The sequence below is a fragment of the Schistocerca cancellata genome, chromosome 11 (assembly GCF_023864275.1).
Source record: "Schistocerca cancellata isolate TAMUIC-IGC-003103 chromosome 11, iqSchCanc2.1, whole genome shotgun sequence".
In the NCBI taxonomy this organism is placed as follows: domain Eukaryota; kingdom Metazoa; phylum Arthropoda; class Insecta; order Orthoptera; family Acrididae; genus Schistocerca; species Schistocerca cancellata.
In genome coordinates this window covers 170317131-170461309 of record NC_064636.1, presented here as the reverse complement: position 1 = coordinate 170461309, position 144179 = coordinate 170317131, and the positions used below count along the sequence as shown (strand labels likewise).

Here is a 144179-nt window from a genome sequence, read left to right as displayed (position 1 = left end):
CACCCAGGTTCGTCATCGAGTACACCATCGCAGGCGCTCCTGTCTGTGATGCAGCGTCAAGGGTAACCGCAGCCACGGTCTCCGAACTGATAGTCCGTGCTGCTGCAAACGTCGTCGAACTGTTCGTGCACATGGTTGTTGTCTTGCAAACGTCCCCATCTGTTGACTCAGGGATCGAGACGTGGCTGCTCGATCCGTTACAGCCATGCGGATAAGATGCCTGTCATCTCGACTGCTAGTGATACGAGGCCGTTGGGATCCAGCACGGCGTTCCGTATTACCCTCCTGAACCCACCGATTCCATATTCTGCTAACAGTCACTGGATCTCGACCAACGCGAGCAGCAATGTCGAGATACGATAAACCGCAATCGTGATAGGCTACAATCCGACCTTTATCAGAGTCGGAAACGTGATGGTACGCATTTCTCCTCACACAAGGCATCACAACAACGTTTCACCAGGCAACGCCGGTCAACTGCTGTTTGTGTATGAGAAATCGGTTGGAAACTTTCCTCATCTCAGCACGTTGTAGTTGTCGCCACCGGCGCCAACCTTGTGTGAATGCTCTGGAAAGCTAATCATTTGCCTATCACAGCATCTTCTTCCTGTCGGTTAAATTTGGCGTCTGTACCACGTCATCTTCGTGGTGCAGCAATTTTAATGGCCAGTAGTGTAGATAGGCGTATTGGAGGGGGCTCCTGCACCTTAATTGCATTGTGTGACTGGAATCTGAGGAAGCTACTGACGATAACTTAAAAGAAAACGGTGTTATTCCACCCCTGTTCAGTTACTGATTGCCGGCAGATTTGGCCGTCACATCTTTCGCCGTAGTCCAGGCGATAAACGGAGGTTCACGCCGCTACAGCATGCATTTTTGCAAAAGTTCTCACTAGCTGAGAGAGGGGCAATACAGTAAACTACAGCACAGTCAGAGCTGGCCAGGCACACCGATGTCTTAACACAGACTTTAGTCCTAACGGAAATGGAACATCATGGAATCTTACTTTGCAGCAAGATGTGAATGATATTTATTATTTGTGGAGACACTTTAATGAACTTTATAGAATACACACGGTACTGGATTCTGTGATGGCCGGCTTAAGCTTTTTTTTTTTTTCTTTTCCTTGTAAATCAGTAAGTCGCCTCATTTTCCAGGTTGATAAAGGGGTATAGGAAAATAATTAGTACAGCTTTTTCAGTAATTTTCGGAGGTAATTCTCGCAAACACTTCAATGCCTCTCTCATCCAGAGCCCAGTCCACATGAAAACATGAATGCAGAAATCAACAAATTTATAGCCGCGCGGAATTAGCTGAGCGGTCTGAGGCGCTGCAGTCATGGACTGTGCGGCTGGTCCCGGCGGAGGTTCGAGTCCTCCCTCGGGCATGGGTGTGTGTGTTTGTCATTAGGATAACTTAGGTTAAGCAGTGTGTAAGCTTAGGGACTACTGACCTTAGCAGTTAAGTCCCGTAAGGTTTCACACTCATTCTCAGACTAATGTTATTCAGTTGTAATTTTTCTTCAGTCTCTTACTTTATCGAAATTCGGAACACCGCATCATTTGTTTTTACAATCTACCCAAAAATTGTTGCTGACTGACTCTACTGCACGTGTACTAATTTGTACAGGTGTTTGAGACCGTTTGCTAAATTCCGAAAATGTATTGAAGAAGGCAAGTGGCAAGAATTCGTGCTTCAAACGAAGTCCACATCCTTTGGGCGACTTAGTTGAAAGTACGCTGTCCAGAAGAAATTAGTTGTCAAAGCGCGTCTCCGTATTTCACTGTTGGAGCTTAATATAATGTGTACTAATACACACATCACTAAAAGTTTTGCATCACCTCGGTTCCGAGAGTTTCGGAACCTGTACAGAAAATTGGAACAGATATCGATATAAACGTCATTTTCGATCTATTTATTGCACATGAAAACCACACATTGCATGTTGTACCACCAAACAGTGATACCTTCAGAGGTGGTGGTCCAGATTGCTGTACACACCGGTACCCCTAATACCCAGTAGCACGCCCTCTTGCATTGATGCATGCCTGTATTCGTCGTGGCACACTATCCACAAGTTCATCAAGGCACTGTTGGTCCAGATTGTCCCACTCAACGGCGATTCGGCGTAGGTCCCTCAGAGTGGTTGGTGGGTCACATCTACACCTACATTTATACTCCGCAAGCCACCCAACGGTGTGTGGCGGAGGGCACTTTACGTGCCACTGTCATTACCTCCCTTTCCTGTTCCAGTCGCGTATGGTTCGCGGGAAGAACGACTGTCTGAAAGCCTCCGTGCGCGCTCTAAACTCTCAAATTTTACATTCGTGATCTCCTCGGGAGATATAAGTAGGGGGAAGCAATATATTCGATACCTCATCCAGAAACGCACCCTCTCGAAACCTGGCGAGCAAGATACACCGCGATGCAGAACGCCTCTCTTGCAGAGTCTGCCACTTGAGTTTGTTAAACATCTCCGTAACGCTATCACGGTTACCAAATAACCCTGTGACGAAACGCGCCGCTCTTCTTTGGATCTTCTCTATCTCCTCCGTCAACCCGATCTGGTACGGATCCCACACTGATGCGCAATACTCAAGTATAGGTCGAACGAGTGTTTTGTAAGCCACCTCCTTTGTTGATGGACTACATTCTCTAAGGACTCTCCCAATGAATCTCAACCTGGTACCCGCCTTACCAACAATTAATTTTATATGATCATTTCACTTCAAATCGTTCCGTACGCATACTCCCAGATATTTTACAGAAGTAACTGCTACCAGTGCTTGTTCCGCTATCATATAATCATACAAAAAAGGATCCTTCTTTCTATGTATTCGCAATACATTACATTTGTCTATGTTAAGGGTCAGTTGTCACTCCCTGCACCAAGTGCCTATCTGCTGCAGATCTTCCTGCATTTCGCTACATTTTCTAATGTTGCAACTTCTCTGTATACTACAGCATCATCCGCGAAAAGCCGCATGGAACTTCCGACACTGTCTACTAGGTCATTTACGTATTTTGTGAAAAGCAATGGTCCCATAACACTCCCCTGTGGCACGCCAGAGGTTACTCTAACGTCTGTAGACGTCTCTCCATTGATAACAACATGCTGTGTTCTGCTTGCTCAAAACTCTTCAATCCAGCCACACAGCTGGTCTGATATTCCGTAGGCTCTTACTTTGTTTATCAGGCGACAGTGCGGAACTGTATCGAACGCCTTCCGGAAGTCAAGGAAAATAGCATCTACCTGGGAGCCTGTATTTAATATTTTCTGGGTCTCATGAACAAATAAAGCGAGTTGGGTCTCACACGATCGCTGTTTCCGGAATCCATGTTGATTCCTACACAGTAGATTCTGGGTTTCCAATTACGACATGATACTCGAGCAAAAAACATGTTCTAAAATTCTACAACAGATCGACGTCAGAGATATAGGTCTATAGTTTTGCGCATCTACTCGACGACCCTTCTTGAAGACTGGGACTACCTGTGCTCTTTTCCAATCACTTGGAACCTTCCGTTCCTCTAGAGACTTGCGGTACACGGCTGTTAGAAGGGGGGCAAGTTCTTTCGCGTACTCTGTGTAGAATCGAATTGGTATCCCGTCAGGTCCAGTGGACTTTCCTCTGTTGAGTGATTCCAGTTGCTTTTCTATTCCTTGGACACTTATTTCGATGCCAGCCAGTTTTTCGTTTGTGCGAGGATTTAGAGAAGGAACTGCAGTGCGGTTTTCCTCTGTGAAACTGCTTTGGAAAAAGGTGTTTAGTATTTCAGCTTTACGCGTGTCATCCTCTGTTTCAATGCCTTCATCATCCCGGAGTGTCTTGATATGCTGTTTCGAGCCACTTACTGATTTAACGTAAGACCAGAACTTCCTAGGATTTTCTGTCAAGTCGGTACATAGAATTTTACTTTCGAATTCACTGAACGCTTCAGGCATAGCCCTCCTTACGCTAACGTTGACATCGTTTAGCTTCTGTTTGTCTGAGAGGTTTTGGCTGCGTTTAAACTTGGAGTGAAGCTCTCTTTGCTTTCGCAGTAGTTTCCTAACTTTGTTGTTGAAGCACGGTGGGTTTTTCCCGTCCCTCACAGTTTTACTCGGCAAGTACCTGTCTAAAACGCATTTTACAATTGCCTTGAACATCGTCCATAAAAAGCTCTTTTAAATCTCTGCCAGGCATGTTCGATAGGTTTCATGTCTGAAGAACATGCTGGCCACTCTAGTCGAGCGATCTCGTTATCCTAAAGGAAGTCACTCATAAGATGTGCACGACGGGGGCTCTTATTGTCGTACATGAACACGAATGCCTATATGGTTGCACTGTCGGTCGCAGGATGGCGTTCACGTATAGTACAGCAGTTACGGCGCCTTCTACGGCCACCAGCGGCGTACGTCGGCCCCACATAATGCCACCCGAAAACAGCAGGGAACCTCCACCTTGCTGCACTCGCTGGACAGTGTGTCTAGGGCGTTCAGCCTGACCGGATTGCCTCCAGACACGTCCCCGACGATTGCCTGGTTGAAGGCATACGCCACACTCATCGCTGAAGAGGACGTGATGCCCATCCTGAGCGCTCCATTCGGAGTGTTGTTGGGCCTACCTGCACCGCGCTGCAATTTATCGTGATTGCAAAGATGGACCTCGCCATAGACATCGGGAGCGAAGTTGTGCATCGTGTAGCCTATTGTGCACAGTTTGAGTCGTAACACGACGTCCTGTGGCTGCACAGAAAGCGTTATTCAACATGGTGGCGTTGCTGTCAGGGTTCCTCCGAGCCGTTATCCGTAGGTAGCGGTCATCCACTGCAGTAGTAGCCCTTGGGCGGCCTGAGCGAGGCATGTCATAGACAGTTCCTGTCTCTCTGTATCTCCTCCATGTCCGAACAACATCGCTTCGGTTCCCTCCGAGACGCCTGGGCACTTCCCTTGTTGAGAGCCCCACCTGGCACAAAGCAACAATGTAGACGCGATCGAAGCGCGGTTTGACCGTCTAGCCACGGTTGAACTACAGGCAACACGAGCCGTGTGCCTTCTAACTGCTGGAAGACTTGAACTGATCTGCTGTCTAATAGTCGCTGCTCATGCATGGTTGTTTACATCTTTGAGTGGGTTTAGTGACATCTCTGTACAGTCAAAGGGACTGTGTCTGTGATACAATATCCACAGTCAACGTCTATATTCAGGAGTTCTGGGAACCGGGGTGATGCAAAACTTTTTTGGTCTGTGTATTTTCCGATTCTTACCGCTTTCGCGATATTCAAAGAGATCTGATAGGGTTTCCTTACGGTTTCCATTTGCGATGTGTTTCTGCAGGATATTGCTTTCGGCTCTGGCACTTCTCAATGTACACTACTGGCTATTAAAATTGCTACACCAAGACGAAATGCAGATGATAAACGGGTATTCATTGGACAAATATATTATACTAGAACTGACATGTGATTACATTTTCACGCAATTTGGGTAAATGTAACGTTTCACAAGGATCGAACACATGCGAAATGTAACGTCCACTGTTCAAAGTGCTGTCAATGCCAAAAAGAGATGACCGAGATGTGATGCTGCAAGCACAACCTCGATTCATCCGAAAAAATGACGTTTTGCCATTCGTGCACCCAGGTTCGTCGTTGAGTTCACCATCGCAGGCGTTCCTGTCTGTGATGCAGCATCAAGGGTAACCGCAGCCACGGTCTCAGAGCTGATAGTCCATGCTCCTGCAAATGTCGTCGAACTGTTCGTGCAGATTGTTGTCTTGCAAACGTCCCCATCTGTTGACTCAGGGATCGAGACGTGGCTGCACGATCCGTTACAGCAGTGCGGATAAGATGCCTGTCGTCTCGACTGCTAGTGATACGAGGCCGTTGGGATCCAGCACGGCGTTCCGTATTACCCTCCTGAACCCACCGATTCCATACTCTGCTAACAGTCATTGGATCTCGAGCAACGCGAGCAGCAATGTCGCGATGCGATAAACCGCAATCGTGATAGCCTACGATGCGACCTTTATCAAAGTCTCAAACGTGATGGCACGCATTTCTCCTCTTTACACGAGGCATCACAACAACGTTTCACCAGGCAACTCCGGTCAACTGCTGTTTGTGTACGAGAAATCGGTTGGAAACTTTCCTCGTGTTAGCACGTTGTAAGTGTCGCCACCTTCGCCAACCTTGTGTGAATGCTCTGAAAAACTTAATCATTTGCATATCACAGCATCTTCTTAAAGTCGGTTAAATTTCGCGTCTGTAGCACGTCATCTTCGTGGTATAGCAATTTTAATGGGCAGTAGTGTATTTCGCAATGCACTTCAGTATTGTTTTTGAGGAGGCTATTGCTGCGTTCGGTTCCAATTCGTTCCTTACATTTTCTTGGGTAGAAGACACTTCACGCTCTCACGTCCTCTCTGCCGCAACTTCTCTTTGACTGACGCAGACAATTTTCTGGAAAGTAAATGCGAGACAATGTTGTCGACGTCGGTGGGGATTGAGGATAAGCGACTGGGAGTGTCAGTTGCGACGAAAGTAGGCAAGAAATGAAGTAGTAATTTGTTTTTAATACTTATTTGTGACACGAGTGAAACGTTATTAAGTCTGGGTTTTGGTTTATAATTTCACTAAATTTTTCATAGCTCCCCACATTAAGTTTTACAGCAAGCACTGCACGTAGCGTTTCAGTTTGGAGTTGCTTGTTTATTAATCGTCTCTGGCAGACGGAGGAGGCCCTGGACGCTGGCCAGGTCGCCTTTCTCTGCTGTCTGCCGCGCATTAAGTCCTTCCAAAGCCCTCGACCATCGTTGCCCTACAGAGATCTGCATATCGTCCAGTCTCTTCTGGACATCGCGGTCCGTGTGATTTGTGACGCAGGTTACTTCGTGGAGCAAGTTACGCCTGACTAGTACAAGCAGTCGTCTCAGGCGCCTGCACCTCAAACCGCTGCTAAGTCCGCCCATTCCAGAACTTGTTTCACCTGAATCGCATTGATTGTAGTGGCGAACATACTTCTGTACACACCGTGTGTACGGGGGTCACTCCAAAAGAAATGCACACTATTATTTTTAAAATCCGTCTTTTATTGTACATGTTTGAAAGTTTTACAGTGGGTAGATACATCCTTTAGGAACAATATTTTCATTTCTCCACATAATCTCCATCCCTCTCAACTGCCTTACGCCATCTTGGAACCACCGCCTTTATACCCGCACGGTAAAATTCTGGACCGACCTGTTGGAGCCACTGTTTGGCAGCGTGCACACGGGAGTCATCATCTTCAAACCTTGTTCCACGAAGAGAATCTTTCAGTTTCCCAAAGAGATGATGGTCACATGGAGCCATGGACTGTAAGGCGGGTGTTTCAGTGTTGTCCAACCGAGTTTTGTCATTGTTTCCATGGTTTTTTGACTGAGATGTGGCCGTACATTGTCGTGCAACAGCAAAACATCCTGCTTTTGCCGATGTGGTCGAACACAACTCAGTAGAGCTCGAAGTTTCTTCAGTGTCGTCCCATATGCATCAGAATTTACGGTGGTTCCTCTTGGCATGATGTCCACAAGCATGAGTCCTTTGGAATCTAAAAACACCGTAGCCATAACTTTTCCAGCAGAAGGTGTGGTTTTAATTTTTTTTTTTCTTGGGGGAATTTGCATGATGCCACGCCAATGATTTCCTCTTCGTCTCTGGTGAAAAATGATGGAGCCATGTTTCATCACCTGTCACAATTCTTCCAAGAAATTCATCCCCACCATTCTCGTACTGTTCCAAAAGTTCGCTCCATACCGTTTTTCTTGTTTCTTTGTGAGCCACTGTCAACATCCTGGGAACCCAACTGGCGCAAACCCTTTTTAACGCCGACACTTTCAGTATTCTGGAAACACTTCCTTCCGCTATCCCAACGTAGCGTGACAATTCGTTCACTGTGACGCGTTTGTCAGCAGTCACCAATTCGTTAACTCTCTGCACATTGTCTGGAGTGTGTGCAGTACGAGGCCTGCCGCTGCGAGGACAATCCTCAATATTGCCGTGCCCACTTTCGTCACGTAACCTGCTCGCCCACCGACTAACTGTACTGCGATCGACAGCAGCATCTCCGTACACCTTTTACAATCTCTTGTGGATGGTTCCCACTGTTTCGCTCCCACAGCACAGGAATTCTATGACAGCACGTTGCTTCTGACGAACGTCAAGTGTAGCAGCCATCTTGAACACATGCTGTGACGGCGCCATTCACGGGAACCGGTTGGCTGAAAACAAGCGGGAAGGATGTGTCTACACACTGTAAAAACCGAGCGAGGTGGCGCAGTGGTTAGCACACTGGACTCGCATTCGGGAGGACGACGGTTCAATCCCGTCTCCGGCCATCCTGATTTAGGTTTTCCGTGATTTCCCTAAATCGCTTCGGGCAAATGCCGGGATGGTTCCTTTGAAAGGGCACGGCCGATTTCCTTCCCCATCCTTCCCTCACCTGAGCTTCCGCTCCGTCTCTAATGACCTCGTTGTCGACGGGACGTTAACCACTAATATCCTCCTCCTCCTCCACACTGTAAAACTTTCACACATGCAGAATGAAAACTGTATTTTTACAAAAATAGTGTACATTTCCTTTGGAGTGACCCTCATATGTATTCAAAACTAGAAATAAACACCAGAATGAGATTTTCTGCAGTGGGGTGTGGGCTGATATGAAATTTCCTGGGAGATTGAAACTGTGTGCCGGACCGAGACTCGAATTCGGGACCTTTACCGGCGAAAGGCAGAGGTCCCGAGTTCGAGCCTCGGTCCCGGACACAGTTTTAATATGCTAGGAAGTTTTAGAAATGAATACTTTGTAACTATGTTTTCGACATCCACTGGTAACAGATCTGATGATTTTTCAATAGCGTTGAGTGCAGTAACTGCTGTGTGGCCCGCGCAGCGCCCCCCCCTCCCCTTGAAACCTGAAGAAAACAATAAATTATTCTTCATGATGAACCGCAATAAAATGTGATCATCTTCACCGAACGGTGAATTCTGCACCGATTGACGCGCCATAATGAAACACACTGCGTGGGTTATCGTGTCGTTGTCGGGGAAGGCGACTTTCTTAAAAAAAAAAAAAAAAAAAAATTCGAAGTGCAGCGCGCAGACATCAATCTCCTACGGTAGTAGCACACACGCGGAAATATCGACGTTAAAGACTTTGCACAGCTCTCAAGAACAGAACATTGCGAGCATTTTAATTACCGACTGGCTGGACCTGAGACGGTAGCGTTGTAGTGTTCTAACAGCGTAAACTCTAATTCAGTTCTCCCTAGTAACACTCCGTACTATTTAACTTATAATTTTGTTATCAGTTTGAAGTTTTAATTAATGACTATAGAACGTTTTTAATTTTTCATTTCTAAACGGTTGGAAAGACACGTAATCACAAGAAGTTAAAATTTGGTCCAAAAAATTGAAATGTCAAATTTTAAATGAAATACTTTTTTTTCCTCTATATTGAATAGCACTGTTCATATCTACTACAGTTCCTTCATTTGGCAATAACAATATTTGCAGTTTAACATACAATTTTAATTAATCGTGAACATTCGCTATTAGTAATTAAAAATGATTCTTAATTTGTTGATGACATCGAAAAAGTACAAAGAATGGCGGCTCGTTTTGTATTATCGCGAAATAGGGGAGATAGTGTCACAGACATGATACGCGAATTGGAGTGCCAGTCGTTAAAACAAAGGCGTTTCCCGTTGCGACGGGATCTCCTCACGGAATAAAATCACCAGTTTTCTCCTCCGATTGCGAAAACATTCTGCTGGCATCCACCTACATAGGGAGAAATGATCGTCACGATAAAATAAGAGAAACCAGGGCTCGCACAGAAAAATTTAAGTGTTCGTTTTTCCCACGTGCCGTTCGAGATTGGAACGATAGAGGGACAGCATTAAGGTGGTTCATTGCACCCTCTGCCAGGCACTTTATTGTGAATAGCACAGTAATCACGGTAGATGTAGACGTAGATGTAGAAGTGAATTGTCGTTTGAGTTTGATGATATAGAACTGGGAAAAAAAAACCGCAGGTGATGCCTATATATGAGGAGGGTAGAACGACGGATCCTCAAAATTACAGACCAATATCCTTAACATCGGTTTCTTACAGGATTCTCGAACATATTCTCAGTTCGAATATAATGAATTTCCTCGAGACAGAGAAGTTGCTGTCCATGCATCAGCACGGCTTTAGAAAGCATCGCTCGTGCGAAACGCAACTCGCCCTTTTTTCAGACGATATCTTGCGAACCATGGACGAAGGGTATCAGACGGATGCCATATTCCTTGACTTCCGGAAAGCGTTTGACTCGGTGCCCCACTGCAGACTCCTGACTAAGGCACAACATTGACGTTCCCGTACTCGGAGCTCACCAGGGAAATCAATAGTTTAAGCGCCGGGCGCACTGCGGGATACGCACGCGGAGTTACTACGCTTGCTGCGCAGCCTCATCCCCTACATCCAGCAAAAGCCTCCTCTCTGACGCCCGTAAAAATGTCTAATATAAAACTTAGTTACCCTGAATCGCCACGTTCAAAGAAATCAGCTGGGTTTGCAAATGCGGACTGATTTAGAGTTGGCAACATCATTATTCTCTGCCCCACCCTGTCTCGAACGGTCCTGGACCAATAGGCGGACAAGAAGGCAGGCTGCAACCGCTGGTTCAATCTGCCGGTCGAACTCGAGGTGTCCGCACATAAATTCAATTATATATTTGCTCGGCCAAGTAGGAGGGAGACAATGCTGGTAGTCTTGAAGCCAAGCACAAGGCTGTACGCCATTTGACGAATTCCGAAACATTTCGAATTTTCGTAAAGAGAGAAAATGCTTACAGTAAAATACAGTAGAACACAGGGAGCGAAAGGCTGTTTACAGTTTGTACAGAAACCAGATGGCGGTTATAAGAGTCGAGGGGCATGGAAGGGAAGCAGGAGTGAGACGGTTGTAGCCTATCCCTGATGTTATGCAATCTGTATATTGAGCAAGCAGTAAAGGAAACAAAAGAAAAATTCGGAGTAGGAATTAAAATCCATGGAGAAGAAAAAAAACTTTGAGATTCGTCGATGACATTGAAATATTGGCATCTCAACTAAAAAAGCCAAAATTGTTAATACATAACATATAAATTAATAAGAACCAAAATCAACCAATAAAGGGAAATATAAAGTATTAGAAAAATCACAAACCTTAAATAAAACCAACAACAAAGGCAATCTAGCAACCAAAGTATAAAAAATTAAATAAATACCAGCAAAGGACCTGGAAGAGCAGCTGAACGGAATGGACAGTGTCTTAAAAGGAGGATATAAGATGAGCATCAACAAAAGGAAAACGACGATAATGGACAGTAGTACAATTAAATCGGGCGATGCTGCGGGAATTAGATTAGGAAATGAGACACTTAAAGGAGTTTTGCTATTTGGGGAGCAAAATAACTGATGATAGTCGAAGTAGAGAGGATATAAAATGTAGACCGGCAATGGCAAGGAAAGCGTTTCTGAAGAAGAGACATTTGTTAACATCGAGTATAGAATTAAGTGTCAGGAAGTCGTTTCGGAAAGTATTTGTATAGAGTGTAGCCATGTATGGAAGTGAAAAGTGGACGATAAATAGTTCAGACAAGAATAGAATAGAAGCTTTCGAAATGTGGTGCTACAGAAGAATGCTGAAGATTAGATGGGTAGATCATATAACTAATGAGGAGGTATTGAATAGAATTGGGGAGAAGAGAAATTTGTGGGGCACCTTGACTAGAAGAAGGGATCGGTTGGTAGGACATGTTCTGAGGCATCAAGGGATCACCAATTTAGCTTTGGAGGGCAGAGTGGAGGGTAAAAATCGTAGGGGGAGACCAAGAGATGAATACACTAAGCAGATTCAGAAGGATGTACGTTGCAGTAGGTACTGGGAGATCGCGAATCTTGCACAGGATAGAGTAGCATGGAGAGCTGCATCAAACCAGTCTCTGGACTGAAGACCACAACAACAACAGGGACTGAAAGAAACTTGCTAGCAGATTAAAACTGTGTGCCCGACCGAGACTCGAACTCGGGACCTTTGCCTTTCGCGCGCAAGTGCTCTACCATCTGAGCTACCGAAGCACGACTCACGCCCGGTCCTCACAGCTTTACTTCTGCCAGTATCTCTGCCCGCGAAAGGCAAAGGTCCCGAGTTCGAGTCTCGGTCGGGCGCACAGTTTTAATCTGCCAGGAAGTTTCATATCAGCGCACACTCCGGTGCAGAGCGAAAATCTCATTGAAGGACTGAATGATTTTAAGGGGTTGGCCGACCGGAGTAGCCGAGCGGTTAAAGGCGCTACAGTCTGGAACCGCACGACCGCTACGGCCGCAGGTTCGAATCCTGCCTCGGGCATGGATGTGTGTGATGTCCTTAGGTTAGTTAGGTTTAAGTAGTTCTAAGTTCTAGGGGACTTATGACCACAGCAGTTGAGTCCCATAGTGCTCAGAGCCATTTAAGGGGGCTGGCTAGGGTGTACGCTTGTGCTATGAGGTGTACCAGTTGTAAGCAAACAATCACAGAACATTTGCATGTAAATTAAAACGCACGAAAATATTAAATAAAATAATTTCTTGAATTTCGACGTGTAGTACCTGTGAAGAACGCAGCCTCCATACGTGGAACCCTGTCTGCCAAACAACGGGTAGGATTTACTTGACGCACACACACCAACTTCACACTGACCATCCATACAGCATAACGCACACAGTTCAGAAGAATGCTTGCATATTCTACGTTCAAGTACACTAGGACAGACAGTAACTAGTTTCGACAGTTAATTTCTGAAGACAAAGGCCCGTTCGAAGACTTCAGTTTAAATTCACAAATTTGACGGTACAACCATCAAATAAAACCACGTCTGGCCCGTAGTGGGACTGAGGCGTGAGTAAGTCGGATCACAGCCTCACAACGTACAAAGAAATGCATGTGAGGCAGCAGAACACAACTGACTAAACCCATGAAAAGAAAATATGAAACGTACGATAAATCAAATAAAATTTAGTGCTAGCAGACAGAAAATCACGCAACACATTCATACGTTGCATACAAAACTGAGTTTTGACACCGCCAAGTTGCAAATCAACAACAGACCACACTAAGTAAACTGAATATTAATAAAAATGAAACCGGCCCCCAACTGAAACGATTCGAACAGCAACATTGCTGATGCCCACACTGAAGGGCTACTAGAAATTCAAGTGAACACAAGTGTTACGAGTCTAGAGCTACGCTACTAGTCAGACCACCCCTCCTCACCGGGGATTCGTAGAAAAGCACAGCTCGCACCCCTCCATATCTCGGGTCCACGCTCTGAGAGGCTACACAGTCGCTACCTGTGCCAACCTCACAACAGCTATTAAATGAACCAACAAATTCACTGTTACCAGTCACCGTTTTATTTATTTCCACGACGCGTGTCGAAGGTTTAAACCTCCATCATCGGGTGGATTTACATTAGTAAGTATTACATTTGGAGGAACTTGTGGCACTGCCTAGTGGAGAAACAAGACACTATTTCAGAATACGGTTTAGGATTACTTTTGACAAAAAATTAACTGATATCTACTGGTAAACGTTAAATAAGTAAACTAGAGTACCTTCAGTGGTCACAGGTTCCTTTTGCTGTCGTAACACATCACATGTATACTGCCACATTTGTAAACAAATATTGCGTCTGGAATCAGCTGGGTGCAAGGTTCATATAACAGAAGAGAAGACATAATCGCAAAGTGCAAAGAATATACATTGTAACAACATTATTGCAGAATAATTGTTTTAAGCATTTGGCGGTGTTTGTTTTGAGGTGTCAAATATATATGTGCGTGCACTTCAGGTGGTATATAAATCCAATTCTGACAAGTTAAAACAGCTAAACATTCGTACTCGTTTATACAGTCAGGTGAAATGTTAAAATGGCTTAAACTTCAAACTTATTGATAACAATTAGGTGAAATGTTACAGACTTTAATTACAATGATCATATTGGCTACAACGGTAAAATCATACATACATTGCACTCTTTGATTGGGATTAATAAACAGATGTGCGGTGAGGGGCTGGAGGCGGAAGGAGAGGTAGAGTGAACAGTGAATTTGTTGGTTCATTTAATGTCAGTAACAGTCACGGTAAAGCCTAACCTAAAAATGTTCGCATTTAAACTTACAACAGCTGTTGACTAGTGGTCGCTAATGTTGAAAGGGTCGTGTAGCCACCTTTCATTAGTCCGGTAGCCCATTTTCACTAGATTTTCTCTTTCCTTCCTTGTTTCTCTTTTCTGATAATTATCACAGTGGCGTGATTGAATGAATGTGGTTGTGTGTCACGTTGCTAGACGGTGGCGTAGTATGCGACAGTCGTACACATTAAGCAGCAGTTATACAGGATAGCCAACTCTCGTAGTGGTCAAGTAGGCAAAGAGGTTTGCGCTACTGGTGAGAAATCCACCTGCGTTAGGTTGGTGGCGGAAATGGCATCTTTGGGTTTTCCGGGCCACGCGGAGCGTGGAAGAGGCTGGGGAACTAAAAAGGGAGCTTCGACCATAGATACTAGTAGACTGGCCTTGCTGTGCAGAAGTTATAGGGCTGATGCGGCTCCAACATAAACCACGTGACTGTTGGCAAAACGTGGCGGGATTTCAAATCAGCGGTCTGTCATCCTATGTTTGTATCGTATTTTACCCACATTTCTCAACTGATTGTCAAACGCTTCCTTTTTTATTTGCGAAAAATTATGGCAGAACTACATTTGACCTGGATTTGCCCACAGTATCATTTATAAAATGTAACAAATACATCTGGTGGGCAGCGGGACGAAATTACTATAAACTATCAATTAAAGTAAAATGTCGTAAAAATTTTTTTAAACACTAAGAGTGGGCTCGTGTCAAAACTTTAAACATTGGATTCGCCGCGTTTTGAGCTCTAGTCACTTTCTAAAAGAAAATGGGATATGGGAATTATGTCAACTATAGGTGCCAAAATTGTCGACTTCAGGAGCAGGTCCATTTTAGAGTATCAATTATAGGTGCACTTCAAAGGTTCAGTTCCTATAATTTTTACGAAAGTTTAAACTATCAGTTTAAAAAGAAATGATATTTTAGATGAAAGGTGAGACTTTGAAGTTTCAGAAAATAAGTTTGGAGCCTACATTTATTTAATAGTATTAGAAGGTAGAAAAAAATTCTCTTCGTGTGTCGACTATAGGTGCTCTTACCTTATTATAATCTCACTTGTATATACAAAAAGGCGCGTATGTGCCGATGGCTTAAAGTTTTTCCGTTTCAGGGCCTGTATCCAAAGCTGCCTTCGGTTTTCATCCTTAGGGACCCCATGAGTAGGAACGAGAAACTTCTGTAACCGAATTATCGCAGATAGTTTCCAAAATGTAATATGAGTCTGACTTTACAGGCATCACTTTCAACACTTTAATTTACGTGATACTCTATTTCAAGTGTAAAAAACATATAAAAGTCACTTCAGCAGATTTCAATACACGCATCTGCACCGTCATAGAAACACTTACACGTGAAATGTAATGCCATTTCCCCCGACAAAACGCTGAGTACAGCGATAAGCGCAACACGAAACAACCATGTTTTGCCAACATTCACGTGACTTTAGCCCAGAGATGTTGGAGCCACGAAAATGACGTCAGGGCCAGTCTATTATATTTATGGTCGAAGAAAGGGAGGCAGTCTGCCGCCGGAAAGGGAAGCGTCCACAGCTGTGCTCCGGTCGAAGAAGGGCGAGTTACAGTCTGACCGCGTGGCGCGGTGTTACTTGGCGAGAGGAGGGCTGTCAGCTTTTGGTCTCGCTTTTCAACTCTGAAAGATTGCTTTGCCTTGTCGCAGCAAGGAATGCAAAACTTTGGCAGATTTTTCTTTTAGTAAATTTCTATAGCAGACTTGGATCCACCGGAAGAGCGCCACACAAAGGTGTCGATAAGAAGTGAGCACTCGCTTCTGTATGGATGTCTGTTTGCCTTCAGCTGTGCCTGTACAAGCTTTCATTTTTCTAAACATTAATAGCTTTGCCTTCTCGTAAATTTTCCTTGCTTTATGCATCTTTCGTCCGTGGGGAGCCGACCACGTGGTTGAACATTAAAGTTTTGTTGGGCTACCGTCATCACTAACTGTCCGGTCTCACGTTTGTTTTAAAGAACGTTAATTGTTCATGATCGTGTGATGTGATATTGTTGCAACTTGGCCACGATACCTAGACATTGCGTCTCCGCAAACCACGTGGGCACGCAGGTGTACTGCGAAACGTGTACCGTTTCACGAGTTATTACGATCAGTTATCAGGCAACAGCAGTTGTACGAATGATTCACATCAATGATTTTAGTTGTAGATTATAGCGGTGAACGTACCGACGCTTTTCGTTAATGTTTTAGGAATTAATGTTATCAGAAATTGTGTACATGCCTCCTTTTTCATGTCTTAGGAATAAATGATTTTACCTACAATTTTCTCTTGCACTCCGAGGTTACGTTTTTGCACCTAAGCCACTCACCTCGTTCCTGTTAGCACATCCCACGCGTTTCCTTACGCACAGGTCCAGTGATTAGTCTCCACTTGTATTTTACAACAAATGCTTTAGATTAAGTCTTATTTTCAGGTGTGTTGCTGGGAGCTGATCTTATGCAGTGTTCATGCATTTTCTATTTTATTTTAAATGTTTGACTGTCGTGAACAGTGCACGGGCAATACTATTAATTACATCGTATCCGCTGTGAGCGTCATCACAACGGACGCATTTTTGTGAGTCTTTGGTCTGTGATCAAATTAATTTATTTTCCGACTCGACCACACCTTCGATTAGTTGTATGGTTAGAGTCGGTGGCGACCCTAATCTTCTCATGTTAACTTCACAAGCAATAAGCATTTACAATCCCAATAATAACGTAATGACCCGTAGAAACAGGTTAGTTACAGTGTCACTTCGACTCAACGTAGATCTATTCAAACTCCACACAAAGGTTGGCTAATCTGCTCGCAATGTCCACAGAAACTTTCTTGCAACCAAATAATACTGAAACATCACACACAGACAAGTCACACATTCACTGTAGCAGACGGAAGTAGGAAAAGGAAAGACGGGGCGTCGATACACGATAAGGTTTCTTGGGGAATGGCTGCCCATTCTTCACGGAGTGCTGCACTGAGGAGAGGTATCGATGTCGGCGTTCCAAAACATTCCAAAGGTGTTCTGTAGGATTCAGGTCAGGACTCTGTGCAGGCCAGTCCATTACAGGGATGTTATTGTTGTGTAACCACTCGGCAACAGGCCGTGCATTATCATGTGCAAGATTGTGTTGAAAGATGCAGTCGCCATCCCCGAATTGCTCTTCAACAGTGGGAAGAAAACCATCAGTGTAGGCCTGTGCTGTGATAGTGCCACGCAAAACAACAAGGGGTGAAAGCTCCCTCCATGAAAAACACGACCACACCATAACAACACCGCCTCCGAATTTTAGTGTTGGCACTACACACACTGACAGACGACGTTCACTGGGCATTCGCCATACCCACAACCTGCCATCGGATCGCCACATTGTGCACCGTGATTCGTCACTCCACACAACGTTTTTCCACTGTTCAATCGTCCAATGTTTACGCTCCTTACACAAAGCGAGGCGGCAAAAAAAGGGTTCAAATGGCTCTGAGCACTATGGGACAACATCTGTGGTCATCAGTCCCCTAGAACTTAGAACTAATTAAATCTAACTAACCTAAGGACAGCACACATATCCATGCCCGAGGCAGGATTCGAACCTGCGACCGTAGCAGTCGCGCGGTTCCAGACTGTAGCGCCTAGAACCGCTCAACCACCACGGCCGACTAAGTAGTTCTAAGTTCTAGGAGACTGGTGACCTCAGAAGTTAAGTCCCATTGTGCCCGGAGCCATTAGAACCATTTTTTGTGGTGTACTTGTCCCTTCACGTTTCCACTTCACTATCACATCGGAAACAGTGGACGTAGGGATGTTAAGGTGTGTGGAAATCTCGCGTGCAGACGTGTGACAGAAGTGACGCCAAATCACCTGAACACGTTCGAAGTCCGTGAGTTCCGCGGAGCGGCCCTTTCTGTCTCTCGCGTTGCCCAGTGACTAGTGAGATCGGATGGTGAGACGCAATTAGATGGTCTTCATATGCGATCCCAGCCACGTTCGATTCTCCACCATGAGTTGGCGTGCCTGTTATTATCTACACTCCTGGAAATGGAAAAAAGAACACATTGACACCGGTGTGTCAGACCCACCATACTTGCTCCGGACACTGCGAGAGGGCTGTACAAGCAATGACCACACGCACGGCACAGCGGACACACCAGGAACCGCGGTGTTGGCCGTCGAATGGCGCTAGCTGCGCAGCATTTGTGCACCGCCGCCGTCAGTGTCAGCCAGTTTGCCGTGGCATACGGAGCTCCATCGCAGTCTTTAACACTGGTAGCATGCCGCGACAGCGTGGACGTGAACCGTATGTGCAGTTGACGGACTTTGAGCGAGGGCGTATAGTGGCCATGCGGGAGGCCGGGTGGACGTACCGCCGAATTGCTCAACACGTGGGGCGTGAGGTCTCCACAGTACATCGATGTTGTCGCCAGTGGTCGGCGGAAGGTGCACGTGCCCGTCGACCTGGGACCGGACCGCAGCGACGCACGGATGCACGCCAAGACCGTAGGATCCTACGCAGTGCCGTAGGGGACCGCACCGCCACTTCCCAGCAAATTAGGGACACTGTTGCTCCTGGGGTATCGGCGAGGACCATTCGCAACCGTCTCCATGAAGCTGGGCTACGGTCCCGCACACCGTTAGGCCGTCTTCCGCTCACGCCCCAACATCGTGCAGCCCGCCTCCAGTGGTGTCGCGACAGGCGTGAATGGAGGGACGAATGGAGACGTGTCGTCTTCAGCGATGAGAGTCGCTTCTGCCTTGGTGCCGATGATGGTCGTATGCGTGTTTGGCGCCGTTCAGGTGAGCGCCACAATCAGGACTGCATACGACCGAGGCACACAGGGCCAACACCCGGCATCATGGTGTGGGGAGCGATCTCCTACACTGGCCGTACACCACTGGTGATCGTCGAGGGGACACTGAATAGTGAACGGCACATCCAAACCGTCATCGAACCCACCGTTCTACCATTCCTAGACCGGCAAGGGAACTTGCTGTTCCAACAGGACAATGCACGTCCGCATGTATCCCGTGCCACCCAACGTGCTCTAGAAGGTGTAAGTCAACTACCCTGGCCAGCAAGATCTCCGGATCTGTCCCCCATTGAGCATGTTTGGGACTGAATGAAGCGTCGTCTCACGCGGTCTGCACGTCCAGCACGAACGCTGGTCCAACTGAGGCGCCAGGTGGAAATGGCATGGCAAGCCGTTCCACAGGACTACATCCAGCATCTCTACGATCGTCTCCATGGGAGAATAGCAGCCTGCATTGCTGCGAAAGGTGGATATACACTGTACTAGTGCCGACATTGTGCATGCTCTGTTGCCTGTGTCTATGTGCCTGTGGTTCTGTCAGTGTGATCATGTGATGTATCTGACCCCAGGAATGTGTCAATAAAGTTTCCCCTTCCTGGGACAATGAATTCACGGTGTTCTTATTTCAATTTCCAGGAGTGTAATTCGGCTTAGAAAGCGATCGCAAAGAACGTGTTCTATAGATGGACGTAAGTGGTCATCCCAACATCATTAATGTGTGAACTTGCCCGATATTTTTGCGATCTTTACAGTGGACTAGCAACAGACGGTGTAACGCCTGCTGTTTTTGCTTTTATGCTTGGTAGTGTTGTTAAGCCAGCTCACCAAGACTTTCTGGCAGCTCTTCACCGCGGTAAGGTACCTCACATCGTCGTTCGCTCTCTTTCCCGCAAACCGCCGAGTTTCGATGGACCTTCCAAAGTATTTTACCTTCCGTTTTGACATCTGATAGGCGATACAATAACATCCATGGTGACTGAAGTGGAGCAAGTGTTACCCATTATGCCCTCCTTTAAAGTTGAAAAAATTGTTTTAATGTCCAGAAAGCCGGGACGTCTGCGTGTGGGTCAGGTCCGGCCGATAACGCCACTCAGTTTTGATTATAAAATCGTAGCGCGAGCGATCAACAGCCGCTTGTCGGTTTTGTTGTTGATGTTGTCGCAGGTCGCACTCTTCAACTCGCGATGTTGAACGCCGTGATCCCATCTCGATTGCTTCGACTGTTACTGTGTTAGGAGTTTTACTTTTTATTGATTTTAATCACGCGTTTGACCGGATTAGTCACGATTTTCTGTTGGCATACTCTGTTCATCGTAAGATTAAACCTGGTGTAAACATTATGCCATGTATTCTTCCGCGTTTGTTTGAAATTCATTGGATTTCGTTTCAGGTGGAGCGGAAGTCAAGCAGTGACCACTACAGTCAAGTTCGATCGTAAGGACACGTTTCATGCTGTCTTACACGCACGTGTTGTTGTTGTTGTTCTTGTTGTTGTTGTTGTTGTGGTCTTCAGTTCAGAGACTGGTTTGATGCAGCTCTCCATGCTACTCTATCCCGTGCAAGCTTCTTCATCTCCCAGAACCTACTGCAACCTACATCCTTCTGAATCCGCTTAGTGTATTGATCCCTTGGTCTTCCTCTACGATTTTTACCCTCCACGCTGCCCTCCAATACTAAATTGGTGCCTCAGAATATACCCTAAGCTTCTATTCTCTTCTTGTCTAAACTATTTATCGTCCACGTTTCACTTCCATACATGGCTACACTCCGTACAAATGCTTTCAGAAACGACTTCCTGACACTTAAATCGATACTCGATGTTAACAAATTTCTCTTCTTCAGAAACACTTTCCTTGCCATTGCTAGTCTACATTTTATATCCTCTCTACTTCGACCATCATCAGTTACTTTGCTCCCCAAATAGAAAAACTCATTTATTACTTTAAGTGTCTCATTTCCTAATCTAATTCCATCGGCATCACCCGACTTAATTCGACTACATTCCATTATCCTCGTTTGGCTTTTGTGTATGTTCATCTTATATCCTCCTTTCGCCGGCCGCGGTGGTCTAGCGGTTCTAGGCGCTCAGTCCGGAACCGCGCGACTGCTACGCTAGCAGGTTCGAATCCTGCCTCAGGCATGGATGCGTATGATGTCCTTAGGTTAGTTAGGTTTAAGTAGTTCTAAGTTCTAGGGGACTGATGACCACAGATGTTAAGTCCGATAGTGCTCAGAGCCATTTGAACCATATTTTTATCCTCCTTTCGAGACACTGTCCATTCCGTTCAACTGCTGTTCCACGTCCTTTGCTGTCTCTGAGAGCATTGCAAACTCAATTTTTTTATTTCTTCTCGGTGGATTTTAATTCCTACTCCAATTTTTTTTCTTTTGTTTCCTTTACTGCTTGCTCAATATACAGATTGAATAACATCGGGGAGAGGCTACAACCCTCTCTGACTCCTTTCCCAACCGCTGCTTCCCTTTCATGTCCCTCGACTCTTATAACTGCCATCTGGTTTCTGTACAAATTGTAAATAGCCTTTCGCTCCCTGTATTTTACCCCTGCCACCTTCAGAATTTGAAAGAGAGTATTCCAGTTAACATTGTCAAAAGCTTTCTCTAAGTCTACAAATGCTAGAGACGTAGGTTTGCCTTTTCTTAATCTATCTTCTAAGATAAGTCGTAGGGTTAGACTGAGACTCAGACATAGATTGAGCGAAAATGTGCGGGACAACAGCTTTACTGCCGCATTAAACGTGGACAGCACTCGCTAGCCAGCGGTGCAGATAACCTGCAGTGATGTGTGCAGGTGCAGTTCAGATGTTGAAGGAGACGAGCAGACAAAGAATTTGCCATCGAATGTCATTTAATTTTTAAACAGAGTGAAATAATTTTCGGCAATACTCCGGCACTATCGCCCACTTCTTAGCTGACCAGACGGAAAGCATAAACTGCCCCCGTTACCGCCTGACATAGTATCCTAATTACAAACAAGAGCGATGAAAATTCCAAACTTAAACACAGTGTTATAATTCTGAGCGAGCTATGTGTGATGCAAAAGCATACTGCAGGGATTTCACTGTATTGCTGAATACTGAAGCCACTGAACGTATTAATTACAGTCAGTCATATCGTAATCTCTTAGCTCCTACCTGATCCGAATCCGAGAAATGCATTTCAGTTGGAACTGTCATCTGCCACGTTGAAAACGAGTAGATCAACAACAAAATCCAGTAAGCCACTCAGGTGCCGCATTTTCTCCTCTCCTTTTACGACTGCCGTTCTATATATATCCCGCCAGTGTTCGTCAGTGACATGTGGAAAAGCTGCGTGCGTTAGTTCCCGTACGTCTGAAAGCTTAAGTCTTGTTATTTCTCGCGACAGATCCCTTAAATTGGCTCCAGATCAGTTCTGTAGGCTTCATATTGTAACAGTACAGTGACAATAAAAATGCAGCATTTGTATGATGATCTCGAAGCTGTGAAACTGACTGTTTTTCATGTTTCTGCGACACATCTGTGGTATGAAACAATGGACATAGTCCAAATAAAGAGTATTTGTTTTTCATTTTTGCCTTACAAAATAAAATTGTTATGTTTCCTTAACTCAAGCAACCTTCGGAAGATGTGTCGCATGTAAACGTAGAACAACCGAATTTCGGTAACCGTTTTTCGATGTCGTGTTTACATGTAAGATATGGAGCGTATTTACTAGCCCAGTTAAATATTGCGACTGGAAAACAACTGTTAACAATATCTGATTTAGTTCAAATGGTTCAAATGGCTCAAATGGCTCTGAGCACTATGGGACTGAACTTCTAAGGTCATCAGTCCCCTAGAACTTAGAACTACTTAAACCTAACTAACCTAAGGACATCACACACATCCATGCCCGAGGCAGGATTCGAACCTGCGACCGTAGCGGCCGCGCGGTTCCAGACTGTAGCGCCTTTAACCGCTTGGCCACCACGGCCAGCTCTGATTTAGTCGGCGCAATCGATATTTCTCTTGTCAGACGAGGTGTAAATTGCTTCAGTCTGATACTTCTACTGTACAAAAAGCCACTCCGTCCATATTAGCCGAAAATTTTTAAAAACATGGCGAAATCTGACAGCCTAAGCACATTTCAAAACCGGTTGCGCTTACATGGGAGCGGAAATTGATTTCGGCACTGGAAAACCGGCAATTAGAAACGAATTTCCGGAATCGATTTTGAACCACCACGAGCGGTATTGGGAAATCATTTTGCGAAATACTGTTCTGGGAGCCCCATGTAAATAGTGTGCGTGTTGCCAGCTATAAAGCGCAGTACGAGAGAAACAGACTGTGACGTGGAAGGAGGCAGGAGGTGCGGCAGTGCTGACACCGACGTAGACGCCTCGCTCGCTCTGCCGCAGCCACTCCCTCTCCTGCCGTGCATCGAGCTGGCAACGCCGCCGCGTGACGTCAGCGGGGCTGGGGGGGGGGGGGAGCAGCCGCGCGCCCCTGCTATTTGTGCTGCGCAGTTCCGACTGAAGAGGTAGGCGGCTACCAGCGCGTAACGTAGCAGTGTCTTCTCGGAGCTTCTACGTGTCTTCTCGGAGCGGGAATACCACGGGAAGGTAAGGCGGTCAGCTGACCTCTATTGGAATTTCTGGAAGCTGCTGGTGTTGTTCTGCACGCTTTCGTGTGCTATAGTCGCGTAACAGAGCAACGTCAAGGAACTGCTCCTCTCTAATGCATTCTTACTTAAAATAAGGCCGCTACTGCTGGCCATGTTGACCGAACGGTTCTACACGCTTCAGTCTGGAACCGCGCGACCGTTACGGCCGCAGGTTCGAATCCTGCCTCGGGTATGGGCGCGTGTGATGTCCTTAGGTTAGGCTTAAGTGGTTCTAAGTTCTAGGGGACTGATGACCTCAGCTGTTAAGTCCGATAGTGCTCAGAGCCATTTGAACCAAGGCCGCTATGAACAAATAGCGAATAGTGTGTTAAGTTACCGTATCGAGTACTTAATAATTTATTACATGTTATTTATCGTCGTGCTAGTCATTTAACCGCCGAAAACTTGAGGGAGAATATCGTGGAACGAACGGAAAATAGCGCCACATTCAGTGGGGTAGTGTTCCGATGTGCCATTGTCGATTCCTGCAGAATTCACGTACTACAGATGTTTACAATGAAAACCACGCATACTTCATTATGTCACTGCATCGAAAAACCATACGTTCGTTGGACGCAAGTTCGTGAAAACCACAAAATTCAGCACTTTGGAATAAGTGAGTTTTCTGCCTCTGATAATACCAGTCGTGGTTATCCGTATTACTGAACCGCCAGCCAGCAACCAGAGACAAAAAAATCAAATGGCTCTGAGCACTATGGGACTCAACTGCTGTGGTCATAAGTCCCCTAGAACTTAGAACTACTTAAACCTAACTAACCTAAGGACAGCACACAACACCCAGCCATCACGAGGCAGAGAAAATCCCTGACCCCGCCGGGATTCGAACCCGGGAACCCGGGCGTGGGAAGCGAGAACGCTACCACACGACCACGAGATGCGGGCCAACCAGAGACAGTTGTATGGCTAACAGAAATTTAATTTTCAATATTTCACGTAATTTGACCGAATTTAAGCCTTCAAACTGCTGTCATAAACTACTCGTTAAGAGGTATACTCCTATGTTATGGGTTAAGGAAATTATTACAACTGGGAACTTAACGTGTCTCGAGGCAACGGAACTCGGCTGAAATACCCGGACATTACTCACCTTTGAAAATGAGCGCGACTTGCAATAAACTCTCAACGTTCCGAACACTACAGATGTTTCTATTTACTATTAAAAACAGTCTTGATCACAATTTATTTAGTACGGTGACCAGTTTCGACCACTACTGTGGTCATCTTCAGACCAGTGAGTAAGAACCTCCTTCTGCTAGAGAGTCACTAGTTACTTATACTAATTGGTCTGAAGATAATCATAGCAGTGGTCGAAACCGGTCGCCGTACTAAACAAATTGTGATCAAGACTGTTTTTAATAGTAAATATTTGTAATATATTGATCACTGTCAATCCCATAATGTACTCAAAAGAGATATTTCTTCTTCTCCCCCCCCCCCCCCCCCACACACACACACTCACAGTTTTGCTGTTAGTGCAGTCAGCTTCGGCATCAGACAAGAAGTTTTAATTGATTACTTCGTTGGAACTGACTATTCGCAAACCAGTATGCGGGCAGTATGCACACCCAGCACTGAAAGTATCGGCAAAATAATATCATTGTACGGCACACACGTCAGGAGAGATGACGTCATAAACATTTAGACTCGGGAAAAACTTGCTTCTGTTTAAACCGGAGCGCAGATTAACAAAGACTGTCTGATCTGATCCATTATAAGTGGCTTTTGAAAGCCTGTGACTGTGAAAGCAATAGATTTCTTTATAAATAAAACTTCTGCGGCCAGTCACGATTTTCTTTATTTACTTTTCACACGACGGGTTTCAGGAAATGGTTCCTGTTTTCAAGTGTGTTTTTTGTGCGTGATGCCACTTGACAATGGCGATCATTTTCCGAGACGTGTGAAAAGTAAATGAAGAAAATAGCAACTCGTAGCAGAAGATTTATTTAAAAACAAACGAAGACTATGTGAAGGGCTTATTTCAATAGTGGTACAAGTCCCATTTTTGTTCGAGAGTCCTAAAGTAAAATGAGCGCTGAAAAATCTGCAGTTGAGATACCAGAAATATTCAAGCATATGGCTTCTTGCTAGAGATGAACCTTACTTTCTGTTTGTTTGGATCATTAATGTCAGAAGCATTATAGGCAGAAAAGTGGAGGTAATGAACTTGTACCACGGTTGATATAAGGCTATCATATTTATCTAGTGTTTCATAATGAAAATACTAAGCGTTTTCGAACACACACAAAGAATAATTTCAAACCGTTACTAAATTTTTCCTCGCTTACATACTTAACGTAAAATATACACGTTTAACTCAACTTGTAAAAGTAACCAGGCGTCTTAGGCTGTTTCGTGCGTGGGCGACCCGAATCTTGTAATCCCTTCGAGAATCAGGAACACGTGGCGTCATGCCAACATGGTTCTGGCGATGATACACAGCGCATGCGTTTATTTCAATATTTTTACAATTTTCTGGAAATTAGGTTGTGGTTAACGAACGGCTTGTTGCGTTTCCCAACATTTTGGTTAGATGGAGGCGAAGATTTGGTTAGTACTTGGCCAATTCTTGAAAAATTAACATAATGTTCGTGCTTCGTAAAATAAAACCTTTCGTATTTTCTTTTTGTCGTTCTGTGACGTTTCCACTTCTGTGATTTGCTGATGAAGGGGAAGCGATCAGACCCCACACTTTCTTTGTTCTGTACAACGCTGCAGAGATTTGTGTGGTTGTTCTCATGTTAAAATTTGCGTATAGGAGAGCGTGGTGTGTCGACAATTGAGCGCGACAAAGATCTTTTTCAGACGCGTGGAGTTCCACGCAGTTAGTTGTGCAGCAAAGTTGTTGCAATCATGCTTGCGCGTTAGTCAAAAAATGGTTCAAATGGCTCTGAGCACTATGGGACTTGACATCTCAGGTCATCAGTCCCCTAGAACTTAGAACTACTTAAACCTAACTAACCTAAGGACATCACACACATCCATGCCCGAGGCAGGATTCGAACCTGATTAATGTACAGTGTAAATTTATATGTGCAGCCTATAACGACGGAAGGATTTAGATTTAATGTGTAATTTCCAGTGAAATAATTGTATGAATCGTGGTAGAGTTCTCCGTTATTAGTTTTCCACCAAACGACAGAATCATATCAGAATTACAACATTTGTGGAGGCATTTGCTAATTATGTTTGACAGAAACCTATAGCAAACTTTATTTCGTTTAACCACGTACTAAATGTGGCAGAAGCCTTAACGTAATTGATGGCAGGTCACTCTTTTGGAAGTATGCGCAGCCACTGATATTATTTCCCGACACTTTAGCGAGACAAAAAGTACTGAAAATGACCCGTTTGGAAGAGTTCAGAAATGTCGTTAGTCAGTTAAACTGCACATCGTTACGAAAAGTAGTTTTGGGTACCAAAACGGTAGAATTTGTAATTGTAACCCAGCCTTAACAAATTAGCGTATCTACCAAGTAACGATGCAACACGATAATTACCTTCGTGAGTAGCTGCATTTTATTATAACCGTCCGGTACGTTCATGCCTCTGTTGAAAAAAGGAAAAGAAAAAAAAAAGGTTCGTAAAAATTTCGCTATCTGGTTTGTAACCCATTTGATCATAAATCAATTACGAATTGGTCAGTTAAAGAAGTTGCTTCAGATTTCCGACGGATATTTCACTTCCTATTCGTGGGGTTCTGCAAACAATCATATTCCCGTTACACGCAGCTGTCTACACTGGCGTAGGTCGAACACTGGTGTGCTGTGTGACGTCATACGAGTGCAGTCGGACACAACACAAAACAGCCCTGCTCACCTGAGTGCTGTGTTATTTTTTTAACGTAGGCTGCGGTGGCAGAGCAATGTGTTGCTTAGCCCGAGGTGTAGGTAAGGTTGACGGGTGACAGCATGGTTGTCAGTTTGCGGAGCCAAAAAATGGTCCGTCATAATAACAAAGACCTTGTAAAAAATAACTAGACTCACTGATGGCGCTGCAGTCGCGGGACAATTTGAACCTTCGGCTGGACGCCATTATAGTGGTTGTAGTCTGATGTGTTGTGTAGTACTGTTGCTTATGAAGACCCTGATTCAACGTTGTATATTTGTTGGGGCGTACATACAGTATTTGTTACTCGTAATTCTACTGTCTGTACGTTCCAATCAAAAGAAGTACAATGGTGAAGAGTTGTGCAGCGATTAATTGTACAAATAAATTCGAGAAAGGAACGAATATTACATTTCACAGGTATGTGGATATTTTGTTTTGTATGTCAGTGCACTTGCTTAGTAAATGTTTTTGTAACGGTATTAGGATAATGTCTGTGCATATATTTGCAGGTTTCCTTTCTCAAAACCACAGCTGTTACAAAAATGGTTACACGCTGTCAGGAGGCAAGATTTCCAAATGGCTCTGAGCACTATGCGACTTAACATCTGAGGTCATCAGTCGCCTAGAACCTAGAACTAATTAAACCTAACTAACCTAAGGACATCACACACATCCATGCCCGTGTCAGGAACCTGCGACCGTAGCGGTCGCTCGGCTCCAGACTGTAGCGCCTAGAACCGCACGGCCACTCACGCCAGCGGCAAGATTTCCGACCGACAGAATACCATTTTATATGTTCCGATCATTTTGAAGAAAGTTGTTTCCTTGAAAATTACGTAAATCGCAGGAAGCTGAAAGATGATGCTGTTCCATCCATCTTTCGTTTTCCAGACCATATACAGCAGAAGATAAATTTTTCTTTGTGAACCACATTTTATTTTAACTATGAAAGTTGAGTTTCAAGCAACACGAAATTTGAGTTAGCAGGCTTTTTATCGTTGTAAAATGCAACTGAATGTGTGTAATTGTAATCTGATTTCACAACTTCTCTCTATGGAACAGTTGTTGAGTTTTATTTATTATATGAAAAAACCACACATATAAACTGAAGTGTACATCTTCGAAAGTAAATATTGTGACTAATGCGATACTGGATGCCTGCCTGAAGTCTTGTTTGTTGTAGCTGGCTGATCGGTAGTGTTTTCATGGTCTAGGTTAGGTTGAAACTTGATAATTTGGTCGTGAGTTGCCAAAGCACTACGCCATATATAACGCACTTTTCGTCATAAAAGCTAAAGCAAGGTAGAGTCAGAAAATATCTATTAACATAGTGGGCAAATCTTCGAGTATTTTGATGCATTTTGCGTACATCTATCGTAAATGAACTACGAAAAATGCTAGGGGTCCAGTGCATAACTTTTAGCTACGGCAGATTCCATGTACTACGTAACATAAATTCATAAACAGTGACTAGTTGCTGTTTGTTCATAAATTAAAAACTATATTGTAGTAACGTATATAAATGAGGCATTATGTTTGTGACCTAACTCTAGGGAAGGCATTTTATAACCAAAAGCGATGTATAAACATTCGAAATCCGCGCGTCAGTTTACCACTCTAATGGCCGCCGGCCAGCTGTTCAATTTGTCCGCTCTTCACAGTCGACCACTCGTGAGGTTGTGGGGGCCTGCATAATAACGATAATTCTTCCAATGGCGCGTATTTTTTCGCGTGTTGGATTTCGGAGAGTGTTTTATGTTCGTTTTGATGACATCATGGATCGAGGCAGTCGGAATCGGCAAGTTTAGTATGTTTCAGCATTGGGCACCAATCGTCCGTAGTGTAACTTTCCGTATGCACAAGATGCACGCAACCTTTCTACATCTACATACATACTTCGCAATGCACCATACGGTGCGTCACGGAGGCTACCTCATACCGCAACTACCATCTTCTCTCCCTCTTCCATTCCCAAACAGAACGAGGGAAAAATGACTGCCTATATGCCTCTGCACGAGCCCTAATCTCTCTCATCTTTGTGATCTTTCCGCGAAATATAAGTTGTACTGCAGTCAGCCTCAAATGCTGGTTCTCTAAATTTCCTCAGTAGCGATTCACGAAAAGAACGCCTCCTTTCTTCCAGAGACTCCCACCCGAGTTCCTGAAGCACTTCCGTAACACTCGCGTGATGATCAAACCTACCAGTAACAAATCTAGCAGCCCGCCTCTGAATTGCTTGCTTCTATGTCGTCCCTCAATCCGACCTGATAGGAATCCCAAACGCTCGAGCAGTACTCAAGAATAGGTCGTATTAGTGTTTTATAAGTGGTCTGCTTTGCACGAAGAGGCATCGGTGCAGCCACACAAGAGTTCCGGCCGCCTTGGTGCAGGTCTTATTACATTCGACACCACATTGGCCGACCTGCGCGCCAGATGGGGATGAAATGATGACGAAGACAACACAACGCCCAGTCCCTGAGCGGACAGAATCCCCGTCCCAGCCGGCAATCGAACCGGGGCCACTCAGGACGGCAGTCCGTCACGGTGACCATTCAGCTATCGGGGCGGACGTGTAATGAATACTCGGGCTGCACTTTCTAATGCTAATATTATGACGAAACGTGCCATTTTTCATTGCAGTAGCAACGAGTATGTTACTAATGGGACTTCTGAATGATGTTTTAGTTAGCTGTAGTGGATATGATACCGCAGTGAAACCCTCTTCTTATCGCTACATTGTCGAAAACTAACATCGAGAAACTGGGGTATAGTAGTTATTACTCAAAATACAGCTACCAACCACAAGTATGATACGCAAAGTTCATTTATACAAAACCATGCCTGTTTGTGATTATCAAAACTCCTTTGGCAAATGGCTTTCACAAGCTGATGCGTACTTTTATTAGCCGTCATTTGAAAGAAAATCCGTTTCTGAACACAATATCAAATCTCCGCGATCGTTTTTTCACTAGAGATGTGAAATTATCGAGTAAACTTTCCCATGTAATTGACTACTTCGAAGCTTTGTGTTCGGAGATGTTGTTGTTGTTGTGGACTTCAGTCCTGAGACTGGTTTGATGCAGCTCTCCATGCTACTCTATCCTGTGCAAGCTTCTTCATCTGCCAGTACCTACTGCAACCTACATCCTTCCGAATCTGCTTAGTGTATTCATCTCTTGGTCTCCCCCTACGTTTTTTACCCTCCACACTGTCCTCCAATACTAAATTGGTGATCCCTTGATGCCTCAGAACATGTCCTACCAACCGATCCCTTCTTCTGGTCAAGTTGTGCCACAAACTTCTCCCCAATCCTATTCAATACTTCCTCATTAGTTATGTGGTCTACCCATTTAATCTTCAGCATTCTTCTGTAGCACCTCATTTCGAAAGCTTCTATTCTCTTCTTGTCCAAACTATTAACCGTCCATGTTTCACTTCCATACATGGCTACACTCCATACAAATACTTTCAGAAAGAACTTCCGGACAGCTTATACTCGATGTTAACAAATTTATCTTCTTCAGAAACGCTTTCCTTGTCATTGCCAGTCTACATTTTATATCCTCTCTACTTCGACCGTCATCAGTTATTTTGCTCCCCAAATAGCAAAACTCCTTTACTACTTTAAGTGTCTCATTTCCTAATCTAATACCCTCAACATCACCCGACTTAATTCGACTACATTCCATTATCCTCTTTTTGCTTTTGTTGATGTTCATCTTATATCCTCCCTTCAAGACACCATCCATTCCGTTCAACTGCTCTTCCAAGTCCTTTGCTGTCTCTGACAGAATTACAATGTCATCGGCGAACCTCAAAGTTTTTATTTCTTCTCCATGGATTTTAATACCTACTCCGAATTTTTCTTTTGTTTCCTTTACTGCTTGCTCAATATACAGATAGAATAACATCGGGGATAGGTTACAACCCTGTCTCACTCCCTTCCCAACCACTGCTTCCCTTTCATGTCCCTCGACTCTTATAACTGCCATCTGGTTTCTGTACAAATTGTAAATAGCCTTTCGCTCCCTGTATTTTACCCCTGCCACCTTTAGAATTTGAAAGAGAGTATTCCAGTCAACCTTGTCGAAAGCTTTCTCTAAGTCTACAAATGCTAGAAACGTAGGTTTGCCTTTCCTTAATCTTTCTTCTAAGATAAGTCGTAAGGTCAGTATTGCCTCACGTGTTCCAACATTTCTACGGAATCCAAACTGATCATCCCCGAGGTCAGCTTCTACAAGTTTTTCCATTCGTCTGTAAAGAATTCGTGTTAGCATTTTGCAGCTGTGGCTTATTAAACTGATTGTTCGGTAATTTTCACATCTGTGAACACCTGCTTCCTTTGGGATTGGAATTATTATATTCTTCTTGAAGTCTGAGGATATTTCGCCTGTTTCATACATCTTGTTCACCAGATGGTAGAGTTTTGTCAGGACTGGCTCTCCCAAGGCCGTCAGTAGTTCCAATGGAATGTTGTCTACTCCGGGGGCCTTGTTTCGACTCAGGTCTTTCAGTGCTCTGTCAAACTCTTCACACAGTATCGTATCTCCCATTTCATCTTCATCTACATCCTCTTCCATTTCCATAATATTGTCCTCAAGTACATCACCCTTGTATAGACCCTCTATATACTTCCACCTTTTTGCTTTCCCTTCTTTGCTTAGAACTGCGTTTCCATCTGAGCTCTTGATATTCATACAAGTGGTTCTCTTATCTCCAAAGGTCTCTTTAATTTTCCTGTAGGCAGTATCTATCTTACCCCTAGTGAGAGAAGCCTCTACATCCTTACATTTGTCCACTAGCCATCCCTGCTTAGCTATTTTGCACTTCCTGTCGATCTCATTTTTGAGACGTTTGTATTCCTTTTTGCCTGCTTCATTTACTGCATTTTTATATTTTCTCGTTTCCTCAATTAAATTCAATATTTCTTCTGTTACCCAAGGATTTCTACTAGCCCTCGTCTTTTTACCTACTTGATCCTCTGCTGCCTTCACTACTTCATCCCTCAAAGCTACCCATTCTTCTTCTACTGTATTTCTTTCCCCCGTTCCTGTCAATTGTTCCCTTATGCTCTCCCCGGAGATGACACTGCTATAATCCGTTCATCGTAAGAATAAACCTGATGTAAACAATCACAGACGCGATGATTGGTCAGAAACCATAGCACGCGTACACTGGTGTTGTTACGGTCTTGGAAGTAGGTCCTACTTATGTATGAGATATATTATTACTAAGTTACGATAAATGAAACTTTAAGGTATTCAAATGTATTAACAGCGATCAACGTTTTTTTTTCTTAATCACGCTTCAGCTACGTAGTTTTCATTTCAAAAATCATGTACAGTTTACAGCCTCTGCAGCGTTGTGCTGTGATTGTCGCGCTGTTAATGCGCAGTTAGAAAATAGCTGAGGCTGCTTTCTGTTCCGTAGTGAAACTCGCGTATGGAATACGGTTACAAAGTGCCGAGAAATACGCTGTTCTTAATGTTTTTCATAAATTTACAGAGATAATCTGCTTTGAAGTTTTGCCAGCCACTGTATGCAATGCAATTGGTACACAAACCAAGCTTGCACGTGTAGCGGAGTCAGTAGCATAATGGAAAACCAAATACAGTTGATGTTCGCTAGTTCAAATCTCCCCACTGTCACTTTTTTTCTCGTTCAGTTTGAAATACCTACAAATCGTAATTATAAAAGTCTTCATCATTTTGTATGAATAATTCGCGTCTTCTTGTTTTTAATTACATATTGAACGCGAAATTCCAGTATTCATTTCAAATACAAATTCTTAATTATCGATGTTGTATGAAAGAGTGTTCGTAAAAGTTGCTTAAATTAAGAAAACTTAACAATTTAATTTTTAGGGCAAAAATAAAAAAAGCCAGATCCTCTCTATTTGGACCATGTCCATCGTTTTGTACCTCAGAGGTAGATAAGTATTGTAGAAACATGAAAAACAACCATTTTCACAGCATCGAGCAAATCATACAAATGCTCCATTTTTTGATTTGCTAATGTTAAGCAGTTATTGCAGCTTGAAGCACCCATGACTTCTGGAAATCAGAGATGGAAAGGTGCAGCTCCGATCTTTAATAGTAATCTGGATTTGATTATTATTGAAGGAATAAATTCTCTTTCTCATCCTGTTGGATAATTTATCTGAATCATCAGAATTGAAAAAAATAGTATGTCGATGCCATTGCTTGGACAATAAAATATTTAATTTATATGAACCCAACAGATCTGATCAACAGAACTGATCTGGAGCCAATTTAAGGGATTTCGCCTGAGAAATAACAAGACTGTTAAGCTGCCAGACGTACTGGAACTAAAGCCCGGAGCTTTTCCACGCGCCACTGCCGAACGCTGGCGGGATGTAGAAGGGCTCGTCATAAAAGAAGGAAGAAGGGAACATGCTTCGCCTGGTTGGCTTCGTGGTTCCGTTGTCGATAGGCTGGTTATCGACGTAGCAGGTGACACTTCCAGGACTGGAATGTATTTCTCGGATTCGTATAAGGAAGGAGCTAAGAGATCACCAGACGACTGACTGTAATTAATACCCGGCTTCAGAATTCAACAGTACGGTGAAATCCCTGCAGTACGCTTTTGCATTACACACAGCTCGCTCAGAAAAATTTCGGTCTTGTTTGCAAAAGTGGTTCAAATGGCTCTGAGCAAATGGGACTTAACATCTGTGGTCATCAGTCCCCTAGAACTTAGAACTACTTAAACCTAACTAACCTAAGGACATCACACACATCCATGGCCGAGGCAGGATTCGAACCTGCGACCGTAGTGGTCGCGCGGTTCCGGACGGAAGTGCCTAGATCACTCTTGTTTGCAATCAGAATACTGTGTCAGGTGAGAACGAGTACATTGTATGCTTTCCGTCTGGTCACCTAAGTAGCACGTGGTAGTGCTGGAATTTTCTACGATTATTACTTCATTCTCTTTAAAAATTAATGACATTGGAAGCCATGTTCTTCGCAGCTCGTGGTCGTGCGGTAACGTTCTCGCTTCCCACGCCCGGGTTCCCGGGTTCGATTCCCGGCAGGGTCAGGAATTTTCTCTGCCTCGTCATGAGTGGGTGTTGTGTGATGTCCTCAGGTTAGTTAGGTTTAAGTAGTTCTAAGTTCTAGGGGACTGATGACCATAGATGTTAAGTCCCACAGTGCTCACAGCCATTTGAACCATTTTTTTGAAGCCATGTTGTTTTTCGTTCGTCTCTTTCTACGTCTGAACTGCAACTGGTCGCATCATTGTGGGTTAGACGGACGGCTGGTTGGCCACTGCTGCCCAAGTTTAATGAGCCGGTAAGGTTGATGTCCCGCATTGTCGCTGACTCTGTGTGCGTGTCACACAGCATAAAACGTATCCTTATGGTCGTACTTGACTATACTGGTCACATCGTGGCTTCCGCTCCACGTGAAACGAAATCCAGTGAGATTGAAGCAAATGCGGAAGAATACATGGCGTATTGTGTACATCAGGTTTATTCCTATGATGAACAGAGTATAGGTGGAAAGCAATGATGAACTCGCCTATAAATTCAGTATGCCCTCAACGAAAACGTAAACTTGGGAGTTTTATCTGTATATTTTGAACCGCCTTGAACCATTTCACACAAAGAAAACGTAATCGACCCTTCAGAATTGGCCGGCCGCGGTGGCCGAGCAGTTCTAGGCACTTCGGTCTGGAACCACACAGCTGCTGCGGTCGCAGGTTCGAATCCTGCCAAGGGCATGGATGTTTGTGATGTCCTTAGGTTAGTTAGGTTTAAGTAGTTCTAAGTCTAGGGGACTGATGACTTCAGATGTCAAGTCTCGTAGTACTTAGAGCCATTTGAACCAACTCAAAATTGTATTCAAATTTTATCTTTCCAGGCAAGTTCTCATATTGTTCATTTGAAGACCTAATTGTTTCAGCAAAGTGTAATTTCAGCAGAATTGATGCTTCAAGTTACTATTTTACTACCAAGAATTCGGACTAAAAACTGCGAAAGTTTGAGACTTTTCTTCTGATCAAAAAGTTACTGCTGTTAATCCATTGTGGCGTGAGGTTCAGGACTGTATCCACAATTTTCCTTCACCAGTAAGCCACTTTGCTACCAAAATTTGAATCGTAATGATCGTCTCTTAATCCATTTCTAAAAGATTACAACATTTGAAAATATGATTTGTATGAGAAATGTTACTGCATGATTTTAGTCCTTTGTGGTAAGCAGAAATTTCAGAAATTTGATATCTTGTCGCTGTGGTCGTCAGTCCACAGTCTGGCTTGATGCAGCTGTCTATTCTGATCCATCCTGCGCAAGCCCCTCCACCTCCAAATAACTGCTACAACCTGTCTCCTTCTGGATCTGCTTACTGCATTCATCTCTCGGCCTCGCTCCATGATTTTTATTCGTAGATACTAAACAGGCCATCCTGTGTTGTCTCAGAATGTCCTATCAGCTGATCCCTTCTTCTAGTCAGTTTGTGCCACGAGTTTTCTCCAAAATTCTATTCAGCACCACCTCACGAGTCACGTGATCTACCCATTCAGCCATCAGCATTCTTCTGCAGCACACCATTTCAGGAGCTTCTGTTCCCTTCTTGTCTACACTGTTTATTGTCCATCTTTCATTCCCATACATCGCTACACTTTCAGAAAAGCCTCCCATTGTTTAATTCTGTATTCGATAGTAACAAATTTTTCTTCAGAAACGCATTCCTTGCCATTGCCCGTCTACGTTTTGTGTATCCGTAATGTGGCCATCATTTATTTTGCTGCCCAAATAGCAAAACTCATCTAAGTGTCTCGTTTCCTAATCTAATTCCCCCAGTTCCACCGGACTGAATTCGACTGCATTCCATTAACCTTGGTTTGCTTCTGCTGATGTTTATCTTATATTCATCTTTCAACACACTGCCCGTTCCGTTCAGCTGCTCTTCCAACTCCATTGGCGGCTCTGATAGGCTTACAATACCATTGCCAAAACCCGAAACTTTTTATTCCTACTCTCTGCACTTTAATTCTTATTGCAAATTTTTCTTTTCTTCCTTTACTGCTCGCCCAGTGTACAGATTGCATAACGTCAGTCGTAGCGTCTCACTCCATTCTGAACCACTGGTTCCCCTGTCATGCCGTTTGACTCTTCTAACTGCTGTCTGCCGGCCGGAGTGGCCGAGCGGTTCTAGGCGCTACAGTCTGGAACCGCGCGACCGCTACGGTCGCAGGTTCGAGTCCTGCCTCGGGCATGGATGTGTGTGATGTCCTTAGGTTAGTTAGGTTTAATTAGTTCTAAGTTTTAGGGGACTTATGACCGCAGCAGTTGAGTCCCATAGTGCTCAGAGCCATTAACTGCTGTCTGCTTCCTGTACAATCTGTAAATAGCCTTCTGCTCCCCATAATTTTCCACTGCTATCTTCAGAATTTGAGAGTATCCCGGTCAATATCGTCAACATCGTCAAAAGTCTACAACTGCAGTTTACATTCCGCTGTTTGTTCGTAGTATGGACGACGATCACACGTGCAGTGGCTGTTTGTACAAGAAGCCGTTAAAAATGAATGGGAAAGATCGGAGAGAGGATCAGAATTTTCAGTATTTATTGTGCAGTCGAAGAAGAGATAGATACGTAACATTTGCTGTGAAATGACATTGCAATACCATACAAAAAATTCAAAGATTTAGCTGACAATGAAAGAGGCATAAGTTACAACGCGCTACAGACGGGATTCATTGTCTTCTACATCAAGAAGTTGGAGTACTTGGAGAAATTGGTGGTACGAACAGAAAATTGCTGAACTCACAAGCATTATTCTTGGCAACCGTTTATAGTTTGTTACTAGTTTGGATGAACTCCTAACCTTACTTCTGTTTCCGAGACCGTTTGCCTTTTCAGTGGAAAGCGCCCCTGACCATCTGCAGATGTGATTTACTCATCTGCAAGCTAAGTCTCGTTTCAAAGACAAATCCCTGCAACGTTAAAACTGTCCAAGACGTCGACGTTGCTTTCCTCACGTGGAGTACCCACGTCTCCATAATGAGATTGGAGAAATTCTAAAGTATTTTGATCAACATGTGTGTGTAAGACGTTTTCCCTATTATGAAATTAAAAAAGCGCTATAACGAGGCACCTTGGGTGCGACAATCCGCAAAATTGTCTGAGTCCGTTCGTATGCCGACATTTTGTACCATATGAAGAGTATGTCTTCTTTGCACCAAAAATAAATACAGGAAAATATGTCATGTTTTTTTGTGTGTGTTGTTGGAAAATATGAAATATAAGACCAAGTCTTGGGCAGCGCGGCAGCACTGCAATTTGCCAGGCGTAGAAGCATGAAACCGAAATGTGGCTGCATTAATTACACGTCTCTTGTTTGAAAATAATAAACAGTATTTTAGTCAAAATAATCTCCATTGCCACTTAGAAATTTCTCCCATCTCTCCGGCAGGCTATGAATACCGCGCCAGAAAAACAGTTGTTTTGAAGCGAACAAGTCAGCGAGCCATTTTCGTACATTTTCATAGGAATTGATGCGTTGTACAGCTAGAGCGTGTCCCAATGATGCAAATGCGTGATAATCGGACGGAGCCAAGTCTGCAGAATAAGCCGCATGTCCTGGTATTTCCCAACTGGACGCCTCGATCGTTTTCCATGGCTCGTTTTGCTGTGTGTGATGGGGCGGTATCATGGAGCGATATGACATTGTGTTGCCTTTTTCCATATTCCCGTCGTTTTCCACGTAATGCCCCATTTAAATCTATCATTTTCTGTTGGTAGCGATCAGTGTTAAAGGTGTAACCACGTTTTAGCAGCTCATAACAGATCTCACACTTCTGGCCCCACCAAACACAAAGCATTGTCTTCTTTCCAAAGCGATTTGACCTCGCAGTGGATGTCGATGGTTTGCTTGGATTCACCACTGATTTACGACGCTTAGGAGTCTCAAAATATATCCATTTTTCATCACCTGCCACTATTCGGTAGAGAAACGACTTTCTTTTATATCTGGTGCTCTCTCTATTTGTTTGCGCACCCATTCTCCCACTTTCTGCATCTTTCCCACAGATTTCACCGGAGAGAAACCGCTTTCTGCGTCACATTCAATTGGTCCGCGAATTCCTGTTGAGTATCATCTTCGTCGAAAAGGCCTGCGATTGACTGTATTTGAACTTTTTCGGTGTTTTCCCGCGCTCGTTGCTTCTCAAGTCAAAATCACCAGTTTTGAATTTTTTGAACGTCTCGAAACACTGTTTTTTCCAAAGAGCATATTCGTCGAAAGCTCCACAAGCACACGAAGCGATTCTGCAGCAGTTCAAATGATGAACAGAAAACCAGTACTGCCCGCAAATCGTAGTTCGTAGGCGCGAAACTCGACATGTTTATGGGTTTGAGACAGATACCGTTGTACGGCTCTTGGGTTACTGTGTGTTGACATTCGTCGTCAGCCGTTACAGGAGGCAGACGCGGTGCCACGGGCCTTACACTGACGGCTAACAGCGCCTGTAGGGGAATTCCGGTCTCGTACTTCTTCGTAGATATGTTGGAACACGTGAGGCGATACTGACCCGACGACTTATCTTAGAAAATAGATTAAGGAAAGGCAAACCTACATTTCTATCATTTGTAGACTTACAAGGGGAGGCCGCCAGTTGTGAAATTCAGATTCAATTCATACTGCGCATAATAAAATCTCATGGCCGGAGGTGTAATGTGGCAAAGCACCAAGATGCACTTCTCAGCCGTTGTCGAGGAAATCGACAGTTGCAACAATTATGCATATAATAAGTTGTTGAAAGTCGTTTGTCGTGGAAAAATAAAACTTGAAATAAAACACAATATCACAAATAATATGCAAGTGGATACAATTTATTGATAAGTTCGGTATACACTCTCACATAATTAACAATTAGTTACTAGAAGTAGCTGGAGTATCGCACGAACCAGAGTGATAGTTATCATAGAAACATGGAAAGCAGAAAACAGCACGACATCGAGCACATCTGATAAACGATGCGTTTTTACAAGAACAATTGTTTTTTAAATTATCTGTTGGGAAACACACCTGATTGACATTCTGAAGAATTGTTCTATCGTTCGTCAGGTTTGATGCATACCACGCGTATCGTATCATATCGGCAAAAATCGGAGAAGACAATTGGTGGTGGACGATGGATTGTGTGTGTGTGTGTGTGTGTGTGTGTGTGTATATACATTTCAATTGCAAAAAAACAAATAATAAAAAAAAGTTGCATGGCGCGAGATTCGATCCGGCGACCTTCGGATTACGAACCCGAGCGCTTACCGCTGCGCCACGACGCTGGAGAAAATTACTAAGCGTAAGAGAGTACTTCACCGCAACGGTTTCTTTTAGCTGTCAATTTTCTCGACAACGGCTGGAAAGTGCATCTTGGTGCTTTGCCACATTACACCTCTGGCCATGAGCTTTTATGAAGCACAGTATGAATCGAATCTGAATTTCACAATTGGCGACCTTCCCTTGTTAGAGAAAGCTTTTGACAACGTTGACTGGAATACTCTCTTTCAAATTCAGAAGATGGCAGGGTTAAAATACATGGAGCGAAAGGCTGTTTACAATTTGTACAGAGACCAGATGGCAGTTATAAGAGTCGAGGGGCACGAAAGGGAAGCAGTGGTTCGGAAAGGAGTGAGACAGGGTTGTGACCTCTCCCCGATGTTATTCAATCTGTACAGGGCTATTACAAATGATTGAAGCGATTTCATAAATTCACTGTAGCTCCATTCATTGACATATGGCCACGACACACTACAGATACGTAGAAAAACTCATAAAGTTTTGTTCGGCTGAGGCCGCACTTCAGGTTTCTGCCGCCAGAGCGTTCGAGAGCGCAGTGAGACAAAATGGCGACAGGAGCCGAGAAAGCGTATGCCGTGCTTGAAATGCACTCACGTCAGTCAGTCACAACAGTGCAACGACACTTCAGGACGAAGTTCAACAAAGATCCACCAACTGCTAACTCCATTCGGCGATGGTATGCGCAGTTTAAAGCTTCTGGATGCCTCTGTAAGGGGAAATCAACGGGTCGGCCTGCAGTGAGCGAAGAAACGGTTGAACGCGTGCGGGCAAGTTTCACGCGTAGCCCGCGGAAGTCGACGAATAAAGCAAGCAGGGAGCTAAACGTACCACAGCCGACGGTTTGGAAATTCTTACGGAAAAGGCTAAAGCAGAAGCCTTACCGTTTACAATTGCTACAAGTCCTGACACCCGATGACAAAGTCAAACGCTTTGAATTTTCGGCGCGGTTGCGACAGCTCATGGAAGAGGATGCGTTCAGTGCGAAACTTGTTTTCAGTGATGAAGCAACATTTTTTCTTAATGGTGAAGTGAACAGACACAATGTGCGAATCTGGGCGGTAGAGAATCCTCACGCATTCGTGCAGCAAATTCGCAATTCACCAAAAGTTAACGTGTTTTGTGCAATCTCACGGTTTAAAGTTTACGGCCCCCTTTTCTTCTGCGAAAAAAATGTTACAGGACACGTGTATCTGGACATGCTGGAGAATTGGCTCATGCCACAACTGGAGACCGACAGCATCGACTTCATCTTTCAACAGGATGGTGCTCCACCGCACTTCCATCATGATGTTAGGCATTTCTTAAACAGGAGATTGGAAAACCGATGGATCGGTCGTGGTGGAGATCATGACCAGCAATTCGTGTCATGGCCTCCACACTCTCCCGACTTAACCCCATGCGATTTCTTTCTGTGGGGTTATGTGAAAGATTCAGTGTTACACCTCCTCTACCAAGAAACGTGCCAGAACTGCGAGCTCGCATCAACGATGCTTTCGAACTCATTGATGGGGACACGCTGCGCCGAGTGTGGGAGGAACTTGATTATCTGCTTGATGTCTGCCGAATCACTAAAGGGGCACATATCGAACATTTGTGAATGCCTAAAAAAACTTTTAGAGTTTTTGTATGTGTGTGAAAAATGTGTGTGTGAAAATATCTCAAATAATAAAGTTATTGTAGAGGTGTGAAATCGCTTCAATCAGTTGTAATAACCCTGTATATTGAGCAAGCATCAAAGGAAACAAAAGAAAAATATGGAGTAGGTATTAAAATCCTTTGTGGTTCGCCGATGACATTGTAATTAAGTCAGATACAACAAAGAACCTGGAAGAGCAGTTCAACGGAATGGAAAGTGTATTGAAAGGAGGATATAAGATGAACATCAACAAAAGCAAAACGAGGATAATGGAATGTAGTCGAATTAAATCGCGTGATGCTGAGAGTATTAGATTAGGAAATGAGACGCTTAAAGTAGTAAATGAGTTTTGCTATTTGGGGAGCAAAATAACTGATGATGGTCAAAGTAGAGAGGATATAAAATGTAGATTGGCAATGGCAAGGAAAGCGTTCTGAAGAAGAGAAATGTGTTAACATCGAGTAGAGGTTTAAGTGTCGGGAAGTCTTTTCTGAAAGTATTTGTATGGAGCGTAGCCATGTATGGAAAGGAAACGTGAACGTTAAATAGTTTACACAAAAAGAAAAAAAAATGGTTCAAATGGCTCTGAGCACTATGGGACTTAACTTCTGAGGTCATCAGTCCCCAAGAACTTAGAACTACTTAAACCTAAGTAACCTAAGGACTTCACACACATCCATGCCCGAGGCAGGATTCGAACCTGCGACCGTAGCGGTCGCGCGGTTCCAGACTGTAGCGCCTAGAACCGCTCGGCCACCCTGGCCGGCACACAAAAAGAGAATAGAAGCTTTCGAAATGTGGTGCTACAGAAGAATGCTGAAGATTAGATGGGTAGATCACATGACTAATGAGGTGGTATTAAATGGAATTGGGGAGAGCACAAATTTGTGGCACAACTTGACTAGAAGTAGGGATCGGTTGGTAGGACATATTCTGAGGCTTAAAAGGAATCACCAATTTAGTATTGAAGGGCAGCGTGGAGGGTAAAAATCGTAGGGGGAGACCAAGAGAGGAGTACACTAAGCAGATTCAGAAGGATGTAGGCTGCAGTATGCACTGGGAGATGAAGAAGCTTGCACAGGATAGAGTAGCACGGAGAGCTGCATGAAACCAGTCTCTGGACTGAAGACCACAACACTTAACACTTGTACACCTGGTAAATGCGGCTCCTCCACAGTTTGTGTGCTCCATGGCACTCGTGGCAGGGCACGGCCCGCAGGCAGACTTCTCGGCCACCCCTGACTTGGATTGTGTTGCTTTTTCTAAGGCGGTATTGCACAGTACTTCTTACGGCGCGTTTTCGCAATAGGGATCCCGCGCAGTAGTGTGTCCGAACGAGGCTGTTCCAGAGGACGTTTCACAGCGGGGGAAGACGGTGCAGCTTCACCGCGGCGAAGCTGTCGTGTGGAATAGCAATAAGGTGCACGTTTTGCCTTCCCCGCCCTCTAACATGGCTACTCGCTCGGTAAGCTGCGGGTTTTCCCGTGTGCGAAATAGAAACGCGGATTTTCCCCTCAAGTTTTGCTGTACTGCACAAGCCAAATGTAGCAGGAGCAGACTTACTGCAAGGCTTTCACTGCAAAACTATCTTCCGAAACGTGAATGACTCTAGCTTCTATTCTAAATAGTTCGTAAGAGATATTATTGAAATGAGCAAGGAATTTCCTTACCTATGGAAAATTAACAGTGCTTGTTATACACTGAAGAGCCGGAGAAACTGGTACACGTGCTGAATACCGTGTAGGGACCCGCGAGCACGCAGAAGTGGCGGAACACGACGTGGCGTGGACTCGAGTAGTGCTGGACCGAACTGACATCACGAATCCTGTAGGGTTGTCCATAAATCCGTAAGAGTACGAAAAGGTTGAGATCTCTTCTGAACAGCACGTTGCGAGACCTCCCATATACGCTCAGTAATGTTCATGTCTGGGAAGTTTCATGGCCAGTGGAAGTGTTTAAACTCAAGAGTGCTCCTGGAGCCACTCTGTAGCTATTCTGGACGTGTGAGGTTTCGCATTGTTCCGCTGGATTTGCCCAAGTCCGTCGTAATGCACATTTGGACGTGAATGAATGTAGGTGATCACACTCGTATCTAGACATGTCAGGGGTCCCATATCACTCCAACTGCACACGCCCCACACCATTACAGAGCCTCCACCAACTTGAACAGTCCCCTGCAGGCTCCATGGATTCATGAGGCTGTCTCCATACCCGTAGACGTCCATCCGGTAGATAGAATTTGAAACGAGACTCGTTCGACCAGGCAACGTGTTTCCAGCCATCGATAGTCGATTGTCGGTGTTGACGGGCCCAGGCGAGGCGCAAAGCTTTGTCTCGTGCAGTCACGAAGGGTACACGAGTGGGCCTTCGGGTCCCAAGCCCATATCGATGACGCTTCGTCGAATGGTTCGCACGCCGATACTTGTTGATGGCTCAGCATTGAAATCTGCAGCAATTTGCGGAGGGGTTGCACTTCTGTCACGATGACGATTCTCTTCAATCCTCTTTCGTCCCGTACTTGCAGGACCTTTTCCCGGCATCAGCGATGTCGGAGTTTCGATGTTTTACCGGATTCCTGGAGTCTAAACCGACATTGGACTCTTCATGGCTGAAAAAATGTTGCCAGGCCATACGACTGTCGTTTCAAATTCTATCCAGCGAATTGACGTGTACGGTTATGGAGACAGCCTCATGACTCCATGGACCCTGCATGCCAGCAGGGACTGTTCAAGATGGTGGAGGCTCTGTAATGTGTACTTATATGGACATGGTGTCTATTCTTTCGGACATGTCCGAAATAACAGACACCATTGATGACCTGCAGCCGTCTAGAACGGAATTAGAATTATATATTAATACCGTCAGCTGCTGACGGGCGTTGATATATAGCAACGGGCACTGGTGAAAAGGTGTGCCTCGATGGCGACTCGAACCCGGGATCTCCATGCTTACATGGCAAACGCCTTATCCATCTGAGCCACCGAGGACACAGAGGATAGTGCGACTGCAGGGACCATCTCGCACGCGCCGTCCGCGAGACCCACATTCTCACCTTATAAGTCCACACACTACATTCGTAATGTCCCTACGCAACACAGTCATTACTCGTGAAATACATTCTTACCAACTCCTACGAGTTCGGGAGATCCCGGGCTCGAGTCCCGCTCGGGGCACACATTTTCACCTGTCCCCATTGGTATATATCAAAGCCCGTCACAGCTGAAGGTTTTAATATACATGGTGATTCAAAAATAATACCACAACTTTAGGAATTTAAAACTCTGCAACGACAAAAGGCAGAGCTAAGCACTATCTGTCGGCGAATTAAGGGAGCTATAAAGTTTCATTTAGTTGTACATTTGTTCGCTTGAGGCGCTGTTGACTAGGCGTCAGCGTCAGTTGATGCTAAGATGGTGACCGCTCAACAGAAAGCTTTTTGTGTTATTGAGTACGGCAGAAGTAAATCGACAACAGTTGCTCAGCGTGCGTTTCGAACGAAGTTTGGTGTTAAACCTCCTGATAGGTGGTGTATTAAACGTTGGTATAAACAGTTTACAGAGAATGGGTGTTTGTGCAAAGGGAAAAGTTCTGGACGGCCGAAGGTGCTACTGTAACTGGACTACTGTATCTGGAGATGTTAGAGAATTGGCTGTTCCCTCAGCTCGAACAACAAGCACAACAATTCATATTTCAGCAGGATGGAGCGCCACCACATTGGCACTTATCTGTCCGTAACTACCTGAACGTCAACTACCCGAGGCGATGGATCGGCCGCCAGGCAGCCCGTGACAGAGCACTTCATCACTGGCCTCCAAGAAGCCCTGATCTTACCCCCTGCGATTTTTTCTTATGGGGGTATGTTAAGGATATGGTGTTTCGGCCACCTCTCCCAGCTACCATTGATGATTTGAAACGAGAAATAACAGCAGCTATCCAAACTGTTACGCCTGATATGCTACAGAGAGTGTGGAACGAGTTGGAGTATCGGTTTGATATTGCTCGAGTGTCTGGAGGGGGCCATATTGAACATCTCTGAACTTGTTTTTGAGTGAAAAAAAAACCTTTCTAAATACTCTTTGCAATGATGTATAACAGAAGGTTATATTATGTTTCTTTCATTAAATACACATTTTTAAAGTTGTGGTATTCTTTTTGAATCACCCTGTATAATTCTAATTTCGCTCTGTAATGTAGTGGGTCTTGTGCGGTTATAGTGATACAGGACCCCTCATACGTCTAGATAAGACTCTGACAGGTGACACGTACGTAAGCATCCTGTCTGATCACCTGCATCCATTCATGTCCACTGTGCATTCCGACGGCCTAGGGCAATTCCAGCAGGACAATGCGACACATGTCCCCAATAGCTACAGAGTGGCTCCAGGAACACTTTTCTGAGTTTAAACACTTCCGCTGGCCACCGAACTCCCCAGACATGAACGTTATTTAGCATATCTGGGGTGTCTTGCGACGTTTTGTTCAGAACAGACCTCCAGCCCCTCGTACTCTTACCGATTTACGGACACGCCTTGCAGGATTCATGGTCTCAGCTGCGTCCAGCACTACTTCAGACATCAGTAGAGTCCATGCCTCGTCGTTTTGCGGCACTTCTGCGTGTTAGCGGGGATCCTACACGATGTTAGACAGGTGTACCCGCTTCTTCGGCTCTTCTGTGTGTTGTCGTATGTGTCCTAAAAATAAAATTTACGTGTTTTGCGAATGCTAACTACTTTACTCATGCTGAAAAGTTGCTCTTGAAAATAAGATGGTCGTCATTCCTCTGAATTCTCTTAAACGTGTGTCCATTGTTCCTTACGACATTGCTAATTCTAACTGAAAACATATCAAAATTAAATGTAAATATGAAATGTTGAGTTCGAATGTGACATTATCCACGATGCGTACAGAAATTGAAAAGCATTAGTATACAGTCTCTGCCACTGCAGTGCTCCCTCATTGTGCAAGTACGTCGAAAACTTTTGGCGCACTGTTTTCGCTGTTGCTTCCTGGCGGGACGTCCATAAAAAGATTGATGACATGGCAGCTCTACTTCAGCAGAAGTACCTTTCTGCAGTTTTCTGCGTAAAATGTGCCTGGTGCTCTGTCGAGTCAGCTATGGAGTACACACGACACAGGCGCCGCATTCCCTTTATCTTCTGTATTCGAGTCTATCGTTTTATGATTGACTTGTAATCTGAAAGCTAGAATCCCAAACACATTCGCCGCAATTATTCGACAACGGGATAGGCGGTAATTGAAAACCATCCTCTTACGGTTTAGTACCTTCACCCTATAGGGCTACATAAAATCATGCCTTTTGGCGAAGGCTTCGTGTCCTACAAAAACATACCGCAGTTTCTGAGCCACAACACAAGATTCACACGGTATTTTCAGCTTGTCGTTAAATATAGTTTTCAATAACAACACCGTCAGATATCCGGTCATTGGTTCCAAAGTCTACCATAATCGACTCGTAATTTGCCTTTAGTATCGCATGCAAAACGCTGCTACTGTTGCCCTTATACTTATCAATCTTCAGGAAGAGGATTAATCCGCAAGTGATTGCCATCGATCCCACCAAGACGTTTCGGAAATTGTCATTTTTCTTCAAACTTTTTTCGCAATGTAAATCCATTCCTCGAGACCTCGGAAACTGAAACATACGAAGAAAAAAACACAGCTACAAAGAACCAGGAGTCTTGAATTATTACTTTGCCGTTTTTTTGAATATGCAACTTACCTTTATCGTCTAGTAAACTCATCAGAAGATCGAAACAAATTGCAAAACGATTTGGGAAAGATATCCGAATGGTGTGATAATTGGCAAACGAACCCAAATAATGAGAAGTATGAGGTTTGCTTCACGGGTGCTAAAAGAAATCCGTGAAACTACAGTTACACGATAAATCAGTATATCCTGAAAGCCGCAACTTCTTGTAAATACCTAGGAATTAGAATTACAAACAATTTAAATTGGAAAGAAGACACAGAAAATGTCGTGGGGGAGGCAAATCAAAGACTGAGTTTTATTCGCTGAACACTTAGAAAATGTAGCAGGACCTACTAAAAAGACTGCCTACACTACGCTTATCCCTCCTCTTTCGGAGTACTGCTGCGTGGTGTGGGATTCTTACCAGATGGGAGTAACGGAGTACTTCGAGAAAGTTAAAAGATGAGCAGCGCGTTTTGTATTATCGCGAGATAGAGAAGAGAGTGCCACTGGCATGTTACAGGATGTGAGGTTGACATCGTTAAAACAAAGGCGTTTTCGTAGCAGATGAGTCTTCTCATGAAATTTCAATCACCAGCTGTCTCCTCGGAATGCGAAAATACACTCCTGGAAATTGAAATAAGAACACCGTGAATTCATTGTCCCAGGAAGGGGAAACTTCATTGACACATTCCTGGGGTCAGATACATCACATGATCACACTGACAGAACCACAGGCAACAGAGCATGCACAATGTCGGCACTAGTACAGTGTATATCCACCTTTCGCAGCAATGCAGGCTGCTATTCTCCCATGGAGACGATCGTAGAGAAGCTGGATGTAGTCCCGTGTAACGGTTTGCCATGCCATTTCCACCTGGCGCCTCAGTTGGACCACCGTTCGTGCTGGACGTGCAGACCGCGTGAGACGACGCTTCATCCAGTCCCAAACATGCTCAATGGGGGACAGATCCGGAGATCTTGCTGGCCAGGGTAGTTGACTTACACCTTCTAGAGCACGTTGGGCGGCACGGGATACATGCGGACGTGCATTGTCCTGTTGGAACAGCAAGTTCCCTTGCCGGTCTAGGAATGGTAGAACGGTGAGTTCGATGACGGTTTGCATGTACCGTGCACTATTCAGTGTCCCCTCGACGATCACCAGTGGTGTACGGCCAGTGTAGGAGATCGCTCCCCACGCCATGATGCCGGGTGTTGGCCCTGTGTGCCTCGGTCGTATGCAGTCCTGATTGTGGCGCTCACCTGCACGGCGCCAAACACGCATACGACCATCATTGGCACCAAGGCAGAAGCGACTCTCATCGCTGAAGACGACACGTCTCCATTCGTCCCTCCATTCACGCCTGTCGCGACACCACTGGAGGCGGGCTGCACGATGTTGGGGCGTGAGCGGAAGACGGCCTAACGGTGTGCGGGACCGTAGCCCAGCTTCATGGAGACGGTTGCGAATGGTCCTCGCCGATACCCCAGGAGCAACAGTGTCCCTAATTTGCTGGGAAGTGGCGGTGCGGTCCCCTACGGCACTGCGTAGGATCCTACGGTCTTGGCGTGCATCCGTGCGTCGCTGCGGTCCGGTCCCAGGTCGACGGGCACGTGCACCTTCCGCCGACCACTGGCGACAACATCGATGTACTGTGCAGACCTCACGCCCCACGTGTTGAGCAATTCGGCGGTACGTCCACCCGGCCTCCCGCATGCCCACTATACGCCCTCGCTTAAAGTCCGTCAACTGCACATACGGTTCACGTCCACGCTGTCGCGGCATGCTACCAGTGTTAAAGACTGCGATGGAGCTCCGTATGCCACGGCAAACTGGCTGACACTGACGGCGGCGGTGCACAAATGCTGCGCAGCTAGCGCCATTCGACGGCCAACACCGCGGTTCCTGGTGTGTCCGCTGTGCCGTGCGTGTGATCATTGCTTGTACAGCCCTCTCGCAGTGTCCGGAGCAAGTATGGTGGGTCTGACACACCGGTGTCAATGTGTTCTTTTTTCCATTTCCAGGAGTGTATTCTGCTGACGCCCGCTTACACAGGAAGAAAACGATCATCATAGTAACACAAGGCAAATCAGAACTCGCACGGAAAGATAGAGGCGTTGGGTTTTTGCACTCGCTGTTGGAGATTGGAGGAATAGAGAATTATTGCGAAGGTGGTTCGATGAACCCTCTACCAGGCACTGAAGTGTAATTTGCAGAATATCCAAGTAGGTGTAGGTCAAGATGTAGATGTACCTTAATTTCTCAAAGCATTGAAAATTGCGGCACAAGTTTCTGGCATAATGTTAGAGAGACTTGCTTATGGAGTAACCGCGCTATAGTGTAAACGAGTACTTAGTTACGGTCATTAGCTAACTACACTATGTGATCAAAAGTATCCGGACACGTGGCTGAAAACGACTTTCAACTTCGTGGCGCCCTCCAACGGTAACGCTGGAATTCAATACGGTGTTGGCCCACGCTTAGCCTTGATGACAGCTTCCACTCTGGCAGGTGTTTAGAAGATTTATTGGGGAATTCCAGCCCATTCTTCGCGGGAGTGCTGCACTGAGGAAAGGTATCGATGTCGGTCGGTGAGGCGTGGCACGAAGTCTGCATTCCAAAACATCCCAGAGGAGTTCTGTAGGAGTCAGTTCAGCGCTCTGTGCAGGCCAGTCCACTACAGGGTTGGTATTGTCGTGTAACCACTCCGCCACAGGCCGTGCCTTATGAACAGGTGCTCGATCGTGTTGAAAGATGCAATCGCCATATCTGAATTGCTCTTCAACAGTGGGAAGCAAGAAGGCGCTTAAAACATCAATGTTGGCCTGTGCTGTGATAGTACCACGCAAAACAAGGGCTGCAATCCCCCTCCATGAAAAACACATTACCACACCATAACAGCTCCGCCTCCGAATTTTACTCTTGGCACTACACCCACGCTGGCAGATAACGTTCACCAGGCATTCGTCATGCTCATACCCAGCCATCGAATCGCCACATTGTGTACCGTGATTCGTCACTCCAGACAACGTTTTTCCACTGTTGAGTCGTCCAATGTTTACGCTCCTTCCACCAAATGAGGCGTCGTCTGGCGTTTACCATCGTGATGTGTGGCTTATGAGCAGCCGCTCAACCATGAAATCAAAGTTTTCTCAACTGTCATAGTACTTGCAGTGGATCCTGATGCAGTCTGGAATTCCTGTGTGATGGTCTGGATAGATGTGTGCCTATTAGACATTACGACCCTTTTCTACTGAGCACTGTCTCTTGTCAGTCAACAGACGAGGTTGGCCTGTACACTTTTGGGCTGTACGTGCCCCATTATGTTTCCACTTCACTGTGACATCGGAAACAGGGGACCTAGGGATGTCGGCAACAGGGGACCTAGGGATGTCTAGGAGACTGGAAATCTCGCGTACAGACGTATGACACAAGTGACACCCAATCACCTGACCACGTTGGAAGTGCGTGAGTTCCGCGGGGCGCCCCATTCTGCTCTTACCATGTCGGATGAATACTGAGGCCGCTGGTATGGAGTACCGGGCAGTAGGTGGCAGCACAGTGCACCTAACATGAAAAACGTATGTTTTTGGGGGTATCGGGATACTTTTGATCGCGTAGTGTATCTTAATGTTGCTGCTGATTTCTCATTCGGTGCTACAGCTCTTGTCATCAGCGTGTCCTCGTTGCAGACAAGGACTGACAAGGGAAAGCAAGTGCTGGTATTTTGCTTCATTCATTGTTTGTAATTCTTGAAATCGTCGCACTCAAAAAGTGGCAACAGTTTTAAGCGAGGGAACACCTCTCTTCTTTGCAACAATGTCTTCATCCTAAACTTTGGTCTCTTTCTCTTTCCTCAGGCAGCCATAGAGTTTCACAGCGGAAAGTGCTCACGGCGACAGCAAATAACCTTATCGTCCATTCTATCATACTTCACACAACAGACTGATTGTGTGGTTTCACAACCGAAAGTGCACACAGCGCCAGCAAATAACGTTATCGTCCGTTCTACCGTTGTCCAAACAGCAGACTGATAGTCTGTGTGGGAACGGATACGGTGGAAACACTTTACACGTCGACAAACGGCGCGTTTTCCCACGCGGTAAAATGAGGCCGTTCTGCAGGCACTGGGGTGGCAAGTTCGCGCCGCTAGAGAAGGCAGACAACTTTCTCGCCACTGAACAAGTGCCAGTTAAGTGAAGGCGGGTTTTCTAGGCGAATTGCGCTGCTCAACTCTTTTCGGGAAACTGACCCCAAGTAGGTGGCTTACAAAACACCTATACTTGAGTATTGCTCATCAGTGCGGGATCCGTACCAGGTCGGTTTGACAGAGGAGATAGAGAAGATACAAAGAAGAGCGGCGCGTTTCGTCACAAGGTCATTTGGTAACTGTGATAGCATTACGGAGATGTTTAGCAAACTCGAGTGGCAGACTCTGCAACAGAGGCGCTCTGCATCGCTCTGTAGCTTGCTGTCCCGGTTTCGAGAGGGTGCGTTTCTGGATGAGTTATCGAATATATTGCTTCCCCCTACTTATACGCCCGCATCTCGTGGTCGTGCGTTAGCGTTCTCGCTTCCCACGCACGGGTTCCCGGGTTCGATTCCCGGCGGGGTCAGGGATTTTCTCTGCCTCGTGATGGCTGGGTGTTGTGTGCTGTCCTTAGGTTAGTTAAGTTTAAGTAGTTCTAAGTTATAGGGGACTGATGACCATAGATGTTAAGTCCCATAGTGCTCAGAGCCATTTAAACCCTACTTATACCTCCCGAGGAGATCTCGAATCTAAATTAGAGAGATTAGAGCGCGCTCGGGGGCTTTTCCGGCAGTCTTTCTTCCTGCGAACCGTACGCGACTGGAATAGGACAGGGAGGTAATTAGAGTGACATGTAAAGTGCCCTCCGCCACACACCGTTGGGTGGCTTGCGGAGTATAAATGTAGATGTAGTGTTCCCGTGTCATCACCATAAGATGGCGAGTAAGAATTTTATCGCAACGTTGCTGCGAAACAAACGTATTACTGGGCTCATTTCCCTAGAATTCACTGGTGCCTGTTTCTTAGCTCCCGTCATGACGTGTGAAACACCACTCCAAACCATAAAAGGCGTGTAGTGGATCAATATGTGCAGCAGCCGCGACCGTATAAATGGATGTTTACGAGACAGACGCCACTGGATGTTACGACTTCTCGCAGTGCGTGTGTCCGTGACGTAGACAAAGGCACAAAGGTTGCCTCACTCCATTTTGATTAATATATTCTGTTGGAAAACATTATATCATCTTTTACATTATCGCATTAGTTGCTGATGATGAACTAGTAGTTGTCTCATTAGTGCTGGGATACAGTGAACCGCCAAAGAAACTGGTACAGGCGTTCGTATACAAAAAGAGATACGTGAACAGGCAGAATACGGCGCTGCCATCGGTAACGCCTATACGGGGTGGTTCAAATGGCTCGGAGCACTATGGGACTTAACAGCTGTGGTCATCAGTCCCCTAGAACTGAGAACTACTTAAACCTAACTAACCTAAGGACACCACACACATCCATGCCCGAGGCAGGAATCGAACCTGCGACCGCAGCAGTCGCGCGGTTCCGGACTGAGCGCCTAGAACCGCGAGACCACCGCGGCCGGCTATACAGGGTGAAAAGTACAGGGTTATTACAAATGATTGAAGTGATTTGACACCTCTACAATAACTTTATTATTTGAGTTATTTTCACAATGCTTTGCACACACATACAAAAACTCTAAAAGTTTTTTTAGGCATTCACAAATGTTCGATATGTGCCCCTTTAGTGATTCTGCAGACATCAAGCAGTTAATCGAGTTCCTCCCACACTCGGCGCAGCATGTCCCCATCAATGAGTTCGAAAGCATCGTTGACGCGAGCTCGCAGTTCTGGCACGTTTCTTGGTAGAGGAGGTTTAAACACTGAATCTTTCACATAACCCCACAGAAAGAAATCGCATGGGGTTAATGCGGGAGAGTGTGGAGGCCATGACATGAATTGCTGGTCATGATCTCCACCACGACCGATCTGTCGGTTTTCCAATCTCCTGTTTAAGAAATGCCGAACATCATGATGGAAGTGCGGTGGAGCACCATCCTGTTGAAAGATGAAGTCGGCACTGTCGGTCTCCAGTTGTGGCATGACACAATTTATTCGTCGACTTCCGCGGGCTACGCGTGAAACTTGCCCGCACGCGTTCAACCGTTTCTTCGCTCACTGCAGGCCGACCCTTATATTTCCCCTTACAGAGGCATCCAGAAGCTTTAAACTGTGCATACCATCGCCGAATGGAGTTAGCAGTTGGTGGATCTTTGTTGAACTTCGTCCTGAAGTGTCGTTGCACTGTTATGACTGACTGATGTGAGTGCATTTCAAGCACGACATACGCTTTCGCGGCTCCTGTCGCCATTTTGTCTCACTGCGCTCTCGAGCGCTCTGGCGGCAGAAACCTGAAGTGCGGCTTCAGCCGAACAAAACTTTATGAGTTTTTCTACGTATCTGTAGTGTGTCGTGACCATATGTCAGTGAATGGAGCCACAGTGAATTTATCAAATCGCTTGAATCATTTGTAATAGCCCTGTATTTAAACCGTCAAACTCTGGGAGGTTGTAGCGGACATCAAAACAAATATTTTTCTCCAATGTTATTTGTTCCTATGAGGATTATGTAAACCGGTGGAGGCCGTATTACGATCTTCAGTTGTTAGCTGTCCACCAGTGTAGCAGTGCATCGTCTCTGTTTACTAATGGAGCGATACACCTGGAGTGAGTACACTGATACGGTTGGTGCGTACTACGCAGCGCACCACAACGGACGAGCTGCACAGCGGGTTTATCGACAACAATATCCAAATCACCGTATCCCACATCATGCAACCTTCGCTGCTGTGTACCAACGTCTGCGTGAGACCGGGTCATTTAGCAGATTACCTGGACAGGGACGCCGTCGCACGGAAAGAACGCTGCAATTTGAGGAAGCTGTCTTGCAGCATGTGGAGCGGGATCCTTCAATCAGCACTCGTGCAATTGCACGTCGCATGGGGAAGAATGATACGAATGTAAGAACAGTCCTTCGAGAGCAATTTTACGTCCTTGTCACTTAGATCGTGTCCACAACCTGGTTCAAAATGGTTCAAATGGCTCTGAGCACTATGCGACGTAACTTCTGACGTCATTAGTCGCCTAGAACTTAGAACTAATTACACCTAACAAACCTAAGGACGTCACTCACATCCATGCCCGACTCAGTATTCGAACCTGCGACCGTAGCGGTTGCTCGGTTCCAGACTGTAGCGCCTAGAACCACACGGCCACTGCGGCCGGCCACAACCTGGAACCAGTTGATTATCCACCCAGAGCACAGTTTTCGCAGTGGTACCTGGAACAGCGTGAAATGCATCCTACATGTCCATCCTCTGTGTGTTCTTTACCGATGAAGCAACGTTCGGGCGTGATGGAGTCTTCAACATGCACAATTCGCATGTTTGGAGTGAGGATAACCCACATGCCACAGTTACTAGCGCTCAAGTGCGGTTCTTCGTTAATGTGTGGGTCGGTGTTGTTGGGGACTGTTTAATTGCTATCTAGGCTATTAAATGGCACACACTATTACAATTTTCTCGCCAGAGCATTGCCAGAATTTCTGGAAGACGTCCCGCTCCCTACAAGACAACGCATGTGGTTCCAAGATGACGGGGCTGCGGCACATTTTAGTCGTCGTGTGCGTCGATTCCCGGACCGACGGTTGTAACCTTTGTTTACGCGTCAATGGAGGCATTTTTGAAAATCTACTGTAATTGAAATTGGATTGTGTTAATGTGTTGTCTCTTGGTCATAAAAATTGGACAAGTGTTGGTTGGTTGGTTGGTTTAATTAATTTTCCGCCAGAGAAATATTCCTCTATCGGTTTAAATACTCCTCATAGGAGAAAATGACATTAGGGAAAAATATTTGTTTTGATGTCGCCTACAGCCTCCCAGAGTTTGTCGGTTTAAATGCTCTTCACCCTGAATAAAACAAGTGTGTGGTGCAGTTGTGAGATCAGGGCAGGTTATCAACATTTAAGTGAGTTTGAACGTTGTGGTATAGTCGGCGCACGAGCGATGGGACACAGCATCTCCGAGGTAGCGATCAAGTGGGGATTTTCTCGTGCGACAACCATTTCACGAATGTACTGTGAGTATCAGCAGTCCGGTGAAACATCAAATTGTTGCGGCCGGACAAAGATTCTGCAAGAAAGGGACCAACGACGACTGAAGAGAATCGTTCAACGTGACAGAATAGCTGCAGAATTGGGCCATGAACAAGTGGCAACGTGCAAAACATTCGGCCAAAAATCATCTATATCAGGGGCGGGCAAACGTTGCACGCGCGTCGACAGGGGCAGTGGCGACAGCCAGCAGGTTGCGGCAGTGTAGTACCAGGTTAAGATGCGGACGTTGAAGCGAAGCGACCACTACGTAGTGAACGTTGTATTTCAATAACCGGAAAATGCAGAGTGAATCAAGGAAACGGAGAATTGGAGTTTTGCTATCTTTTAAAAAGGAATGGGAGAATCATTTTTTTCTCTGTGCAAAAACGTGAAAATTGGAAATGTACAATATGTGACAATATTCTGGCTGGTCAGCGGAAGTTTAATATTGAACGCCATTATAATAAATTTCAGTATGTTGCCGTTCTTGGTGCAATAAAAGAGGAATTTCTCAAGCGATTTGGGGATATATCTTACTTATCACAAGGTTTTGAATAGTTCTCGAGACAATCTGCTGTTTCTGTAGATGATATTCATCCCAGTTTGCAAATGGAATTAATAGATCTACAGCGTAATTCTCGTCTGAGAGACAAGTTCCTTTTGGCAAGACGTGTAATAGATTTTTATCAGGACTTTCCACAGCAAGAGTTTCCTCGTCTCCATCGTGAAGCCATGAATATAACGTCAATGTTTCGCTCGACATACTTTTGTGAGAGATTTTTTTCTGTTATGAAAGTCTCGGTTAAGAGCAAACATCAGTAATGAAAATTTACGTAACTGTTTGCGTTTGCCTGTATGTAGAAATTTTGTTGCAGACACTAAACGTATTGTAAACTCCACTTGTGATAATTGAATAAAACGTATCGTAGGTAATAGGTACTCTTCCAAACCACGATTACTTTCAAGCACTCCTACTAACCTTATTCCTTCATTCAATAAAGCAGGCCAGGAAACAAGACGCATTACAAAGGAAGAAGCTGTGAGACGGTATGGCGGGGAGGGAAGAGAAGCGGGTGGCCAGCTTGCCCCTGCGTGCGCGCAGAACACCTGTTAACAGCACACGTGCATGTGCACTGCACACGTGCAGAATTCCTGCCCGCCCCTGATCTATATCGACTTTTGGAGCCGAAGGCCCACTCATGTACCCTTCATGACAGCACGACACACAGGTGTGCGCCTCGGCTGGGCCCTTCAGCCCCGACACTCGACTGTTGATCACTCAAAACACGTTGCCTGCCCGGACGAGTCTCGTTTCACATTGTGTCGAGCGGATATGGACACAGCCTCACGAATCCATGGGGCCTGCGTGTCAGCAGCGGAACTGTTCAAGCTGCCGCATGCTCCTCAATGGTGTGCAGTTGGAGTGGTGTGGGACCTCTGATACGTCTAGATACGACTCTGACAGGTGACATGTCAGCATCGGGTCTGATCACCTGCATCCGTTCATGTCCGCTGTGCATTCCGACGGACTAGGGCATTTCCAGCAGGACCATGCGACGGCCCATACGCCCAGAATTGCTACAGAGTGGCTCCAGGAACACTCTACTTAGGCTAAACACTTCCTCTGACCGCCAAACTTCCCAGACATATCTGGGATGCCCTGCAACGTGCTGTTCAGAAGAGACCTCCACCTCCTCGTATTCGTACTGATTTATAGATAGCCCTGCAGGAATCATGGTGCCGGTTTCCTCCAGCACTACTTCAGACATTAGTCGAGTCCATGCAACATCGTGTTGCGGCAGTTTTGCGTGCTGGCGAGGGTCCTACTCGACATTAGCGAGATGTACAGTTTCTTTCGCTCTTCAGTGTATTGTAGTAGTAGTTGTTGTTGTTGTGGTCTTCAGTCCACAGACTGGTTTGATGCAGCTCTCCATGCTACTCTATCCTGTGCAAGCTTCTTCATCTCCCAGAACCTACTGCAACCTACATGCTTCTGAATCCGCTTAGTGTATTCATCCCTTCGTCTTCCTCTATGATTTTTACCCTCCACGCTGCCCTCCAATCCTAAATTGGTGATCCCTTGATGCCTCATAATAAGCCGCACCAACTGATCCCTTCTTCTAGTCAAGTTGTGCCAAAGATTTCTCTTCTCTCCTATTCTGTTAAATACGTCCTCATTAGTTATGTGATTCACCCATCTAATAATCAGCATTCTTCTGTAGCACCAGATTTCGAAAGCTTCTATTCGCTTCTTGTCTAAACTATTTTTCGTCCACGTTTCACTTCCATACATGGCTACACTCCATACAAATACTCTCAGAAACGACTTGCTGACATTTAAATCTATACTCGATGTGCACAAATTTCTCTTCTTCAGAAACGCTTTCCTTGCCATTGCCAGTCTACATTTTATATCCTCTCTACTTCGACCACCATGAGTTATTTTGCTCCCCAAATAGCAAAACTCCTTTACGATTTTAAGAGTCTCATTTCCTAATCTAATTCCGGCAGCATCAGCCGATTTAATTCGACTACATTCTACTATCCTCGTTTTGCTATTGTTGATGTTCATCTTATATCCTCCTTTCAAGACACTGTCCATTCCGATGAACTGCTCTTCCAAGTCCTTTGCTGTCTCTGACAGAATTACAATGTCATTGGCGAACCTCAAAGTTTTTATTTCTTCTCCACGGATTTTAATACCTACTCCGAACTTTTCTTTTGTTTCCTTTACTGCTTGCCCAATAAACAAATTGAATAACATCGGGGAGAGGCTACAACCCTGTGTCACTCCCTTCCCAACCACTGCTTCCCTTTCATGTCCCTCGACTCTTATAACTGCCATCTGGTTTCTGTACAAATTGTAAATAACCTTTCGCTCCCGGTATTTTACCCCTGCCACCTTCAGAATTTGAAAGAGAGTATTCCAGTCAACATTGTCAAAAGCATTCTCTAAATATACAAATGCTACAAACGTAGGTTTGCCTTTCCATAATCTAGCTTCTAAGGTAAGTCGTATGGTCAGTATTGCCTCACGTGTTCCAACATTTCTATGGAATCCAAACTGATCTTCCCCGAGGTCGGCTTCTACTAGTTGTTCCATTCGTCTGTAAAGAATTCGCGTTAGTATTTTGCAGCAGTGACTTATTAAACTGATAGTTCGGTAATTTTCACATCTGTCGACACCTGCTTTCTTTGGGATTGGAATTATTACATTCTTCTTGAAGTCTGAGAGTATTTCACCTGTCTCATACATCTTGCTCACCAGATGGTAGAGTTTTGTCAGGACTGGCTCTCCCAAGTCTGTCAGTAGTTCTAAGGGAATGTTGTCTACTCCCGGGGCCTTGTTTCGACTCAGGTCTTTCAGTGCTCTGTCAAATTCTTCACGCAGAATCATATCTCCCATTTAATCTTCATCTACATCCTCTTCCATTTCCATAATACATCGCTCTTGTATAGACCCTCCATATACTCCTTCCACCTTTCTGCTTTCCCGTCTTTGCTCAGAACTGGGTTTCCATCTGAGCTCTTGATATTCATACAAATGGTTCCCTTTTCTCAAAAGGTCTCTTTAATTTTCCTGTGGGCAGTATCTATCTTACCCCTAGTGAGATAAGCCTCTACATCCTTACATTTGTCCTCTAGCCATCCCTGCTTAGCCATTTTGCACTTCCTGTCGATCTCATTTTTGAGACGTTTGTATTCCTTTTTGCCCGCTTAATTTACTGCATTTTTATATTTTCTCGTTTCACCAATTAAATTCAATATTTCTTCTGTTACCCAAGGATGTCTACTAGCCCTCGTCTTTTTACCTACTTGATCCTCTGCTGCCTTCACTACTTCATCCCTCAAAGCTACCCATTCTTCTTCTACTGTATTTCTTTCCCCCATTCCTGTCAATTGTTGCCTGAAACTCTGTACAACCTCTGGTTTAGTCAGTCATATAGAAGGGTGTATTTCTTTGTACGACTTGCAGCCCGTCTTGTTGTCTGGAGTCTGTACTCACAAAAGAATTGGTACATGTTATCGCTACTAATATGCTGACATCAGTTTCAATTGATAAAAGCACATTTGAATTACAAAATTATCGATATTTGCTGTGTTTAACCTCTGAGGAAGAAGTTATTTTCAGATTGTGTAAGTGATATCAAAGGGCAGGAATGTGTACGACGCCCTTCTGCTAACACATTAACGAATGCGGGTTGCCACTGAGCTCGGAATAGGATTGAAAGAAAATTACAGGTTCCCTCAGAAACGCCCTCTTGCATAAGAAAAGTTGCTGCGTCTTTGCAAAAACAAAACGAGAGCTAAAACTATCGCTGATGAATTAGACAGCGTACTTTCGAATAGAGAAACAAGGCTAGACGTGCGTTTACGCTCTGACAAGAGTACTATAGGACGTCTAAGCTAGCAATCGGCCTCAGTGCACGATAATTCTAACTGCGTATTCCAGGGTGTTTACCTAGATTCGAAATCGAACTAACACAGTGCCTGGTTACTCTGCAACAAACATAACTCGGTGGTTACAATCTGTGTTACCACATTACCGTGCTCCTCAGCCGTGTAGACCCACTGTTCTGACGATTAGAGTTGTAGTAAGCACTACGAAACGGATGCGTATTTCGCGAATCCGGGTTCACGTGAGCTGTTTGCGGCACGTGGAAGTTTGTGCGGGATACGGGTTCGAGTCCCTTCGGCACAAATTCTTATGTTCCGCGAACAGCGGGCGTCAGTTCGGATTCGCGAAATATGAATACAGTTCGTAATAAATAGGAAACTGTTCCCCATTTAGATGAACCTAAATGTCGATGGCAACGTTTCTGCGGTGGATGTGTTTGTCACGCCTTGACAGCTTGTGTGTTGTTGTTGTTGTTGTGGTCTTCAGTCCTGAGACTGGTTTGATGCAGCTCTCCATGCTACTCTATCCTGTGCAAGCTTCTTCATCTCCCAGTACCTACTGCAACCTACATCCTTCAGAATCTGCTTAGTGTATTCATCTCTTGGTCTCCACCTACAATTTTACCCTCCACGCTGCCCTCCAATGCTAAATTGGTGATCCCTTGATGCCTCAGAACATGTCCTACCAACCGATCCCTTCTTCTGGTCAAGTTGTGCCACAAACTTCTCTTCTCCCCAATCCTATTCAATACTTCCTCATTAGTTATGTGATCTACCCATCTTATCTTCAGCATTCTTCTGTAGCACCACATTTCGAAAGCTTCTATTCTCTTCTTGTCCAAACTATTTACCGTCCATGTTTCACTTCCATACATGGCTACACTCCATACAAATACTTTCAGAAATGGCTTCCTGACACATCTATATTCGAAGTTAACAAATTTCTCTTCTTCAGAAACGCTTTCCTTGCCATTGCCAGTCTACATTTTATATCCTCTCTACTTCGACAATCATCAGTTATTTTGCTCCCCAAATAGCAAAACTCCTTTATTACTTTAAGTGTCTCATTTGCTAATCTAATACCCTCAACATCACCCGACTTAATTCGACTACATTCCATTATTCTCGTTTTGTTTTTGTTGATGTTCATCTTATATCCTCCCTTCAAGACACCATCCATTCCGTTCAACTGCTCTTCCAAGTCCTTTGCTGTCTCTGACAGAATTACAATGTCATCGGCGAACCTCAAAGTTTTTATTTCTTCTCCATGGATTTTAATACCTACCCCGAATTTTTCTTTTGTTTCCTTTACTGCTTGCTCAATATACAGTTTGAATAACATCGGGGAGAGGCTACAACCCTGTCTTACTCCCTTCCCAACCACTGCTTCCCTTTCATGTCCCTCGACTCTTGTAACTCCCATCTGGTTTCTGTACAAATTGTAAATAGCCTTTCGCTCCCTGTATTTTACCCCCGCCATCTGTATCGCTGAGGCACGCAAGCCTCCCCACCAACGGCGAGGTCCATAGTTCGGGGGGGGGGGGGGGCGGGCGGGACAGCTTGTGTATAGGGCAAAAATTCGAAGAAATTGCGATTTTGTAAGTTTTTCACTAGTGTGCCAGACGTTACGCTTGCGTGACTTGCGGGTGACTTAACTATGAATCGTGACGTGTACAGGGTTGCTTATACTGTTGTAAAACTTGCTGACTAATTTTGTGAAGCACGGTGGACAAAGCTTGCATGTCTAGGTAAGTTTCAACTTGGATCGTAAGGCGTTGGCGGCTAGCTCAGCAGGAAAGAGTGAACGTTCCGTGTTGGAAATCTCTTTTGGGGCATAAACGTTTGAGCTGCCAGAATATTCGGGAGTGGTTGGCGTTTTGATCGGCGCAAAAGTAAATACTGTGGCCGAAAGTCTGCAAACTCAGGAGATACAGTACGTCGACGTTGCGAAAGAGCGGTCTGTCAACAGGAAGCGGACACACCCCAGGTGACGCAATGCGTTAGCTCTGACTTGGGGGGGGGGGGGGGAGGGGGGGAACGAAGCTGACGCGACGGCGGACCGCAACCTTGGTGCCCCAAGTGAATGCCGCACATTTGCCACGCCACACCTCCCCCTTCGCTAGGTAAGGGACGCCCTTCCTCGTACTCCTTCTGTCCGCTTTCAAACTGCCATCTCTACATCTTACTCGATACAACCAGTACATAAGGGCCTTCTTCTTCGACATCTTCGCCAAATACAGAGCTTCTTTTCCGAAATCGAAATATTTATATCTTTTGGGAAACGAAAGCAATTACGACGATTATGTCGGTATGTAATTAGTTATCATCATCATCATCATCATCATCATCATTTAAGACTGATTATGCCTTTCAGCGTTCAGTCTGGAGCATAGCCCCCCTTATACAGTTCCTCCATGATCCCCTATTCAGTGCTAACATTGGTGCCTCTTCTGATGTTAAACCTACTACTTCCAAATCATTCTTAACCGAATCCAGGTACCTTCTACTTGGTCTGCCCCGACTCCTCCTACCCTCTACTGCTGAATCCATGAGTCTCTTGGGTAACCTTGCTTCTCCCATGCGTGTAACATGACCCCACCATCTAAGCCTGTTCGCCCTGCTACATCTATAGAATTCATTCCCAGTTTTTCTTTGATTTCCTCATTGTGGACACCCTCCTGCCATTGTTCCCATCTACTAGTACCTGCAATCATCCTAGCTACTTTCATATCCGTAACCTCAACCTTGTTGATAAGGTAACCTGAATCCACCCAGCTTTCGCTCCCATACAACAAAGTTGGTCGAAAGATTGAACGGTGCACAGATAACTTAGCCTTGGTACTGACTCCCTTCTTGCAGAAGAGAGTAGATCGTAGCTGAGCGCTCACTGCATTAGCTTTGCTACACCTCGCTTCCAGTTCTTTCACAATGTTGCCATCTTGTGAGAATAGTTAGTTCTGTCAAGAATAAATACAGATCCCTCTGTCTGTACAGTAGCTTCCTCTCACGTTTACTCATTGCAACAGAAACAGTCCATCGCCATTGGAGCAACAAGAAATGAAAGCTGTAAAGAGAATACAAATGTACGCTAATCATTTCTTTTTGATCGCTGCATTTTTGTCTACTTCAAATGCTACAACTGCATTCCCAAAAGACAATAAGGAAAGAATAAATGGGTATGTGAATGTTTGAAAAGAAGGACGACATACTTCATATTAATTTACTCTAAAATCCGATATCCCTTGCGGCGAAACATTAGTTAATAAAGTGTAGCGGGACAATGTTCAAAACATGACTGAAAGTACGTTCATGAAGCCGTAATTGTAATGATCTCCACTACAACAGAAACACGAAGCACAACTTAAGGAAAAATAATGTAATGTGTGTTCCAGCTCATAAGCGACATTGAAGCAGTTAGTTGCTGTGACTTAGTATGGACAGAGGTTATATTCGACAACCGGAATAAATTAATAACTGGCTCCTTTTACCAACCCCCGGTCTCAGATGAAACAGTTGCTGAACATTTCAAAGAAAACTGGAATCGCATACAATTATAAGAGCATCTATGATTGACATGTCATCTAAAGTCGACGTACAATTTTAAAATATTAAAAGTAAGGAAATGAAGTAATACAGAATGCGATGCTTGTACCGTACGTTGTTGTTCTACATTGTTTAGCTCTGGTATTTACAAGGTCACAGAGTAAACAAAACAATGGTTCAAGTGGCTCTGAGCACTATGGGACTTAACATCTTAGGTCACCAGTCCCCTAGAACTTAGAACTACTTAAACCTAACTAACCTAAGGACATCACACACATCAATGTCCGAGGCAGGATTCGAACCTGCGACCGTAGCAGTCCCGCGGTTCCGGACTTAGTGCCTAGAACCGCTAGACCACCGCGCCCGGCCCACAGAGTAAACATCCTAGGTTTTGGAGGGAAAAGCCGTAATTGTAATGATCTCCACTACAACAGAAACACTAAGCACAACTTAAGGAAAAATAATGTAATGTGTGTTCCAGCTCATAAGCGACATTGAAGCAGTTAGTTGCTGTGACTTAGTATGGACAGAGGTTATATTCGACAACCGGAATAAATTAATAACTGGCTCCTTTTACCAACCCCCGGTCTCAGATGAAACAGTTGCTGAACATTTCAAAGAAAACTGGAATCGCATACAATTATAATTGGCAGTGACTTCGGTCTACCTTCAGTATGTCGACAAAAATACATTTTCAGACCCTACTGTAGATAGAAAACAACTTCCATAATTGTTGTAAATGCTTTTTATAAAATTATTGTGAACAATTAGTTCACGAGGCCATTCAAATTGTAAATTGTTAAGGAAACACACTTGACCTCTTATAGTGTGGGAGACGAGTCTTTGGTATACACAGAATACACAGAAAGATAGATCCTTTATCATTTAGCTACAATATAGCAGGTCAGCAACTGGAAGCAGTTAATACCATAAATTATCTGGGAGTACGCATTAGGAGTGATTTAAAATGGAATGATCATATAATGTTGATCGTCGGTAAAGCAGATGCCAGACTGAGATTCATTGGAAGAATCCTAAGGAAATGCAATCCGAAAACAAAGGAAGTAGGTTACAGTACGCTTGTTCGCCCACTGCTTGAATACTGCTCAGCAGTGTGGGATCCGTACCAGATAGGGTTGATAGAAGATATAGAGAAGATCCAACGGAGAGCAGCGCGCTTCGTTACAGGATCATTCAGTAATGGCGAAAGCGTTACGGAGATGATAGATAAACTCCAGTGGAAGACTCTGCAGGAGAGACGCTCAGTAGCTCGGTACGGGCTTTTGTCGAAGTTTCGAGAACATACCTTCACCGAAGACTCAAGCAGTGTATTGCTCCCTCCTACGTATATCTCGCGGAGAGACCGTGAGGATAAAATCAGAGAGATTAGAGCCTACACAGAGGCATACCGACAATCCTTCTTTCCACGAACAATACGAGACTGGAATAGAAGGGAGAACCGATAGACGTACTCAAGGTACCCTCCGCCACACACCGTCAGCTCGGTAGCGTCTCTCCGTCGCCTAGCGAACGCAGGCAGGCAGCCAATGACGGCCTGACTTTGAGCGGGCAGCAAGGGCCACGTTGCCGCTCTGAAACCCGGTCGCGCGCGCTTATGAAACTTACCAGTAGAGATGGGCAAACTGAAACACGTAACTGTTTCGAAACAGATGAAACAGTACAATGTAATGTTTCGATACGGTGTTTCGAAACAGTGAAACAGATTGTGTTTTGTAATCTAATAAACCTACACATTTTATCATCTTGAATGTCTACTGTATAAGTATGTCCATGTAAACACAAATGAGGTGCGAGAGCGCTAATCATAACGCAGAAAGTATGAAACTATCACTTAGGCGTCTTGGCAGTTTCGTATTTCCTGCAGCAAATGCGCTGCTTTTGTGTCGTGTGACTTTCATACTTTTAAATTGGCTGAGGACAGGCATAGCTGAAGACCACCACGAACGGAACTGGAGGTGGGAGCAAACTGCAGAAACGACAGATATGCTACTGGGATTCCCACATTCCATTAGTATGGCTAATATACCCATCCTGCTAATTTCCATGCATACAAAGGGAATCATTGTGGATAATAGACACAGTGACTATAGACTCACAAATAACGCCAAATAATTCGAATAAATAACAAAATATAACAGAAAAAAATTTTGTGTTTCAAGGTGTTTCGAACCGTTACTATAAATTTACGATGCTTCCCGTTCACCATTACACTATCAGTGATATGTCAAACAGATTGCTTGCAATTATACCTACATCAAATTTATGTACATGTCTAATAACTGTCACTCTACGCCTTTTTTTATTTAAAATGTTGTAGTCTTACTTGCGTTTCTTAATATGATTACTGTATATGAACAGAGAAGCGTGTGTTATAAAAAAAGTGTAATTTAACTGAATGATTTTCACATATTTATTATTTTGAATGCGAATAGTATGCGTTGTTTTATTGTTTGGTTAGTGTTTATAAAGCAGATGTTACGCCAGTTCGGAATAGGACACGCGTGAGACTCATGATGACGCTTGCTTACGTCACGTTGACGTAGGGCTCTCGTCACCTAGCGTGAAATGAATGCTGCCCGAACGCGTGCAGCTTTGCACCATTTGGCGCCTGTGAAGGACAGCTGTTTCTCTGACATACCGGTGGTAGTGGGTTGAGTCGTCATGCCGAGGGCCCGGGAGTGTGTCAACTGTGGGAGTAGGCGGACAAATCCCGAACTAAAAGTGTTCAGGTTTCCCGTCAAAGATAAAGAAAGATTACGGGAGTGGATTTTAAATTCAGCTAAATCAATAAATTAGTTACGAGTAAGAACTAATAAAGAGTCCTAAGGATTCGATCTTATCTAAATTTTGTCGATCTTATATACTGATATAACGTGGCAGCCCTTCCTGTACAAGAATCGTATCATACAATTTTTAAATGAAATCTTTGCTGCGATTTGGACTTTTTAAAACTGTTTATTCACTTCACTATCGTAATTTTGGCTGTAGAGGCATTTTTGTGTGCAATGTGAATACTGAAACCAATGTAAGATACGGATAACAAAATGTAAAGCATAGTGTGCTAACATTTGGTAAACAATTTAAGAAGCATCACCTTACAAGACCTTTCCCTTGGTACTTGAAAATGGCTGTAGAGCTGAAATCGCAACAGTGAAATAAATGAATAATAGCCGTCATCTAACTGCTAGGTCATCGGTCCCTCTAAATCCTGGTATATACTAAGAGCGAACGAAGTGGACGAGTGTAAAACCTCGCTTACACTGCTGCAAACGAGTATTCATAGATAATTCGGCAATGTTCACTGCCATTCGTTTATACTTATGAACAAGCGTTTGTACTGGAATGAAGGGAGGAGAATAGAAGAGAACGAGCATAACGTGAAAACTATAGGCGCTGCCTGTTTTAATTTTTTTTATCTGTGAGCTAATAATCCTCACACAGCTTTCACTCGAAACCAACACTACTTATAGTAACAGGTCTGCGCGAGTGCGAATATCCCAAGTAATAACTGTGTTGCAGATAAAAGCGTACGTCTGTTGCGAATATTTGCGGGTTATCTTTAAACTGTAGAAAGTAAATTTTTAACATAAATATGGTTTGCCGTCTGTGGCTCTTCAAAGTTGACACCGCCAAAATATGCTCGAAAAACACGCTTTCACTTGTATATTACCGCTTTTGCAGGCCCCTTTCAACAACAATCCAAAATTCACCGTTTTGTGCCACTCATATATCGGTTACGATAAGTTACATGCAAAGTAAAAGAATTTAAATTTGAAATGACTGTCACTGAAATATGTCCAGCCTTAATTCCCATCGTAACCGAGTCCGGATTTTGAAAACTTTCTAGTGTTAACCGGCACGTGGAGATTTTTTTACCACCATAATCCGTATCAGAAGAGCTGTATAGCAAAGAGGAAATAGATGGCATGGAAGGCGTGTGTAAAACCTATGCGACTGCGATACAGTCTGCATTTAAACAGTAACTCGCGAGAAATGTTTGTGTGTTACTTTTCATTTATTTCATTTCGCATATGATTGTGGGAAATAAACTTGGTTTGTAGAATTACAGGAGCTAATCTACGAGGGCTATCCACAAAGTACAATGCGTTTTGGAATTAAAAATAAATAAAGTATTGGAAATTTTTTTTATTATATACAGATGAAAGCCACACTTAAATACTACTTTTCTACATAGTTGCCATTTAAATTAAGGCACTTATCGTAGCGATGGACGAGCTTGGAAATTCCTTCGTCGTAAAATTCGGCCGCCTGCGCCTTCAACCACGTGGTTACCTCTTCTTGAAGCTGTGCGTCGTCATCAAAACGCTGCATAGCCAACCACTTCTTCATTGCTGGGAATAAGTGGAAGTCGCTCGGTGCCAGGTCGGGACTGTACGGCGGATGAGGAAACAACTCCCACTTAAAAGATTCGGGAACTTCACGAGTGGCATTTGCCGTGTGGGCCCGGGCGTTGTCGTGAATGAGCAAGATCTTTGAGCCCAACTTTCCCCTGCGCTTGTTTTGTATTGCTCTTCTGAGGTTGTGCAGAGTTTGGCAATACCTTTGAGAGTTTATTGTAGTGCCTCTTTCCAGGAAATCCACAAAAATCACACCTTTTCTGCCCCAAGAAGACAGTTATTAGTTGGTTGAAGGCGCAGGCGGCCGAATTTTACGACGAAGGAATTTCCAAGCTCGTGCCTCACTTTAAATGGCAACTATGTAGAAAAGTAGTACTTAAGTGTGGCTTTCATCTGTATATAATAAAAAAAATTTCCAATACTTTATTATTTTTAATTGCAAAACGTGATGTACTTTGTGGATAGCCCTCGTACATTCTTAGATTGAAAACTCGGGAAAAACCACAGCCGATCATGAGCTACAGTCAGCAGTGTGACGAATGCATTTCGCGCGCAGCGCTCTAGCCGAAGGCAATCAGCGTCATTCACGTCACCGAAGATACAGCGTTGCCAAGTCCGCGACATGGACAGGTCAGTTAGCATTGTAGCGTCGCCTGCGACATCTGTTGACCGACGGGAAAACTATTTTTACGGTTGCCTGTTCCGCCTTACGTGATCTGGGGCCGCAGGAAGCGTTGGCAGTGCTCACTCCTTGGAGCGAAAAAAAAAGGAAACCTGCTAGAAAGCGAAGGTCAGGGCTGGCCAAGTTCGATGCTAGTGCGAATGAGGGAGGGAGGGGGGGTGTCACGTGACGCCGGAGCCGCTGCCCCGCCAGTTCTGGAACAGTCGCTCGCGGGGCGACGCCCAGAGGCGGGCCAAACGGTTACTTTGGAGTAACCTTTATCACGAAGTTCAAATGGCTCTGAGCACTATGGGACTCAACATCTTAGGTCATAAGTCCCCTAGAACTACGTAAACCTAACTAACCTAAGGACGTCACACACACCCATGCCCGAGGCAGGATTCGAACCTGCGACCGTAGCAGTCCCGCGGACCCGGAATGCAGCGCCAGAACCGCTCGACCACCGCGGCCGGCTAACCTTTATCACGGCCACAGTTATATTGTGCAACCATTATTTAAATGGTTATAAATAACTGTGAGCAGGGTGTATACGACCCGGGACATCCGGGAAAAACCCCGGAATTGTTTAGAATTCCGGGGATTTTTCATTGTTTTAGTTTTCAGTTAAATTTTTGTGATTTTGACTGGTAAAAACCAATACTCTAACAAAGGATGTTACTGTATCCCGGTATTGCAGAGTAATACTGCGGCAACAAAACATGAACGAGAGAAAATAAAGGAAAGTAAAACTTCAGTTGCAAAGGAAATGCGCCGTATACAACAACAATGTTGGAACACGTGAGGCAATACTGACCCTACGACTTAGAAGAAAGATTAAGGAAAGGGACACCTATGTTTCTAGCATTTGTAGACTTAGAGACAGCGTTTGACGAGAGAAAGCGTTTTTGACAATGTAGACTGGCAATGGCAAGGAAAGCGTTTCTGAAGAAGAAAAATTTAACATATAGTATAGATTTAAATGAAAGTATTTGTATGGAGTGTAGCCATGTATGGAAGTGAAACGTGGACCATAAATAGTTTAGACAAGAAGAGAATAGAAGCTTTAGAAATGTGGTGCTACAGGAGAATGCTGAAGATTAGATGGGTAGATCACATAACTAATGAGGAGGTATTGAATAGAATTGGGAAGAAGAGGAATTTGTGGCACAACTTGACTAGAAGAAGGGATCCATTGGTAGGACATGTTCTGAGACATCGAGGGATCACCAATTTAGTACTGGAGGGCAGAGAGAAGGGTAAAATTCGTAGAGGGAGACCAAGAGATAAGCAGATTCAGAAGGATGTAGGCTGCAGTAGGTACTGGGAAATGAAGAAGCTTGCACAGGATAGAGTAGCGTGGAGAGCTGCATCAAAGCAGTCTCAGGACTGAAGACCACAACAACAACAACAACAACAAAAAAACACAGTGCTCATACATGCGTCTGCCAACAGCAAAGTGTGTCAAATGCTTTAGGAAGACAGTGTAATGCTTTATAACAACAAATTGCTTCCGATGAGCGTGACGTGACAGCTGTTCAATTGGATTCGTTCGACCAGTTGGGGGGGGGGGGGGGGGGCTCTTGCGCACGCGCAGTTGAGTCGCGTATGTGTAGTACCTTCTATCGCTTCTGGTTACTGAAGTGTGGCTGGGCGCCACTGCTTAACCCAGATAGTCCTGAATTATTTGTTTTTCAAAAATTGATTTATATCTTATCTACATTCATTCACAAGGTTGTAAGGAAGAAAGTAAAAAGAATTTTGAGTATCTATTTTTATTTAGTATTTCCAAAAATGGGCGTCCTTCCAGAAGGACGTCAGGACAATAAGGGAACATCTTTTTAAAGTATATGACATTGCACAATTAACTTGTTTTGGTTTTTATACTTTCAAATAAACACAAATAAATTTGAATTATGGACTAAAACAGCTAATAAATACAAAAAAAAGAAAATGTGTGTATTTTATGCACTAGTATGATAAGACAAAAAGCAACAAACATGAAGTGGTTCGTCACATTTTACACACATAGTAGTAGTTTTTTGTGGCAACTTCGACATTTCAGCTGCGTCTTCATTTTGTTATCTCGTCCGTTGGTAATTCAGCAACATAATGTTCTCTCCCATCAAATCTAGAATCTAGTTTTACCCTCTTACTAGGACATCCTCTGCTGATAGTGACTCATTTGTTACTTTCAAGAATTGCAGTGACAATTCGACGACGAAATGTCAGATGATCTGTGGGTTATTCGTTGTGCTTGTAAAGATCCCAGGCACTTTGCTCTGCAATGTCTATAAAATGTGCAGTGATGGGGAAATACCACTTTTTCCCTCTTATAGAGCATCTATACAGGGATTCATTTTGGTCAGTTCGATCTATGCCTCCCAAGTTAGGTTGAAGCACGCTAATCCTTTTCTTTTGTTCCCTGGAAAACCTTGCTACAGAGCGTAGTGGTTGCACTCTGTCAAAGTTGGTGGCTACAGTAACAACATTGTTGTCATTCCAACGTACAATGGAAATCCCGGATGCTGAGTCAGAACAAATTTCATATGATCCTGTATTTTCTTTTATCATTTTATCTACAAATGATAGAGTACAATGCTTAACTCTGTTTCCTCTTGTGTTCCTGTTGCTTCCACGCCCCTCTCTTTTAGGTCACGCAGCGCAGTAGTAGTGAGTTGACTTGCTGGTAATTTATCTGCACTTGGATTTTCTTCAGCACCCGAATCTTCATCTGTTACGTCATCAGTTGAATTTAGAGGAGGGTGTAATGTTACATTCACACCAGTATTAGGTATTTCCTCATCTTTTGATTCTAACATGTCCAAAAGTTCCATAAGTGTACATAGTTTTCTGTGAATACAAAATGGCAACATATTACCCTGACTTCCTTCTGGAAGGACGGTTGAAAACATTATTGAATTACAACCGACGAAAACTTTCAATCGTAATGTGAGCCCATAAATAATATAGGTTAATTCTTTAAGATATTACATGACAAGTTTCAGAATTATTGACGCAATGTGAAAGAAAATATACATACCCATCGATGACAAGGTCAGTCAGTTTGTCCATGGTAAAATTGGCCCTATTTTCAAGACACAGTTTCTCACTCACTATAAACGAGAGCGTCAAACTGACTGTCGCAGCGCGCAACTGACTCGGCCTACTTCATATAACAATGCGTCCAGTCCGTTCGGAAATACAGTAAATCTGGCGCTGATGCCCAGAGCAGTCTGAGTTGTGGAGGGGAGATGGGTCGTCTCCACGTGAACTGTGTTTACGTTCGTTTATTGCTCTCACATTAAATGGTAACTCCCGGGAGTTATCAAATGAATTAAAATACGTTCGCATAATTACGGAAGGCTAAAACATGTTATTAGTTTTAGATTTTATTTCCACCTTCCTGACAGTCAAGAATTAATCCCCATGCAGAACAATGAAGTTATTTTTGTCGGTTTGCAAAAGAGATTTGGTTTTCATTAATCTCTTCTGCTTTATTTGAAACGTTCAATTTCACACTATTGGCTAGTTTCGACTGTTCGCTGCGTTTCAAGTGCACGTATGGCATTATGCCATAATAAAGAACCGAACATGAGATAATACAGTACTGGTACTCCAAGAAAATTTACATACGGCCAAGAACAGACCAACCTTACAATTTTTAATATTTGCTCAGTTTGACGGGAAACGGACAAGTTTGCTCGTTGTTCTAGTGGTCTCAAAAGGCAGTGACACACAGCTCACTCTTTTACTCAGGTAGGATAAATTCAGCTTGCTACTAAGTGGCAGAATGGAGATGAAAGAAAATTATGGGTTCCTCCAGAAATGCCCTCTTGCGAAAAAAATTTATTCCATGTTAGACCCCTGTCGGAGGTTGGAATCCTCCCGCCCATAGATGTGTGTGTTGCCCTTAGCGTAAGTTTAATTTAGATTAAGTAGTGTATATGCTTAGGGACCGATGACTAAAGCAGTTTGGTCGCGTACGAACTTACCACAAATTTCAAATTCCATGTTTAGAGGTGAAACCGTGATTGAAGTATTCCCGGTGAAATAGGTAGGATACTTCGGAGTACGAGTTACGTGAGTAAAATTCCCTCGCAGTCACAAGCCTGCATCAAGCTACAAATGGCCCACTAGCATCTCTGTACAAGCCTCCTACGAAACAGTTACGCAAGCAGATGAACCTGTGGCTTTAACAAAGGCTTCTCTAATGGCTTCATGAGGCGACAAAAATTTGGTGCTGAATGATTCACAAAGGTTTTGGGCGAATTTAAAAATGCTGTCGTAATCTGCTCGTTAAGAGGAACAAACTTGGGTTTAATGGCGTGACACAGTGAGACAAGTGTTACTGTTACAAATTCTGTATCTCCCTCAGACAGCGTAACTGGTGGCGCGCAGGTAACCCACAGTGCGTTCATCCGGTGTCTTGAGGATGAAAGCACTTAGTGACTTCCACAAAAACTTTATACGTACTTTCAAATCTTCTCTAAACTTTTTCTCGCTTACGTGCTTAACGTCAAATATTCGACACACACACACACACACACACACACACTCGTTTGTAAAGTTATCGGACGATTGTTTTGTAAATCGTGGTTGTAGTCTTCACAGAACTGGGGGTAGAGCTGGTTGCGCTACCTTTTTTTTAAAAAAATCCAGTATCCACGTGGTTTCCCCCCCACCCCCCCCCACCCCCCGCGCTCCTTCCAATCTTGCATCGGTTTTTTTGTGTGAGAATATTTTAAGCAATTGCATTTGTCGAAAGATTACCACTTCGGAAGGCACGAATCTCTGTGCTTTGACTGAGCACCCGAAGTTGGGGAGACTGACCGCAGCAGACAGCAAATTCTATACTACTAGCTACCAATGGAAACGCGAAAAATTCATTCACATGCACTTTCACGCAGACGGTAATGAAATGAAATGATCGTATGGCATTTATTGGCCGGGATAACCCCATCAGGGTTCGGCCGCCGTATTGAAAGTCTTTTTATTTGACGCCACTTCGGCGACTTGCATGCCAATGATGATGAAAGTGATGATGAATGTCACACAACGCCCACTCCCCTGCCGGGAATCGAATCCGGGCTCCCTCGCGGTAACGCTACCGCTGCGCTACGGAGGCGAACAGATACGGTAATGAGAGGGATGGAAACCTAGGAGCATAAAATACAGGGTGATTCAAAAAGAATACCACAACTTTAGGAATTTAAAACTCTGCAACGACAAAAGGCAGAGCTAAGCACTATCTGTCGGCGAATTAAGGGAGCTATAAAGTTTCATTTAGTTGTACATTTGTTCGCTTGAGGCGCTGTTGACTAGGCGTCAGCGTCAGTTGATGCTAAGATGGCGACCGCTCCACAGAAAGCTTTTTGTGTTATTGAGTACGGCAGAAGTAAATCGACAACAGTTGCTCAGCGTGCATTTCGAACGAAGTATGGTTTTAAACCTCCTGATAGGTGGTGTATTAAACGTTGGTATAAACAGTTCACAGAGAATGGGTGTTTGTGCAAAGGGAAAAGTTCTGAACGGCCGAGAACGAGTGATGAAAATGTAGCACGCATCCAGCAAGCATTTGTTCGCAGCCCAGGAAAATCGACTCGCAGAGCTATCAGAGAGTTGCAAATTCCACAATCAACTGTATGGAGAGTCCTACGAAAAAGGTTAGTTATGGCACTTATCTGTCCGTAACTACCTGAACGTCAACTACCCGAGGCGATGGATCGGCCGCCAGGCAGCCCGTGACAGAGCACTTCATCACTGGCCTCCAAGAAGCCCTGATCTTACCCCCCTGCGATTTTTTCTTATGGGGGTATGTTAAGGATATGGTGTTTCGGCCACCTCTCCCAGCCACCATTGATGATTTGAAACGAGAAATAACAGCAGCTATCCAAACTGTTAACGCCTGATATGCTACAGAGAGTGTGGAACGAGTTGGAGTATCGGGTTGATATTGCTCGAGTGTCTGGAGGGGGCCATATGGAACCTCTCTGAACTTGTTTTTGAGTGAAAAAAAAACCTTTTTAAATACTCTTTGTAATTATGTATAACAGAAGGTTATATTATGTTTCTTTCATTAAATACACATTTTTAAAGTTGTGGTATTCTTTTTGAATCACCCTGTATATTCAGTGTGAATCTGAGAGGTTGCATTTGAACAATTAGGAAATTTAAGTACCTTTATAGCGATGCTGTGCACAGAGACCTCCCATCCAAAATTTTTGAAACAGCATATATTCATACGACGTACATCGTAATATAAAACCCGTCAAATAGAAGCTTAAGCTAAAACATCGAAATCCAGTATGGTGTCTCCTCAGAACTCAATACGAAAAGAAAATCGATTAATAGCGCTGAGGTCGAAACAACATGTACACTTCATAGTGACGTCACGGGGAGCGATCACAACAATGACCCTAACGCGTCCCGTAGAAGGAAATGTGTGCGGATTGATTCGAAGGGAGTGTGACATTTAGAGAAATAATATGCCATGTTTGAACTGAAACATGAGAGATGGCATTAGTAGTGGGGCAGCGCCAACTTTCAAACAGACCCAACACACATCTACATCTGCATTTATACTCCGCAAGCCACCCCAACGCGGTGTGTGGCGGACGGCACTTTACGTGCCACTGTCATTACCCTCCCTGTCCTGTTCCAGTCGCGTACGGGTCGCGGGAAGAACGACTGCCGGAAAGCCTACGTGCACGCCTCGAATCTCCCAAATTTTACATTCGCGATTCTCCTCGGGAGGTATATAAGTGGGAGAAGCAATATATTCGATGTCTCATCCAGAAACGCACCCCTCTCGAAACCTGGACTGCAAGCTACACCCGCGATGCAGAGCGCCTCTCTCTTGCAGAGTCTTGCCACTCGAGTTTGCTAAACATCTCCGTAACGCTATCACGGTTACCAAATAACCCTGTGACGAAACGCGCCGCTCTTATTTGGATCTTCTCTATCTCTTTCCGTCAACCCGACCTGGTACGGATCCCACACTGATGAGCAATGCTCAAGTATAGGTCGAACGAGTGTTTTGTAAGCCACCTCCTTTGTTGATCGACTATATTTTTAAGGACTCTCTCAATGAATCTCAACTTAGTACCCGCCCTTACCAACAATTAATTTTGTATGCTCATTCCACTTCAAATCGTTCCGCACGCATACTGCCAGATATTTTACAGAAGTAACTGCTACCAGTGTTTGTTCCGCTATCATGTAATCATACAATAAAGGATCCTTCTTTCTATGTATTCGCAATACATTACATTTGTCTTCGTTAAGGGTCAGTTGCCACTCCCTGCACCAAGTGCCTATCCGTTGCAGATCTTCCTGCATTTCGCTGCAATTTTCTAATGCTACAACTTCTCTGTACACTAGTGCATCATCCGCGAAAAGCCGCATGGAACTTCCGACACAATCTACTAGGTCATTTATATATATTGTGAAAAGCAATGGTCCCATAACACTCCCCTGTGGCACGCCAGATGTTACTTTAACGCCTGTAGACGTCTCTCCATTGAGAACAACATGCTGTGTTCTGTTTGCCAAAAACTCTTCAATCCAGCAACACAGCTGGTCTGATATTCCGTAGGCTCTTACTTTATCAGGTGGCAATGTGGAACTGTATCGATCGCCTTCACTTGTCGAAATTTTCCTTTCCTCAAAGTTAGTAGGGTCAGTGGGCGAAGATAGACAGAGCACGAGCCTAGTCACGTGTAGAGATGGGTCGAACTCGTTCATTCCCGTGAACTACTTCATTCATTTCACTCTTTGCCGTGAAGCGTTCAAATGAAGTAGTTCATTCATGAAGTACGGAAGCCTGGCGAAGTTGCCCAGTTGGCTACGCTCGCCTCGCCTCGCTCGTACAATAAAGCTTCGTAATACTTCATAATTTTACCAACAGATGGCCGAACTATGCAGTAACGTGCACGCAACGTTTTGCGATCTTATAGCGTTTGAGTTAAATAGAGCATGGTCGAAGGGGACAAAGGAAAGATAAACAGAGAAGCCTGTCACATATAAAGAAAGTATTACATTTAATTTTGCTCGACAGTTTCTCAGGAAGCGCCAAAGAAAGTCTTTATCTGCCAAATGAAACATTATTTGTTGTATTCATGGACTGAGAACTAGGACCACCAACGAAATGCAGTCCAATTTTATGTTCCTTTTAAAATTTAATCCAAAATAGAATGAGTATGTTTACCACTGTCATAAAGTCTACATACCTAGGTTAAGTAATTATTCAGAAGTTTTCCTGTAGATTTTATTTTTGTTGAGAATAATGACCCTCCAGATTCAAAACGTAAACTGTCACCTGTAGTCATTGGTACGATTTCAGGTAAAATTCCTCTTTCAGTGTTATTAACAAACAGCCAGCCTCTTCGTTTGTACCTTTAATATTCATTTGTCTGCAAGCGCTGCCAACGGTAGGCTACCCTTAGACGCGCCGATGTTATGGGTGAGGGAGGGGGGAAGAGAGTGAGTGAACTAGAAAAAAGTGTGGAGCGTGCTATCTGTGAAGAGTTTGAAGTACCAGTTCATTGAAAAAGAGTGGTTAGTTCACACTTCACTGGAATGAAGCGTTCATTTGAACGACTCATTCACGAGCTCCCCATCACTAGTCACGTGGCCCACTCTAGATCAGGGAGGTCACGGTACGGTGACGTCCACAGCAAGCGCTAGACCGAGTGACGTCACGCGGCCTCAGTACCGGTCGTCAGTGGTTGACCATGGGTTGGGGGGAAAGGGGGGGGGGCTGCCCCTGCCTACACTGGGAGTCCAGCATGTGATGGTTGTTTTGTGTGCCGAGCTCACTTCGTGACGTCACGCGTCCCTGACTGTGGGGCGAGCAGGGGCGCTGCAGGGGCCGCTGCACAGATGCTTCACGTTGCGAGCAGGCGCCGTATTGCAGTGGCAGACGGTGACCCCTCTCAAACGACCAATACCGACGTAAGCGGGGAAAATACAGTCGGCCACTCGTGTAGCGTGACGTGCAGTGTAAAAGCAGTGATTATTATGTATTAATGACTTGCCATTCTATATTCACAAAGATGCGAAGCTGGTACTTTTTGCCGATGATACAAGTATAGCTATCACACCCGACAGACAAGTATTAACTGGTGAAATGGTAAACGATGTTTTCCAGAAAATCATTAAGTCGCTCTCTGCAAATCGGCTCTCATTAAACTTTGACAAAACACAGTACATACAGTTCCACGCAGTAAATGGAATGACACCATTAATAAATATAGACTTCGATCAGAAATCGGTAGCTAAGGTAGAATATTCAGAATTTCTAGGTGTATGCATTGATGAGGGGTTGAACTGGAAAAAAAAAACACACTGAGGATCTGCTGAAACGTTTCAGTTCAGCTACTTATGCTATTAGGGTCATTGCAAATTTTGGCGACTTACATCTAAGTAAATTACCTTACCACGCCTATTTTCAATCTCTGCTTGCGTATGGCATCATATTCTGAGGTAACTCATCATTGAGTACAAGAGTGTTCGTTGCACAAAAGCTTGTAATGAGAATAATTGCTGGAGCTCATCCAAGATGAAAGGATGATCTTCACTACCAAAGGTTACATCTGACTTTGGCTCAGAAGGGGGTAAATTATGCTGCCACAAAGGTCTTTGGTCACTTACCTAACAGCATCAAAAGTCTGACAGATAGCCATATAACATTTAAAAGGAAATTAAAAGAATTTCTTAATGGCAACTCCTACTCATTAGATTAATTTTTGGATATAGTAAGTGGGTAATTTCCCAACCTCAATTAAAAAAAAATTATTGAGTGTCAAAATATTTTATCTCATGCAATATCTTGTATAGACACCTTTTATTAACCTGACACGTCCCACATCATTACGAAGTGTCGTATTCATGATTTATGGAACAAGTACTAATCTAATCTAGGCGAAGTCGAAATAATGCACGGTAGCTTATCGACCATAGCTGGTGCTGCACGAGCTCAACTTAGTGTGGCTTATAGGCGGTTTCCCACACTCGTTTACGTTAATGTTGGTCTGGTTCTTGATTTTTGCTCCACAAAATACGGTACACCAACAGTGAAAATACAACGACACACAGAACAAAGTGTACTGGATCAACAGACAAGAGGCACACGTCTTTGCTCTACTAGGTAACAGACGGTTGTTTGAGATTAACTCGCAGAAGAAGAGGGTGTTGAGAAACTGTGATCGCTTGTAATCGTATAGTATGAGGGAGAAAATTTAACCAAGGGAAGTGTGTCTTGCAATATAGGACAGTGAGGCTATTAGGCACAGATCATCAGTGTTAAATACGTTAGTGAGAAAGTATGAAATATAGAGACATGATGCGTGTAGTTAATATCAGAGTATATGTCGATATTGTGGCTCGACCGAATTTAGGGTGTTAAAGTAACTGGATTAATAATGGGCAGCTATTTGCGCTGCTGGTTCAAATGGCTCTGAGCACTATGGGACTTAACATCTATGGTCATCAGTCCCCTGGAACTTAGAACTACTTAAACCTAACTAACCTAAGGACATCACACACATCCATGCCCGAGGCAGGATTCGAACCTGCGACCATAGCGGTCACGCGGTTCCAGACTGTACCGCCTCTCTGGTCGGCTGCGCTGCTGGTTTCAGTGACTACCGTGACCACCTAATATAGAAATTACAAACACTGAATGTGGACTGTAATTGACAATTTGATCCGCTGGAATCGGAACTTGCAACTGAGAAATAAGATAAATGGAAACCATGCTGTTTTGAGTCGTCTCTTACATTTCTGGTGTCGACATCAGTCACAAAATTATATCACATGTCTCAGCTAATTGAAAGACACATTCTTTACGAGTTGCTGAACAGTCCACCAATTTGTGGTTTGGTGTTGTCATGTTAGAATCTGTCTGAAATGTTGAGAAGGATTTGTAGTTTGAGTGTGACAGCTACAACCGTGGCAGTTTTTGCTATTAAGTGACCCCAAACTTTAGTAGCAGATGGTCACTGCATTGTGTGAAGCAGTAGCAGCTGCTACAAGACACGCAGAAATACTGTTAAGGGGGGTAGGACGTCACACGGGCCGACTTGGAGCAGGAGAGGCACCACAGGACATTTTATTTTCTACTGTCTATACTTTTACAAATAAATTCATAAAACTTTGTCAGCATGACCAGGAAGGATTCAGGATTCACACTCATAGCAGTCATCATCATCATCTGATTGTTGCCAGCATCATATTTAAAGTACCAGGGAAGCAGGTTGCTAGCCTTACTTGCCCCGAGTCCCATTGGGTTTTACCCGTAACGGCTGATGGACTAACCGGTGGATTTGGTAGTCTTTGCCGTATGAGCACAAAGGTGACCACGACTCAGAATATGTCCGAGATGCCCAGCCTTATTCCAAAGTAACTGGTATCCCGACTGTCGGGACCACTTACTTGGCCACTCATACGTTGCCCGTGGTTCATGAACTAGGACATGACTACAGGAACCCACACCGTGAACCACCCTCATAGCAGTGGAAGTGCAAAAACATAACAAAATAAATTTTTTATTAGATATGAAATTTCATCATTTTTTCACTTACTGTTGGCTGCATTTGTTGCTATAGGTACATTTTTCTTCACAAGTAAGAGAGATTCTTTGATGAATTTTGCACAGCATGCAAACCATACTTACAGGTGTATGAAACTCTTGAATCTTCCAAATCTATTAAAATCTGTGGTAAAAATTGAGATAATTAACTACAAAATTTGATTTTTTTCTAAACATAAAGTTTAAAACGTAACAGCTCCTTCATTTTTTCATAAATTAAATAGATTCTAGACTTTCAGACACCTGTAAGTATGGTTTTTATGCTGTGCAAAATTCATTGAACAGTCTCTCTTACTTATGAAGAAAAGTGTACCTACAGAAATAAATGCAGCCAATAGTAAGTGAAAAAATGATGAAATTTCACATGTAAAAAAAAATATTTTGTTATGTTTTTGAACTTTCACTGCTACAAGTGTGACTTCTGAATCCTTCCTGGTCATGCTGACAAAGTTTTATGAATTTACTTGTAAAAGTATAGACAGTGGAAATTAAAATGTCCTGTGGTGCCTCTCCTGCCCCAAGTCGGCCCGTTTGACGTCCTACCTCCTTAAGAGCGAGTAATACAGATTTCAGGCATCAAGTATAATAGTTTTTGTACAAAACTGGAGAGGGATGGTTAGTATCTCCATTTGGAAAGACACCATTATCGAGCAACATTACTCTGTAGACAGAAAGACATATTATCCAAAACAAGGATGCTGCAACAGTACGGGTAATCTTGAAAATTGTGTTGTTGGAATAAGCAGCTCTTCGTGTGTGGCACGAGTCTTAACACAGACCGGATATCGTGACTTTGTGATAGATTTATGATGGACAACATTTACCAGCTGTTGTTCCATACACGTCAACTTGTGCATCGTACAAGAGTCGAGAGTGCTGTATGAGGTTGGCACAGTGACTCTGTGTTTCAGAAGCATCCGCCACATCACCAGTCACCGGGGCTCGAGAGACCGCGGCCGTGGACCTGGGCGCCCTAGCAGACGTCAGTGCCCCGGTGACGTCAGCGGCTGGGTGACGCGGCTGGTGGCACACGTGGCCGTCCTGGCAGACAGGAGTCCCACGTTCGAAGCAATCCTCGGGCACAACGCTCCGGAGACCACCTGCGGCCAGCCCGACGTCACGGACGTGGAGGGCACAGTGCTGAGGCAGCTGCCGGGCTACGTGTGCACCCTCTAGGCCCACCAACTGCCTGGTGTGGTCCCCCAACTGCTGGCAGCAGCTGACAAGTACAGCTGGTTGGCCCTGGAGGCTGTGTGAGAGCAGCAGGTGGCTGCGTAGCCGGCAGCGGAGACTGCGTCGGATGTAGCTCTACTTGCAACGGAGGCTCCCGTGCACCGTCCTCGCTGTGGTTGTCGTCCCCTTCGTAAAGGATCACTCTGAGGTGATGGCCACGCAGAGCTGGACAGACTCTGTGCTCAAGTACCCAAAAGATGTCACTGAAGTGAGTCGTCTGCTCGGGGAGCCACCAGCAGATGCCAGGTAAGACTTCTGAGTTTAGCAATAAAGTGTCGTGTGTGTCTGGAGGGGGAGAGAGAGTGAGAGAGAGAGAGAGAGAGAGAGAGATTCAGGCACTACAATATTTGCTCCCCCCCCCCCCCCCCCCCCCCCCCCCTCAACATCCCCCTTACATAGTGTCGGAAGTTCCATGCAGCTTTTCGCGGATGATGCTGTAGTATACAGATAAGTCCACATTAGAAAATTGCAGTGAAATGCAGGAAGATATGCAGCGGTTAGGCACTTGGTGCAGGGCGTGGCAACTGACCCTTAACATAGACAAATGTGATGTATTGCAAATACATAGAAAGAAGGATCCTGTATTGTATGATTATATGATAGTGGAACAAACACGTAGCAGTTACTTCCGTAAAATATCTGGGAGTATGCGTGCAGAACGATTTGAAGTGAAATGGTCATATAAAATTAATTGTTGGTAAGGCGGGTACCAGGTTGAGATTCATTGGGAGAGTCCTTAGAAAATATAGTCCGTCAACAAAGGAGATGGCTTACAAAACACTCGTTCGACCTATACTTGACTATTGCTCATCAGTGTGGGATTCGTACCAGGTCGGGTTGACGGAGGAGATAGAGAAGATCCAAAGAAGAGCGGCGCGTTTCGTCACAGGGTTATTTGGTAACCGTGATAGCGTTACGGAGATGTTTAGCAAACTTGAGTGGCAGGACTCTGGAAGACAGGCGCTCTGCATCGCGGTGTAGCTTGCTGTCCAGGTTTCGAGAGGGTGCGTTTCTGGATGAGACACGGAATATATTGCTTCCCCCTACTTATACCTCCCGAGGAGATCACGAATGTAAAATTAGAGAGATTCGAGTGTGCACGAACACTTTCCGGCAGTCGTTCTTCCTGCAAAGCATACGCGACTGGAATAGGAAAGGGAGGTAATGACAGTGGCATGTAAAGTGCCCTCCGCCACACACCGTTGGGTGGCTTGCGTGGTATAAATGTAGATGTAGATGTATCTGTGCCGTACAGTACTCCTTCATTTATTGCCATTCGCTGATAACTCACAATGGTGTCATTGTCTTTTCATGACAGGCTCCAAATTCAACTGTTTTTGGTTGCAGTTATGTTAACTAAATAAATCATGAAGAGGCCAATTTTAACACTAGCAATCTGTCTTCATTTGCAGTGATTCATTTTGGTATAACACATGCATGCAATGCATTTTGGCATGAAGCCTCTGACCAAAGGATACATTGACAGTGTATCTAGCAAGTGAGACTACTACTGTGGGCACCAAAGGGAGACAGTGACGTGTGCAGTTTGCAGCCAACCAGGTCAATGCTTGTGTCTCGAATTACGGCCACTTCACAAAAAGAAGCCTTCGGTTGTTTGCTACCACTGCTGCCGCTGACAGTATGGTAGCTCTAAATGGCGTCATGCTGCATAAAAACAAGTTGAAGATGATTAAATATGTTGTCCAAAGCCAACACAAGAATCATTTTAGTGTGCTGCACCACGGGTCAAGGGGACAGCAAAATATTCACAACTGTCCATTTCTCTTGTAGCCGTGTGGTAAATTCTGGCCTGTCGCAACTTGTAGGTGCGCTAAACCGTATTACCATTGTATCATTGGTGGCACATTGAGGTCTCACTGTATGTACTTGGCAGCCATGATGGCACTTTAGAGCTGACAGCCAAACTGTGCACAGGTTGAAAGCCCAGCACCTGGCAGTCACAGCTTTCACAAGCGTCTCACGCGATGTTGACACAGATGTATTGTATTGTATACTTATTGGTCTTGTGAATCACACACTGTACAGGGGTACATAATGATATAGGGCAAGTCATATAATTTCCAATAAAGTTTAACAGAAAAAACTGTTGTATGGTTTTCAGTATATAGCAATATAACTCTAACATATGGGAATAGCATTTCACAAATAAATTTTACACGCACACATTTCATACTTTTGTCCTTGATTATACAGACACACACATTATGTAATAGACCACATATAATACACAGATAAATCTACATGTACACATTTCTTATTTTGGCCTTAATTGCATAAACTATTTAAATTTTTCAGATATTTACAATGTAGATAAAAATTCATCAACACTATAGTAGCAATTCTGTAGCAAGTAGTCACTCACTGCAGTTTTGAATTTATGCATGCCAGTTATTGCCTTAATTTCTTTAGGTAGTTTGTTATACAGTTTTTTTCCTGCTTGCAAGGGTCCATTTTGTTTTAGTGTTGTATGTGAAAACTGCATATGTAAATCTTGATTATTCCATGTGTTGTATGAATGGATATTTTGGTTTTTTCGAGCAGTCTTGCTATTTTCATCTACAATTTTTCTTATGAACATTATTGTTTCTAGGATATATAGGCATGGTAATGGAAGAATATGAAGCTTTTTAAATGAGGGTTTGCTAAGCCTTCCATGGCTCTTATAATTCTTTTTTGTGCAATAAAACAGCTTTTGCTGGGTGTTGAATTTCCCCAGCAAATTAAACCATATCTTAGTAGTGATTCTGCTTGGGCATAGTACACATTTTTTATGGCTTGCATAGATGTGCATCCAGCGAGAATTTTTATACTATAACAAATGGTATTTAATTTACTACATAGGTGTTGTGTGTGTTTCTGGCATCTTAGGTCATCTTGGATCCAAACTTCCAAAATTTTGGTGCTATTTACAATTTCAAGTCTTTTGCCTAACAGTTCTATTGTTGCAGTTAAAGGCTGTTTATTCTGCACTATGTGTAGATGCATAGTGTTTGTTTTATGTGTGTTTATTATTAAGTTGTTCATTGCGAACCATTTTGATACATGTGTAGTGCTCTTTCTTATTTCATTTTGGAGGTCTTCTGGGGTCTTTCCTTTGATAAGTCTATTTGTATCATCGGCATATTTAATGTACTTATAGTGAGGGCTGGATGGTTCCAGGTCATTTACAAACAGCAAGAACAGGATTGGTCCCAGTACGGAGCCCTGCGGCACACCGTATTTAACACACTGTTTTTCTGATTGATAGGAAGTTAAATTTTTCCTTCTTTGTACAAGACTTCAACTATTTGGTGTCTGTTTTGTAGATATGACTTTACCCATTCATAGGCTGGGCCTCTGACACCAACATTTTCTAGCTTTCTAAGCAATAGACCATGGTTAATGATGTCAAATGCTTTTGAAAGATCTAGGAATATTGCTGCTATGTGTTCTTTTTTATCTAATGCATTTAAAGCTTCATTTAAGAAATCGATAATAGCTGTCTCAGTGGATTTACATTTTCGGAAACCGTGCTGTGTAGCTGAGAAAAGTTTTTTTTTTTTTTCAATGAAATCTACGAGTCTTTTATAAAAGATTTTTTAAATTATTTTAGAAAAAAACTGATAGTAGAGAGACTGGTCTATAATTTGTTATATCTGTTTTTTCACTCTTTTTGAACAATGGCTTCACTTTAGCTATTTTTAGCCTTTCTGGGAAGATTCCCTGAGAAAGTGAACTTTTGCATATGTCTACCATGGGCTTAACTACTAAGGGTGCACATTTTTTAATGATATGGTCAGGTATGTTGTCAGTACCAGAGGAAAATTTTGATTTTAGCTCCCCTATTGTTTTTAGCATTTCCTGTTCATCTGTTGGGTGTAGGAAGAGAGACTTGTTACTAGGGATAGTTTTAATCCGATTTGCAGTGACAGCATTTTGAAAGTTTTGCTTCACCAGAATCTCAGCTGCCTCAGAGAAATTTTGTGCATTTGCCATGAAGGAACTATTTGCCATTTTTTTTGGCTTCTTTTATGACTTTAGTTAAAATCTTTTTGTATTTCTTGAAATAGGAATCAGATTCTGGGGATGTGGTGTGCTGTCTAGATATTTCATGAAGTTGCCTCTTTTTCTTCACAGATATTTGTATCCCTGTTCTGACCCATTTTATTTTCAGATCCTTTTTTGTGACTGTCTTTTTATGGAGTGGAAAGCAAAGTTCAAAATAATAGTTAAAACTATTTAGGAATTTGTTGAACTTATCATTTGTACTTTCACATTCATAGATGTCTTCCCAAGTTTCTTTACACAGATAGTTAAGGAAATGTTGTATATTCTGGTCATTATACTTCCTAGATGTAGTAGTTACACATTCAGTTGAACTAAACGGTTTTCCTAATCTTATACTAATTTCTTGGGCTGTGTGGTTCCCAAAGCCTGTATTGTGGGTTTGTGTTGTATGTTTCAAGGGCACATTTGTAAATATTTGATCAAGGATTGTGGCTGAGGTTTTTGCGATGTGTGTTGGCGTTTCTATAGTAGCCTTTAAATTGAAAGTTGCTAAGAGGTTCAGTAAAGCAGTTTTTTGATTAGACTCACTTGCAAAGTCAATGTTGAAATCCCCACATATAATTACTTTTCTATTTTTTTTTTTTTTTGCGTAAGATATTTTCAAGGTTCTTTAACATAATGTTAATATTGCCAGTTGGCGCCCTGTTTAGACAAATTATAGTAATTTTTTCGTCTGTGATTTCAATTCCATTTACCTCAATATCTTTCTCTGTGGATAATTTTTCTACATACGACATACATTTAAAATTTATGCTATTTTTAACATAAATGCAACTAGCACCATGTTTATACAATTTACGACAAAAATAACTACCCAATACAAAATTTGGAATGCATAGCGTATGAAGTTTCTCTTTGTCAAGCCAATGTTCAGTAAAACATAATACAGAGGTGTTTTTCATGTCACTTTCCAACAAAATTTTAAGTTCGTTTACTTCGTTGGATAGGGATTGTACATTTTGATGAAATACCGTCAGGTTTGGAGTTAAACACGAGTTCTGAAACTTACTATCCTTAGCACTTATATTTATATTGGAATTTCTGCCTGGAAGATATTTTCACTTTTGAATTTTCACCCCCTCCACATGGTACCAGTTTCCCTTGTTCTTGATGATTTTACAGACGTCTATAACCATTTTACTGAAATTCATTGAGCCTTGTGACTGTGCTGATGATCACACGCGAGGATATTAAAAATCAGTGTCTAATAATCATAAGGCACTTAATCAGAAGTGAGATGTATGAATCAGAGTAATCAAGAGCTGGCATTCCTGTCATACTAGATCATGCATTAAACACAGTACAGGACACACAGTGGCCTTGTGAGCCACATAATTGGCTGTATGCATTACACAATATGCTAGCAACTTAATTACAAAATTATTTTGCTACCTCCCCCCCCCCCAAGCAGTTTAACTCATTAGAAACATTAAATAATTATTTTTTTTCGAGTCATCAGTCTTCTGGTTGTCCTGATGTGACCCACCATGAATCCCTTTCCAGTGACAACTTCATTATCTCAGAATAGCACTTGCAACCTATGCCCTCAATTATTTGCTGGAAACATTCAAAAAAGTTTTTACCATCTACAGCTCCCTGTAGCACCATGGAAGTTATACCCTGATGTCTTAACAGATGTCCTGTTCCTTCTTTTTGTCAGTGTTTTCCAGAGATTCCTTGCTTGCTGATTCTGTGGAGAACATCCTCTTTGATTACCTTATCAGTCCACCTATCAACGGTGTGGTTCAGACTGATCGTTGAAGAATGTTACCAAACTCCATTGTTGACACTAAACATTGTTGACACTAAACTGGTCTGCCTCCAAAATAAAAACAACTTTTTCTGATCAGACAAGGTGAGCTCAGATAACTCAGTTATTATTTGAGCAATCTGGATGCCACTTGGAGCTTTTGTGACATGCTGACAGGTTGCAGATAACTAAAGTATCAGCTTCAGAAAATTATTCTTTCAGTAGATACAAGGCAATAAAGTATAGTCAAAATTTGGCACGACAAGATTTATGAGCTACTTTGATAGCACACTATGATGAATTTACTGTAGTTTGCTCTTTTGTTTTACAGCTGAGATATTGTACCCAAATATTTGTACAGGATCACAAAGTTTCAGCACGACAGGTCTCTTTTATCCTGAAAAATGGTAAAACAAAGTTGATCATTTATTCATTTCAGTCGCAATGTCAGAAAAGAGCCTTTACGAAAAGGTGGCTACTGGCCCCACCATACTACTTATGAAGCTGTTATTTGGTAGTGCTTCATGTAAGTTCTATATGTACATCCTGTAACAATTTCATCGAAATTGGAGATGGTCGAGTATGGACCCTTAGGACACTTGACATGGAATGACCCATTTGTTACCTCTGTCTGTCTGATACATATGCTCCATACAAGTTTATTCCTTCCATTTTCAATATATAGGGGAGATGCTGAGTTGCAGAAAAAGTCTCACACAAAGCTTTTGGCATCAACAAAAAACACACACACACACACACACACACACACACACACACACACACACACACACACACACACACACACACAAAATTCACACACACGACTACAGTCTTATCCTTCCCTTTTCAAATTGTTTAAAGTATACATGCTATGCTCTTTCTGTCACTTAATGATTGTAAACATTGTCCATGAGATATTATTGCCTACACTGCCTAACCCATTTTTCTCATTTAATGGTAGCTTGTATTCAAAACTTCTCAAGATGAAAGTTATTGTTTGAGAAACACATCACCACTGCTGTCTTTTCTAGGAGTCTAATTACGGAGACATTACATGTGTATATAGTTCTATTTGCTTTACTCAAAAGCAATTTTTAAAATTATTTTTGATAACTTTTGTAGCATAGCTGTTGTAATTACTGTCCATCTTCTTGATTCTCTCAGATTTCACCCATTATTGCACAGTAGTTTTCCACTGTGTTTGTCATAATGTCAATTTATCAAACAACTTCTGCATATCCATGACAAGCTTCACATAGTTTCCATAGTAAGTTGATACCTCAACTGACTAGAGTGTTTGCTCTATCACCGCCCCTCCCCCCCACCCCTTCCTCACCTCTCTCTCTCTGTTTTTCTGCACTGATATCATTCAGCAGTCATCTATTAGGTTTCAAGAACCTCACAACCAAAAGTCACAGCCAGCTGACTTCAATTGCTTTTAAATTCTGTCTATAAGTTCTTTTGTCAGTGTAGGAAAATTGTTGGCCCTTATGTTTCGGCTTTGGTTTGGGCTTCATTGTGAACAATTTGTTGTTTGGCATCTGAAGCTGTGCTAGTGGGGAATGTAGGAGAAGCAGTGCAGAAGTACACTAGTTAATTGGCGAGTCAGTCGTGTTAAGTGACACTTTTATTGTTGGCACTGTATGTCCAGTTATCGCTGTAAATAGTCCGTCAACGCCGGCACCTGTGGCGAGCAGCCTGCTGGCCCCCGTGTGAATGTGCCCACCCACTCATTGCCCGCTGGCCGGAGTGGCCGAGCGGTTCTAGGCGCTACAGTCCGGAACTGCGCGACCGCTACGGTCGCAGGTTCGAATCCTGCCTCGGGCACGGATGTGTGTGATGTCTTTAGGTTAGTTAGGTTTAAGTAGTTCTGAGTTCTAGGGGACTGATGACCTCAGAAGTTAAGTCCCACAGTGCTCGGAGCCATTCGAACCATTTTGAAGTCATTGCCTCTCTGTGCAGCGCGCCAGCCACTAAAAGGGGAAGGGCCACCCCCGGCACTCACTGTCAGCCCCACAGCGACCACAGCCAGAGTCCTGCTGCGGCTGTGCTGCCCACAGCTGCCCGACACACTCCTCCTCCTCCTGAGGATGCAGCTGCCTCAATTCTGGTGAGTTGACGCTACCCTCAGAGTACTGATTATTTTGGTATTAACCAGCAGTCATAGAAAATGTGGCCAATTGCTATGATTTTTTAATTGCCTCTCCGTGATTTGTCAACAATAACAACAGGTATCAATTTCGACTCTGTCAGACACTCCTAGCTACTGGTGAAAAAGAATTTGTTAATGTCTCTTTGCATTTAGTCAAGAACAGTATGTGTGAGGTTCAATTCCCAGTCAGCACAGACATTTTTGTCACGTATTTCCACTTCCGTAATGGCATCGTCAAAATCTTTTCTTGTAGGATCTGTGAAGATAGGTTGTGATGACATAACTGCTATCTATTTCTGGATTATGGGTACTGTTGTGTACGTCAGGTTCATTAACGCCAATCTTTCTGATAAAATAGTCCAATCTAGTGAAGGAACCTTTAGATTCAAGCATTCTGGCAAACATTAGCGAAGCTACTATTCCCCACACTGGTGTTTGCATAAGAACAATAAGGGTTTTTGAATCTCCATTCCAAGTTCCGGGTGAGCAAATAAATGCAGTAGACTAATGGCAAAGTGCTCAGTAATATTCCATAAAATTGTCAATCTCACATTAAGTGTCCGGTGCTGAGTGGTATCAGACAACTTACAGTGGAACTGCCGAGCTATTGTCACGTAGGAAGGGCAGCCTAGGACATAGCTCGCCAGGGTACGTATGGGTCCCACGTTTACAACGGCTCGTGGCCTAGCTGCTGGCCGGCAAAGCTGTCGGACCTGTGGCCGAGTCCTCGATGCCGACAACGTACGTTGCAGCCGCCACTCGACTCCCGGCCAACGGTCACCTTGTGACCACTCCTCAGACTGATAATGCTACTGCTGCCGTTACTCCGACTGAAGCCACTCAAATAGCGGACGGCATTCCAGCCACAGCGCAACTGGCCGAACATTCCGAGGAAGCTAAATGAGGCAGTTCTGAATAGTATTCTGACATTGGATGCACTGTCCGTGCAGTGGAACGTCAGTGAACCTGAAGGGGATAATGCAGCAGAAAATTCTGCTAGCTCGCTGAAAAGCCGCTCCCCCAGAAAAAAATAGAAATGGAGGATTGTGCATATAGCTGCTGAGCAAATTGTTCCACTGATGCACGAAAAGATCCGACAAGCAGTCTGGAAATTAAATGAAAGTTCAGAGGAAGGTTCTAATCGTAGTCAGTCTGAACTCGTTCACACGCCACCCGCTGCTAGTGTGCCGACCCCCACGGAAGCACAACGAGATGCGTGTGCAGCTCTCCATAAAAATACCAGAGAATTCTGCTGTACAGCCACAGATGACATGTTAGGATCTGTGTTCGTGAAGAACTGCGCGGACGAGACCGTGGCAGAAGGGAAGGTGAAACTCCTTCAACTTCCAGTGAAGCAATGCTCACGAACGCTTACCTCACCCGTACCAGGAGGCGGATATGTATGTGACACTTTTTCTTAACTTTCATACTAACCTCGTATGATGAAAGAATTGAACTTATGAAACATAGTATATTATGAATCCATCTCAAGCCTGCAGAATCACAGCTCTGAACATCAACTGCATATGCAGCTGTCTAAAATTAAGTAGCTTCAAGGATTTCTGTATGCGGCACACATTTATATTATTTTACAAGTACTTCAAGAAGTAAAAGACACTACACGACACACTATCTTGGAGCAGAGTGCTGTAACTGGAACTGGAAATGAATTAGTGACAGCGATACTCTCGAAAGAAAATAATAGTGTTCCTCACAGTGAACAACTCACAAATAATAGAGGGATCACTTGTAGTGTCTGCAACAGCCAGGCAATTAACATACGTGCTCCATCTGGTAGCAGTAAACAAAGCAAGCGAGCAGAGATCTTTTAAATATGAAATTACCCCCTCTTCAGAGTTCATTACGATAATACCATTTTAGCAGGAGATTTCAAATGAGACCTAAGTCCCAAATCTCAAGTTCCTAATTTTAACCCGTGCGCTGAATTAGAATACAAAATTAAATAAAGAATTTCATTTAACCAACATGTGTCTGTACAAAAATGTGACAATCCCGGGTTTATTACTAATTACTTGGCAAGTCGCTCGGTTAGTCTATACGTATCCAACAACTTAGGCACTAATGTCCTGCACACTACACTGAAGTGTGGCCCACCAGCTGTACTGGGCACGCTGTCTGCACAACTAACGTGGAGAGACAGGGCACCCACAGTGCCAAACATTACGTGGCAGATTAGCTTCCAGGTGCCGAATGCCACGAGCGTTTCTGCAAAACTTGGCAGAAATGCGGAATTAAGTTCACATCCTATAATTCTTCTCTGGCCGGGTGGTTAAAATGTGCGAAACTGTGACTGAGCAAAATGTTGAACAACTTTATGGGAAAAAAGCTTCTGGTACAGGAAAACTGCCAGACCTGCACAAAATGGATGCATCTGTCATTGAATATTATGTTGTGATGAAACAAATCGAATGAAAAATTTTTGCTCTGTCGGAAAAACAGTTAGGATTACAAATACATCCAGGGTGCTACTTTCGGTGAAAAATCTTATATTTCGTGTCGTACGTGAGCAGAAGAGAGGACACAGAAAAATGACCACAGAACTTAACAGGAGTGACGGGGCAGCCTTATAAAGGAAACCTGTGACCATCTTGCTGACCTACAGTCGGCCAGGGCTGTTAATTGTGAAGCGGAAGATTTATTACAAAATCTTCGAGGCAGGCTTAGCAGTGTGGCATCTTGGAGGAGTCTTCTACAGTAGATTGATGATGATGATCTGGTAACCACAATTGTGCAGAGTCCCAGAAACAAAGCACTGGGGCCTGACAGCCTCCTGGCAGAGTTTTATCAGGTTTTCCCTACGCGGATGAAATTAAATAGCTCACAGTATGTAATGGAGCAATGCATTCGCATGGAAATCTCAAAAGAATTTTGGAAGGAATCGTAGTGCTAGTTACGAAACACCCACAGTGTGTCAATACAAAACATAAGATCAATTACTCTCCTGAATAGTGATTACAAAATTATGGCACGCATTCTTGTCCGCAGGCTACAAATAGTACTTGAGGTAACCTGTCCGTATCAAAATTATCTGGATAGGGACAGGTCAGTTATCAAAAGTGTTTGTGAATATAGGAACATCAGAGCTATGGGACGTTTCCTCAGGCTTCAGTGCACTGCAATGTCACTAGGTTTCGAGAAGGCTTTCGATAGGGTGAGCCATCAGTGCCTTCTCGAGAGAATGACTGCACTGGATTTTCCCTAATGTTTTGTCAGCATCATTGGTAGAGTCTGAAGAACAGCACATCAAAACTCATTATTAATGGTCAGCTAACCAGGCAACTCGCATTCACGAGTTTGGTCCGACAGGGTCGTCCTGTGTCGACGGCTTTGTTTGCCATTGCCGCTGAGCCCCTGCCCGCTAGCCACTCGGCAGAAACAGCTACGAGGGCTACATATACACGGCCAAAATGTTGTACGCTAGCCATACACAGATGCTGTGTGCCTCACGATCACCAATGAAAGTGACGTGGAGAGGGCATTACAGGTAATCGGCAAATATGAACTTACATCACGTGCGAAGCTAAGCATCACTAAATCGTACATCACGATTGTAGAGCATGGAACATCTTTGCAAAACACAGGAGGCCTCAATGTGGTTACACATACTCAAATCCTGGGTGTTGACTACAGGTCTAATATAAATCATACCATAGCTGCAAATTCTAGGAAAGTCCTTGCCAGCATGCCAGCCAGCATTGAAGAACATAGCATCAGAAGACTTCACGACATCGAAAAGGCAGACTCTGCAAATATGCACGTGGTCTCTAAAGTCAACTACGTGGCACAGGTTTTATGCCTACAAAGTGGAATCCAGATTTCTCTTACCTTTGGATCATTTTGTATCTCATTGTAAAATTTTCAAGATAAAATTTGACACATAGACCCTCTGTCGGAAATGGGATGATCAAATCTCATTGAAGTTGGCAGAAAGTCACAAGCTTTATTCATGTGGTCGACATACGAGCTGTGGAAGAAGACACCCACGAGCCTGACTAGGCAAAACTGCTCCCACTGTCTTGAATCCACCCATAGATGTTCAACAGGCCCCCGTGGCTTTTCTAATTTTCAGTTATACTCAAAACAGAGTTCACCCATTGAATATGGTAAAAGTTTAGAACATTTACATGAAATTAATGGAAAACAAAATCAGAAATGTGATTGTACAAAAATACCCGCACTTCAACTATAAGGTCATTTGGAAAAATACCAGCACCCCTTACGTACCAACAAATGTGACAACTACATGGTACAGGGTAGTAAACAGGAAAGTAGCAACCAGAGAGAAACTTCATGCAATTCATCTGGGTGATTCACCAACATGTGAAAATTGCGACCTAATAGACACCGAAGAACACAGGTGCACTCAAATGAAAGACATTTTGCAATTCATCAGACAAATGTTAGTCACGCTAACATGAACAGTACCCAATATGTTTCTTGCTGATTTTTTGAATCCTAGTGACGTGACATATGCATTTACAATAAAGATATGCTGTAAATTGGATAAAAGGTTAAACAGCAGATTACCTCCTGATTGAAGAAAATGAAATGAACAGATGTTAAGTAAAACATCGCACGCTAACACAGTCTCGGGAGCCAGGTACGAGCGGATGTGGCCTGAACCACAAAACAACACATCTCTTCCACACCATCCTTGTGTGCATCACTAAGATGAAAATCTATAAGAAAAACTTCATAAATTTTTTAGTAAATATAATTATGTGAAACATAGTGTGCAAAGTGAGTAGGAAAAGACTCAAAAACAAGAACAACATAACGAATCGTTGTTAAGTTCTCTTTCTCTCATACCATATACTTTATTTAATTAGAAGCACCTATCCCCATGCAAAACCAGTCGTGCCCTGAGGAAGACCGTTGCAATTCAGCCAAAACGTCGGTTTTAGTTCATTATTGTTGTTAGTTTTTAGCAATGACATGGCATAATACCCAGAAGAATTTTAATCACAAGAGAAATCTACTCTGAAATACATAGCTTGGAAGCTTGTGTTGCAGTAATCTTGGATGAAGACTTTATCCTTAAGTCGGAAGACATCGTACTTTCTTCTGCGTTACATTCACCATTACCCAGAGCACCCAAAATCGTAGCACGGAGCTTCCAGTGAGTGGAGTCCTCGGAGTTAAGAGAAGATCAATTTGACAAACAAACCTCGGAAAACAAACCATCGTGAACACAAACTTTGAAGCTGTTGCTCAGCTGAGATAGTTTCTGTGTAGACATGGTTTTCTGGATGAAGTATTAAAAATAAAAAGAAAATTAAAATAAAAAATCATACATTAAAACAACAGAGTAACTCAAGTAACAGGTACGAGGGATGCACCGTGGTCAGGCCTCCGAATCCTTGACCACTGGTCTCTTTGCCCCCTGCCTGCCTGGTGCTGGCCAGCGACTCCTGAAGAAAAGTCAGTACATAAAAAAAAATAGCAGATAGGTGACAAGTATAGTTGTGGCATGGTGGCCAGGCCTCTAAATTCTTGACCTCTGCCCTCTTTGTCACCGCTGCCTGGCACTGATGTCCTAAAAAATGAGATAAACTTTGGTGTAGAGCAGGGGTTCCCAACAAAATTTTCTCGAGGACCCCCTCATCGAGCATGCTTGGTACCTTGTCCTATCACAGTATCAAGTACCTAAAGAAGCCAAATTATATGTTTCGTATTTTTGGTACCTAGAAAAAACATTGCCATATTCATTATTAAAAAAATATTGAGCTTAAAACTTTTTCAATTTAGCCATCATTGTTATTGTTAAATCTAGTGGCTAGAGTGTGCTATTGTCAGCTGGCTCTAGGAAGACACTAGACGCAGAAGTTAGCGTTTGCTAAAGCTCAGCTCATGCAGGAAGCGGCCAAAACAAAAATTCTGTTATCATACGAAATATATTTAATATATATTTTATTCTAATAGCATCTTGCAGACCCCTCTGACATAGCTTGCGGACCCCTGGGGGTCCGCGGACCACCTGTTGGGAACCACTGGTGTAGAGGATATTGTGCAGAAAAAGGATGGTGTAGTGTTTAAAATATGAAATGAAAAAAATTGTAGTTACGGCAGCCAGTTTCTAGTCTTCGCTTGGTGGGATCGAATCACATCACTTCCATGAATTTTAATTTGTGGTAAGAGTTATTAGTTAAAATAAAAGAAGTTTAAATGATGCTAGCTACCTTTGCTGAAGGCCTGGGTTTGTTTCTCTTATAAATCATTTTTAACAAGCACAAACAGCATCTTTTCACCTCTAGGAACCCGGAAAAGAGTAGGTATAGGTTGGGCACTGACAGGGGGAAGCCATGCCAGCTTGAAACTCTGTCACCATTCTTACATGATCTTTTTTTTTTATCAATGAGCCAATTGCCGTGCAGCATCACAGGGCACTTAATTCGTATTGTATTTGAGTTCGAGATGTGAAAAATATTGGTGCTGGACTCTCCCTTTTCATTACATTTGATCCCTTTGAGATGATACATTTCCACCATTTCATTTTTTTCCCATGATTGCAAAGTCCTCAGGATCTTCACAAAAGATACATGTCTGGGTACAAACGCTGGTCTGTAATTTCAAGTTGTAACATGCCCACACAAAACTGCATGTTACAAATTATTGTCATTTTTAATGCCTGTGGGCTTTATCAGCAATAATGATGGTTACTGGTTTGCACTTCCAAGTCAGACACAGAGCATATCCTGTCAGGTTCAAACATACCACTCCCAGCCACTGGTGAAAAGGAATTCGATAGTCAAAGTCTCTTTGTATGTAGTCAGCAACAGTGGGTGTAAGGCTCAATTCTTAGTCAGCACAAATTTTCGTTATGTTTTTTAGAATTCAGACACATACATTTTGCTGCTGATGACGTAAACCAATGTTTAACATCTACTCGTGACTAGAAGTCATTGTCGATAGGTTGCAGGCTTTGAAGCCCAGTAAGGCAAAACTTTTTCATCTTGGCATTTCAGTTTGTCATCTCGTTAGGATTTCTAATGTTTCACTGTGCTTATTGAAGCAGCCAATAAAGTGCTGGGCTCGAATCTCTGGTCAGCACAAAACTTTGTCATGTCATTTAAAGTTTAAGCATGCGCACTCTTTGTTACATGTGACTGAAACTATATTTAAGATATTTCATCTTTAGTTAACTGGAAGAATAGTTGCTGTATTGTATTCTCAGATCCTAATTTTTTTCATATAATTTCAAAGTGAAAGTTTTTTTAAGTGTCGTTCATCGTAATAAGTTGTGTTTACAAATGTAATGGCTGTGTAATTTGTAGTAAACTGTCTCGTGATTTTTGCATTATTGTGATACTAATTTGCATCAAGACTGATAGCCGTACAGAGCAGCTGTCACTTGTGACCACTTGCAGTAACTGTTTTGTATAGTGAAATAACTGTATGAAAAAGAGAGTAGAGGACCTTCAGTGTGTGGGCTGCATATAAATAAGGCAAAACACAATTCAGGTCGTTCTGATACATTACAGCACGATAGTACATGTTACACACAGGTGCACATGCTGTTGGGGACACAAAGTCACACACACACACAAACACACAGTTTTTTTTATGGGGGAGGAGTTATAAACTCATTCTTTGTTATGTCTGAAATTTTTTGATCAAATTGTTGTCTGTGTATCAGAAACTTTCAGTATTTGGTGTGGCTGTGTAAAGAAAGTGGCCAATCAATGGACTGAAATTTTTTTGGCTGCGTATTAGAGAAGTACCTGTGATTCTTGAAGTTTTCCCGGCGTATTGAATGATTGATGAGATTTCGGGACTGAAGCCGGATCATGTAGACTTCTTGCCACGATATTTCGGCTGGCAATTGTGAGTGTCCTTCCATATGTCGGCAACCTTTCATCTAAAATAGGCAGGATCCTAAGGAAAGATTAAGTTAAAGTGATCTTTCGGCCACCGGCGAAGATTAGTGCCCTTCTCGGTTCAGTTAAGGACGATCTGGGTCTGCGGAAGGCCGGGATCTATAAAATTCCTTGCCAGTGTGGCAAAGCTTATGTCGGTCAGACGACACACACAGTACGTGAAAGGTGCATTGAACACGAACGCCACACTCGCCTTTCGCAGCCCAGTAAGTCGGCCGTAGCTGAGCACTGTATTACCACAGGACACGCTATGGATTTTTCTGCCACGAAAATCTTGGCCCCAGCGAAACTTTCTGGGCTTCAGTAAATAAAGAGTCTGTGGAGATATGCCTAGCACAAAATCTTATAAATCGTGATGGCGATTTTCAACTGGACAAGGCTTGGGATCCGGTGATCTCTCTCATTTCCTCTGCGAGAAGACATTTTATTCATTGTGACGTGTCTGGCGACATCTGACGTCTGTTTTTAGCGACGCAGGCGAGCATTCCGACAGAGGGCGGACATGTAGTTTTCACCTTTACACATGCAGATAGAGCAGTAGCTCCAGAAGGCACAGATTTCGATAGAGGAAGCTCCTGTGACGGAGGCCAATGCGTTTTCGTGCCAATTTTTTGCTATAAAGTCGACTGCGGGAACTTGCAGTCTCCAGTGATGGACACTCACCTGAAGATGGCTGGACGATTGCCAGCCGAAATATCGAGGCAAGAAGTCTACACGATCCGGCTGCAATCCCGAAATCTCATCATTCAGAGAAGTACCTCTTTGAAAACGTTGAGATGGGATTCTTCTTGTGTGGACCTTCTAAGAACCCTACCACAACAAAGGTCAAAATTTAATAATGATTGTGATGTTGCTCACGTTGCTAAATACTGCATTTTTGGGCAACAACAAAGTTATTACGTGGCAGGTGTCATTAGAGAACAGTTAATAAAGTCATTTCATGTAATAATGAATAAACTAGGGACTCATCTTTTCGTGTTTCCCACGCTGGTCTCGTTGTAAAATCGTGGCTCGATCGTCGAAAATCTAGGTGGTGATGATTCCAAGTTTGGATGCAAAGAGGGCTAGGTTGTATTCTGCTGTATTCAGACGTTTTATAGATGTGTTCCACAAATCATTCTTGAAGATTAAACCTTTGAAAGTTAGTGCAATGGTGATGTAAAAAAATAATCAGCACTCCGAATTTAAGTTACACTTCCTTTTTATTGCTTTTGTTGCAATATCACGTAACACACACAACTTCACAATACAAAACATAGTTGAAAACATCGTCCTCACTGTTAAAGTTCACATTTTATAAGCTGACTACAATACGCGTCTTTCCAACGTGACGTCCAAGACTTTACTTTCTCAAGGTCCGACTCTCTAACAACTAATAATCGATTACGCGCCCAAAAATCAGAGTTACAAGTACTACAAAGATCGTAGTGACAAAAGAAAGAATACACATAAGAATAATATCATTGCAATATAAACATATCGATGTATCAAAGTACCTCTACATTAAGAAATCAAATCTGAATGTTGTCTCAGAAATATGTCAACTACTTTACAGAAACACAGTAGAATATTGCTGGTATTGAGAGGTTCAGGTGAGCTGCCGTAATGGTTACATAATTCAAGTACCATTACAACCTCTGGTAGTTAAACTGCAGACAGAGAGCTAGTATTAGCATCAAGAATTGTGTGATGTGGTGGAGGTGAGAGATTGGTTAGCTATAGCATCTTGAGTTCGAGGGGGGTGACTTAGAGGAATCAATGAGGCAAAATGTGACAACCTAATTTATTCAGAGGTAGTATAAAGTAATTTTTAATTTGATGATGAATGAAGATTTTTTATAAGGAGGATAGAACAGATCTGCTGTACCTTAATACATGCAGAGTTCCACACTGTTTTGTGGTGTAGGAGGGGAATATAGTAGGTTTCTTTTAGGACAGATTTGTATTTAGAATATTTGTGTTTTCTGGTACGGCAATTTTCGTCGCCATTTGTGTGTTATGTGTTTGTAGCAAAAGTGGGAATTTCTGTGTTTTTTTTTGCAGGAGCTTGTCTGCAGAGAAGAGAGGCAGTAGGCTGTTCCAGGCAGCTGTGTAGGGGGCAGTGAGCGAGCTGAGGATGCCGGTCACCGCAGGGGGCGACACGGAGGTGGGGGGTGGGAGGACGTTCTGGAGGGGGACCGCCCTGCACTTCGCAGCAAGGGAGGGACACGTGGAAGGGGCGAGGTGCCTCGTGGAGGGCAGTGCTGTGGTGGTGGACGGGAGGAGCAGCCCACAGCAGACGATACCTCAGTACGTGGCCGCAGTGAATGGTGGCCCAGCTGCTGTTGTGCCCTCTGCCGACCCAAATGCCAGGGATGACAATTGGTAGATGCCTCTGCACACTGTGCACCATGCAATAGTCACGCAGATGTGGTGTCTGCGCTGCCCACGGTGGGGGCCGACTGTGGGGGGGCACGAGAGGCATCTGATGGAGATGCTGTCGTGAGGCAACCAGTCCGGCAAACTCCTCTGCAATAAATATTCTTTCTTTTAACCAAAGAATGCACAGATTCAGTCTTATTGATGACATTAGATAAAGGTAAAGTAATTCAAGTAACAATAGGCAAAAATGTGTAGAGTATACTTCTAGGCTAACTTTGGAAAAGACAATGGGGACTGAAAAATAATTCATTGCGAATAAAAACAACTACTCCAATATCCGATTGGTGAAAAGTATTTCACAGAAGCCTAAAAGGTGCTGCATCAAACCACTGTAATTTGCAACCTATTGAAAGTACTGTGTGTGAGTTCTGTCACTATAATTGTCACTTCTGATATCAGGCTCTACTTACCTCTGTATGTTCACCAAACATTGTACAGTACTGTACCTCCTTTGTTTAATTACAATGTCATATCAGTATCAATATTCACACCTCATAATGCACTTATCATCGGGAACTATACAATCGGCCCATATTTAACTAAAGAGAATGCACGTTTACTCTGATGTTACAGGATAACACAGTAAATCTCCCCACTTTCTTCCATATTCTCCTCCCGTCGGTCTGCAGTGCTGCTCCCTCAGCCAGGAGCCGCATTAGCTGAGCGCCTGCAGGGGCCGCCGTGCAACCCACCACACTACTGCTGGCACCACCCACACTGCCCCCGACGACTGTCCGCAGAACTGTGGCTCTCACCCACTCTGCGACACACCAGAATGTCACGCCATTCCCACTATATTGTGCCGGCAATGTTCTGTGACGCGACTATCCACATAGAAAGAACTTTGCAATTTGCAAAAATGAGTTAGAAAACAGTATAATAAGCAGTTAACGATGGTTAAACGCTGAATTGCAACTGAGAACCAGACGGCAACTACAGTGTATCCTCAAAGCTCTCATACAGTGGCAGTCTAATACAAACATGGCAGAAACTTGGGGAATTTATCTTCCCACGGGTTGGCTACCCACGCCTTCTGAGCCAGAAGATTTTTGATGCTGGACTACTCTCATGGGCGAAATCGATGTTTTGGAAGCTCCCCCTGTTACTTGCTGACTGGTGCTGCTGCCATCGCCATCTGCTGCTGCCGGCCAACGCCACCCGATGCTGCTGCTGCTGCCACCCGTCACTGCCCGTTGCTGGGGCCCGTCGGCGTCTGCTGCTGGCCGACGTGCTCCTGGTGCTGTCACTGCCTACTCCTGGTGCCATCGCCGTCAACCGATGGCGCCTGTCACCAGCTTCTGCCGGTGCCCATTGCTGCCGCCACCGCTGCTGTCGTCCGTCGCCGTTGCTGTCCTTTCCAGTCTTCCCGTCTCTGACTCCCGATTAACACTCCCTACCGCAGCACCACCAGAGGTGTCGGTGCTACTGAGTGCCCACCTGCCCTAGAAATCCGCTCAGCCCGACGCATCTGCGACAACTCTGGTGCTACCTTCCTAACGCACATGTTTACAGAGTCTGCCTCCTCTAGTGATAATCTCACTCGGGGAGCTCTCATTTTTCACTGTCGCCTCCTCAGTCCTAGTGCTGCCAACGGTGCCCCCCTATACGATGATCACTTCACCCAAAATTGCAGAAACCCCCAACATACCTCCATTGTACAGCCCCCCACTTTCTAAAACAGTGTCCTAACCTTGCGTCTCCTCTTTACTGCAAGAACTGCAATAAATCCCTTCCGATGTACTTCTAGAAATGCAACACCAAAACCCCTATCAACAGCCCCAACCTTACTGTCACCGTTCACCCCATCGATCAGCCCATCCGCCCTAACAGTTCCCTTTGCCCACCCCCTGTGGCCAAAGAGATCATCCATTAACTCGTCATTGTTCTCCAGAACATACACCCCTTCCAATGCCCCCACACCCTCTAGCAGATCTCCCTTGCTGCCTCCTCCATTTGAACACCTACGCCATCTAACCCTACAACCAGGCCCACTTCACCTCGAACTGCCTCTTCACTCTCATTTAAGACTCTCCCCTCTCCTGCTCCTTGGTGTGCCATCTGACCCCATTTTTCCACCCCACCATCTCCAGCCCTTCATCCTCCCACTGCCATCTCTGTTCCCTTCTCTTACCTTCTTTCAGGCCTCCCCTCCCTCAGCAGGTCTCCTAGTTTCTTTCTCGTGATTTTAATCCTTGTCGTGTGTGCCACACCTAGTGCAGTGTTTTTGAAGTGCTGTTGTTTTGGTGTGGATTTTAATGCTGTGGCCTACTTTCATCTTGGGCTTGTGACTCCAGTGTGTTTTAAGTGCTGTGTACATCATCAAGTGTATTTCTGTTTGCAAGTGGGCCTTTTTTAACTGTGTCCCACATGTCAGCGTATTTTTAGCCCCATTATATTCTTCTATTCCCCTTTTACTGCCTTATTTGTTTTCTGTCATTTTTAATTCATGTAATGTCTCTGAGCTGAAGAGCAGCAGATTGTGCTGCTGACAGCCCTCCCCTGCCAGAATGGAGCAAGGGAATGAAATAAAAATAAAGAAAAAAGAAAAAAAATTGGTGAATTTAGTTGTAAAATTTACATATGGTTCATCATGACAAATGGTTCATCATCACACAAAAGGTCCATTTAAAGCATTCACCAGACATAGTAACATTTTGAAATTAATGATGCCACATACAAAATGTGAAGACAATCCTGTCCTTATATGATTGTTGTTTGTACTACACGTCAAAAATTGCAGCAACTGAAGTAATTGTAGTTTCATTTGAGACACAACACTGAGGATCAAATTTCAGCTCACAAAAGCAAAACAAATTTAACGCCACACTCAAACCTCGACACATGAGTCACTACGATATAGTTCAGATGGTAAAGCAAGTCATCAAACTACAGGTAATAAAATTTAATTTGACTTGTACATACGTAAACAGTTCCTGATGTTCCTGAGCAACAGTTATACAGTATTTTTTAAAGGAATGCACTGCCATTTCACTGTCGTACTGTTGAATTAAATAAACAGTGAAACAGTCGAATGACGGTTTGTTCCTTTAAAGAGGAAATGAGTGCAATGAACAGTGTTTCTTACATTGCTTAATTCCTTTATTTCTGATTGCACAGTTTCTCTGACTTCAAACAGATTTCAAGTCAGAGTAATTGGTGTTCATTTTCGTAAAAGGGCAGCTTTTCCATATTGATACAAGTACCAATAGGCAGGGATGGCACTAGACTTTCTGGCCTCCGTGTAAACATTCTCAGGCCCCTCGACTAAATTTTTTATGTTAAACTTTGTGAATTTGGATAATGTCGAAAAGTGTTAATGCAAAAAGTTAATCAGATCCTTTTTTAAGAAACTTACTTAATTGTGATTGTAGGGAAGTAAATCCGATAGTTAACCAAATTGTACTTCCTCTCTAGTGTTTTAGAAGTTAGCTCATTTACAATGCCAATATGATGTAATGAATGGACAAACTCTGACCCATTTGTGATCATAGGTAATACAGCATGTCACTCTTGCACCACTGTCATTCTGTGACAGTTCTTAACTCCTGCAAGAAAGCTCAATGGCCACTCAAGCTGCCATCATTGTATTTTGCAGTACGTCAGTAAAATTGCACTTATGAAGAGCACTGAAAAGGTGCAGGAGTAGTGGCTCAGACCCAAAATTAGCTGCACGAATCTTTTAACAGCAAAATTTCTTGTTTCTGACTTGCTAAGTAACGTCTATGCTTTGTATCACACTGAACTCAAAGACACACCGAAATGATTTCAAATAATTCTGAATGCTCATTAGTTTGGTATGTGCTCCTGCAGTTGAAGTTATTGGCAAGTTAAGCCACCCTCGATAATTCCGCAAATGCTTAGGAAATGGGCACCTATCCACAGGTGTTGTGTGATGTCCTTAGGTTAGTTAGGTTTAAGTAGTTCTAAGTTCGAGGAGACTAATGACCTGAGCAGTTGAGTCCCATAGTGCTCAGAGCCATTTGAACCATTTTGAACCTATCCACAGGGACCGTGGGACCATGTCATCCTGCAAGAAGCGATCCAATATTTTATTTTAAAACTTTCTGTCTTTGGGGACTGGAATGAAAAAAAAAATAGTTTTTGAAACAATTCCAAAGAAAGTGACTACATTGCAGCACAAGCACCACAAGGAGAAAAGTTGCCAGCAGGTTTTCTTTCAGTACATGCACCAAGCACCGTCTTGCCATCTCCGCCTCCTCACAGACGCCTATGGATGCAGATTTCTTCCTAATACTCTACATTACACTATGATGAATCTACATTCAGTTCATTACATTTCTTAGTCAAGAATGATGTTACTCCCACCCTTCAGAACGTTAATGAATCTGTAAGGGCATAGATACGTTCCAGCACAAAATGTCAGGTTTAGTGGCAGAGATACCTGAGGAACAAGTTTTCAAAACCTGCCATGGCAGCATGCAATTGCCAAAAAAAAAAAAAAAAACTTTCTCATCCTGCCACCTCAGCCACAACATTTGCATGGGTCAGGTATCATGCGTTCTACTGATTCGTACATATGATCACTCCTAGTGTGGACTGACCATTGATGTGTCATGAATTTCAAATCACAGTGAAAACCCAGAGAAGTTTTCGATAGACGTGTCACAGGTGTGTCTAGTATGCCCATCAAATGCACACTTTTCAGTTCTGAGTGCACAGAGAGCATGTAAAGATGCCTAGAGCAATAGAATCTCCCTTCAAGCAGCCATTGTTCTTAGGATTTGTAAATAACACTTATGTTCCTCCAGTTGCCGACAAGTTTCATCACAGTTTTTTCTAGAATGCGGATTATATTATGACTGAAATAGTTACATTCAGTGTGAAGTGACTGCTTTTATATTGATTCCATTGAAGCGTATTACTTTTTTTCAAATTTTTAGATGGCCAAAGCCAGCTGGACGGTAAGAGTGGTGTGTTCCGTTTCGGCCACAAGGTGGCAGCATCTGCGAGCATGCAGCCTATCGAGAGTGCAGTTCTGATATTTGTTTATTTTATTTGGTTCAAAATGGTTCAAATGGCTCTGAGGACTATGGGACTCAACTGCTGAGGTCATTAGTCCCCTTGAACTTAGAACTAGTTAAACCTAACTAACCTAAGGACATCACAAACATCCGTGCCCGACGCAGGATTCGAACCTGCGACCGTAGTGGTCTTGCGGTTCCAGACTGCAGCGCCTTTAACCGCACGGCCACTTCGGCCGGCTTTATTTTATTTATTCTTCATAAATTACAGCCTAGTATATAGAAACCTAAAGTAGGCGATACAACTCACATTTCCTAGGGTAGTTAGGTATTACGTATAATTTATTTCTGATAAAAAAGCTACAGCTACTTCTACTACTACAAAGCTATATTACACCCTTAAACAATTACCCAGCTACTGATCTACTACAAAACAACAGATTTTGTTCTCTGTTCATTTATTTCGATGCATTTAACTTTTAGATGGTTGCTTCTGCTACTGGATCTGCCCTCGTGGTACCCCAGTCAACAGCCATAGTCAGCCATATCTGTTGGATTCCGTGGGCATCGGGCAGCACGTAAGTGGCGTTTCCTGTAGCGAGTAATTCCTTCTGAACGTTGATATGGATAACGCTGTTGGTGAACGTTTTTCCTCGCAGACTATTTTATATGGTACACTCCAGGGATCGGTTTCTAAGTTGGCCTCCACGAATTGCTTCCTTCGTTCCATTTTTGTTTTGCATAGCTCTTCCTTAAAACGTCATTTAAAATACCAGTATCCACGAAGCCATCGGACTCTTTCTTCTTGGGCCATGCTTCTCAGGTATAGCTTCCAGTGCAGTCCTGACAATGGAAGTGTCTAAAAAGTCTTCAAAACCACCACAATATAGCAGAAGAGGCCGGCGCGATATCCTATAGGCCGGTAATAGAGGCGCGTGATATTCTGGCAACCAGTAAATCAGCTACTGAGTTCACCACATGGCAAAGAGATGGCGCGCCAGTAGCAAGGTACTAGAGTGCATGAGCGTAGTGGACGTAAAGTCATATACAACACTGTCTTATGTCTTAAGAAAACCAAAAGAATGAAATTGTCGCGCTCTGGTCTGTACCCTACCGAATTTAAAGCCATCTCACAGATTTCCACAGATGCACGAATTGTCATAAAAAATGTACTGTTACAGTGGCTGCCATGAAATGACACAATTCGTCACACCTGCTATGCGACATCTTCAGGCGCGAAGTGCTGAGATTTACATCTGGTTGGGAATTGAACCCAGGGTCCCATGATGGGAGAGTCTGCAGCCCAAAAGACCACAAGCTGCTGAATCTTTCATCGCAAATGGTGACGGTTTATTTACCCAAGAGAATATGGCTGTACCTGTATCAAACAGGTTGCATAGTGGTAAAAGAGGCACATGCTCGTAAAGGATTACGGAATACGGATCCCTTAATAGAACACTAGTGGCCGAAAACCTGACATTGACTGGGTATGTCTTTATTTCAGTCTTATATTAAGCAGTCTCCTATTACCCCTCTTCATGTTAATGTCCTCCTATTCCCTTTCTCTGTCCATCACCTCCTCCCGTCTTCTCTCTCCACATTCTCACATTCACCCCAGTATGAGGCTGGTTGTTCTGATGCCCACAGTATTTCCTTCCATATTGTAAGTAAGAGGTGTACCAAATTTGGCTGAACTCGTTCCTAAAGTTTAGAATGATAGTCTTACGCATTGGTTTGCAAGAGTACACACCTGAACAATATTTCACATATAATACTTGTTTTTGCACGAATTTGTACATGTATGTCACTTTTATGTCCAGCAAATTTTACATTGCAGTTCCACTTTCAGGCAGGTCAATGTTAATGAGCTCACATCTTGTAACTGTGTGATGTGCAGTGTCATAATTTTGCCGGTTGGTGTATGTGGCTACTGCCTGCGAAATTTGTTGTGAATAGACTTAGTGGCAACGAAGTAATAAATTTAAACATGTAGCATGATGCAGTATTTTTTCACTAATCTCCGTGTTTATGACATAATATCTCCTGAACTGTGTGTCTTCCAATGATGTAATTTTTCTGGTACATTCAAATGTAGATGTGAGTACTGTGTGGAAAATGTGTCTTGATTACAGGTATTGGTAAATAAGTAATAAATTAAAACATCACTCTTCATGTGGCATTTTTGCTCCATAAACTTTTTTCCTTCCGTCATTTTCTGGGGGTCGTCAATGAGAAAGTTTCCTAAAGCTTTGAAATTGAGTGTGAAGTTTGCTGCAAGTCACCAAGAGCTCATGTTCTCTAATACTGTATGACTAATGTACGGGTATTCGCATATTATGGATTACACTGCTTTCTTACCACACCGCTTTGTTAGGCATGTAGTTATCACCCAACGTGCGGTCGATTTTCAGGCAGTAAGCAATACGTCTACTACGGTTGCTTGAAATTGGCACAGTGGTTTAGAGGGAGATGTGGATTCACACACACACACACACACACACACACACACACACACACACACACACACATCCATTTTCAGAAGATGTATAGATGACAGAGCTGTATGGATCATTGGATTTGGCTGCAGAATAGCAAGTCAGATATCAGAGATCCAAACTGGGATGCAAAAATCATGTAATTCTTGCATACTCGTACAGTGAAAAAGTGGGCAATAATTTATTCTACCTCGTATCACCAGCAACGCAAGCATAGAACAGACAGCCAAGTTGTTGTTGTTGTTGTTGTTGTTGTTGTCTACAGTCCAGAGGCCGGATTGATGCAGCTCTCCATGCTACTCTATCCTCTGCAAGCTTCATCTCCCAGTACCTAGTACAACCTACTCTGAATCTGCTTAGTGTATTCGTCTCTTGGTCTCCCTCTACGATTTTTACCTTCCACGCTGCCCTTCAATGCTCAATTGGTGATCCCTTGATGTCTCACAACATGTCCTACCAACTGATCCCCTGTTCTAGTCAGGTTGTGCAACAAATATCTCTTTTCCCCAATTCTATTCAGTACCACCTCATTAGTTATGTCATCTACCCATCTAATCTTCAGCATACTTATGCTGCACCACATTCCGAAAGCTTCTATTCTCTTCTTGGCTAAACTATTTATCGTCCATGTTTCACATCCAAAGATGGCTACGCTCCATACAAATACTTTCAGAAACGACTTCCTGACACAAATTTCTCTTCTTCACAAACGCCTTCCTTGCCATTGCCAGTCTACATTTTATACCCTCTCTACTTCGACCATCATCAGTTATTTTGCTCCCCAAATAGCAAAACTCATCTACTGCTTCAAGCGTCTCATTTCCTAATCTAATTTCCTCAGCTTCACCAAATTTAATTCGACTACATTCCATTATCCTCGTTTTCTTTGTTGATGTTTATCTTACAACCTCAAGACACTGTCCATTGTGTTCAACTGTCTCCAACAGAATGACCATGTCACCGGCAAACCTCAAAAGCTTTTATTTCTCTTCATGGATTTTAATTCCTACTCGATATTTATCTTTTGTGCTCCATATACAGATTGACTAAAATCGGGGACAGGCTACAACCCTGTCTCACTCCCTTCCCAACCACTGCTTCCCTTAAATGCCTCTCGACTCATAACTGCCATCTGGTTTCTGTACAAATTGTAAATAGCCTTTCGCTCCCTGTATTTTACACCCGCTACCTTCAGAATTTGAAAGAGAGTATTCCAATCAGCATTGTCAAAAGCTCTCTCTAAGTCTACAAAAGCTAGAAGCATAGGTTGGCTTTCCTTAACCTATTTTCTAAGATAAGTCGTAAGGTCAGTGCTGCCTCACGTGTTCCAACATTTCTACTGAATCCAATCTGATCTTCCCCAAGGTCGGCTTCTACCAGTTTTTCCATTCGTCTGTAAAGAAATCGTTTAGTATTTTGCAGCCGTGACTTACTAAACTGATAGTTCGGTAATTTTCACATCTGCCAACACCTGCTTTGTTTGGGATTGGAATTATTATATTCTTCTTGAAGTCTCAGGGTATTTCGCTTGTCACATACATCTTGCTGACCAGATGGCAGAGTTTTGTCAGGGCTGGTTCTCCCAAGGCTATCAGTAGTTCTAAAGGAATGTTGTCTACTCCCAGGGCCTTGTTTCGACTTAGGTCTTTCAGTGCTGTCAGACACTTCACGTAGTATCATATCTCCCATTTCATCTACATCTTCCATTTCCTTAATATTGTTCTCAAGTACATCGCCCTTGTATCGATCCTCTATATCCTCCTTCCGTCTTTCTGCTTTCCCTTCTTTGCTTAGAACTGGGTTTCAATCTCAGCTGTTGATACTCATGCAAGTGATTCTCTTCTCTCCAAAGGTCTCTTTTATTTTTTGTAGGTAGTATCTATCTTACCCCTAGTGAGATAAGCCTCTACATTCTTACATTTGTCCTCTAGCCATCCTTGCTTAGCCATTTTGCACTTCTTGCTCCATCTCATTTTTGAGACGATTGTATTCCTTTTTGCGTTCTTCATTTACTGCATTTTTATATTTTCTCCTTTCATCAATTAAATTCAATATTTATTCAGTTACCCAAGGATTTCTACTAGACCTCGTCTTTATACCTACTTGATCCTCTGCTGCCTTCACTATTTCATCTCTCAGAGCTACCCATTCTTCTACTGTATTTCTTTCCCCCATTGTTGTCAATCGTTCCCTAAAGCATTCTCTGAAACTCTGTACAACCTCTGGTTTAGTCAGTTTATCGAGGTCCCATCTCCTTAAATTCCCACATTTTTGCAGTTTCTTCAGTTTTAATCTACAGTTAATCACCAATAGATTTTGGTCAGAGTCTACATCTGCCCCTGGATATGTCTTACAATTTAAAACCTGGTTCGTAAATCTATGTCTTACCATTATATAATCTATCTGAAACCTTCCATTGTCTCCAGGCCTCTTCCATGTATCCAACCTTCTTTCATGATTCTTGAACCAAGTGTTAGCCATGATTAAGTTATGCTCCGTGTAAAATTCTACCAGACAGCTTCCTCTTTCATTCCTTACCACCATTCTATATTGACCTACTACTTTTCCTTCTCTTCCTACTATCGAATTCCAGTCACCCATGACTATTAAATTTTTGTTTCCCTTCACTATCTGAATAATTTCTCTTATCTCGTCATACATTTCATCAATCTCTACTTCAACTGTGGAGCTACTTGGCACATAAACTTGTGCTACTGTGGTAGGCATGAGGTTCGTGTCTATCTTGGATGCAATAATGCATTCACTTATGCTGTTTGTAGTAGCTTACCCGCACTCCTATTTTTTTAAATTCCATATTAAACCTACTCCTGCGTAACCCCTATTTGATTTTGTATTTATAGCTCTGTATTCACCTGACCAGAAGTCTTGTTCCTCCTGCCACCTAACTTCACTAATTCCCACTATATCTAACCTATCCATTTCTCAAATTTTTTAACCTACCTGCCTGATTAAGGGAGCTGACATTCCACGTTCCGATACACAGAATGCTAGTTTCTTTATTCCTTTAACGACGTTCTCCTGAGTAGTCCCCACTCGGAGATCCATATGGGGGACTATTTTATGTCGGGAATATTTTACCCAAGAGGACGCCATCAGCATTTAACCATACAGTAAAGCTGCATGCCCTCGGGATAAATTATGGCTGTAGTTTCCCCTTGCTTTCAGTCGTTTGCAATAACAGCACAGCAAGGCCGTTTTCGTCAGTGTTACAAGGCCAGATCAGTCGATCATGCAGACTGTTGCCCCTGCAACTACTGAAAAGTTGCTGGCACTCTTTGGGAATAACACGTTTGTATGGCCTGTCAACAGATACCTGTCTGGTTGCACCTACAGTACAGCTATCCTTATCACTGAGACATGCAAGCCTCCCCACCAATGGCATGATCCGTTGTTGTTCATTGGAGGAGGGGGGAGGGGGGGGGGGTGAGACAGCCAAGTAGCTAGCATTAATTCAAAATCACATGGTCCCAAGAAGACTTAAGTAATTCTGCAAGATTTTGTTAAAAATCAGAAAACCTTGTAGTGGACAATAATTACCCATGTATACCAGATTCCGTTCAGGACAGGATTTGATGCACTACAGAGTACACAGCATTGCAGTCCAAAAGCTGAGAGATCCTGGACACATGGGTTTCTAAAGGAGAAGTATCGCAATATTAGACACAAATGGCGACCCACTGAAATGGTACCAAACTACACACGGAGTTCTGCACACAGTGGAAGAATTGTTAACCAAAAAAAATTTTGTGAAGATGAGCTCACAGTGCTAAAGGCACTTCACGCCGGGCACGTGGGGTGACAAGGATGTAGCCAAGATGGGTAGGGGGGCATCACAGGGGCCTACTGAGGCCAGACACCCCCTCCCCTCCCCTCCTACTATCACCGTAAATGAATTTACACCCAACCTAGTTGTCCTGTAGTTAAAATGCAAGATATTTTCATTTTCAGTCATATGACGAAGCTCGGATAGTCACTGTGGATAGTCAACAAGCCCATAGATGACTTCACTTCTTACTTGTGTGAGACATGCTGGCATTTTTGTTGCGTTGTGTGCTGTTATGGTAGGTTCTAATTATCAGGAACTTTGTAACCAGAAAGCAGAAGGAAACCTATTTTGATTTGCCCACCAGCAGTAAGTTAAAAATATGTACGCGCTACTATGACAGCCAAATTACCTGTCTACAACCATTTAATATTAGCGTTGGAGTCTTTATTCGGAGACTGGTAGAACACTGCGGTTGCAAATCTTAGTATTTCACAAGGCAGCAGATCAGTAAACAGCATTAAGAGTAACATTAAATTAAAATCAATCAAAATAGGCAGGCATTTGCCTGTGACGCCCAAAACTCGCGTCCATCAGCGAAACACTCTCTCTCAAACGGCGATTTGCTCAAAATTCTATCATTAGTAGCTCAATGTGATCACCTGGGTGGTACTCAATTATAAAAAACCAGTTCAGATTCGGAACAAATGGTTCAAATGGCTCTGAGCACTATGCGATTTAAACTTCTGAGGTCATCAGTCCCTAGAACTAATTAAACCTAACTAACCTAAGGACATCACACATCCATGCCCGAGACAGGATTTGAACCTGCGACCGTAGCGGTCGCTCGGCTCCAGACTGTAGCGCCTAGAACCGCACGGCCACTCCCGCCGGCGATTCGGAACAATGGGGAGGGATTTGTGGAGAGTGAAAGTGATGTGTGATGGCAGCACATTCTGTAGTTTGTTCGTTTCTGGAAGTTTTTTTTCAGCAGGCTGCGTGAATCCGTCCAAACCGATTGTGCCCTGTAAACCTCCGCCCCTTTCGTCCAGAGTCTAATTACACCGTTGTAATAACGTAATGACTTAGTTTGCAAATCCATCCACAATTGAATTTTAAAACATACATGCATCCATTAACAATTAAATGACCAAAGAAGCGTAAAGGAAAAACACGGAATATCAGATGTCCATCTTTTGTTCTGGTGCTTTTTATTTTATTTTAAAAAACTGTAGAAATCCAGTTTTTCCAAATTCTCCAACGGACAGAGTAGCCTGACATTTGAATCACTGCATTGAGTTGTGGTGAATCCGTGTATTTGAGAGGAAAGTGTTTTGAATCTTATCTTATCTGCCGACAACCTTGAAAAACGTTCTGTGTAGTTTCTTTCCCATTTTCAATTAAGGCAAATGCTGGGGTTAGTCTCTTGCTAAGGGCCGTGGTCCATTCCTTCTGAATTTCTTTTTTCCCCTGGCAGATATAAATCCTCTTAAAGATGTAACCTCTCTGCCCTCCTTAAATGAAGAGCTGCATCACAGGCGAGCCGAACATCTCTATTTAGACTCTCTACAGTATAATCCATATGATAAATAAATAATGATCCAAATTCCCCTTATGTGTTTTTGTGCTGGAACATTCATTAATGCAGGAAATGATTTTTCCACACTCCAAGAAATGACAGTTGTCTACATGGATGAGGATATTTGGGAAGGTAAAAGGCTCAGCAATTCCAGATTCTTTGCATTCTCGCCACTAGCTTCTAGCTTCTCAGTCAAGCAGAACAATATCAGATCTGTTTATTCCAAACAGCTATGATGGTAAAATTATGTCCCAGATAATTGGCTCTCATCCATTCCTGATCATGTACTCGCTCAAATCGAGAGCGAAAGAAGCAGAGCGTAAAATGGCTGTGGAGGGTGAAGGAGGCTGGAGCATACCTGCTTCTTAGTGGTTTTCCAAAATAGAGCACTTGTAAGTAACGAGATTATATCTCTGTTTGGTGAAAACCCCAAGATCATTGCCAAGTAAAATGGTTTAACCTTTCTTATAGAAACTGCATGTTTTATTTAGCAAAACTCAGGAAAATGCACTATTAAGCGTAATAGTGTAATATTATACACTAAAAGAAGAAAAAGATGACTAACGTAGAAGATTAAAATGCAAAATATGTCACATTAAGTATAAAAAATCTAAATATGCAAAATGCATGGATTTACTAACGACAAGGTCAAAATATGCACAGAAAAACTAAGGTTATATTTTATTATCAGGCCATGAAATGAATATTAAATGACTTCTGAAAACTGTAACCAGCAGAGATCTTGGCTTTAATAATAACAACCATGTTCAGTCTGATTGCATGTTACACAACAAACACGTTAATTTATCAGATTATCTGCAATCGACTAACACTCGTGAATTTTTAACTAGTATTTCAGCAGTTCAAATGAGTAAATGAGAAAATTAGCAATTGACTTGACAGCAAAAAATACATAAGGAAAAATCATTTCACAAATGATCAACCTTAGGCAATGAGGTGTTTGTTATCGAAGTACCTATACAGGTGATGAAATAAACTGAGTAAACCATCCATACGACTTCTCTTGAAGTGTATTGCTGAAGAACAACTGGATAAATGCACTCATTTAAAATCTGGAGAAGAAATTTCATTGAAACAAGGATTTCTTATCTTCAGTCTAAATAATGTTACCCATTAACTGTCCTCAAAAGAATTTTAATAATCTAGGCGAAATGAGAGTTTACCTTGAGAACAGGATGTCGTAAACCATACTTGAAGGAGAGTACACATTTTGGTGTAAGAAACTCCTGTTAAACCTTTGTTGATTTTTGATGCTTGTAACAAGTACGTCTGTCCAAACACACCTCTTTTGCGTCTGCTTGCGGCCCTGCCAGTATCAACATGAGAAGCTGAGAGGTGATTTTCGTCAATGAAGATGTAGTCCTGGAACAAAATGGGCAATGAAACGTTCACCGAATTAGCCTTAATGTCAGTACATTCTCCTCTTCCTTTTACAGCACAACATGTTTTGATTGTCATGTCAGGAGAAGTGCACAAAGACTTTCACTATAGTTACCAAATCACGTTCTGTTGTATTTATATGTGTATAAAAATGTAATCTTCTCTAAGGAAATTAGATAAAAATTTCACTTGCAGCAAAAATACTTTTTTTTTATTACCTAAGCAGTCTATCTTTCATGTTTATTTAGTTGGTAGAAGTATCTAACCTTCAACGAATACTGATAACAGACCGGATTATACGCATGAAAAATGCTTAAAATGCATGAAAAGTGTCGAAATATGCAAGACCAAGCAATAAAGCTAGTTGTTATGAGTTACTGTGTGCATTACATCTCAAAGTCGAACCTGTGCATATCTGTTACAATGTAGAGCACCGGCCACGCGAAAAATCGGTACACTGAGAATGTTGATGTCATTGAATACTTTCTGGTAGAGGTTAGGAAGAGGGCCTTTTTGGGGTTATTTTCTAAAAATTTGCAAAATGGAGACGCATACCGTGTTTCAAGAGTTGTTCCCTCTTTGCTATTGTTGTCGGTAACAAGCGGATGCGGTGCGAGTGAATCGTAGCGAAATAATCGATATGTACAGGACCAACCTCGAGATATATCGCACGCGGAGTGGCACACTCAAAAACTCAGTGATACACAGAAGACCTTGGTCGCAGAGTGTACAGAAAGCCGACTAACACAAACAGGTATCTAGGTGCCACTTCGCACCACCACCCAGCCCAGAAGCAAGCAGTACTCAACACACTGTCTCCACGTGCCTTCCGTATCAGCGATGACGACAACTCAGGATCGGAGTTGAATTTTTTAAAGACGACATTGAAGGCAAATGGGTATGATTACCGCTAATAAGAATGACCGCTCCTTTCTGCGGTCACTGACGGCATAAGCGGAATCTTAAAGAAAAATTGTATTCAGACATGTTTCTTTAGTCAAAACAAAATAAAAGACTTTATCCGACGAAAAACGGATGCACGTGACTATCTCCACAATGCAGGCGTCTATCAAGTGTCATGTGGCTGCGGATAAAGTGTATATGGCCGAAACAGGAAGAACTGTTAAAGAACGCATTAAGGAACACGAACGGCACATGCGGCTAAAGAAAAGTGCAGAATCGGCAGTAGCGGAATGTCACGAGAATTGTGGCTTTGACATCGATTTTAATAACGTACGTGTACTGGCTAAAGAAACAAACATTTATAGAAGAAAGGTCCGAGAAGTGGTTGAGATTTATAAGAATGCACCTATTTTCAATAGAGAGGATGGCTATAGGCTTCCGGCATTGTGGCTCCCCGCCATCAAGGAAGTAAATACGCGGCCGCGGCATAAACAACGCGCTGCAAGTCACGTCGGCGGACAATAATATTTTGGGTAAACATCCCCCCTCTCTTGCTCTGTGCGTTTCGAATCTAGCCACTTAGAGATGGGGCCCCTCCACGCCCGCACCAACGTGGTGACCAAACCAAAAGTTCTACTGTCACCTCCGTAAACATGTTAGTTATCTAGTGGGTGGATCACAGGATGCTGGGCTGTGATGTTGTCCGTGCGTCTGGGTAAGGCTACGCATTAACACGGTCCATCAGGTGATAGATAGTGGACGAAACGCGAGTGAGGGTAGCGATTTGAAGAGCAGAGGGAAAAAAGTGCCATGGCTCGTGCCGTGGGAAAAAAATCTCTGCGACAGTGGGATGGGTAGAGTAAGAGCAGTAGTGGCTTACTAGCTGCGATAGTTCATGCAAGGTTGGATTTGTTAGTATAGGTATCATGCATCATTACCGTGACAGGCGATGGCGATGTGTCCCAGTTGCTGCGGCTGCTACTTTCCTGGAACAATCAATATCGTTATACAGTAGTGGGAGATCGGCCATAGATCATCTCACTGTGTGGGGGATGTGTGGAGCTTGTTTGCATGCAGTGTACGGTACGGCTTCCCTGTATAGTGCCAGTTATTCGGCAGTGTATTTCAGCTGGATATCCAGTAAATGCGTCTGATTAACAGGGGCTCGCCTGTGCCGTTATGTTTGCGTAAGCTTGGCCATAGATGTTATGTCCTTGCAAGTATGTCTTTTGGTCTTTTATGTTTCCATCTATGGTTGTGGTCGTAGTTCCCCAGATTCAGAATAAACGGGTTCTGCGAATGTCTGGAGTTTCTGTATAGTCTTGTGGTGAGTTTGTGGATTACCTCCGTGAGAGTCTCAAGTCGGTATTCCCGGTGAAGGTCCGCGATGCGTGTGTATCGTGGAGCATTGCTTATGATTTTGAGTACCTTGTTTTGTATGAGCTGCAGACGGCGCAGGCGTGTAGGCGCAGCGTATCCCCAGACGGGAGCTGCGTACGTCACCAGGGGTCGGATAAGTGTAATGTACATGGACCTCGACACCCTTCTGTTCAGTGTGCTACGCCTGTTGAGCATAGGATAGAGCTGTTTGAGCCTCGCGCTAGCTCGGTTGGTCATGTGTTGTATGTGGTCCCCCCAGAGTAATTTCCGTTCCAGCCAGACACCGAGGTATTTGACTTTCTCGCGGAAACGTATTGGACGTGCATGTAGAGTTATTGGTCTGCAGTAGCGGTGTTTGCGCAGTTGCTTCGGTCTTCTCGTGAACAGAACGGCTTCGCACTTGTCGACGTTTACTCTAACACGCCATTTCTCCAACCAAGGCTCGGCCACTCTGAGTGCAGTCTGTAGGCGTGACGTAATGTTTGATGGTTTCCAATCTTGCGCAAGGATGGCTGTGTCATCCGCGTAGATTGCCATCATTGTGTTGTGTGTGGTTGGGAGATCGTTTATGTAGAGGTTAAACAGTAGGGGCCCTAGGATGCTTCCCTGGGGTACTCCCGCGTGTATACCGTGTCGTGTTGACTGTTTTCCCTGCACGTCAGTGTTGAAACTCCTGTCTGTGAGGTATGAGTGTATTAGACGCAGCAGCCCGTCGGGGAATCCCGCGTCGCTGAGTTTGCGGATGAGGCCGTTGTGCCATAGACGGTCGAAAGCCTTTTCGATGTCCAGGAACACTGCCCCTGTAGCTTTGTTTATGTTGAAGCCATGTGTTATGTGTTCAACGACCCGTAGGAGTTGTTGTGTTGTGGAGTGGTGATTTCTGAAGCCGAATTGCTCCGGTCTCAGGATGTCATTTGTTATGCAGTGCCTAGTGATGCGTTTGAGAATCACCTTCTCAACAATCTTACTGAGCGAGCTCAGAAGGCTGATGGGTCGGTAATTTTGTGGGAGGCTGTGGTCTTTCCCCGGCTTCCTGAACATCAGGACCTTGGCCGTCTTCCAAAAGGCGGGGAAGTGTTGGTGTTTTAGTATGGCATTCGTTATGTGTGTTAGGTACTCAGTTGCTTTATCCGTGAACTCCTGGAGGACACGGTTTTGAATGCCATCATGAGCAGGGGCTTTCCTAGCAGCGGAATGCATTATGGCCCAGGAGACTTCGGCTGTGCTAGCATGTCGAATGTCGTCGCGCGATGGTTGGGCTAGAATGCGTGTAACCTCTTGGTCAGTAGCAAGTGTGAACGCTGGATCTGATGGTACCAGGTTCGGTGTGAATGACGCTGCGAGTGTTCGGGCCATTAGTTCTGCTTTCTCTTCCGCTGAGTATGCAGGTCCGTCGGGCCCTTGAAGTGTTGGCGTGTATATTTTCTCCCTGGTGAAGTGTCGGGCTAGTTGCCACACGCCAGGTCGTGTGGCGTCCAGCCCTTCGAGTGTGTGGTTCCACTGTTGTGTTCTGTGTGTATGTATTTTATCGTGTATGATGCCCTGTAGCCTGTTAATGTGCCGTTTGAAGTACGGGCGCCTGGTGCGCTGCCATTGTCTCCTGGGGCGATTCCTCATCGAGATTAGGCCCAGGATTTCCTGGGGCAGGGTCGCACTACGTTGTTATGAGGTGCGATCAGGTATGGTGCCTGCCATTGCGTCCTGGACGGCGTTAGTGAGGGTTTCTACTGCCTCGTCGATTTGTGCTGTTTCATTAATTTCGTGTATAGGTGGGATGTGGCTATCGAGCGTTTGCTTGAACCTTGTCCAATCCGCACGCCCGTAGTCCAACATCTTACGTTGTTCCATGTGCTGCAGTGTTTCCTCAATGTATAGTATTACAGGTTGGTGGTTTGAGGGCAGATCGTTTTCAACGGAAACGTTGAGTGTCGATGTAATGCCCTTGATGAGGGCCATGTCTATCACGTCTGGCCTGTGTCCCCTCTGATAGGGAATGTGCGTCGGTTCAGTCGGCGCTAGTATGATGTAGTTTCTGCCAAGTGAATGTTCGTACAGTTTTTTGCCGTTGGGATTTCGTATGCGTGAATTCCATTCTGGGTGTTTTGCGTTCAGATCTCCAGCGACTATTACTCGCGGTGAAATGTTGAGTAGTGTGCTGATATCGCGTGTTGAAATGCCTACAGGGCTGTTGTATACCGATATCAGTGTGGTGTAGGCTCCGTTGAACTTGACTCTGACGGCCGTAGCCTCGATTTTTTCCAGTTCAGGGAGCTCTATGTTTGTGTGCTCAATGTCTTTGTGTATGACGATTGCAGTTCCACCTGCCACGGCGCCGCCCGGTCGGTCGGTACGATAGACACAGTAGCCAGGAAAGTTTAATTGTTTGTGCGGTTTGAGTTTAGTCTCGCTCAGTAGCGCGACAAGGATTCCCTTGCGCTCCATGAACGCGGCAAATTCTGCCCTTTTGTTGTGGATCGAGTCTGCATTCCAGAACAGGATCCGTGATAGTGTGTGCGGGTCTGCGTTATGGGCCGGGTGTGGCGTATTATTCATGTAAGAGTGTGAAAGAGTGTTGTGATGGCAGTGTGTATGACAGCCCAGTATTGCCCGGGTTCGGCGCTCATGAGCTGGGTGATGAGTGTAGTGACGGCCATCAGCACCTCGGTAAGGATTTCAATGGTCGTGTGTCGGGGGAATAGTGTTTCCAGTATTCCCCCCCATGATGTGTTGGTGTTAGGTGTGGCAGCCTGAGGTGCTGTTGTGGTGTTAGCGGCCGCTTGTGCAGGTATTGGTGTGTTGTTTGGGGCGGCATTTGTGTTTCGTGGTAGAGGTTGTGGCGCCTGAGTTACTTCTGTGGTGAGGGGGATGGTAGTGTGAGTTACAGTCTCGGTGTCTTGTTGACTGTTTTCCTGTGTGCTGCTGTTCTGTTGTTGCTGCGTGGCCTGTTGTGGTGATTTCGTGTTCCCCGCCCTGTGTTTGCGTGTACGTCTATTCCTCCTCTGGGCTCGGGGTTCGGGGGGTTCTTGTGTGGATGTGTTTTCTTGTAAATGGTCCGTTTCTTCGCAGCTCGTGATTTCTGGGAGTGGGGTCGTGTTGTTTGGGGGCATAGGTGTTGGTACCGATGCTTGTTGGGTTTCATGTGTTGCCTGTGGCTGTTGCAGCGCTTGTTTCACGTGTGTGTGTAGGGCGCTGAGGTTCCGCAGCCTGTGCCGTTCCGCCAGGGCGAGCAACCGTGGCAAACGTGACGCCGTTCCTTACTGGGTTCGGCGCTGGCCTTGGGCGTGGTATGTCGTACAGTACCCTACTTCTGTCTTGTTTTCGCTTCAGCGCCTGTTTGTATGAGTTGCACTGTCTGAAGTTTGCCGCATGGGGCCCACCGCAGTTGGCACAGCGTCGCTGGCTTGGCTGTGTTTGTGTGCAGGTGTTGGATCTGTGACTGCCAGCGCATCCGCGGCAGCGAGTTGCCAGGCCGCAGCGGAGGGCCGAGTGGCCGAACCGCTGGCAGTTGTTGCGTTGTTGGGGGACGTTGGGTGGTTCGTAGAGTTCTACACGCACGTCCATCCGCAGAAAGCTCTTTATCTGCAGGATGGCGCGGGAATCAGCCGTGTCGGCTAACTCGACCATGTAGTGTGGTAACGGTGCGTGTGTACGGAACCCTGTCATCCGGGAGGCACTTTTACAGTCAAATCCCAAATAACAAAGGGCCGCATGTACTGTCTCGTTGGGGGTGCTGGGTTCTCTCGTCCAGCGTCCTGTACGTATAGTGTTCGATCTTCCCATCTTTGAGGAAGGTCAGAAGATCTTTATATTCGGTGTCTGTGGCAACGTACAGTGAGGCCCTATCCCCCGAGTACTTTGCATGTAATGTGCTGTTTATGTGCCTTTCCGCGAATGCAGTGTTAAGGGCACTAAGGTTCCCATAGTTTTGTATAACAACTGGGGGGAAACCAGTCTTGTGTTGTGTGGGCACTGTTGTGGCTTTGTGTGCTTTGTTGTTGTTCGCCACAACTGTGTTTGCGTTTGGTTGTGTGTTCATGTTGCTAGCCTGAGGTGTGCTAGTGGGTGTAGGCAACAGCGCCTTTCGGTTGCCTAGCGAGTTTGGTTGCTCGCTTGTTTGTGCCGGTGTTTTTTTTGGTCTGCGTTTTGGGCCCTCCACCTGCCAGGGCTCTGTGTAGTAGTTTTCTGTGTCCTCATCCGCCGTCGCAGCCTCGATTTCTTGAGGCTGCGGCGTCGGTGGGAGAATGGTACATGACTGTCCAGTGATAGGTGAGTGTAACGTGATCTTCAGTGTACTTGTTTTTGTGGGAGAGACGAAAAGTTCGGTGATTGGCCGGCGCGACTCGAGCTGCTTTTGCGCTTTCGCGCCAAGCTGTCGAGCGCTCCCAGCCGCTCCCTTGCCTTCGGTAGCGGGCGGGGCGCGAGTTTCGGCGGGTGCAGTCGATCCTCGCGCCTCTTGTGTTGCAGTCTTGCTGCGGGTGATAGCAGGGGAAGTGCTAGTAGCGTCCGCCATTTCGCACTTAGGATTGTTTATTGGGTGGGAAGGAGGGAAACGACAATTTTACTTTTCTCGAAAGACAAGAGAAGTGTTACTTGTTCCCTATGGAAGTGGGTGGTCCCTACTTTACGCTAACATGCGCCGTTTGTGTAAGCGCGGCACCTAAAGGAGGTGCGGGAGAAGAATGGCCTGCAGCACGCGGGCTTGGTCCCGTGAAGGAGCCCTGGTACTGCCTCAGAGTCCCTAAAAGAACGTGAGAATCACGTTGGGGGCGTTGGGTAACCGGAGGTTACCGGGAGCTGTGAGCCGAAGCTCTTTCGCGGCAGTCCGCGACTGGTTGCGCGGCTCTGCGTCGAAGGGGAGCAGGCTCAACCCTTCGACACTCGGCCGGTTGCCGCTGGGCGGCTGCGCCGGCAGCGGCTGATGCGCACTCCCCGGGCGCTGCCGGGCGACTGGCTGCGGAGCGCTGGTAGCGGCTAGAGATGGGCAAAACTGTTCTTTTCAGAGATTGGATCAGAACTGTTCACTCCCTGAAATGAATTAGCTCTTTTTCATGACTCACCACTCATTTACAATATAAAATAAATGGAAGGCACATTGCCCTTTAAACTTGGTTTATTCCAGTACTATACCTGTATTTTGATCTTATTTGATCCTATTTTGAAGTAACACAGATAATGAGTAAGAATTTTGTATTGTTTATTGAAATTTCCACGATATGACAAAGTTTTTGATTACTGATTTATTTTGCACTATCGTGGTTTTTTGGGTGATCGGAAAATGTTGTAACTTGAGATTTACATTAACAATATATTTGGCTATAACATATTAAAATTTCATTAACCTCATACAAATACATCGCAAGCCATATATTTTTAAAGTGAACGTTTCCTTTCGAAGACGCCCAAAATTGCAAAATCCGTACCAGAATAAGAAAAAAAATATAAATTTGACTGTAAAACGAAAGTGCTGCATATAGCCTTACGCAGAATAAAACAAGGAAAATATTGGTGTATCACATTTTGCGATACGTTTATCGGTTCGCTCGTAATTAAAGCGTAAATTCGAGTGTCTATAATAAAAATCCTATAGTAACAGGAGTCATCAGGAACCTAATCTAATCAGTTTAAACAAATAAAAATAAAATAAAAACAATTGATGTATACATAACATAATAATGTAATATACATAGCGGCATTACTACGAAGAACAATATCCAGTGGGGACGAACTCCGATGCAGAGGCGCTGAGTCGAGCAGGTCGAGCCGCGAGCTGTATTACTGCGTGAGCTGAGACCGCAGAGACCGCAGTGACACCTGAGTCGCTTTGCTCGACGCTCTGGCTAGAGTCGAGACGGTGGGGCGAGCGTTGAGCGTGCGAGTTCCGAGGGAGGGGGTAGCGGTGAACTCACCCGCTCCGAGACAAATAGTTCGTTCCCTTGCGAGCGGGGTTTTGCAAGTAGTTCCTATGTTATCCGCTAGGTGGCTCTCTGTCCTGTTGCTCGCATCAACTGCCCAGAGGGCAGGACGTGCGACTGAAACGATCGCCGACAGAGTGCGATGCGAAGTTACGCTGCGCCAGACACTGCGCGCCAGACGACGCACAGAGACGCCACGGCATATGTGAAACACAAAATCCAATGGGGCACTGCACAATGCAGGCAGCCAAGGTAGAAGCAGGGCAGAGGCAGGCGCTGGCTGTGTTGTGTGGCATGCACTGTGCTGTGACCAGCAGAGGCGCTGCTGATATGCTCCATCTCTCTCTCTCTCTCTCTCTCTCTCTCTCTCTCTGCCGTGGGAAACGTTTGGAGCTACCGTTCTTTTTTTCTGAATCACTGATTGTTCACTCCTTTGAAAGATTGAACTCTATGAATTAGTTCAAGAGCGGATCCCCCATCTCTAGTAGCGGCCGGCTGGCGCGCGGCCGGCTGGAGGGGGTAGCGGGCGAGCTACGGCTGCTGGCGGTCGGCGGCTGCGCTGCGAGGTCCTCTCCGCGACGACCTGCAATCTAGCCACTGATGACGACCAACCAATAGCGGTAGCAGGCATTCCAACCAATAGCCCTTCTCCAGCGTAAGTGTGGAACAGTGCCTATCTGTCCAATGGCGATGACCGGCAATGGTATCCACAGGAGATGAGCTACCAACGCCCTTTCTTCTGCATTAGCCTATGACTATGGCCCACCAATGGTAGCCATATGAATTGTAACCAGTACTATCTCTACTCCAACACGAACGCTAGAAAATTCTCCCTTTATAAGTGGACGCGACACTTGTCTCTGATAGTGTTCTAGCAGTAGTCGACACCAAAAGATCCTGTGGAAGAAAATGGCTCTGAGCACTATGCGACTTAACTTCTGAGGTCATCAGTCGCCTAGAACTTAGAACTAATTAAACCTAACTAACCTAAGGACATCACACACATCCATGCCCGAGGCAGGATTCGAACCTGCAGTCGCTCGGCTCCAGACTGTAGTGCCTAGAACCGCACGGCCACTCGAGCCGACCCTGAGGAAGATCCCAGCAGAGGGGTCGAAACGTCGAACGTTTTAGAAGAAACATGACGCTGCCTAGTAACCCAGAAGATCTTAACTTCAGTGATATTTCATTTTAAAACAACCTACAATAACTTTTTTGAACAGCATTAACTTTTAATTAATACTATTGGACCAAAACATCATTTATAATTTATTTTTCATTTTTCTACTATTTTAAACATAAACGACCAAAAGTTCGGTGGTAATATTCTGTCTTCGATCAGTCAAAACATTTTTATACGCAGCAAAGAACAGTTCTACATCAACTGAGGAAACTGGGCAGTATTTGAATTTGGCTGCTGTGTCGGCAATTTTGTCTCTGGTCAAAGTTCACCCGTTCCACTAATAAAACTATCAGTTTGGCACAAGGGTTCAAAGCCTGGGTTATCGTTTAAAATTTTTCAAACTTTAAGTTTTCTTAGGGATACCTCTCGCAATGAGGAGTTCACTAGAGTAATTTTATTCATTAACTGAATAGATTCATTCGACTAAACCTTGAGTTTCAAGCTTTTTAATACTTTCAGGAATATGGGAAAAATGAGTGCTAATCACAGCAATGTCTGTTAATACCGGAATCGTTCAAAGCTTTCTTGCACTGGCAAACTGCCAAAGCCTCTCTACTATCAAAGTCGTTTACTATCCCTCTAATGGCCTCGAAATGGTCATTGTGAAACAACACAGCTTCGACCCATGTACCCCAACGAGTTACCACTGGTTCAGGAGGTAAAGGCGCATTTGGTAGTTTTTCTTTGTAGCTCTTGATGCGAGCAGGAGCCTTTAGAAACACCTTCTTTGTGGATGAAATCAGTTTATTTACATTCACAAACTCGGAACATACTTCTTCAGTGAGGCGATGTACTCCATGAGCAAAGCAAGTCACATGAATCAAATTGGGATAAAATACTCGGAGGGCTTTTCCTGCTTATTTTCATATAGGGAGCAGCACCTGAAACAAACACAAGCAGCACATCCTGCAAATATTTTACTAATACCCTCATTCACAAATCTGGCTATCTTTGCAGGCCGCTAAATAGGAAGAAGGTTCTTCTTTCAAAGCACCAACAATTAAATTTGCAATGTAACGGTTAATAGCGTCTGTAGTTCCGTCAACTGAAATCCAGAAAATGCTGTCCTCGATTTCATTGCGTATTTATTCCAGAACATTGTCGGTATGTAATTTTTACGCAATGTTGATTCATCTGGCATATTTTGATTTAAGCAATATTTGCGCAGGAAGCCTCTGAGGATAGGGTTCGTAAGTTTGTAAAGAGGAGTATTGCTTGCAATGAATGTTTCACATAGATCCACGTTAAACCGACGTTTTTTTGGTTACCTTTGGACAAATCCCTGTTGCTGCAACTTGGGTGTCGTCCAAAGTCATTGTTGTGGTCCTTTCTTCTGCATTCCTGCGATGTGAAGGCTTGTATTGACATGCATTTGAAACTTTTGTTTGCACGAAACGTTTTTCTCGCGAACTCGATAACATAAAACAATTCTGTCATATGTGAATGTTCCAGGATGGTCAGCTATCCACGAAACGACGTTTATTTTTTCTGGCGGCATGGTGCACAACATGTTACGCACCACACGTCGTAAACACGTTCAACTTTGTACAAGTATTTTTTTTTTGGTCATCAGTCTACTGACTGGTTTGATGCGGCCCGCCACGAAATCCTTTCCTGTGCCAACCTCTTCGTCTCAGAGTAGCACTTGCAACCTATGTCCTCAATTATTTGCTTGACGTATTCCAATCTCTGTCTTCCTCTACAGTTTTTGCCCTCTACAGCTCCCTCTAGTACCACGGAAGTCATTCCCTCATGTCTTAGCAGATGTCCTATCATCCATGTTTTCCACATATTCCTTTCCTCTCCGATTCTGCGTAGAACCACCTCATTCCTTACCTTATCAGTCCACCTACATGTATACAAAAAGCTAAACTGAAACAATGGACGTGTGCGACTAGAAGCTTGCCCGGCTTAATTTAATGGTTGCCGACGCGTTCGGCATGACAGCGGACGGGATTAAGTGGGGGCGCGGGCGCTGGAGCACTGGGTTTGCCTGCATGTCCCCTGTTCTTCTTCTGTCATGATACCGCTGGGCAGTGGCCTCTCGGTCAGCGATTGCACGCAGTTCCAGGTTGCGGTCGATCTGACAGACTTCAAAACTAGATCGAGCTAGAGACCACCCATCTAAATTTTCAAAATATTGTAAATATAGAGTGAAAATATGCATCGTCGTTAGTTTTTAGTTAAAATATGGAATAACAGGTGAAAAAGAGCAAAATATGCACGTGCAACTTTAACATTTTTTTTAAATGTTAAGGAAATTAAGTTGACGTCTCTTCATGTAAGAATAGATGATGAATGCAGCTAGCCGCTAACTTTGTGTAATGTCTTGTCTGTATAGACGTGTATCTGTTGCCTTTAAGATCCCTTCACCTTCACACGTAAATCTATACAGTAAAGTAAGGGCCTCCCCTTTTTTCGGCTGATCCGTGATAAGACAGGCGATAAGTTAGACAAATGGAGGATTATTAGTATTTTCTCTATTTTCAATCGCTCTGTCTCTCTCTCTCTCCTTTATCTATGTACAGTTTTTAATATAATATTTCATTACGTGAAATTAGCCAAATAGAATCTTTGGTGGAGCCCTTCGTCTTGGTATTCAGCGGCTGGCTTGCTGAAAGAGATCTTTACATTTATTATTACTGTTAAGCACTGCACTCAGTCGGGAGAATCAATCGTGTGGACAATTTGTTCCTTTTACGAAAGATTGCGAATTCCAGATGTGTACGAAGCCTTTTTGGACGATTTAACACAGACTCGGTGATTGCAGGCTCTCTTCCACACAGCTGAAACTTCCCCACTAATTACAGGGCCAACGTGATCATCAAATGATTCAGAAAAAAACTCATTCGTTCATTCACTCCAGAACAAAAAAGTCACAAACCGTATTTATGGAGGAAATTGTGTATTCAATCCATCTCCATTACATGTCCAGATCTCCGGTGATTCCCAGTCTTAATTATTTTCCGTTTACAGTCTCTTTCTCTTCAAACAAACCGCTAGCGGCACAAATGTTAGTGGCTCGCTTTAGCGAGAAGAAAAGCAAAATATGTATCTCTCACAAACACGTCAATCCCTCAACAGATACTACCGAAGCTGTCCTCGTTACCACTCTAACAACCATGGAGAATACATATATGCATCTCTGTTATTTCAAAGAATAAACGCACTAGAAAATACTTTGGCGTCGTCGAGCTGTCGCCGCATATATTACGAGAAAATCAGATCAGATACTTTTCCAAAGTGAATGAATGTGGATGGTTTGATTGGCAATGATTAACTGGTGCGTGGTAGAGGGTATTTTCCGTGGGGACATTACAAAACATGTAAATGCATATAATCCGGTCTCTACTGATGATTTTATATGACATATACAGTGCAAGGTTTTCTAGTTTTCCTGCTTGTAGCAGAGTTCTAACATTCTCGTTCTGATTTTTTGCCTCCTTTCAAGTCCCCCCATTATCTTGATGAAATATGAGCCCAAGATCGCATGCTATGAAGGGCAAAAAAGGGGGCGTAGAATATCGTCGAGGTACCGGTGTGCTGGAAGAGTGCTGCAGATGACAGCCAAAGTGGTCCTGCTGTCAAAAGGAATGGCGGCCCGGACCATCGCTCGTGGTTGTCAGGCTGTGCGGCAGGCGACAGTCGGGTTGGTATCCTGCAGCAGTCTGGGGAACTGGGGCATCCCCAGACTAGTCTTCAGCTCGGAATCTTGATGACTGGAGTGGTATTGTCTTCAGTGTTGAGCTCCACTTCCAATTGTGCCCCGATGACCAGCTATGACGTAACTGCCTAATATACAGTGTGGTTCCGTGACGATGTTACAGATATCGATGGATGATGGAGGAGGGTAAATTACTGAGGTAAAGTCATCTTGGTCTGGAAATGACTAAGTCGGAAGTTATGAGCGAATATCGTTCTGATACCTTGACCAATGCAAGAAAAAAAGTCGAGTAAATATGACTTCTGGCAACGGCCTTGCCGCAGTGGATACACCGTTTCCCGTCAGATTACCGAAGTTAAGCACTGTCGGGCGTGGTCTGCACTTGGATGGGTGACCATCCAGGCCGGCATGCGCTGTTGCCATTTTTCGGGGTGTATTCAGCCTCGTGATGCCAATTGAGGAGCTACTCGACCGAATAGTAGCGTCTCCGATCTCAGCGACCGGGAGAGCGGTGTGCTGACCACACGTCCCTCCTATCTGCATCTTCATCTGAGGATGACACGGCGGTCGGATGGTCCCGGTGGGCCACTTGTGGCCTGAAGACGGAGTGCTTAAACATGACTTCTAAAATGTACACCTTAGTAGCTATCTTGTTCAGAACACACACACATTTTTGCTTCAGTTGGTCCATGTCGGCTACCAGAGATATTACAACTTCGTCATTTCCGGACCAGCATGCCTTACCACAGACTGATACGTTTACCCTTCTCCAGCATCTCTGAAAGTCTGTAACGTTATCATGGAATCACCTTCTGTGTCACAGACAACATTAGAAACGTTGAATGTACAGTTAAGCGTCAACGGCAAAAACATAATCTACGAGGGCTATTATGAAAGTAAGGAGCGATAGGTCGCGAAATGGGAACAATAGTGAAAATCAAAAGTGTTTTATTTGCAACAGTTAGCTACAACTTCCAGCTACTTATCACCATAGTCGCCGATCCGACTTAGACGTTTGTTGTAGCGTTGTACCAACCTTACAATACCCTCGTTGTTCGAAGGCAGCAGCCAGTGCTTTCCGCCAATTTTCTTCGCTGGTCTACAGCTCACTGTCTGTGCCAAAATGTTGTCTTCATAGCTAGCGGTTCATACCGGAAGAGTTTAAACTTAGGAGACAATTACGTGCTGTATTGTGGGCAATCAAACATTTCCCATTGAAAACGATGCAGGAGCATTTTCATTGCCCCTGCAGAATGCGGCTGAGAGTTGCCTTGAAGAAGACAACGCACGAGAATTATGCGATGTTGTTATAGGTACCTTTATGTGCTCCCTGTGTGCTCAGAACTAAAAAGAACGACGTAGCGCGATCGACCGGCATATGGGAGACACTGCCCAAGACACCAGTGCAAAAATGGTTGAAATGGATCTATGGGACTTAACTTCTGAGGTCATCAGTCCCGTAGAGCATAGAACTACTTAAACCTAACTAACCTAAGGACATCACACACATCCATGCCCGAGGCAGAATTCGAACCTGCGACCGTAGCGGTCGCGCGGTTCCAGACTGTAGCGCCTAGAACCGCTCGGCCATTCTGGCCGGCATACCTGTGCAAAACTTCATTTGATTTTCACTGTGGTTTCAATTTCACGACTGATTGTTCCTTACTTTCCGAATAACCCTCGTAGATGTAGCCAATATTTTCAAGGATGTCAGTAATAAACAAGAAACAAAAACGCCTAAACTTGAATCTGTATAGTAAACAGTTACTAACGGTAAAAACACTACCTCCAGATAAAGTCAAGCTGATACAAGCTGATAGCCCAATTACAAATTTCGATTAAAATTTAACCTTACTATTTAGTTGAAGAATTCCTTGAAAGCAATTTCAATAACATAAATAGTGAATAACAAATCTACCTACATATTACAAAGTATTATGTTATCAAAACTATCGATCGCTGCGACACAGCTCGGTTGTTTGAGGAACTAATATATTGCCTAGTTTATATTCATTGATGCTAGAAATTGGTTGTCTTCTGTTTGCTTGCTGACCGCCACATGCTGCAAAACGGCTACTCCGCGGTAGAAATCATTTTGTGTTCTCCAGCCTGCAAAGTGTAATTCCGTGACTAGAACACAAAGACGTTTCAGGCTGAGGGACCAAACTGATACTCCGAATGGATGGAACATTCGCAGGCGGTGTCGACAATTTGTAAACACAGGATGTATACGCAAAACAGAAAGTTTGGCTGCCCTAGTGTTTCCGACGAAAATGTCGCACGAATTCAGACCGCTTTCCAGAGTAGTCCAACAAACTCAACTCCTCGGGCCAGTCGAGGGATACAGTTGCCTACAACAACGATTTGGCCTGTTGGTTATAAATTCATAAAAGCTACAGCTGCTACAGGCTCTTTGTCTTGAAGACGAACACACGCGCGTGGCGCTTTCCCGCAAGCCTGAAAATGCTGTTGTCACTGGAGACAGTTTCCCACAATGCATAGAGTTAAGGGATGGAGCGACTTTCTACCTCAGTAGGAAAGTAAATAAACACAATGATAGAATCTGGGCCCTACAAAACCGACCTGCACACGTGAAACATATCCGAGATTCACCCAAAGTCAGTGGTTTCTGTGCGATACCCCACTCACCTGTTTAAGGTTCAAATGGTTCAAATGGCTCTGAGCACTATGGGACTCAACTGCTGTGGTCATCAGTCCCCTAGAACTTAGAACCACTCAAACCCAACTAACCTAAGGACATCACACACACCCATGCCCGAGGCAGGATTCGAACCTGCGACCGCAGCAGCAGCGTAGAACCGCACGGCCTCACCTGTTTAAGGCCTATTCTTCATTAATGGATACATCAGTGTCTTGCTGTGTTACAGAACTTGTCGTTTCCGAGGCTGAACCAGAACAACTTCACGTTTCAACAAGATGGGGCTCCCCCATCACTGGAGTTGCCAACTACGCGGATTTTTGAGTGGAACTCTTCTGGGCCATTGGATTCGTTGTTGAACGTCGCCTCTCAGTTGGCCTCCACGGTCACCGGATTTGAGGCCCTATGACTTCTTCCTGAGAGCTTTTTCATCGAGGACAACTTTAATGCTCTACTGCAGACAACCTAGAAGAGTTGAGGAACTGGATCAGTAGTGCCACAAACACCCGTGACGATGGACAAGTTTACCCGAGTGTGGGAGGAATTCGTGTATCGATGTGTTACTGTTCATGCCACTGGTGGAGGACATGCAGAGTATCTATAATCCAAACTTCAGAGATTTGTAAATATGTGTCCTAGTGTCACAGTTGTGTGACTTACAGTTCAATAAATATATGCATTCGAAATACATATATTCTATTTGGAACGCACAGTGTAACTTCAGAAAGTAGTATGATGTAAAAACGGAAATGAGAGGATGGCATCGTTGACTGGGAGGCCCCTATAGGGGGAACATTGGGCGATGAGGATGAAATGATGATGAGGACAACACAACACCCACTTGACGAGCAAAGAAAATCTCCAGCCCAGCTGAGAATCGAACCTGGGTCCACTTGCGTGGGAGAACACGTTGCCGGCCCGAGTGGCCGAGCGGTTCTAGGCGCTACAGTCTGGAACAGCGCGACCGCTACGGTCGCAGGTTCGCATCCTGCCTCAGGCGTGGATGTGTGTGGTGTCCTTAGGTTTGTTAGGTTTAAGTAGTTCTAGGGGACTGATGACCTCAGAAGTTAAGTCCCATAGTGCTCAGAGCCATTTGAACCATTTGAGAACACATTACCGCCCAGCTAAGCAGTAAGATGTAATTACACACACACACACACACACACACACACACACACACACACACACACACACACTGAAGAGACAAAGAAACTGGTACACTTGCCTAACATCGTGTAGGCCTCTGTGGTGGGCACATAGAAGTGCCGCAACATGACGTGGCATCGACTCAACTTACGTCTAAAGTAGTGCTAGAGGGAATTCACACCATGAAGCCTGAAGGGGCTGTCCATAAATCCGGAAGGCTACGAGGGGTGGTAGGGGGGGGTGGAGTTCTCTTGTGAACAGTGCGTCTCAAGGCATACTAGATGATGTGCATGTCTGGAGAGTCTGTTGGCCAGCGGAACTGTTTTAAACTCAGAGGAATTTTCCTGGAGCCATTCTGGATGTTTGGGGTGTCACATTGTCCTGCTGGAACTGCACAAGTCCGTTGGAGCGCACAATGGACATGAATGGATGCAGGTGATCAGACATGATGCTTTCGTATGTGTCACCTATCAGAATCGTATCCAGACATATCAGGGGTGATATATCACTCCAACTGCACACGCCTCCCACTGTTGCAGACCATCCACCAGCTTGAACAGCCCTTGTGACATGCAGGCTCCATGTATACATGAGGTTGTCTCCGCACCTGTACACGTCCATTGACTCGATACAATTTGAAACGAGACTTGTCCTACCAGGCAGCGTGTTTCCAGTCATAAATAGACCAAGGTCGGTGTTGACAGGACCGACCATGTGAAGCGTAAAGCTTTGTATCATGCAGTTATCAAGGTACACGAGTGGGTCTTCAGCTCCGAAAGCTCATATCGACAATGATTCATTGGATAGTAAGCATGCTGTTTATGGCCCAGCACTGAAATCTGCTCCAATTTGCGGAAGTATAGCGCTTGTTTCACGGTGAACGATTCTTTTCAATCGTTGTTGGTCCCATTGTTGCAGAATATTTTCCCCGCCGGAGCAGTGTCGGAGATTTGATGTTTTACAGTGTTATAGATTTTGCTATTCACACACATTTAACCAAATATATCTGTAATGATGATAATGTCAGGCAATGTTTGCCGACGAGATAAAGAATGCAACCTGTAACACTAGATTGCCTACTCACGGCAGTTCTGCTTTGTCGTTTTTGGTACGACTTAGAGAGAAAAATTAATGGATTATCGCCGATGCGTCGGTTCTCGATTGTGTTCGAGTGACGCAAGGTTTGATTACGCGAAGGTGGTTTCGTGACTGCCCTTTGACCCGGATTGCTTTCACGCAATCAGAATCTTCGATGAATATTTTAGTGACCTATTTTTGAATAAAAAAATGGAAATGAATGCAAAACAGTGGAGTTTTGTAAAAAGGTATCAGATTGGAAATTGAACACATTAATGTCCTCCCGAATACAATCGAGATACCGCGATGAAGAGAGAACCTGTAACAAAGCTTACGTAAATTGAAAAATCGTGGTGAGTTTAAAGAAAAATAAGCAGAGATTTTCTGTAAAGTGAAGCATCAATATATTCTCGAAGAACAAAGGCTTTAAACTATCAGACATTAACAAATATACAATGGATACAAAATTTACATTTTTATGTTTCTCTCATACATGGAGCAGTTCAACAATCGCATCTATTGTCTGTCTGACATTGCTTAAAAATTAAATGTTTGAGGTGAGCGTAAGTACTTTTTAGCGTCACACGGTTTAACGAAGCGTTTTTCTTGGTGATTTACATGGTTTTTGACACTAAATAAAATATAACTTGTAGCGCTTCCACACGACAAGTCTTAACAAGTCGGCGACCAAACGTAAAAAGGTAATGAAGTCTCTAGAACATTATTAACAAAAGATGGATTGTTCTTTCAAATGTTTCGCAACTTATTGCTAACGAGCGCTGCGGCGATGATTTATAAATATCTGCGCCCAGCGGATCATAGTGTTTATTTGAAATATTTTAACGCTGGACGCGCATGTTGGTGTAGGCGCACATTATAAAGTATTTCGTCTCTTTACACATGCGCTGTGATGCTTAATATCATTACGAACTACAGCCCGATGGCTGTTCCTCTCTTTTATGACAAATATCTCATTTGCAAAGTATCTGAAATCCAGTAATATCACGTTGCTTCCCGCATGAGGAGCGGTGACTTCCCGAGGACCATCGCGACTCACGCGTAGTCCTGATATTGTTGCTTTCGTGAAACAAGTTAGGATTATTCGTTGAAATTCTTAACAACAAGTCTCACGTGTGACATTAAACAAAGTAGTTGACATAAGGAATAAAAGGTAAATATATTGGTACACATGAAATTAGTTCTGACTTGTTCACAGATTAATTACATGACGATTGACTTGTTCTCTTTCTAATGTATTATACTAAGGTAATAAATGTTCATTTCTCAGTAAGAGACAGTGAAATTAGGACAAAGATAAACATTCATAGGTACATTATACGAGGGTTGTCCAGAAAGTAAGTTCCAATCAGTCGCAAAATGGAAACTACGGGGAAAATCCGGTAAAGCTTTGCGCAGATGTTTTGGGCAGTGTCTCTTAGTACGCCCGTCGATCGTGTCGCGTCACTGCTTTCAGGTCCGCCCCCGGTAGCTGAGTGATATAGCAGTTGGCCTTTGGCTGTGCTGCGGTGAGGACGCGCTGTTTGTGTTCCTGCCGCGGAGCGAGCGCTCGTGTTGTTTACATCGTACTCGGCCGTTTCGCGCGTGCCGTACTCAGCATATAGATCACTATGGCGCACCAATACAGAAAATCGACGCTCAAATTTACGTTCCGCAACGAATTTGCACGGCCCAAAGCACTCGAAGTCGAACGATTTCTACGAGAAGAAGTTAAAATCCCGACGACCGACATTCTCGGCATTCACTTGTCCATTGTGAGTAGTATCGTATATGTCAAGATCATCAACGACGCAACATATGAACGGATCCTTCGGGACACGAAACAGGTCCTCCGTTTCTGCCATGCTGATGGCAATGTGGGGACTGTGCACGTCGATTATTCTGGCATGGGACTTCGCACGATCAGAATTTTCGAACTTCCTTTCGAACTACCGGCGGAGGACGTCGTGACAGCGCTGCGCCCCTACGGCACGGTCCATGATCATATTGCGGAAAAATGGACGCAGTTCCAGACATATCCTGTGCTGAACGGCGTCCGCCAGGTCCGAATAGAACTTAAAAGACATGTCCCTTCATATCCGACTATCGGTGGCTGCCGTGCCATCGTCATCTACGATGGGCAACCGAAGACCTGTTCTGGTTGTGGGAAGGAGGGACACCTCAGATCAGAATGTATGCAACGTCGAATCACGCAACTGCCGCCGGCTGAAGCGGACCCGCCATCGCAGCCGACGCTGCTTCCTGTGACTTAATGCAGCAGCCCTCACGACAGCTACCACTTCACCACGACAGCCGACATCCACTGTTGTGTCGCGGCTCCGTGTTCCAATACAGGGCGATGATGCCACACCCGTTCCACAAGCTACGGATTCAACTCCGATGCCGCCGCCCCCGTCGACGGATAACAACATACATGACGATAGCGTGCCCGTAGACTCGCTTATTGTGCCTACGGCTGCCTTTGTGCCGGAACGTCGGGAATCTTTGCCATCGTCTGACACGGAAGGACACACCAGGAAGCAACGCTCTCCGAAGCGACGGAAGCGGAGGCGTAGAGCAACTTCCGAACGGGATGCGACACAGCCTCCAGAGGATGACGATTCCACCTTCAATGACGACGCTACCACAGAGGCAGCCGTCATTTGCTGCAGTGTGGCACCATCGAACGATACTGAGGACCAACCACATATATCTACAGTGGCACAATCGGATGCCGAGATGCAGGACAGATGCTGCACACCACCTTCTGGAGTGCAAGCACCAATGCCGTGTCCTAAGGAAGCTAGGGAAGCCGATCTTGCTTTCAGTTCCCCGACGTGGGCGGATGACCACGACGACGACGGAACCATGCAAGTTACGCCAACAGGGCCCACGGCGTTGGCGCCGGCTCTCTAGAACGGCCTGCAGGTGAGGTTTGGGGGGATACGGAGGTGTCAGTACAGTCAGAAGCGTCATAGGTAATTCCAGTCTTAATGGATAACTTAGCACCTGCGGTTCGTCAACAAGCTTATCGTATCGCCACGCTTAACATCAACACGATACGAACGGCAGTGAAGATGCAGTTGCTGCGTGAGATGCTTCGTTCTTCGGATGTTGACATTGCCCTGTTGCAAGAAGTATATAGCGGCCCTCCCCGTTTTCTACGGTTATGTGACATATGTGTCACCGGCGGACCGGAATGGCAGCGGTACGGCAATACTAGTGCGCGACGGAATTGCCATCGAAGAAGTGACTTACCTTCCATCAGGAAGGGGGCTGGCGATCACCGCACTGGGCACGCGCATCATTAACATTTACGCTCCATCAGGAACTGACCAACGCCCGAACGATCGCTGTTCTACTCGGAGGATATCGCCCCCCTCTTTATCAGCAGCTTCGAGCAATATATCTTCGGCGGCGATTTTAACTGTGTGCTCCACCCCAAAGACCAAGTCCCACATTTCTCGACTTGTCAAGAACTTCGGCTCCTGGTTCGAGATCTGCTTCTCACCGACACGTGGGAGACAGTGCACGGTGACCGTCCCGGGCCGACATACCTTACTAGTCACTCAGCCAGTCGCCTAGACCGCATTTGTCTCACGAGCTCTAGCACCGGGAGTACTGGACGCCGAACGTTGGCCGCTTGCCTTCTCCGATCATAGCGCTTTCATATGCACACTCACTCTACAACAGCAGCGGATATGGCGCAGCCGAGGACCCTGGAAGCTCAATGTGGCACATCTTCAAGCCCCGGAATGCCGTCAGATTATCGCCAACACATGGCTGGATTGCGAACGTCGTCTTGCCCGATACCCATCGACTCTAGTATGGTGGGTGGACTGTGCAAAACCAGCTTTTCGGCGTGTGCTAACACAATTCGGAAAAGATATCGCAGCTTGGCATCGTCACACATTGGACTTTTACTACGCGATGCTTCGCGAACTCGACAGCCAACCACCATCTCCAAACCGACAAATGGAAAGCCGCCGAATTAAAGGTAAAATATTGTCTCTTACGAGGAAACGTTTGGAGGGGTCGTAGTGCGATCGCGACGTCAAGACCGAGTGGAAGGAGAAAACCCGTCTATGCATCACATCGTGCTCGACAGCCGCCGACGCCGACAGCAGCTGATCACGGACCTCGTATTGCCAGGTGGTAGGGTCGTAATGACTCAGGCGGCAGTTACAGAAGCCTTCGCAGATCACTATCGCCGGTTTTACGACGAGGTGAATACAGAGGACGAGGAAGCGGACTATCACGACATACTGCAGCACGTGTCGCACACCCTCGACAATGCAGCAGCGGCGACGCTGTTAGGTGGAATTACACGGGACGACTCGACGACGCGCTTAACAAGGGAGCTCCAACAAGTCGCCCGGGCCAGACGGACTGCCGCTCGAGTATTATCGTACTTTCCGCGATCTCATGATGCCCCGATGGATCATCATGTACCAAGAACTGATGACCCCCGGTTCCCACGTTCCACCTGCATTCGTGGAAGGACTCCTTATACCGATACACAAGCCTTCCAGAGGTCGGACGGTCGAGGACTACAGGCCAATTACCATGCTCAACTCGGACTATAAAATCTTCGCCCGACTACTCGCCAGCCGCATAAAGAAGGTTCTGCCCCTGCTCCTCTCAATGGAGCAAACGACACAGGGCGGAGTGACCAACATGCAAACGGCAACCAGTGAATGCAGGGATTTAATAGCCATCGCCACATCCTGTCGCCTTCGAGCTGCTCTGATCTCCATTGATTTCGACCACGCCTTCGACAGAGTTCACCACAAGTTCCTTCTGTCCGTTATGGCCCGCATGGGCTTCCCGCCTGACTTTATCGACATCTTTCAGCGCCTTTTCCGTGGAGCTGCATCCCGTGTACTGGTGAACGGACGGATTGCGGGTCCCTTTCCGATCCGACGGTCAGTTCGCCAAGGATGCTCACTCTCCATGATTCTTTACGCGATCGCACTCGAACCACTTGTCGGAGGGTCGAAAAACAGGCTCTCGGGCATGTCATCGAGGGATCACACCTTTCACTGCAGAATAAATGCTGATGACCTTCTATTACTTGTCCGATCTGATGACGAGGTACGCTCGGTGATACAATGGATCACTCGCTATGGTTTGGCAGCGGGCAGCCTCATGAATGTGGCCAAGTCGGCAGCGATGCCCATTGGGAGAGATCTACAGGAGGACGCTTTAGCCCCACTCCCACTAGTTAACAAGATCCGGTTCTTGGGCATAACATTTACACAGGATGTGCGCCGCACAGCTGCCATGAACTATGCACGATTACTACAGGCAATACGCACAGAAGTTCGCCGGAACTTACTTCGACGGATGGACGTCCTACAGCGTGTGGAATACCTCAACCTTCACGTGGCAACTAAGATGATCCACATGGCCCAGGTCCTACCGATATCTACAGCGATGGCAGCGTTTGGATATTACCTGACCGCCGGACACCTGTTTAAAGTCCACTACGAAACACTCACCCTGCCTCCGCTTGATGGCGGACTGGGACTTATAAATGTACGAGCGAGGGCTACAGCGTTATACTTGTGCACAATGATGAAATTATGGACCCACCAAGATGCTTCCCTTACGGGTCGTCTGTTAGAGGAATTGCTGCCGGCGTCTCTTCTGCCACCTGTCACGGTTGCGCACATTACACCCTCACTCTCGCACCTCTCGGCATTTATTCTTGAGTATAGTTACGTGCACCCAGACCTTCCCAACACTCGCCCTCCCAAGGCGAGAGACTTTTACAGACTGCTGCTAAGGTCCACCCCTCGCAATGTGATTCAGAGGAAGGGCCCTACGACCCTATGGCCTGCAGTGTGGAGAGCGGTCCAGAAGCCGTTCCTCCCCACGCGGGTACGCGCCGCGTGGTACCAGGTGGTGAACGGGAAGGTTGTAACACGACAAAGGCTGCACGCTATTGGGATGGCGGATTCCCCCCTTTGCCCACGTTGCCACCTCGTGGATACTGACGAACACCGTTTAACATGTGGATCGGCGTTAGAGGTATGGCTGCTGGTGCAGAAGATCCTCGCCTGCTACTTACGTATCGCGCCTCGCACAATTCAGCCACGGCTCCTCCTTTGTCCTGAGGATACTTATTTCCCACCTGCGAAGACTCACGCTCTCACATGGTTTAAAGGCATGTCCATATACTACCTCTTTCGAGATAATGAGAAGATGGTGCTTGATTACTGGCAATTTCTCCAGGACAGTCATAGTACACTTGAGTGTACACCCCGATACCGACACCTATTTGCGAACTATTTGCGCAGTGTCTTCGATAACCCCCCTCACAGTTGGGGAGTACCGGGCAGAGGATGACCGCCTTCATGGGGCTCCACACGCTGCGCAATGTTGCACCAATTTGGAACATGGAATCTGTACGCAGATGGGCCATGCACATGGAATGGTGGGCGGGATTTGGTTACATTTATCTTTCTTTATTATCTGTCATCACACTATTGGTTTCAAATTCTATTTCATAGTTTAGAAGGAACTCTTGTTCTGTTGTTGCTACGGATGTACATTCTAATTTTGTTTGTCGTAACTGAAAGACGCCTTTTTCCATCTATATAAAAAAAAGGTTGGCAAAGGCAATCATTTACAATTAAAAAAATAAAAAAAACCAAATAAAAACACAAAAAATGTTGGTAGAGCACTTGCCTCCCGAAAGGCAAAGGTCCTGAGTCAAAAAAAAAAAAAAAGAGGCGGTAGAGCACTTGCCCGCGAAAGGCAAAGGTCCCGAGTTCGAGCCTCGGGGAAAAAAAAGTGGTCAGCGCGACAGACTGTCGATCCTAAGGGCCCGGGTTCGATTCCCGGCTGAGTCGAATATTTTCTCCGCTCAGGCACTGGGTGTTGTGTTGTCCTAATCATCATCATTTCATCCCCATCGACGCGCAAGTCGCCGAAGTGGCGTCCAATCGAAAGACTTGCACCAGACGAACGGTCTAACCGACGGGAGGGCCTAGTCACACGACATTATTATTATTATTACTCCTTTCAGTTTTCAGTGAACAGTGAGCACGTACAGGTGCGTATGGAATAGCGTCTCCCGCCAAGTATGAGGGCCTGATTAGAGATTTCGCCTGTGTCATGCAGCCCACATAACACTTCTTTCTTCATGCCAATTCTCGGCCGCACAGTGCAGGGGCAATTAAGACGCTCCTGCAGCGTTTACGATGAGAAGTTTTCGATCGCCTACAATACAGTCCGTAATTGGCTCCCCATGAGTCTCACAAGAACCGCCGACTATGAAGACAAAATTTTTCCACAGACAACGAGCTGCAGACCACTGCACATAACTGGCCGAAAACACGAGCGTCTTCTTTCTATGACGAGCATATCGGAAAGTTGATACAACACTACGTCAACAAGCGAAGTTGGAGCGGCGACTATGTAGAGAATAAGTTGGAAGGTGTACCTAACTGTTGCAAATAAAACGTTTCTGGTTTTCACTGTGGTTTCCATTTCGCGACTGATCGGAACTTAGTTTCTGGACAGCCCTCGTACATGGCATAACAAATGTTAAAAGTAATAAAGAAATAAATTATTTGACTTCACAGGAAGTCTTGGTGCATTGTGCACTCTTTGAAAAATATATTACAGAGAATTGACATTCTTGTTCTACAGTGACATTTATAGGAACATTTTTGTCGTGGTCTCGACGAAGCAGTAAACACGTAGCACTTTACTGATTTATGGCTTTCATGACCTACTTAAAAAAAAAAAAAGGATTTCACTACACTTTGGTAGGTATAACTTCCACTGGGAGTGGCAGAATTTCGGGTAAAAATGGTACCACTGCACATGAGTGGGGAAATTGATTGCACTTTCACAATGGAGGAAAATCAGGGCATGACTTTCACTGTGGTGGTCGAAGTGGTTGTCTGGACGTGATGGTCCATTGGGAATACGTCGTGGATCAGGAAATGGAAGACTGGTTCTGCAACGTGTTGAGCTGTTTGCGGCGGTCTCTATTTCACTTGACACATTTTCGAGCTTCCATTCTTGTTCCCATACATACAGAGAAAATCTGTATTAGAATGTGCTTACTTACTAATAACTTAGTCTAAAATGAAATTGGATTAGATACGGATAACATTTCTTTTCGTTTACATAAAGTCTCATTCCTTTATGAGTGCTTACCTTTCGTATTGATTCAACCTTCTTCTTTATTTATTTATTTTTGTTGACACTTTTCATCATTACTTGGCCTGGTCTATAAATTCGGTAGAAACTGTCAAAGTCGAGCTTAAGATTTTTCTGATTAGTGTGTTTATAATTTCATAAGGTATATGAGTGCTTAACTCATAGTTTTATCATAGCTTATTTTGGTAATATTTCAAACACATTTGGCGCCCGTGCTCGTTGTGCAAAGGAATGTGGATTTTTGAGCGCGCAGCGTACGCTGTGTTAGGCCCGTTTGTCATAGTCACGTGAAAGTAACTTGACGGTTCGACAACGCTGGCTGCAGTATTCTGCGAAAAGCAGAGTTTTGTGTTGGCAGAAGAGCCAACACTGTGTTACGAGTGGAGGCCGAAATGCACGCGTTTTAGCTCACGCAGGCTGGCGGGAGGAGGGAAGAACTATACTGACGTGAGGTCTGGAACATGACAAGGAATGAGAATTCAGAAAGCGGACGTAATTAGTTTGATACTTAACTTTAGTCCATTAATGACGAACGTCGCCCTTGACGGTACATGAGTCACAATATTATGTGTTCAGAATACATTCTTGAAGATAGTAATTATAGTAACTGGTAATGGCGTAGCTGAAGGCTATGCTAAACTGTCGTCTCTGCAAATGAGAGCGTATGTAGACAGTGAACCATCGCTAGCAAAGTCGGCTGCGCAACTGGGGCGAGTGCTAGGGAGTCTCTCTAGACTAGGCCTGCCGTGTGGCGGCGCTCGGTCTGCAATCACTGACAGTGGCGACACGCGGGTCCGACGTACACTAACGGACCGCGGCCGATTTAGAGGCTACCACCTAGCAAGTGTGGTGTCTGGCGGTGACACCACACAGAGCATTTGGTTACCACTAGCCGTGCTGTAAGTTTTACACACTTTCATCGACTCGGGAATACGGGAGCAGCCAGACACGGCAACTTTCGCATCTGGGTCAAAGAATTTTTCCGTAGAAGGGTGTACAGTACCGGTTGAGGTAAGTACAACACTTATTCACTAGCACTGTTCGGCTTTTACATCGTGGTTTCGCAGTACAAGTACTTACACGCGGAATTCCACATGTGCACATGGAGTTACCACCTTTTCACTTCACACGTTGTTATTAATCCACATCTATTTGGTCGCCATGTTAAGGTTCACACGCTACGTTTTCATATTTGTCCTTTAATTGCTTGTCTACAGTCGATATACACGCAGCAGCATATGTGTGTCATCAATTGCTGGCTGCATTATTCCTACAGAGTACAGGTAATATTTGGTATACATATTATGTCTGAAAATTATATACAAAGGAAAAATAGTCTGTGTGACTAGAAGGCCTCACGAAAAAGAAACGTGTCTCTTACTTAGAGTTTGTACTTCCAAAGTCACTTTAGGTTTACACCTAGTTCGAAATCTCGTTATTCTTTTCTTTGTACAATAGCTACTCTTTTCTCAGGTTCACCTCTTTTATTTTCTCTCTGTTAATTACGTCGTTAGTTTCAAGACATAGTCAACGTGGCTTTATTGACGTGATGAACAGTTCATGTTCAAGTTTCCACCAGGGAAATTCGGAAGCTTGGTGTTCCCTATCGTGCAATTTGCACACAGCAAAATCTTAATTGAATTCGCGGAAAAAAGCATAGCCTGTCAACAAATAGTGTCACGCGTATCCATACGTACAGTCTGTACGTATCAAGCACTCAGTCAGCCCGTAAAATTCGCTTCTCTACTGGGTAAGGTAGGTAGGGATGCTGATTGGAGGAAAACACAATAGAATTTAATAGAGTGAAGCAATTTGATGACACAATGTCAATGACATATGAAATGATGAGTTTAACATAAATTATTCATTACCACCTTAGTCTTTCATGACACATAGTTAGTATAATTAAATCGATACTGTAGTTTCAGTATCGTCTGATCCAGCTATCTAGGCATTTCTCTATACATATCTAAAATTACTTAAAGCATGAGTTAGCAGAGAACAGAGTCTGTTGGCTACCTTATGCTCTGTCTATTCGTAAATTGATTTCTTAAAACACACGACGTATCTCGAAGATTTGACATAGATAATTATAGTACTAAATTACTTTACTTGCAACTGATCTCCCTAAGTCAGCTGCGCCGAGCTGTAGAAAATTTTTATGAATGCATACGATTTTCTCCGTGCGGTAACAAAAATAATTAAGTTGCGCATTTCTTTCCTGTTACCTGGGTCGTTATCGACTTACATGATTCTTACATGCTAAGTTGCTGCCGCTGTTTGCTGCGTTTCACAGGTGGTCTTATACAAATTGTTGTCAAACACATCTCATTCATAACATAACATTAACCTCGTTAGAGTTAGCAACGATAATCAGCTGTCATTTATGAGCAGTCATTCTGGTCCGAATGATCAATTTAATTTATCTCATTCATGAGGAGAGAGTTTTGCTATACTTTGTAATGTTGTAACTTTAATTTGGTATGCTGATATCGGTGCTAATTGACAATGAAAGTGGGTTAAAAGCTGTGATCTGTCTGGGGACGTTAACCGTGGATTACTGGGCAACTGTTTCATCAGATATTTAGTCTAGGTTTACCAAGCAGACTAACATTAATGATAATCTTTTAATAGTCATACAAAACCGGTAATATATATATATATATAAAAAGGAGAATTTATATAAAAAGAAAGAAATCAGTTTATATTTGGAAATTTATTTTAAGATTGTTCATTGAAATTTCAGCATATTATACGTGAGTTATAACTGAGCTGGTGCCTTATTTACGATTGAAAAAAAAAGTGAGATTGTAATCTTACGGAACACATAAAATATGGAGCCAAGATTGGGAGACTGCATACTACACTGCATTCATAAAATAACACACGAAGAACATTGAAACATAAGCGAGAAGAAATTAACCACAACCAACAGATTCAGTTTTCACCCAAAGAAATTACGTTCATAGCACAATCCTGTCCGTCATCTAATTACCACACACTGGTATACTAAATTCATATTAACTCTTTGTGAAATCTTCCCAAAAAGAATAGCTGAAGGCTACCTTGATGATTACACCGCATGCTTCACGTGGTCAACTTGGTTTACACAAAGCGTATAACTCCACAATAATTTTGGTAATTAAAATAAATTCGATCGAAAAGCAATTGACAAAAGAAAAACCTTGAACTGGTTACTAACGTCTTAGTATTAACCTGTTGGGTCAAACAGTTATATAAGCACGTGGTACTGGTCTCGCAAAGTACACCCCACGTGGGTTGAACATAAAGAAAAGCATAAAGAAAAGTTGCTATATTAAAAAAAATATTCTCAAGACGAGACGTTATAATCTCACGCACATTCGGATTTAAGATTGATGAACTTATTTAGAGTTACTGATCAACACGTGGTTCCACTTTACTCACAAAGTAGTAACAAAGCAACTACCGGAAAATAATCTGAACTTCACACGATAATTACACTGCGCTGCAATTTAAGATAACATCGGATATTTTAGACCTAAACCCGAAATAAAGGTGATTAAATTTTCAGTTAGGCTGAACTTAAGAAATCCATTGTCCTACGGACTTAACAGACACGCGCTTAGCCGGAGATCTTACCACTTCATACGCTCGCCACGGCCACACTGCCACTGCCCTACTGCCGAGCGTGCTTCCTGAGGGTGGCTCACAAAGACCAACGGAAGTGGCCAGAGGGGCAGCTTCCTATACCAACATGACAACGGACGGACAGGACCATACTAAGGATAGAAACCTCTTTGCTTTTAGGAAGCGTAGCTACCTGTTCTGATGTTGGTCCTACTGTTCTCTAGCAGACAGCCTTGTCTGCTACCCTCAAGCATGCAACTAGAAATACATATGCTCATTCATCCTCTCACACAAAAGGGAAGGGGGATGACAGTATCTTATCATATACAGTATATAAAAGAAAGCGGATGTAGGTTCCGTATGAGACTGTGTGACATGAATTACATATAAGAATTACATATAAACTGTGCTTTAAAGTGTAGTAGTGTGACAGATCGTTCTTGTTTATGTGTAAAAGTAACACGTTCCACTGCTCAGTCTCCTCCCAGATAGTCAGAAACGCCACAGTACATTTAGAAGAGGATTTTATTCCATAAATGGCAACAGATTTAAGAAATTAAACATGAAAGGAATCCAACAGAGACCTTTCAACTTAAAACTACACTACTGGCCATTAAAATTGCTACACCACGAAAGTGACGTGCTACAGACGCGAAATTTAACCGACAGGAAGAAGATGCTGAGATATGCAAATGATTAGCTTTTCAGAGCATTCACACAAGGTTGGCGCCGGTGGCGACACCTA

The 144179-nt window shown here is 44.1% G+C and overlaps 1 long non-coding RNA gene across 1 annotated transcript; it reads left to right on the top strand.

Annotated features, from left to right (window-relative positions):
- The first annotated feature begins 23542 nt into the window (after window positions 1-23542).
- On the top strand, window positions 23543-106593 carry LOC126108769 (uncharacterized). The gene is made up of 4 exons (XR_007523627.1): window positions 23543-23632; window positions 80875-81442; window positions 88977-89124; window positions 99108-106593. It is a non-coding gene; the product is annotated as an uncharacterized LOC126108769 (long non-coding RNA).
- Window positions 106594-144179: the final 37586 nt, after the last annotated feature.